The sequence below is a fragment of the Aegilops tauschii genome, chromosome 3, assembly GCF_002575655.3.
Source record: "Aegilops tauschii subsp. strangulata cultivar AL8/78 chromosome 3, Aet v6.0, whole genome shotgun sequence".
Taxonomy (NCBI): domain Eukaryota; kingdom Viridiplantae; phylum Streptophyta; class Magnoliopsida; order Poales; family Poaceae; genus Aegilops; species Aegilops tauschii.
In genome coordinates, this window is record NC_053037.3 from 520726118 (window position 1) to 520869685 (window position 143568).

Genomic DNA, 143568 nt, shown 5'->3' on the forward strand with positions numbered 1-143568 from the left:
GATCATTGGGCAAGTCAACCAAAGTCCATACTTTGTTCTCATACATGGATCCCATCTCAGATTTCATGGCCTCAAGCCATTTTGCGGAATCTGGGCTCACCATCGCTTCTTCATAGTTCGTAGGTTCGTCATGGTCTAGTAACATAACTTCCAGAACAGGATTACCGTACCACTCTGGTGCGGATCTTACTCTGGTTGATCTACGAGGTTCAGTAATAACTTGATCTAAAATTTCATGATCATCATCATTAACTTCCTCACTAATTGCTGTAGGTGTCTCAGAAACAGGTTTCTGTGATGAACTACTTTCCAATAAGGGAGCAGGTATAGTTACCTCATCAAGTTCTACTTTCCTCCCACTCACTTCTTTCGAGAGAAAACTCCTTCTCTAGAAAGGATCCATTCTTAGCAACGAATGTCTTGCCTTCGGATCTGTGATAGAAGGTGTACCCAACTGTCTCCTTTGGGTATCCTATGAAGACACATTTCTCCGATTTGGGTTTGAGCTTATCAGGATGAAACTTTTTCACATAAGCATTGCAACCCCAAACTTTAAGAAACGACAACTTTGGTTTCTTGCCAAACCACAGTTCATAAGGCGTCGTCTTAACGGATTTTGATGGTGCCCTATTTAACATGAATGCAGTTGTCTCTAATGCATAACCCCAAAACGATAGTGGTAGATCAGTAAGAGACATCATATATTGCACCATATCTAATAAAGTACGGTTACGATGTTCGGACACACCATTACACCGTGGTGTTCCAGGTGGCGTGAATTTGTGAAACTATTCCACATTGTTTTAATTGAATACCAAACTCGTAACTCAAATATTTGTCTCCGCGATCAAATCATAGAAACCTTATTTTCTCGTCACGATGATTTTCTACTTCACTCTGAAATTCTTTGAACTTTTCAAATGCTTCAGACTTATGTTTCATCAAGTAGATATACCCATATCTGCTCAAATCATCTGTGAAGGTCAGAAAATAATGATACCTGCTACGAGCCTTAATATTCATCGGACCACATACATCTGTATGTATGATTTCCAACAAATCTGTTACTCTCTCCATAGTTCCGGAGAACGGCGTTTTTAGTCATCTTGCCCATGAGGCACGGTTCGCAAGCATCAAGTGATTCCAAAATCCCATCAGTATGGAGTTTCTTCATGCGCTTTACACCAATATGACCTAAACGGCAGTGCCACAAATAAGTTGCACTATCATTATTAACTTTGCATCTTTTGGCTTCATTATTATGAATATGTGTATCACTACGATCGAGATCCAACAAACCATTTTCGTTGGTGTGTATGACCATAGAAGGTTTTTATTCATGTAAACAGAACAACAATTGTTCTCTAACTTAAATGAATAACCGTATTGCAATAAACATGATCAAATCATATTCATGCTCAACGCAAACACCAAATAACACTTATTTAGTTTCAACACTAATCCCGAAAGTATAGGGAGTGTGCGATGATGATCATATCAATCTTGGAACTACTTCCAACACACATCGTCACCTCGCCTTTTACTACTCTCTGTTTATTCTGCAACTCCCGTTTTCGAGTTACTACTCTTTAGCAACTGAACCAGTATCAAATACTGAGGGGTTGCTATAAACACTAGTAAGTACACATCAATAACATGTATATCCAATATACCTTTGTTCACTTTGCCATCCTTCTTATCCACCAAATACTTGGGGCAGTTCCGCCTCCAGTGACCAGTCCCTTTGCAGTAGAAGCACTTAGTCTCAGGCTTAGGTACAGACTTGGGCTTCTTCACATGAGCAGCAACTTGCTTGCCGTTCTTCTTGAAGTTCCCCTTCTTCCCTTTGCCCTTTTTCTTGAAACTATTGGTCTCGTCAACCATCAACACTTGATGTTTTTCTTCATTTCTACCTTCGTCGATTTCAGCATCACGAAGAGCTCGGGAATTACTTTCGTCATCCCTTGCATACTATAGTTCATCACGAAGTTCTACTAACTTGGTGATGGTGACTAGAGAATTCTGTCAATCACTATTTTATCTGGAAGATTAACTCCCACTTGATTCAAGCGATTGTAGTACCCAGACAATCTGAGCACATGCTCACTAGTTGAGTGATTCTCCTCCATCTTTTAGCTGTAGAACTTGTTGGAGACTTCATATCTCTCAACTCGGGTATTTGCTTGAAATATTAACTTCAACTCCTGGAACATCTCATATGGTCCATGACGTTCAAAACGTCTTTGAAGTCCCGATTCTAAGCCGTTAAGCATGGTGCACTAAACTATCAAGTAGTCATCATATTGAGCTAGCCAAACATTCATAACGTCTGCATCTGCTCCTGCAATAGGTCTGTCACCTAGCGGTGCATCAAGGACATAGTTCTTCTGTGCAGCAATGAGGATAATCCTCAGATCACGGATCCAATCCGCATCTTTGCTACTAACATCTTTCAACTTTGCTTTCTCAAGAAACGCATTAAAATTCAACGGAACAACAGCACGGGCCATCTATCTACAATTAACATAGACAAGCAAAATACTATCAGGTACTAAGTTCATGATAAATTCAAGTTCAATTAATCATATTACTTAAGAACTCCCACTTAGATAGACATCCCTCTAATCCTCTAAGTGATCACGTGATCCATATCAACTAAACCATGTCCGATCATCACGTGAGATGGAGTAGTTTCAATGGTGAACATCACTATGTTGATCATATCTACTATATGATTCACGCTCGACCTTTCGGTCTCCGTGTTCCGAGGCCATATCTGTTATATGCTAGGCTCGTCAAGTTTAACCTGAGTATTCCGCGTGTGCAACTGTTTTGCACCCGTTGTATTTGAACGTAGAGCCTATCACACCTGATCATCACGTGGTGTCTCAGCACGAAGAACTTTCACAACGGTGCATACTCAGGGAGAACACTTATACTTTGATAATTTAGTGAAGGATCATCTTATAATGCTACCGTCAAACAAAGCAAGATAAGATGCATAAAGGATTAACATCACATGCAATCAATATAAGTGATATGATATGGCCATCATCATCTTGTGCTTGTGATCTCCATCTCCGAAGCACCGTGCTTGTGATCTCCATCTCCGAAGCACCGTCATGATCACCATCGTCACCGGCGCGACACCTTGATCTCCATCGTAGCATCGTTGTCGTCTCGTCAATCTTATGCTTCTACGACTATCGCTACCGCTTAGTGATAAAGTAAAGCATTACATGGCGATTGCATTGCATACAATAAAACGACAACCATATGGCTCCTGCCAGTTGCCGATAACTCGGTTACAAAACATGATCATCTCATACAACAAATTATATCACATCATGTCTTGACCATATCACATCACAACATGCCCTGCAAAAACAAGTTAGACGTCCTCTACTTTGTTGTTGCAAGTTTTACGTGGCTGCTACGGGCTTAGCAAGAACCGTTCTTACCTACGCATCAAAACCACAACGATAGTTTGTCAAGTTGGTGCTGTTTTAACCTTCGCAAGGACCGGGCGTAGCCACACTCGGTTCAACTAAAGTGAGAGAGACAGACACCCGCCAGTCACCTTTAAGCAACGAGTGCTCGCAACGGTGAAACCAGTCTCGCGTAAGCGTACGCGTAATGTCGGTCCGGGCCGCTTCATCTCACAATACCGCTGAACCAAAGTATGACATGCTGGTAAGCAGTATGACTTATATCGCCCACAACTCACTTGTGTTCTACTCGTCCATAGCATCAACGCATAAAACCAGGCTCGGATGCCACTGTTGGGGAACGTAGTAATTTCAACAGTTTTCCTACGCACACGCAAGATCATGGTGATGCATAGCAACGAGAGGGGAGAGTGTTGTCCATGTACCCTCGTAGACCGACAGCGGAAGCGTTATCACAACGCGGTTGATGTAGTCGTACGTCTTCACGATCCGACCGATCAAGTACCGAACGTACGGCACCTCCGAGTTCTACACACGTTCAGCTCGATGACGTCCCTCGAACTCCGATCTAGCCGAGTGTTGAGGGAGAGTTTCGTCAGCACGACGGCGTGGTGACGATGATGATGTTCCACCGACGCAGGGCTTCGCCTAAGCTCCGCAACGGTATTATCGAGGTGTAATATGGTGGAGGGGGGCACCGCACACGGCTAAAATATCGTATATCAAGTGTGTCCATGGGGTGCCCCTGCCCCCGTATATAAAGGAGCAAGGGAGGAGGAGGCCGGCCCTAGGAGGGGCGCACCAAGTGTGGAGTCCTACTAGGACTCCCTAGTCCTAGTAGGATTCCACCTCCCATATGGAATAGGAAAAGAGGAAGGGAAAAAGAGAAGGAAGGAAGGGGGCGCCCCCCTTCCCTAGTCCAATTCGGACCAGACCAAGGGGAGGGGTGCGGCCACCCTTGAGGCCCTTTTCCTTCTTTCCCGTATGGCCCAATAAGGCCCAATACGTATTCCCGTAACTCTCCGGTACTCCGAAAAATACCCGAATCACTCGGAACCTTTCCGAAGTCCGAATATAGTCGTCCAATATATCGATCTTTACGTCTCGGCCATTTCGAGACTCCTCGTCATATCCCCGATCTCATCCGGGACTCCGAACTCCTTCGGTACATCAAAACTCAATAAAACTGTCATCGTAACGTTAAGCCTGCGGACCCTACGGGTTCGAGAACTATGTAGACATGACCGAGACACGTCTCCGGTCAATAACCAATAGCGGGACCTGGATGCCCATATTGGCTCCCACATATTCTACGAAGATCTTTATCGGTCAGACCGCATAACAACATACGTTGTTCCCTTTGTCACCGGTATGTTACTTGCCCGAGATTTGATCGTCGGTATCTCGATACCTAGTTCAATCTCGTTACCGGCAAGTCTCTTTACTCGTTCCGTAACACATCATCCCGCAACTAACTCATTAGTCACAATGCTTGCAAGGCTTATAGTGATGTGCATTACCGAGTGGGCCCAGAGATACCTCTCCGACAATTGGAGTGACAAATCCTAATCTCGAAATACGCCAACCCAACAAGTACCTTTGGAGACACCTGTAGAGCACCTTTATAATCACCCATTTACGTTGTGACGTTTGGTAGCACACAAAGTGTTCCTCCGGTAAACGGGAGTTGCATAATCTCATAGTCATAGGAACATGTATAAGTCATGAAGAAAGCAATAGCAACATACTAAACGATCGAGTGCTAAGCTAACGGAATGGGTCAAGTCAATCACGTCATTCTCCTAATGAGGTGATCTCGTTAATCAAATGACAACTTATGTCTATGGCTAGGAAACATAACCATCTTTGATTAACGAGCTAGTCAAGTAGAGGCATACTAGTGACACTCTGTTTGTCTATATATTCACACATGTATTATGTTTCCGGTTAATACAATTCTAGCATGAATAATAAACATTTATCATGATACAAGGAAATAAATAATACTTTATTATTGCCTCTAGGGCATATTTCCTTCACTTTGGTCCCGGTTGGTGGCACCAACCGGGACTAAAGAGGGGCATTGGTCCCGGTTGTTGCCACGAACCAGGACCAATGCTCTGAGTATATAAGAAAACACTTAGCGTTTTTCAGATTCATCTCTGCAGTTGCCCCGCCCCGACGACGCCGCCAGGCTGCCTGAGCTCGCCCCGTCGATGCCGTCGCCGCCCTCTGCTGCCTCGTCGACGCACAGCCGCCCCTTCCCCGAGCACGCCGCCGGCGGCCCGCCCCGACCACGCCGCGCGCCCCTGCCCCGACCACGTCGTCGTCGCCCCAGCTGCCCCGACCACACCTCTGCCTCGCCCTGCCCCAACCACGCCGCCGTCGCCTCTGCCCCTGCCCCGACCACGCCGCCGTCGCCTCTGCCCCTGCCCTGACGCGCCGCCGTCGCCTTGGTCAGGGCCGGCACTGCCCCCTTCCTCCCTGTTTTTTCTGCACATTTATATTATTATATGTGTATGTACGAGTATATGTATGTGTGTATATCTGTTTATATGTCCTTTTTTTAGATCTTTTTTTGCATTTTCTCTGTATATATGTTCTCTGTGTATATATATGTTCATGTATATATGCAAAAGATATATTTTTAGAAAAGTTAGGATTTTTTCTGTTCATAGATTTTTTTTGGTGATATTAATTATTGTAGAATATGCAAATGTTTGTATATTCATATGAACAATGCATTAGGCAAAACCTTTACTTTTTCGAAATTTTCTATTTGAACATTTTTTTATGAATGAGAGGAAAAAGGAAAATAAGAAGAGGTAGAAAGGAGAAGAAGAGGAGAGGAAGAAGAGGAGAAATAAGTAAGAAGAGGAAAAAAGAAGAAAAAGAAGAGGAGAAGAAGAAAGGAATGGAAGAGAAGAAGAAAAAATAGAAAAATTCTATTTTTTCTTCTTCTCTCCTCTATTCCTTTCTTCTTCTCCTCTTTTTTTTCTTCTTTTTTTTCTTTGATCTTCTCCTCTATTCCTTTCTTTTTCTCCTCTTTTTGTTTCTTCTTCGTTTTCTTATGTTTTATCGGGTCTGTCGTCGTCGATATACCCCTCTCCCGATAACTTCAACATGAGGGGGGGTCGATATACCCCCTCCCCGATAATATTATTTTCCCATGTACGTATGTCGTCGTTGTTGATATAACCCCCTCCCGATAACTTCAACACGTGGGGGGGTCGATATACCCCCTCCCCGATAACATTATTTTCCCATGTATGTATGTCGTTGTTGTCGATATATATAACTCCCTCCCAGATAACTTCGACATGATGGACGGTCGATATTTATACCCCCTCTCGACCGTGATAACTTATACCACGGGAGCACCCCCCGGCCCTCTCGCTCGACCAAAACTCTCGAGGACACCCAAACCCTAGAAAAAATGATGTCGGTCTCCTACCCCCTCCCGTCGCGCCCCTACCCTTGAAGCGTTGCCGAGGCCACCCCAAACCCGGAATAAGCTAGGTCTACGTTTGCACTAATATATCCACCTGCTGTCATGTTTGTGTAATAATTGCCATGTTGTAATATTTGCAGAAACAATGGAGCATGGACGGACGAGCAAGCAAAAGAGGTGTTGGGGGACATAATCTTAGCCGGAGGTGATATCTTGTCGTATCTTAACGACAATGATGGTATGGAAGAACAAGGTGAAGAAGCAGGCTACGGTGATCGAAGAGTGGAGGAGGAAAGACATGATTATGATGGCTCCGGTGACCCAATGCTGGTGCAAGAAGGAGCCCGTGGTGACGGCTCCGGTGACCGAACAGAGTCTGGCCAGCTCAGGGAACAAGCGAACCAATCGTGCCCCCCGCTCAAGGTGTCAAAAGACATCGTCGCTAATGATCCGAGGATGGTGGCCGGTTATAGCAATCTTGGAGATTACCTGCCCGATGATGTACATTATGAAATCATGGAGGTGGACGAACACAAATACCATTACGGGAAGCCTCTCGTCAAAGATGAAAGATCTCTAACAACGATGATGCGAAGATTACATGATTGGTACATGAAAACCTGCAGAGAGTCTGATGGGATGAATACTTTGACGCTGAGAGTTAAACCGGAGCATGACCTCGTTGGAATTGAACTGCTGAATGTTCCATTTGAGGACTTCTTCCAGTTTTTCAATCAAAAGGCCCTCGATAAAACAACGATCACTTGCTACTGTCTGTAAGTAGTACTACTTCTGTCATTAAGTCTCTCTATATAGGTCAGCTCTTTCATTGCATGTATTTATAATTATCCTCACTATATTATGCAGATTGAAGATCGCCGAATTGAAGAAAAGACAAATCGGTGATATTGGGTTCATTAACACAAATCTCATAGATGCATATACGGTTGAAAAACATGCCAAAGAAGCCGAGGCCAACTTGCTACGATCGTTGGTATTAAATCAAAACAAAGATATAATACTCTTTCCTTACAACTTCAAGTGAGTGTTACTGTCTTGTGCATATTCGGTTTCCCTTATTAGTCCAGGTTATGGTAATGTAATTGATGACTTATGCATGCATGCGCAGCTTCCACTATATTCTCCTAGAGATTAAGCTTGAGCAGGGAGTAGTAACCGTCTTAGACTCGAGACGAAAAGATCCCCAGGACTATGCGAACATGACTCAAATGCTCGAGAAGTAAGTTAAATCGATCATTATCCACCATATCAGCAACTTTGTTCATTTCCTGATATCAAGTAATTGTTTTCTTTGTCTGGCAAGGTTTGGAGAAAATTCACCACAAAAGCTCCGGGACTGCCGAAGAAGCTGCAATTTAGACACCCGAAAGTAAGTACTATAGTAGCATGTTCCGCACGTCTCCTAGTGATTCAAGCGCTAGTTTCATCAATACCATTTAGCATGCTTGCTTATCAGTTAGATTGACCTCTATTTCTTGTAAAGTGGTTGTGGCAGGAACAAGGGAAGATTTCTGTGGATACTACGTTTGTGAGTCTATCCGCCACACGACCTGTGAGCGGGGCTACACTGACGAACAATATGAAGTGCGTAAGCAATAATATTCACAATTTTATTTTATTACCAACATTTGTGTCGAGTTTCATTTATTCATATATATATATATATATATATATATATATATGTATTGACCCCCTTCTTCAAATTAGATGTTTCGGATGCGTGATGAACTCCTAGCACCAGATCGTATGCGAGCAATTCAAGAGGAATTGGCGGCATTCTTCCTTGACCACGTGATCGCTGAAAACGGAGAATACTATGTGGACCCTGTGTTCTTACAATTTAATTAGGATATTATATTGTAAGAGATAATTATTGTATATATATAACCGGTAGTGTCAGATAGATATACGAGAACTTGTTGTTCGACCAATCTCTCGGAGAAGGAGAGGTGGTCGATATCACTTCTCTCTGTATGCATATGTTCATGACGATCTTCTGTTTCCTTCATTTGCTTACTAGCTAGCGTGTCTAGTACTCTCCATACGTATATAGTACGTAGCGTCGACCAAGCACGGAGATAAGAGAGGACACTTCTCTCTATTAATTAGCTAGCTAACACAATATATGAAACACCTAAATTAACCCCCGAAAACCCCCCAACCTCCCCCCCCCCCTAAAAAAAACAAAAACCCCAGCCCCTGAAATGCTGACGCGTGGATGCCTATTGGTCCCGGTTGGTGGCACCAACCGGGACCAAAGGCCCCCCTGCCTGGGCTGGCAGCAGCGGCCACGTGGAGGACCTTCTGTCCCTGTTCGTGTAAGAACCAGGACTAAAGGGTTAGGGCTTTAGTAACGACCCTTTAGTCCCGGTTCAAAAACCGGGACAAAAGGCCCTTACAAACCGGGGTAAAAGCCCCTTTTCCTACTAGTGCCAATTCATTCTGCACATCCTACTTTTTGTGGGACATTCTGCACATCCCTGGCATCCCTGGCTGACAAGCCGTCGGCATAGATGGATCATGGGCACGGGACACAAACCAGTCAGGAAGCATCAGGCTCCCCACAATAACAAAAAACGAAACTGAAATAAGTGAGCTTCCACACAAACCAATCAGCTCTGTTGATGGCACACGGCAGAGAGACCAACCCGGCGTCAAGAGCCTTTCAGGAGTACGCGAAGGTATCCAGCTTGGTGGGCAAAGCCTTTCAGGAGTACTCTCTTGGGACATCTTGCTAGTAAAAAGACGATAGGTGTGCATGCGTTCAAGAAGGGCAAAGCATGGAAATGGACAGAAAAACACTACAGAAGTGCAGAGTTTCACTGTGTTCCTTCAGAAATGTCGACATGGTACATAAATAATTACGGCCAGTTGATGCCTTGCCTCTTTCTAGAAGAGTTGACATATGCATTATCATGCGAATTAAGAAAATCGTTACTGCAGGGAACAAGCTAAGAAAGATTTAGTGCCAGAAGTGCTCATTGGGCCTCCGGATGCTATGCAAGACAAAGTTTCAGAATAACAAGTGAATCATATCCGGACGACGTAGGCTCGGAGCCTCTCGGAGCAGACGAACAAGTGCGGGAAGTAGAAGGCCACCACGAACCCCACGACGAATCCGACGGCCACTCCGATGCTCGACTGGTCATTGAGCCTGTGCATGCTGATTCGTACCGGTCTCCATCTCCTCCTCGAGGGGGGACAATCATCCAACGGTGCACCGCAAAGCCCTTGGTTACCAGCAAAGTTCGAAGCCGAAAAGTTCTGTAGCGAAGAAGGAATAGGCCCTGATAACAAGTTGTCCGCGACATTGAATCCAATTAACCGAGTAAGCAAAGTGAATTGCGGTGGAATTTGACCGCTGAGCTGGTTATGCTGGAGGTTGAGGACATTCAGATATGTCATATTTGAGATATTATGTGGGATTGAACCCGAAAAGCTATTGTACGAAAGGTCCAGAGAAGTCAGATACGGCATCACCCATGAAATGTCCTGAGGGATTGGTCCTAAAAAATTGTTATTTGATAGGTCCAAGCCGGTCAGGCTTGAACAATTCTGTAGAGCAACAGGAAATTGGCCTTCAAGTCCTAGGTTGCCTAGTCGCAGAGAGAGAATCTTGTTCTCGTCAGGGTGCCAGCATTCCACACCAGTAAAGCGGCATATGAAACCGTTGGTTTCATTTTCAAAGTCCCAAGATCTGAGTACACCGCCGGGATCAGCCAATGAGCCTTGTACAGACTTGAGGCACCGGATATCTTGTTCAATACCAAAACACGGTGATGAGCTGCTCAAGAGGAGAAACAAAAGCACGAACTTGGTATTACCAGCCATCACAAACGAGAAGTGAAACAAACAGCTGCTCGGCCGAATCTAGCAGCTTGTCAATCCCAGCATCACCTGATCAAAACTCGTGTAAGAAGAATACTTATAAACTCCGATTAAAATAAGAGAAAAGACATGGAGACACTACAAAGCAGGCTTCAAAAAAGCAAAATAAATAGTAAGACATGTTTTACTTGCTTTGTTGATTTGATGTACTAGTTCTTACACAAGGTTGAGGTGTTTCGGAAAACTCACCAGTTGATCTAGCTAGCCAAGGCAGAAGCCACCAGCCCACCAGCACCTGTAGTCCTGTACTGCAAGTGAACGGGCACAGCGCTTTTATAACGGACAATCCCTCGAATAGACTACACAACGGTTTTCCTGTTAATTTCCAAAATCTTGTAGACGCCAGCACATTGCACCAAGGCAACGGAAACACGGTTGCTGCCGGCCTGCCGGCCGGGCAAGCAAGTCAAGGTCAGCAGGTTACGTACCAAGGGAATTAGTGTTGTATTGTCTTAGTAAGTCTAGGTTTGGGGAGTTAACTACGTTAGGGGTTCAATCATATTGTGCAAGGTGATCTTTTTTTATATAGAAACATGAAAGAAAATTGGGGGACCGGGGGTGCAACCATATTTTTATAAGAAACATCGGTAGAGTATAGACACACACAGCGCCAATTAAAGATTAGACTTGCGGAGCTTGAAGATTGAAGAAGTCATCACATGTGTCTCGCTATCGTCAGAAAAGTTGATTCCTGCTGAAAAAATACGTGGAGTAACACAAACAACTTGTCAGCCAAATCTTGCAGCTTATAACTTCCAGCGTCACCTGATCAAAACTTGCGTAAGAATACTTGATCACTCTACTTGGAAAAAGAAGAAATAATTTACTCAGAAAACTCACCAGTCGATCGATACAAAGCAGAAGCAGCTACCTGCAATAGTTGAAAGGGCACAACTCTTAAAGGGACAACTCCTCCACTGGAACACGGACTTTTTCTTCAGCCAATTAATTCCTCGGGTCCTACTGAATGGGAGAGTAGCTAGCACAAGGAAGAAAGATTGACCAGCTCATGATCCCACCCTAAGCAAGTAAGCAGTCAACGAAACTCGACACCAAAGAGAAAATAGTGGTAGAACTTTCTGCGCTGATGCATCACATCACCGATTTATGATGCTAGAAAAACTAAGACATATGAGAGAGACATTTACAAGTTTGTCAAGAGAAAAGACAGTGCTTCTCCTGGTCCTAGTAGGCACTTGGATTAATTCAGGATCAAACCAGGACTTGTTAATTACAGTTTGAAAAACACTTGATATTGCACAAAGCATGGACAGGATCGGAAAAATGCGCATCAACATGAAATGTTTCACAATCATTATTATTTATTTGGATCATGAGATATTTGTAATATTCATCGGAATGTAGACGTACTTCACTCTTGTGACCACACACACGACTTGTTTGCCCACATATTTACCACAGGATAGACCAACAAAGGCAGCTGGCGCATTCTCTAGCCCAACGCTCATGTACACACTGTCACCCACAAACACGAAAGGTATAGGGCTGGAGCCTCCCACAGAACAACTTGTGCGGAAAGTAGAAGGCCACCACGAACCCCAAGATGAACCCAGCCGACGTCCCGATGATGGACGCGTCGTTGATCCTGTGCAGCGGCTTCTGAATCCGGACAAACATCTCCCGAATCCGAACAAGACGGACGTGTATCCACACCCTGAACCTCTTCTTGCACTTCTTGTCCAGCGGCGCCCCGCAGAGCCCCGGGTTGCCCATGAAGTTGGCGGCCGGGAAGCTCTGCAGAGAGTCCGGGATGGGACCGAACAACGAGTTCTCGGCAACGTTGAACGAAATGAGGCGTGAAAGGTTGATCGCCGGAAGTTCGCAATTTCGCTTGCGAACTGGTTGTGTTGAAGAGCGAGGATGTTGAGGTACGTCATGTTCATGATGCTTGCAGGGATTCCACCTGAGAAGCTGTTGTTCGAGAGGTCCAGAAAGCTTACATAGGGCATCTGCTCAGAGATGTGTTCTGAGAGCGGCCCTGAAAAGTTGTTGCCTGACAGGTCCAGAGTGGTCATGGAGGCGCAAAGCTCGAGGCCTCGAGGAAATGGACCTTCGAGTCCTAAGTTGCCGAGGCGCAAACTGAGAACCCTGTTTTCATTAGGGTGCCAGCATTCCACGCCGGTGAACCCGCATATGCCACCGTTATCGCCGATGTCAGTAAAATTCCACCGAGATTTTATTTCCAAGTCGTTTTCGAGTATATTAGGATCAATCAACGACTGTTTGAGGTCCTTCAAGCATTGGACATCAGAACTACTGATTCCATGGTCAAAGTATGATGACAAGCTGCTTAGGAGCAGCAGACAGACGACCAGCTTCCTGTAACCATGCATCGTGAACCTGCCGGCTACCTTCCAGTGTCACCTGCTCCATCAAAGTACGCACGATCAAGGATGTTCTGGCATATCACTTGTAATGTTTTGTAAGTATGAGAATATGCGATATAGTACTACTCTCTAGCACAAACCTTTACAAAGACGCCCCTTCACAAAAATACAGTGGCAAAAATTAGAAAGAAAAGAACCGGCTGTTTTGAACTCGCCTGATCCGTACTTCACAGCTGCTCACCAATTATGCAGCAGAAAGCAGAGGCGGCGCTAGTAGAAATACATGAACAAAACGTTTATGTCATCCCCTTACCTAAAGAGAAACAGACGCGAACAAATACATGATCAGAACACTTAAAACTCTGCTTCAAATAAGAACAAGAGATGAAAACATGGAGACACAGTACAAAAGCAGGCTCCAAAAGGCAAGTAATAAGCCATGTTTACTTGCTTTGTTGATTTCATGTACTCCGTACTAGTTCTTAGACAAGGTAAGGTGTTTCGGAGAACTCACCAGTTAATGCAGCCAAAGCAGAGGGCACCACCTGCAGCAATTGAACAGGCACAACCCTTTTAAAACGGTGAATCTCTGCACTAGGTGACATGCTTTTTGTTCTGTTAACTTCCAAGTCTTGCAAAGGGAAATGCTGTCGCGGCCGGCCGGCCGGCAAGGTCAAAGTCATCAGGTTACACACCAAGAAAAGTAGTATTGTATTAGAAAGTCCTGGTTTAGAGAGTTAACTATGTTAGGAGTTCAATCATATGATGTAAGGTGATTTTCCCACTTAAAATAGGGGTAGAAATTTCTGCATTGATGTATCACATCATCAATTTATGAGGATAGAAAAACTAAGATGAGACAGACAGCTAGACAGCTACTTCGTAAAGAGTAAAGACAATGCTTCTCATTATCCTAGTAGGCACTTGGATTGAGGATCAAACCAAGGCTTGTTAATTATAGATTAAAAACCACTTAATATTGGGCAAAGCATGGACAAGATCAGATAAATGCACACCAAGACGAGCGGTTCACAATCTTTATTATTATTTGAATCATGAGATATTCGTAATATTCATCAGAATGTAGATGTACTTCACTCTTGTGACACACACACGACTTGTTTGCCCACATTTTTACCACTGAATAGACCAACAAAGGCAGCTGGCGCATTCTCTAGCCCAATGCTCATGTCTTCTAAATATGCAATCTTGCCATCCTTGTAATGCTTGGTCATGTAATCGAGGAACTGTGGGAATAAGTTGATGTAATCACTCTGGATGAAGCCCTTCATACTGATCCGTTTCGGCACCAGGCAGAAGAGGTTATGGATCCCTGCAGGATCAGTCATGCCGTGCTGGGAGACCATCCCACATACTGCTATGCGACCATGCATCCGCATGTTAAGCAGTACAGCATCTAGCATTGGTCCGCCTACATTCTCGAAGTAGATGTCGATACCTTCAGGAAAGTACCTATGTATGGCAAGATTGCAGAGCAAAGATAACATCATTTTGGTGCTATTCTCCATGTTTACTGACTTCAATAGAATTAGTAATTTCCAAACAAAAACGGTAAGCAGATGATGACAAAAAATAGCTGCCAAATTTACAAATGTTTGATTTGAGGGCCCATCTCATCCTAGAATTCATCCGACCATCATTAATCACCCATGACTTTTGGGAGGATTGTCATATCCCTTACTTTGTGCTCGTCTCCGTGTTAATAAGAGATAACATGTGTTAGGCTTGGACTTAGGGCCAGATGGTTCATTCACTATCTGGTTCCTAAACCAAATAGACAATAATGCCAGAGGACTTTTACGGTACCCTGGTACCCCATGGCAGGGATAGGAGTACCAGGAAAATTCAACCATCTAATGCAAGGACAATCTGGACATTTTTCCCTCTACTGCAGGGTGGTAATTAATTTAGAATTTCCTTTTCCTGATCTCTCTCAATATAATTGCACAACCGCACCCGATCTGGACGGAGTGCATATCCTGCTCTCCCGCTCATCACCCGTTGCACGCCGCCGCCCTCTCCAAATCTAGCATGATGCCGAGATATCCCCCTCGAATCGATTCTCTGTTTTGCTCATGTAATTTCTCCATAAACGGCGAATTTGTTCACATAGAAGAAATAATTTTGTAAATTTTCAGTGCTAAAAGACATTGCATCATCCATGTTTGCTATTGGGGATCTAGATAGGTCCATGGATGATATACAGAAGAGCTTTGAAGTTTTGATAGAAAACATGGAAAATAAACATACAGTCATCATGCATTCACGCTACTGTTCCATTTTGGTCTTCAATTTTGCTGGGAATAGCTCACAGTGCCCGCAGGCTTCAAGAATTTGAAAAGGAATTTTTGTGGCAAAAGGCGTAATACACTATGATCTCGAATGAGAGTATGAGACTACGCCCACGAAGGACACCAAAGAGAGCAGCCTGCGTAGATACGAGGGTGGAGGACAGCGGCCACCTTTGAAGTGGCGGTGATGACACCCATGGTTTTAGCATAGGCCGAGGGACAACGGTGCCTATGGGCCGGCTATGTGCTAGAGACCATCGGCGAGCAGCTCCGTCCAGAACGACTTGAGGAGGGAGAAGATCATTTTTCTACTTGATTACTTATCTGCCCCTAACAGAAGAGTACTCCCTAGCTTTTGGAGGTAGTACTCCTAAGGCTCACACTGGAGAACTGGCCCAGATTAGCCATTATATTAGAACAAATGAGCAGCCTGCGTTTATTTCAGGTTACTATAAAAAGCCTATAATGCTAATATGGTAAAGTGTGCCTCAAAATTCAACTGAGCCCATCAATAGTTCATTCTGTTAACATGACTTTTAGATGTTCATTATAACCTAGCTTGATCATTCTATGGTTTATGCAAGTTACTGCTATCTCGTTCTTAGGCGTTTTGTTGTATCTTATAGAAGGAGAAGGCCTGACCTTTTTAGGGCCGCAGTCAAGTCAGGCTCCTCTTTGTAATTAAAAGCTGCATCGAATCCAAACTTATCTTTTAGGAGTTCAACCTGAAACAATATTGTAGACCCTGAATGATACAGCTAAACAGTTAACGAATGATGTACTACAAGTTTGATGAGTACTTTTTCATTTGTTCCAGCACTTCCGACAACATAGCAGCCATGGAGCTTTGCAAGTTGACCAACAATCTGGCCAACTGCTCCCGATGCAGCAGAAACAAAGACAAACTCTCCTTTCTTTGGCGAGCAAATTTCGTAGAATCCAACATAAGCTGTAAAACCAGGCATGCCTGCGGAGAAGACCAGAGTATTAGTGAACATGTCGGAACAAAGAATAATTAACAAACAGCAATGTCAGAAACAGTAGCTACTTGGTTACAACATTGCAATTCCATTAAAACAGCCCCGTGAATAGACCCACTCAAACACACCATTGCCAATTCATTAACAACGAGAGAGCCGTCCATTAAAAATGCCCTCAACCACACACCTTTATTCATTTTGTGCCTACTCTGACCTCCATTTTCTTCTCGGTTACACATTACATATTCGTGCAACCAGGGGAAGACTTTCCAACAGAAATGAAGTGCAGTAGGTAGGTGTTGCCCTTTGTCACTCGTGATATATACTGTCGATGCTTCAGGATTCAACTGAATAACCAAAATAGCAGCAGGAAACTAACCGAGAAGCCCCAAATGATAGGAGAGTGGGATGTCGCTTTGCTGAATCTTATTCAGCTGTTCAGGTTTGTCAATCAAGCTGTATTCCTCCCAGCCAGTCATTCCCGAAACAATGTCACCGGCAACGAACCCCGGATGAGTGGAGTCCACCACTCTCGCCACGCCCAGCCCTTCTATAACCTTGACAGATATTAAAATTTTGCCTGATCAGTAACCAGCAACAACAAGAGAGAGCAGTCAGAAGGGGAAAAAGACTGACAGATCCGGGCTTGAACGGGGGGATGTAGGAGCCGTGGAAGTCCCGCATCCGGCCGCGCATGTAGGGGTCGCAGGAGAGGTAGAGGTTCTTCACCAGCACGGCCGGGCCGGCGGCGCCCTCGGGGACGCGCAGCGGCACGGCGCCGCCGTCGACGAGCGCCATGTCGTCCTCCCTCGGTGCGCGGCTGATGTAATCCCGCAGCACCACCTTCCTGTTCCTCGCCGACCCCGCCCGCGGGTTCGCTTGCTCCATTGCCGCCGTCCGGGGAGTAGTGAGCGTCTTTGGTGGAGGGAATGGAGGAAGTCGCCCAGGTGAGGTGCCGGGTGAACAGTGGGGGAAGGGAGTCGCCGAGGTAGGTAGGTGGGGGTGCCGCGGGTGGTAGCTGAATCCGACGGTCGGGAGGGGGGGGGAGGCCGGGTGGGTCAACTTTGCCAAATCATTTTCAGCCGTTAGTCTCGTCAATGGTGACTACTTTTGGTCAAAAAGAATTGTATATGTGCTAAAAACAACTAAAAATGTAAAAACAAAAGTAGGAATGTTCTCAATTTATATAGTTTTAAAAGGGTAAACATATGAAATATACAACAAAATGATGTATAAAGGTGATTTTTTTATTGCAATTAACATAATGTCATTTTCTAAGAAAAAATTGAACCATAAGCTATGTATGTGTGCTCCAATTATCCGACACATATATCGCAATGATAACATAAAAAGTAATTCAAAAATATAACTTATAAGTGGTATGCATGGCTTCCTAATGTGGCATGATTAATGGTAAAACTAATGAAAAAAGTAACTTAAGCATAGCTGATGTCGCATAGCTGCATGCTTAGGAAAATTAGATAGTGGTTTGCATGCAAAAACCATTAACTTACGGTTGACATGTACATGTGCTCATGTGGCATGTGGCATTGCTGCATTATTAGAAGAAAAAATGGCAGTGGATTGTACCTATTTAGGAATTGTGGACTACAAAAATCTAACATTGTTCAAGATCAAACCAATAGACTTCCATTCACATCTTCTTCTTTTTGCACTTTGTTCCTTGAGTGTCTGCGTCTTACTAGTATGTTTTTGTGGAAATTTCATTGGCAATTTTATATAAACATTGATGCTTAAAATTTAAACTATGATTCTCTTCATGCACCCCTCTCGTCATTGCTCGTGTTGCAGTTGCGTTATTTGATTATAGTGTTGTAGGTTTCCATATTTAAACCTCCTATATTCAAATGTGCTTTTAGTTGAGAGCATTTTTTATTTAAAGAACTCACAAACCATAGCATTTGAACATTGTTTTCTTTTGCGACAAGGACTTGTAACTATTATAAAGGTTCACCAGAAATATGAAGCATCTCCAACATAATAAAAATTACATCAAGGTCCCCGAACTATCACACGACCACTATTGCTGCCAGAACAAGCCGCCGATGCGCCACTGTCGCCGCTCCCATACTGGAGCCGACTAACCTTGTCGATGATAGTAGGTAAGTCATCATGCACGTGCCCCTAAAGAACAGCGCCTTGGAGCCATAGTCGTCGTTGTTGAACCCTTGAATCAATCTAAAGAACCTGACACGAAATCTCGCCATCGCGTACGCACGATGAGAAGCCCTAGCATCACCGCCCGGAGGACCTGGTGAGGGTCTACGCCGGAGCTCCGTCTAATCTGTCACGATGGACGAACTTGAGGAGAATTGGAGCCCGAAGACTGACTCGAAGAAGTGTTGTCATCTGTCCGTTGTCTACTAGTCGAAGCTGAGCATTATGATTCCCCTGCTTGCAATCGGAGAGGTAGACGTAGGGTTGTTCTTCTTTATTTGTGTATCTCTTTCATACTTATTTCTTCATGTGCAGTTTTTTGTTTAATTCTTCGCATATATCTCTCCTATATGCTTTTGTTGATAGGAGATTAGACACCACAAAAGGGGTAAATACTTCGTGACGTTTTCTTAGAGATTTTCTAGAGAAATAAATATTGGTAGCATACACTTTAAAGTTGGATACGGCCAAGATCATCACCTACCAATGTTGGATGGGTTTGGGTTTTTATTAGGCGATATTAGGTCTCTATGATGCAATATATTTGTCAGTGTATATCCATAAATAATGATAAACATTATTTGGCACACTTTCTCAACATAGTCTGTTATTTGCGAATATATATATATATATATATATATATATATATATATATATATATATATATATATAGTTTTGTTTTGTTTTGTTTTAATTAGTTTTCTAACAATTAAAATAACATATTAGATACTTGACCTGATTTATTGCTTCAAACTCCTATTGTTGTTACCATGACACTGCTTTACTTCCTTGGTATTATATTTTGCTTTGGATTATGTAATTTTCTAAAGTAGAGCTGGTAACCCAAATCATCATAACTTAATTTCGACTCCGCTTGTCACACATGTCGTGTGGTATTATATGTTGCTTACACAAAGAACATTTGCATACACATATTTACTACTTGCGCATGTCTTGTGTGTAGTATTGGTATATGCATACACTCTTTTATTATTCTTAGTTTACCACGTACTACGATTGCCATCTTATGGATGATGCCAGACATCTCTACTCTACTCGTGCGAGTGTATTCGATCAGTTTGATTAGATTTTTTTGCAAAGAAAATGTTTTTATTGATTAAATTAGAAGTGTTAGTAGTGATCTCTCTCTCTCTCTCTCTCTCTCTCGTGCGCGTACACAAACACAAACACCCTCTCTATTCCCTTCGTCACTTGAATTCAGGATGGATCTTGATAGAAGCCTCGTCGATGACGAGCCAAAGGCGGATAATATCCCAAGGGGATAATACAAGAAGCTAGCATGATGCTCGTGGTGGGTCAACAGTCAATAGAACGTCGACACTCTCATAGTACTTCTCACATGTTGTACAAACCTGGTACGAATTTAGCTGGAGAATCGGCAGGGGATAAGGCGAGATGTCTTAAGAAACATAAATCTTACTTAGACTATGAAGTAAGCATGTCAGTCATTGTTTTGGTTAAAATGATGGAATTAAAGGCTTGTTATGTTCCTTATGTAGAAGGAAAGAGGGAAATGGGAAAATGACCATGGTCTATGAGAACTGGTCGATTGTCAATTAACCTCGCATTTGCAATGTTATAGACAGTTACATTCTCTCAGAACATCAACAATCTATACTATGATGACCAAGGTTTGGGTTTGTCATGTTTAAGTTTTAGAAGAAATAATATCAGGGGACAATATATAGAAATGTGGGTAGCAATGGAAAGGTTATTGGATGGTGTTGTGTTTCCAATGATAATGATACAGTGGTATGAACCCATGAACTAAGGGTAAACACTTTGTAAAATATTTTAGCTTGCAACTAAATTCCATTTGGCATATATCCTAAAACTTGGTTACAAAAGTCCAAGTTACATCCCAAATTAAGATTTTATGTTGGTTTGTGCTTCATACAAGCATTTTGACTAGATATATTTTACTCGGAGGACATGTTAGGAGAAAGAAACACCTTTTCGTGAGGCTGGTCAATTCTTCCTTTCCCCGTGTCTTGTTGCACATTTGTACAAAGTGTTCTTCAATGCGAAATGAATTTCCAATGTGTACATACCATTTTTATCACATTTATGTGATAACTGACTTCCCTTTGGATCAAAGGAAGATGGTGCCCGTGGGTTTATAAGCCACTATTTGGGCAATCTGGAAAGCAAGAAACAATGCTTGCTTTCACGGAAAATTCCCAAATGACCTACTGATTTTGTCCATCAATTTTTGCTACATGATGGATATTTGGTTGAAGTTGCAGAACTAAAGCGGATGAAAGGTTCTCCAACAATGATATAATCCCTCCGTCCCATAATATAAGAGTGTGTCAAAAACGCTCTTATATTACGGGATGGAGGGAGTAGAAGATTAGGGGAGGTAGCTACAAGGTGGATTATCGCACAAATGGATGGGCACCAAATACATGATGGTATTCCTAATTCATCCTCTGATGTAGAGAGGACACATTTTCCTTTTACAGATCTTTTGGGCCTGTTGTAAATGCTTGCCTCCGTTGATGAAAGCGGGAAGGAATTGCTTTCATAGCAAAAATAAACTAGATTTCAAATCACTGGGAACTTCCGAGCTCCATAAAACTCCTACAAATTGAAACGTTTCTAAATAACATTATGCACCAAATTACAGTATAAATATAATTGTAAATTACCGCACACGTCACTATTCACTATACTACGTTACATTTCCGCCAATTATGTTACATGTGTGGCATCTCGTCGTCATGAGTGTAGTCGTCATCAACATTGTTAGAGGCAGCTTGGCGGCAGGACGAGACCCACCGACCTCCCCTGAACGTTCCGGCAGGAGGATTTGGCGACGCGCCTGTCGTACATCAACTTCACGTCCTGCATGCTGATCCCGCTGCACGGGTGGCTCCTGCTGCAGTTGAAGGTCACGGCCACCGGCGTCGTCGACCACCCCCGTATGTCCACGTACTTCACCTCGCTGATCTTGATACTCGAACTCTGTAAACAAGAAGCACCAAATCAATGCTGGCAGCCGAGAAAAAAATCTACTACTAACAACAGCAGCCAAATTAATTAACATATTGAAAAAACACGAATACAAAGTAGTATAATAATATATAAACGTTTTTGCTGCCATGGCAGTGTTTTCTTGAATCAGGTTCAGCAGTTCGAATCTTGAGCGTTTTTCATCGTTTTTTTGTCAAATTTCCATGTTGCCATGATGTTCTTCACGGTTGGGTCAGGGGCCTCCCCCCGCCAATGTCACATCCAAAATTATTACTAGAGCATACAGATAAAAAGGCTATTGTTGTATACATGCATGAATATGTGCCGTGTGGAGTAACTTGTTTAGAACATTACCCGGTCGCTGCACCCAACTTTTTGGGGACAGTAATTTTGATCGATGATGATGGGGTTGTGGACGCCTGTCATAGTAGCGTCCTCGAAGGTGACACCCCTCACGAAACCCTGCTTGGAGCTCCCCCAGGTTTTGATCCTCAGCCCGTTTGAGGTGCCGGTGAACCACGTCGTCTTCACCGTCACGTTCTGCACGTCCTCCATGTCCAGCCCTTGCTGGTGGCCCAAACTCCCGATGCTAAGTTAACACAATCAAGAAGATGTCAATGGGTTAGCTCAGGTCCTCTAGTCTTGCAAACTCCGACCCATCACAAGATGTACCTTATGCCGTGGCCTGGGCCGCAGGCGACGCGCTCGATCCAGAGGTTGGAGTTGCCCGGGCCGACGGAAACGCAGTCGTCGCCGGTGCGGATGTTGGCGTCGTACACGGAGACGTGGCTGGACATGTGGATGTGTATCCCGTCGGTGTTGGGGCTGTCCTCCGGCGCGTCCACCGTGACCCGGTTCAGCGTCACGCCGTTGCTCTGCAGCACCACCACGTGGAACAGCTCGCTGTTCATCGACCTCAGCCCGTCCACCACCACGTCCCTCGAGTTCGAGATCGTCAGCGACTGCACGCCCACGCAAATGGCACGTCAAGATCACCTAGCTAGAAATCGTCTGGCTCTGCGAGACATATATGGGAGGCACGTACCGATGCGCCGGACGGGCAGTGGAGGCGCGGCTGCTGCGGCTGCTGCTGCTTGCAGGCCCAGAGGGGGGCGCCGCGGCCGTCGAGGGTGCCGCCGGAGACGGCGAGGCCCTCCACGGACTCGAACGTGAGCCACCGCCCGGGGGAGGCGCTGTCCCAGCCGTAGCCCGAGGGGGCGAGCAGCGTGCCGGCCACGTTGAACGTGACGGCGCGGGTGGCGCACGGGCCCATGAACGTGGCGCTCCCCACCAGGAACATGCCCGGCGGCACCAGCACCGTGGCCGGGCGCGGCGAGCGGCACGCGTCGGCCCACGCGCGCAGGAACGGCAGCGTCGCGTCCGTCATGCCGTCCGGCCGGGCGCCGTAGCGCGTCACGTCATACACCGCCCCCGCGCCGCCGCCTGGCCCGGCCCAGGCCGGGCCGCCGTTGTTTGGGAGGAACACGAGCGCCGCGTGGAGGTGCGCGAGCAGGCCCAGCATGGTGACCGATCGAGCTGCTGCCTGTGTCGCGAGCTTGCAGGTGCTTGTTAGGTACGTACGTCGGTGTCGTAGGAGGAATGTTATTACTAACGTGGACACGTGTACTTATAGTGGCCGAATTTGGCTGGTTTTCTATGGAAAGTGAATCAAGCTGGTGAATCAGTAATTTAATTAGGGCCTTATTTAGTGCTTTAGGACATGGTGATCAAGTAGGGTTGGGTACAGTACTTACCTACCATGGGAGACCAGCTGGTAGTTAGTGATCTTTGACATGGGAGACTATGAAAGTCCCATGTGCGTATGATAACACTTTCTAAAATGCATGCGTTTGGCGAGTTCTTGGAATCATGCCATTGCGGCCCATGCAAATTTCATGCGTGTGCTAGCTTCTTCTGTTAATCGTTGATGGTTTTGAGGAGCAAACACGTTGTTTACTGTATGTTTCAAGAACAATTGTTTACTCTTGTCAGGCCGGTTGCACGCTTATTATATTTGTATCTTTTTAATGCTTCATTTTATGTTGGTAATCCCTCCAATTCATATTAATTAACCTGCGCTTAGTACAACTTTGTCAAAAAAAAGTTAAACCAGTTCAAAAGGCTTTCGTTACCGAGTTCGAAACTTGAGATCCCAGTTTGAGGATCCCGCGACCTGATCAACAAACTAAAGGCGCAGCGCTTCTAGATCCGCACACATGTGTACCGTCTAGTTGTTGCTAGTTGGGTTGGCCATTTAGCAACTTCCATGGCTGCATGCCTGCATTTGGAAATCAAGATCACCATGCAGCTTATGTTTCAGCGTCTCGTTAACTGCAGTTTACGTCGTCCTCTACTGTTATGCTGCAAAAAACGACTTGTAGATAGATCAATCAATCTTTTGACTACCAGAAGCGGCCATGACCCAAGGATGGTCCTTAACTAACTGCTTGAGTGGAGCGGGACAAATGGACTAGTCATCTAGCAGGATTAACAGCCGGTGAAACGCAGGTACGCAGAAACTAGGGGTGGCGACCTCATGCATTCTTTGAACTAGTAGTCCGAGGTCCATAGACTTGTGATCTTTGTAGGAGGCTGGAGAGCAAATTAGACTCCTTTTGGTTGTAGTGGTGGGTTGGGCACATCTCAACCCAAGCCAAACCTAGGAAGATTTGACATGTCAACAACTACTTCGGCCCGTCGAGACAAGGTCCAGTTTGGTTTGCTGCTCACCAATCGCCACTAAACCGTCAATCACTGTGTTCAGTGTTCATTAGTTACCCGGCGAAAGCTTGTGGACTGTGTATTTTGGGTTTTTTTTTAGAAAAGGAGAAAGACCCTCGGCCTCTGCATCTGAGCGTATTTTGGATTAATCTCACTTACTCAAAACGAGGTAAGATTGTGTTGTTTGCTGGTCTTTCGTCCAACCTTACGTACGTCTCCACCTCCTTTCACTTGTTTAATTTTTTTCTCCCATCTTTAGTTTTTGCTCACCGGTTCTCCCTGAAAACCGCATCAGTTACCCCACCTCTTATTGACTTACCAAATAAAATTGCGTGTGTTTTTATAAGCCAATAAATACTTATCAAATAAGGTTGCAAATGAAATGTTTTTTTAACATAATTACACTAATAAGGACAGTTGTTTCTATAAAACTAATATGGGCAAGTAAATCGTTGGCTAACTTACTAAATTTATGGGACCTCGCCTAAAGAAATTTAGCTAAGTCTATTTTGGGGTATTGGATTAAGATCCAACGGTCGTTCATTGTTTCTTCTTCCTCCTTCAACTGCTCCTTCTACAAAATCGACTTATCCAAATTGTAAATTCAGTCAACTTATATATAACTATTGTACTTACTAAATTATTTATGTCCGAGTTCTATCATCCGACCACAACCGATTTGACTTATTCAAATTGCAAGCCGTCTTGGGCCACATCCGACCCGGCAGAAGAAAACCGGGTCGCAGTTGAGTCCAAAACAAGTGTACCAACCTTTCTCTATGCAGAGTAGTTGGGCCGGGCTGGCCCAACGTGGTGCAACAGACTTCAGCGTCTTGAGACAATTGATGGGTGTGTGTTCGGTTGAGCTATGGATTCTGAAAATGCTGTTGTGAACTGTGAGCTAAGAACTATGAAAAGGCTAAAAATTGTTTAACCGCTGATTTTATAGGAATTGTCTGTAATATACCTAAAGCCTGAAAGACTGTATACGGGTTAACATTTTATTAACTATTTAGAAAGAAAATTTATGACTACCGACAATTTATTTCAACAATTACTTTTAATATTGCATACATATAGATAGTATAAATAGATTGAATGATACTCTAATATTATTACAAGGGCAATCATGTAACAAATCGTAGCAATCAACAATTATATAATAAGAATCACCAATAAGTACAATAAGCTAGCATGTTCTCTCAATCTCTCTCACTGTATCTATTCGTACAAAAGTTAGCAACTTGATTTTCAACATATCACTATTGCTATGGTGACTCTATTGTATACGCAGGGCCCCTTGGAAACCCCAAGGCCGTATAGCAAGGAGGATGGAGATCCACTGCTGGACGAGAAGGTTTTGAAGCGTACATCTCCAAGTTTCATCGGCAGCAAATTCATGCTAGCCCAGCGAAAACCACCCTGCAAAGCTCTAGATACACACATGACCGCATTGATTTTAGATTTCTTGATTTAAACCAATAGTGTTAACCTCTTCATGTTTGTCAAGGACGAGATTTGAGGATTTTTCTAGTGTTTAGGGAGAGGGTGGGAGCTGAACAAATAATGTCTTGGTGTGATTGTATTGCGTACGATGATCTGTTGCATAGTAAGAAGTGGGGAGAGAACGTGCAGTGACAGCAGCGACACGCGCATGTGCATGCATGTCCCTCAACCGAGTCTATGCCTGAGGAATAGGAGGGGAAGGTTACAACAGAATACAATCGAGTACATAGATACAATAGAATACAAATGACGTGTTTAACAGTGGGGGCGTATGCCCCCCCCCCCCGGTTCCCCACACACTTGAACAATATTATGCAATTGAGGTCTTAAGGTTAAATTAGGATTTACTTCTAGTACCAAAGGATGGTTTTTGCAATTGAGGTTTTTGCAATTGAAATATGTTGCAAAATATTCCTGCAACAATGTGCGGGGCATCATCTAGTTTTCTAAAAAGCTATGCCCTTTATGCTGGTATGTAACACATCGGGAGTATTTTTAAGGCACGCAACGAGAGGTGTGTCATGTCTCTTTTTTACGGATAGTTTTTTTATTAGAACACTCTACTAGGCTTTATTGATGAATAACAATAGTTAAAGGGGTAATGTTCCGATCATGAGATTGACCCAGCCAAATATGCCACCCATGATCTAGAGAAAAAGTATGCCTACCAAGATTGTGAGCCTTATAATTTGAGCTCCTAGCTTCATGAACAAAAGTGCAAGTAGCAAAAGAAAGCTTCCAACTTGTAATTTCCTTAATGATCTCACCGTAATGGCCACCTCCTCCTTCCTTGATGTTTCTGGTGACAGTCAAGCAATCTGAAGCAATATAGGGAAGATGAACACCAATATCTTTGGCCAATGAGAGTGCTTCCTGACAGGCAAGCGCCTCGTGAGTCGAAGGATCCAATATGCCTGGGTATACTACAATAGAAAATCCCAAGCATACATGGGCAAGCGACAACCATAGCTCTTCTCTCACCCACTCTAGATACTCCCAGCTGAATTTTACAAAATCATTCCCAATTAAAAACAAATTTCTAAAAAAAATATTCATCCTTTTAAAAAAGTATTTGTAATTTCAAAAAATGTTTGCTTTAAAAAATGAATTTTCAAAAGTTGTTCAGTTTTCTTAAGTATTTTCTTTTTAAAAAACATTTACAAATTAAAAAAATGTCTATGTTTCAAAAAAGATCAAAATTATGAAAAAAAATCATGCTTTTAAAAACGTTCAGTTATTTCAAAAGTGGTGCACAAAATTTTCAACAAATGTTCATGGGTTTTAGGAATATGTTTTCCATGTCTTTTCACCAATGGGGAAACAAGTCGATAAAACAAAAAAACCAGTGCTGCAGTAACCGGTTGCTACATTAACCACTTGCTGCAGTGCCCACCAATCGGCCAGCCCAGTCGGGTTTCCCTGTGCATCACGCACTTTTTTTTGACACAAAACACATCAAATAGGAGCTCTCCCATGAGAGGAGCTTTTTGGAGGCCGAGCTGCATGGTGGCCGTTATCTCAACCGAACATTGTCATATTGGGTTCCGTGCCTTCTGACTTTTCAAGTGATATACACTGGCTATTTAGGAGAAATACACCTGTGCCATTCTCTAGTGTTCTCGATTTCTACGTGGGCCTCCTTTTAGGCTGATGGTTGCATGAACATGATGCGCCTTGTGCGCGCATTTGAGCTGGTACCGGAACACCCCGCTTACATTTGTTATTAACCCATGCCGCACATCTGCTTCGCTGACCCACTTGTTGCCGAGCCTTGCACTAGTCAGCTCCTAAATACTACTAGCACACCATACGCTCGTAAACAAAAGCTAGCACATCATATGTTGTCTCTGTTTTTCTTGAGTTCTGGTTGTTTCTATTTCTGGTGTCACACCACACCTGTATGTGTGCATGAGTCAAAGAGCGAAAAAATGTGCATGAATAAACTTCTTTCCAACATATATATTTTGAAGAAAAAATATTTCACTATTTTTATATATAAGAAGTGAAAAGACGGTCACATATTGCAAGAATAAAAGTGTTCAAGCATACATAAAGTTTTTGTTGCAATTATTCAAAATTGGTTGAATTTATTACTTATACACCTGTTCTACGTGAATTTTAAAAATGCTAAACATATTCTTGATACACGCTGTACATTCTTCTCAATACACAGTTAACAATTATTAAGAATACGATGAACAGTTTTGAAACTACACAATGAACATTTCGAAAATACAGACTGAACAGTTTGTAAAAAGTATGTGATGTATAATATTAAAATACACGACTAATTTTTCAAAATGTGTTGATTTTTTTAAAATACACGGTTAACCATTTTTAAAATACACGTTGAACAACTTTTAAAAATGCACCGAACATTTTTAACAATAAAACTAACAATTTTAACAACAAAATGATTTTTTTTGTAAAAGTACATGGCAAACATTTTTAAAATGCATGACATTCATTTTCGGAAAACACCATGAAGATTTTTAACATATGTACAAAAAAGAGCTGAAAAAACACCACGAAGAAGAACATTTTGGAAAAAAATACAAGTAGATTTTATTATGCACATGAACAAATTATCTTTGCAACATATGGACTTTTCTTTTTGGACTGCGGGAAAAAGAGTTAAATAAATTCCGGTGGCCTTAGGAGCATGGTGGCATGTAGGATCCCAGCCTTTGCCGGTGGAGGGCTCCATTTTTTGACGTTTCTTTAAGTAATTTTTAGGGTTTGTATCCTACTCATGAAGGCGAGACGGCGCCGGCTCCTTGAAGATGGAATAAGGTTCTCCTCTCCTAGTCCCCGTCCCAGTGATGCGTCTAGCATCGTTGGTGGACGTGTCGATATATGTCTCTGGTGTATCTGTCTTTGTTGGATTTGCTCGGATTTGGTGGTTGTTTGTTTACGTTCGTGTGTCTTCCGGTTGGATCCTTCTCATCTAAGCTAATCTTCATCGGCGGTGTTTGTTGTTTTTGTGCGCTGGTCGTATAGGACCTTAGCGCGACGTCTTCTCGACTTTCTACTACAACAAGGTTTGCCCGACTCCGGCGAAGGAGGGGCGATGACGACGACACGCTTTTGGCTCGCTTCAGTGCTGGTAGTCGTCGCTAAGTGGTCTATGGATCTGGATGTAATTTTTATTATTTTTAGTTTTCGTCGTACTACCATGATTGAAGATAAATTGATCGTTAAGTTTTTCGAGAAAGAAAGTTGAATCAATAGCATAACTGCTTTGAGAATACTAGTTGGTTCATATTCAAGTAATTCTGGGCGTAAATCCCAACGTTCGCCCGGCAATAACAAATAACTTAATTCGTTGTGTCAAAAAGTTCCGCGTATAAATCCCAACGGTGGGTAAACGGCTAGAAGGTTTGCTGATGTTTAGCCTCTCTCACATAGCAGAGACACATAAATCCGCCCCATCTAGAAATCTAGAAACTAGCACGACGGTGGACACCCAGTTCCCCCGCTCGGGATTCTAGACCATAGGATCTCGCTTTCGGATGACCTTGGCCGTCGGATCAAGCCCAGATCACTGCTACAATGAATAGTGATGAATAGTAGCCTCAATTCGATTTTTCTTACTGACTTTTCTTACTTCGGAATTATTTTGCTGCCTTGCTGACGTGTGGGGACCCTGCCTGGTGGGCCCCGCCGGTCAGCGTCTATGGCTGCGAGTGTGGCTAGTGCGGTTCGCCGGCGCCCTCCAGATCGCGCCACCGCCTGTAAAATTGGGTGGCCGCCGAGGGTATTTTAGACATTTCACGTGGTTAGGAAAATATCCAATAGCAAGGGCTGAGAGCCTAGCCGTCGCTCCCTTCCGCACTCTCGCGTCGCATCTCCTCCTCTCCCTCTCTCGAACCCTGACCCCGCGCTGGCACGGTCCCTGCCACGCCGCCGCTGCCGCCGCCTCCGCTCGCCGTCGCGTCCGCTCCTCCTCCACGCCCCCTTGGTGCGCCGCCGCCGCCTCCTCCGCTCGCCGTCGCGTTCTCTCCTCCTCCACGCCACCTCCCACCCCTCTCCAGCCAGCCTACTCCCTCCTCCCTTCCCTCCCCACTCCTCCCCATGTCCCTCATTGCTGCACCACGCCCTCCCCCACCTTCAAAGGCAGCCTGGACCTGATCTGGAGGAAGAAGAAGAGGAGAACAAGAAAGCTTCCCCAACTTCCCCCTTCACCAAATATTTGTGATTTGATCATAAAGGTGAGATTCCCCATCATCTATGAGCTCCTATCCTCTGTAAGTGATGATTCTTGGAGAATAGGGCTAGGATTAGGAGCCCTAGGTGAGGGAACTGGGGGGGAGGGGGGTCATTGTTGCTGCTGTTCTTAGGTATTCAGCTTCAGAAATCAGCAATTTCGAGTTCCTAGATGGCAAAATGAGAGGAGGAGCATGTGGAATGTTTTGTAGGTGTTGTTCCCACGATCGTTTTGAGTGGTCATTCACTAAATTTGGTTCAGCCGTTTAGCCATGGCGATAAAAACAAGTTGCTGGGAATCATTGTTGCTGCTGTTCTTAGGTATTCAGATTCAGAAATCAGCGATTTTGAGTTCCTAGATGTCAAAATGAGAGGAGGAGCATGTGGAATGTTTTGTAGGTGTTGTTCCCATGATCGTGTTGAGTGGTCATTCACTCAATTTGGTTCAGCCGTTTAGCCGTGGCGATAAAAACAAGTTGCTGGCTGTTTCTGCAAAGCAGTAATTTTCTCATAGCTTTTGTCCATAGTGTTTCATAATATTTGAGGGTTCAAAAATTGGTGTTATCCAATGGTATGGCTACCTGGTATCTTATAGTTCATAGATCAATTCCATTTACTTGATTCCCATGAGTATTTTTGTTACTATGAACTTCAAAAGATGGCTACTCAATATTTCTGAATATGAATACAGCAGAGCAGTTTTTGCCGTTTCTGATGTGCAGGTACTCATCCAGGGTTGTGTTGTTTTTCAGGGATCTATTTAGGGTTTGCTTGCTGGTCCATCTTGGTCGGGGTCTGTTTCTGCTCTTGGCTGCTGGGCTGGTATGTCGTGCCATTGCTGGTGCTCGAGGTTGCTTCACTCGTCTCTTTGAAGGTGATTCTTTACTCTCGCCTAGCCTCCTCTATGTCTTTCGAGGTTGTTGGGTTCACGAAGAAAGTGTTCAGAGGGTGTAGCTCTTATAGCATATCACAGAGAAAGTGTGCAAAGGGCGTGGCTCTCGTAGGTTAGGCGATCTTGTGCAGATTTTATCGTCCGTGGTTTCTTTAGTTCAGGCACGGATGAACATCAAGATGCAGAAAATGAATATAGGCTTGACTTTGGTTTTATTAGGTGTCTTAAAAATCGAGTTTGACTTTAGTTAAGGCAAGGATGAGCATCAGGATCTAATTGTGTTTGATTTACCTATTCAGTTAAGTTGAATCGGTGCTCTGGAGATGTCATGTCTAGGTTATTGCACACAGATAAGAGTTCTTATATTCCGTTACAATGATGGAGATATCCAGCATCTTTTAAAAATAATGTTACAATATTGGTTGGTTTTGGTTATCAATCCTGAATCAGAAACTTAGCAAATATAAAACATCTTCATCTGGTTGTATTTAAATATCTGCTTTACGGCGGCAGATGCTATATGCTGGGTTGATCTCCATCGCTTGTAGCTTTTAGATGTACTTTCTGGATAGGGTGTCTTCTCTTCGGGGTGGTTATCTGATGGTCGTCTTCTCCTGAGTCGGGTTGATATGCATTCAGGTTGCTGTGCATGTATACTATGATTAGTGCCTGGTTGTAATAACTCGTGGATATTCATTGTTCTTTTATTCAATGTGTATCTTATCCTTTGCCTGACCATGTTACTGGTACATGGGTATAATGTAAGATGGTTTATGCACTTGAATGCCTGATGTTATGCTATGTAGGGTTATATCGGTCCTTTTTCTAATGTTATGCGTCTTGCTTCTTATTTGCCCAGCATTCCGATATGACGTTGTCTGGTCATTGACATGGCACGTGCCCCGGTTGCGGCTCGTGGTCAAGGCGCGTTTGAAGCTGTCGCTGGGTTGGTAGGTGGTCGTGGGCGTGGCCGTGGGCGGGCTGCTGCTGGTCGTGGACGTGCCAGCGGCCGTGGAGGTTCTAATACTGGGTGTGTCCCTGTTTCTGATTGTGTTGTTGGCCGTGTGGATGCTACTCGTCGGGTGCCTGTCGCTGGAGCCCAGCCTGTCGCCAGGCGTCGGGGTCCTGCTCGGCGGGTGCCTGCCGCTGGGGCCCAGCATGTTGCCGGGCGCCGGGGTGCTGCCTGGACGGTGCCTGACGTTGGGGTCCAGCCTGTCGCCGGTCATGGGGGTGCTGCTCGGCGGGTGCCTGCCACTGTAGACCAGCCTGTCGCCGGGCGTGGGTGTGCTGCTCGGTGGGTGCCTGCCGCTGTAGACCAGCCTGTTGCCGGGCGTGGGGGTGTTGCTCGGCTGGTGACTGGCACCGGCCATGCTGTTGGACTTGGGGCTGCTGTCCCTGCTCGGCGGGTGCCTGGCGCTGGGATTGCTAGGCATTACGTGCCGCGTCAGCCTATTGGGTTTCCTCCTCGCAGGCGTACATGTAAGTCTCTGTCCGTAGTTTTTCTTCCTCCTTTTGTCTCTTAGGGTGCTCTACCAATTCCTTCATTTCCGTGTTGTTTATGACGTGGTAGGTGATGGTTGGTTTCCTTATCTGAGCTCGGCCGTGGCGGCTGCAAATCGCAGAAAACGGAAAGGGTGCGTTGAGTTTTGGCGTGCTCACTATGAAGGTGCGTGCGAGTTCTTAGTTTGTTGTTAGTTGTTGTCGTTTGGGTGTGTGGTGCCTTACCTGTTTCTGCATGTTCTGTTAGAACGTGTCGCCGACGGCACCTTGCCGAAGGATTGGCATGGTTTCTCGGTTTATGTGAGCTCGGAGGTTACCGGGGTGGATCGCAACAAACGGAAAAAGCGTAAAGTGTCGATTAGACTGCATCGTCCTGAACACGAAGGTGCATGGAATTCCTTGATTTCTTCTTGCTTTTTGTTGTTTCCACGTAGTCTCTTATTTGGTCGTACGTGTTTGGTTAGATGTTGTCAAAGGGCCTTTGCCGAAGGATTGGCAAGGTTTCTCGGTTGGATTTGCTGAGTCTCTTAAAGGTACCTACTAAAAAATCATTATTTCCCTGGTCGTGTCATTGTTGTTTTTCCTTTACGCATGGTTTGTGCCTGATAGTCTTGTGCTTTTGTAACGCCCACGATGTGGCTATATCTCCCACGTGTCGAGGCACGACTTGGAGGCATAACAGCATGGTGGTTTTGTCGTAAGAAGGGTCATCTTCACACAGTCCCAAGTAATGAACAAGAATGGGATAAAGAGTTGGCTTACAATCGCCACTTCACACAATACATAAATTAAACATACAATCAAGGTCCGACTACGGAACCAAAATAAAAGAAGACAACCCCAAATGCTAGATCCCCGATCGTCCCAACTGGGCTCCACTACTGATCAACAGGAAACGAAACATAGTAACGACCCAGGTCCTCGTCCAACTCCCACTTGAGTTCGGTTGCGTCACCTGCACTGGTATCAACGGCACCTGCAACTGTTTTGGTAGAAACTGTGAGTCACGAGGACTCAGCAATCTCACACCCGCGAGATCAAGACTATTTAAGCTTATGGGTAGGAAAGGGGCAATGAGGTGGAGCTGCAGCAAGCACTAAGCAAATATGGTGGCTAACATACGCAAATAAGAGCGAGAAGAGAAGCAACACAACGGTCGTGAAGCTAGAAGTGATCAAGAAGTGATCCTGAAACTACTTACGTCCATACATAACACAAGAACCGTGTTCACTTCCCGGACTCCGCCGAAAAGAGACCATCACGGCTACACAAACGGTTGATGCATTTTAATTAAGTCAAGTGTCAAGTTCTCTACAACCGGACATTAACAAATTCCCATCTGCCACATAACCGCGGGCACGGCTCTCGAAAGTTTATACCCTGCAGGGGTGTCCCAACTTAGCCCATCACAAGCTCTCACTGTCAACGAAGGATATTCCTTCTCCCGGGAAGACCCGATCAGACTCGGAATCCCAGTTACAAGACTTTTCGACAATGGTAAAACAAGACCAGCAAAGCCACCCGATGTGCCGACAAATCCCGATAGGAGTCGCACATATCTCGTTCTCAGGGCACACCGGATGGGCAAGACATCGGGTTGGCATAGACCCTGGTTGCCCAGGGGGCGCCGGACATCGCCGCGGTTTGGACCAGCACTCAGAGGAACACTGGCCCAGGGGGTTAAAATAAAGATGACCCTTGAGTCTGCAGAACCCAAGGGAAAAAGGCTTAGGTGGCAAATGTTAAAACCAAGATTGGGCCTTGTTGGAGGAGTTTTATTCAAAGCGAACTGTCAAGGGGGTCCCATAAATCCCCAACCGCGTAAGGAACGCAAAATCAAGGAACATAACACCGGTATGACGGAAACTAGGGCGGCAAGAGTGGAACAAAACACCAGGCATAAGGCCGAGCCTTCCACCCTTTACCAAGTATATAGATGCATTAATTAAAATAAAAGATATTGTGATATCCCAACATAATTATGTTCCAACATGGAGCAATCTTCAACTTCACCTGCAACTAACAACGCTATAAGAGGGGCTGAGCAAAAGCGGTAACATAGCCAAACAACGGTTTGCTAGGAAGGTGGGTTAGAGGCTTGACATGGCAATATGGGAGGAATGATATGACAAGTGGTAGATAGCGCGACATAGCGATAGAACGAACAACTAGCAAGCAAAGATAGAAGTGATATCGAGGGTAATGGTCATCTTGCCTGAAATCCCGCTAGGAAGAAGAACGAGTCCGTGAAGAAGACAAGCGGACGTAGTCGAACGAATCCTCACACTCCGAAACGAAACCGAAGCTAACGAGACAAGCAAACCGGAAAGAAGCAAGCAACATGGTAAACAACCATCACATAAGCATGGCATGATGCAAAATCAAGTATATGATGCATGTCCGGTTTAATGAGGCATGGCATGGCAAAGTGCAACAAACAATACTACAAATTAAGTGGAGCTCAATATGCAACTCGTTGCATATTGACGAAACACCACATCAATTATTTAGTTCTCTCTCGTTTATGTACCCAATAATATTAAATGTTATTAAACATGGCAAGGGGTGAAGCATATGAAAACTACCTATCTAGGCAAGTTTAAATGAGGCCGGAACAACAAACAACAATTCCGGAAAATCCTCATGCATATTTCGAATTTGCTACTGTTCTGCCCTAAACACAGTTTTAATGTTGTTAAACAGCAAAATAAAGTGTACCAAGTTGTTCTATGCATTTTTCCACCCCATTTACATATAAAGTTTATTAAATTTGGAGCTACGGTTATTTAGTTATGAAATAAATCATTTTAACATGGCATTTATGCAAATTAATGCAAACAACAATTTAAACATTTTAACATGGATGAAAGTGGCGTATTATGAAACTAGATGAAATCCTAAGCATTTTACATGTTTAAAACATTTTAATCTGATGCACGGTTGTTGAGTTATTATATGCATGAACATGAGGGTGCAAACTGCAAACATGCAGTTTTTCTGGAAATTAGCTAAATTCGCAGCAACAGGAAAAAAACATGAACGGGCCGAATCTGCACTTGGGCCAACAGAGCAGAGGGGCTGGAAGGTTGCTCACCCATGGGCTCGGCCCAGAAGCGGAGCGGGCTGGCCGGATCTGGAGACGCTGGAGGGGTGGCCCAGGCGAGGCCGTGCGCGGTCAATGCGGGGAGCGGGACGAGGCGCTGCTGCTCTCGTTTCTGAAGAACAGAAAGCAGCAGCAGGCAATGCAGAAGACGGCGGCAGGGGTCCTGGCGACGGGGTCGGCGGGAACCGGCCGGAACGGGCGGAACGGAGCACGGGGAGGCGGAGCTTGGCGCGGATCCATGGCGACGAGGAGGGGCGTGGTTAACACGCTCGAGGCAGGGGATCGAGCGAACCGCAGCTGCGACAGGAGCTCCTGCTGAATAAACGAGAGAGGGTTCAGAGAGAGCGCGAGAGACGGGGAGGAAGAACTGCAGGAGGAAGGAGAAGAAAGGGAAGGCACGGGGCACGGGAAACCTCGGGAGGTTGGCGCTTGGTGGTCCGGCGAGGTCCTGCGCGGGCGCTTGAGGCTGCAGGGGGGGCGCAAGGGGAGCTGCGCGAGGAGGAGGAGGCTAGCGGGGTCCTGGACGGCGACGCGGTGACTGGACGGCGAGGTAGGAGACGGCAACTTGTCCTGGTCGTGGTCGTGGTCGCCGGAAGGCGCGTTGGATCGGGAGGAGCGGCGAGCACGAGGGAGCGAGGCTGCGGTGGTCTGCAGGAGGCTGAAGAGGGAGCCCCGGAGATGGGGACGACAGGTGGACGAGGCGGCGGATCCGAGCCACTGGTGCTCCGGCGGAACAGCAGCGGCGGAGGAGCATCTGGGCACGGGGACGCAAGCTCCTCTCGACGGCCATGGCGGAGAGCTCCTGCAGGTTTTCTGGAGAAGACAGAGAGCAGGTGAGAGAGGGAACCAGAGGGAACAGGAGCAGAGGAAGCGAAGGAGAAGCAGAAGCGGGGAGGAACCATGATCGGAGTTGGAGACGAGGTGAAGCAGCGGTGGTCTCCGGCGAGGTCGGTCGAAGGCGGAGGTCTCAGGGCAGGAGAGGTCGGGTTCATGCTGCGGGGCCTCGGCGGACGGGTGGATCGAGGAGGGGATGGATTTGGTTGGCTGGTGTGTGAAATCGAGGAGGGGATGGATCCCGAGAGAGATTTGGTGGAGTGGCGGCGGCGGCTGGCTGGGAGGATGGGACATCTCCCTAAATTTTAGGGTTGATCCGTATATATAGCAGGCGGAAGGAGTTTTGGGGGCGTCTGATCGTCATCGGGCGGCTCCGGGTCAATTGGGTAGTCAAAAGAATAAACGAAAGAAGTATTTTGGTATTTCGGGGTTGATCCGAACTCAACGGTCATGACTGAGGGGATTCGGGTTCAGAGCAGTTTTCAAATGCGCACGCGAGGGGTTTGACAAAAGACACTGGAGACAAGGGGGTTTGATGGGCTCAGAGAAGAGAGAAGAGAGCGGCGGTTGATCTAAGAGCAGGTCAACAGAGGCAAAAAGGAAGCGGCCAACTACGAGCGGATGCAAGTTTTAAAACAATGACGGCAACGGAGTGCCAAATGCAATGCGAATGATGCGATGATGAATGCAACAAACAAATAAATACACACGACGATAACGGAAAACATGGAAGGCGTCTGGAGCGTCGGTCTCGGGGCGTCACAACTTTGGTGGTTGTTAGCTTGCTATGCAGATAGGTCATACTGTGGCCCTCCGGATTTCTTATGCCGGTATTGTGGTGCCTCCTTCTGGTTTGCTGAGTGTTCCAAGTCCGGGTCATCCTGGACACAACGTAAGATGGTTTACAATCGCTGTTGTAAAGGCGCTAAGGTCTATATTCCTCCCTTTAAGGATCCCCCGGCCTATCTCCGGGAGCTCCTTTGATTCGATGGTACTTCTCGTGCTAAAAAATTCATCCGGGCTATACGTGAGTACAATTGTATGTTCGCTTTTACTTCGATGGGTGCTACCGTTGAACGCTCTTTTGGTGGCAGCCGTGGGCCTAAGATCTTCAAGATCAGTGGTCAAGTGTCTCATCGTATTGGTTCGCTGGTGCCCAGTGGTGTTGATGCTCCTAAGTTTGCTGAGTTGTACATACATGACCCCGCTAATGAGATTAGACATAGGATGAATGCTTTAAATCCGGACGATAAACCTACTGGGGGGTCGATGAGAGTATTGTGGTTGGCCTTAGAGATATGCTTAATGAGTCTAACCCATTGGTACAGACCTTTAGGGAGGCGAGTAAGATGATAGAGGATCGCGACCTATCGAGGATATCTCGATTCGTATTATAGGGCTTTCAGAGGGTGATAATCCACAATTTAGCTTGCCTACAACTACTGGGCTTGCTGCTTTGGTTGTCGGTGGTGGGTTCACGTTAGAGGCGTCTTCCCGGGATATTGTTGTCCGCAGTCGTTCTGATGGTTTGCAGCAGATATCTTCTCTGAACACTGCGTTCATGCCTCTGCAATACCCGTTGCTTTTTCCTTATGGTGAGAGGGGGTTCCAGATTGATGTTCCTCACCTGATTGTTCCTGAAGAAGGTGATGATGATGGGGCCGTAGATCCTGATCCTGCACCTGGAAGTCCGTCTGTTGAGGCGTCTTCTTCGTATCCTTCTGGGGGTGGTGACTCGGACACGAATAGTCGGAATAGGATGACCATGCAAGATTACTATCGTTTTATGTGCCATTACAAAGGTGATCAGCCCAATCCATATATATGCTATGGTCTCCTCTCCTCCCAGTCCGTTGTTGATGCACGCGCGTGCATCGATGAGAGTAGACTGTGGTATATCATAAGAAATCAGGACATGTTCAGATCAGAGCATATGCAGGGTATTACCGATGCAGTAGGTGATGGGTGTGTAGATGGCGACGTTGTTGGAAAGAGGACCATTGTGCCCTCCAGTCACATGGGTGGTCGTCGTTATTTTAATGAGAACTTCCATGATGGCATTGCCATTTGTCGGGTGCATGGTGCACCAGACGTATTTACCACTTTCACTTGTAATCCCAAGTGGCCCGAGATCACCGCTGCATTAGAGCCAGGGCAGGCGCCTTCTGATAGGGCAGATGTTGTTGTTAGGGTCTATCACATGAAGCTTGCCGAGTACTTGGATGAGATCAAGTCAGGCCGGGCTTTTGGCCCCATTAAAGCTGGTACTATGTGCTGCTGTGCTTTGTGTGTGGTCGGTGTTTCTCACCGGCCTTTTATTTATTTTGCTTGCTGGTCTGGCTGACTTATCTTTTTTATTTCCTTTTCAGTCCTATATACCGTTGAGTTCCAGAAGCGTGGGCTGCCACACGCGCATATACTTGTCTGGCGGATAGGGGGCAACGGTGAGATTGGTGTTGAAAATATTAATTCATTAATATCTGCTGAGATACCTGATGCGTTGCTTGATCCTCTAGGGTATGCTTTAGTTTCCGAGTTTATGATGCACGGTCCGTGTGGTGAAATGAACGATAAATGTGTCTGCATGAAAAAAGGTGTTTGTTCTAAATATTTTCCAAAGGATTTTAGAGATGCTACTGTCATTGATGATAACGGGTTTGTCTTATATCGACGTCGCGATGACGGTCGAAGTAAAAATGGTCACTTTCTTGACAATAGGCATGTTGTTCCTTATAATATGGCGATGCTCAAGAAATTTCAGGGTCATATAAATGTAGAGTGGTGTAATAAGACACAAGTGATGAAATACCTCTTCAAGTACGTCACCAAGGGTGCTGATTACTCTAAGGTCATGTTAGAAAGGTTAAAAAAATTGACTAAATCTGGTTGTCGTAGAGTGGACGAGGTTCAGGAGTATTTGATATGTCGTTATATATGTGAGTATGATGCATTATGGCGCATATTTGGGTTTGAGATACACTTTAAAATGCCGTCGGTTCAAAGGCTCACTGTTCATATGCCTGGCATGAATACTGTCTACTATCGTGCTGGTGCTGACCTCACGAAAATTGTTGGTTCTGACTTCTTGCAAAAGACTATGCTTACCGAATGGTTTGTTGCGAATGAGATGTTCGAAGAAGCTCGGTCATTGACGTACTGTGATTTTCCAATTGCTTGGACATGGGATGTTAAAAGTAGGTCATGGCATCCAAGGGGTAGGGGTGAAAAGATTGGCCGCGTATATTATGTGCATCCTTTGAGTGGTGAATTGTATTATTTACGCATGCTTTTGATGATTGTTAAGGGGGCTAGGTCTTTCGAAGATCTCCGAACGTATGCTGGTCGTCTTTATCACACCTTTAAAGAGGCTTGCGCTGCGCGTGGTTTATTAGGAGATGATAGTGAGTGGTACACAGCGTTTGATGAAGCGGTTGTCTGGGGGTTTGGGCATCGGCTTAGGCAGCTGTTTGTGACCATGCTCATGCATTGTTCTATCAGGGATGAACTGGGTTTCTTTGAACGTTATTGTGTTAGCATGTACGATGATATCCAGTATAGGTTGCGTCACGCCCTGGGTAATCGAAATTATGTTGTTCCTCCTGACAGACTAAGAGATATGCTTCTCGATGAGCTGGCCGACGTTTTTTTGAAACACGGTTCTGATATAAGAAACTTTAATTTACCGCCCCGCTCTTGCGAAGGTGAACAATCAGATGATAATCGTCTAATCCGTGAGGAATTGTCTTATGATGCATGTGCTTTAGCAGAACAGTCCTTAGTTATGTTTGATAGTTTAAATGAGGACCAGTTGTTTGCTTATAAGACGATTGTGGGGTGCGTACAGGCGGGGGAACCAGGCTTTTTTTTTGTCTCTGGGTACGGCGGTACTGGGAAGACTTACCTGTGGAGTGCAATATGTGCTTTCCTTAGGGGTGAGAGGAAGATAGTGCTTACTGTTGCATCGTCCGGCATTGCATCGCTGTTGTTGCCTGGTGGGAGGACTGCTCATTCTCGCTTTAAAATACCTATTCTTCTTGAGGATAATACACAATGTGATATTAAAAGAGGTTATATGCTTTGTAAGTTGATGATGGTATCTTCGCTTGTTATTTGGGACGAGGCGCTTATGACACACAGGAAATGCTTTGAGGCCGTAGATAGAACGTTGCGTGATGTCCTCTCTGTGGGTAATCCAGATCTTGCAGATGTTCCGTTCGGTGGAATAGTAATGGTCTTGGGTGGTGACCTTAGACAAATCTTACCGGTCGTCGAGGGAGGTACTAGGCCTCAGATTATTGATGCAGCGATCACAAATTCCCCGCTGTGGCGCTCTGTTCGGAAATTGTCGCTTTCTATTAACATGCGCTTATTTGTCCCTGGGGCGGATATTCAGGCGCGGCAGGATGTTGCCTTGTTTAGCAGATGGGTTCTAGATATGGGGGAGGGGAAGCTGCCTGTTACAAAGCGAGGTGATGATGTCGAGGCTTCTTGGATACAGATACCGGACGACCTCTTGGTTCATACGACCGGTGACCCAATAGCTGCTATTGTTTCTTCTGTCTATGGTGATTTTTTACTCAACTACCTATACTCTGGCTACTTGCAAGAGAGAGCCATTTTAGCTCCTACCAACGACCATGCTGAGGATATTAATGACTATATTATTAGATTGGTTCCTACTGATAGCAGGGACTATTTAAGTGTTGATTCTATTGACGACTCTGCAGATTCTGTTAGAGACAAAGAAGTTTATTATCCAGTTGAGTACCTGAATGCAACTAAAATTATAAACTTCCCAAACCATAGACTGACTCTTAAGGTTGGTGTTCCAATTATGCTTCTTAGAAACCTTAGCCAGGCAAATGGTTTGTGTAACGGTACCCGGCTGATCGTAAAAGAATTGGGCGACCGGCTTATCAAGGCTGTTATTATGACTGGCTCCAATGTGGGTGATACCGTTTATATCCCCGGGATTGAGTTATTGGCGAAGAAAGGAAACGCACCCTTTGTGCTTAGGCGACGCCAGTTTCCTGTTCGTTTGTGCTATGCCATGACAATCAATAAGAGCCAGGGACAGACCATGTCTGCTGTTGGCATATATCTTAAGGGTCATGTTTTTACGCACGGGCAGCTGTATGTGGCAGTGTCTCGTGTTACTTCAAGAGCTTCTTTGAAAATCCTTATATTAGATGCTAATGGAACCTGTGGTTCTGAGACCAAAAACATTGTTTTTCCTGAGGTCTTTCGGGCCGCAGGGATGGCCTAGGTTTGTATACGACGCCGGTCTTCATTTTGGTAGTCAGTGGCATGCTTTTGTGAGTTGGATGATATCTTGTTACACGGCATTTGGCGATGGCTGAATAAGTGTGTTCCGTATGGTGGGGTTGATATTTTGAGTGTTTGCATGTATTGGCGTGGCTTATGTCATACTGGTTTATTTAGTTTAACGGTGGTCGTGTGTTTTGGTGATGACCCTTTTGTTGTAGATGGCGATGGCTGGTCTGCAGTCTCTTGTTGTCGGGGACAGGAACTTGACCATCCGTGTGTATGTTTCGCGTTTGTGGCAGCACTGTGGAGACGCTGATGACGGTCCTATCAAACACACTGACATGGTCCTTTTGGATGCCCAGGTATATGATTTCTCCAGCCTCGGCGCCTGCATTGATTGTAATTTTCTTCAGCCTTCTATGCTTGGTAATTGATGCATGTTTTTCTTGGCAGGGCAACCACATCTATGCTGAGATTGGTGAGAAGCTTGTGCCTAAGTTTATGGGCAAACTGAAGGCGGGATGTGCATATGACATTTCACAGTTCTTGGTGTTCCTGAACAAACCTTGTTTCAAGCCTGTCTATGCGATACACATGATCAGGTTCAATAGGTTCAGTACGGCCGATCCTAATACTGATCCAGAAGCTCAGTTTCCCTTCTGCACCTACTCACTCACTAAATTGTCATGCCTCCCCGCACCTCTCGAGACACCTGAATTCTTCACAGGTGTGTTGCCTACATGATCATTGTCTTCGTTTGTTTGTTGTGTGTGCCCGTAAGATGTTTTCCTTTTCTCTGGTTGTCTAGATGTGCTCGGCGTTATCACTGGTGTATCCGATGTTGTTCAGTATCATAGCTCGAGCAGGAGCGAGCCTTCCACAAAGCGTTGTATCAGTATCATGGACCTAAGGTATGCCATCTTGCCCTGTCAGGTGCTTGTTGTTTGTGTTGTTGTCTCTATTAGCCTGCCATTGCTTTCAGTATATTTTGTTTATATTTTGTGCAATGGGTGCCAGATAACTGTTGTGCTCTGCGGCGAACGTGCTACAACCTTTCAGGGAGACTACATTATCGAGCTGGGCTCGACTGAACCAGTGGTTGCACTATTTGTTGGAACTCTGGTGAAGGCCTATGAAGGTAAGAACTCTTGTTAGGTTGACTAGATGGCTACTCTTTTGCCCATGTCTGTTTATGTGACGTGCTATGTCTTTGGTTGCGGTCTGTAGGTCGAAGGGGTGTGAGCAGAAGTGCAGCGTGTCGGTGGTACATAAATGATGACACTTCTGAGATGATAGACTTCCATAAGAGGTACATGCTATCCGTCTATCTCCGCGCTAATTATGTGCTGTCCTTTGCCTGATTTGGTCATATGCTTATGTTCTTGATCTTATTGCTAAAGGCTCCAGGGCAAGTTCTCTCCTGTAGAAAAGATTGTCCTCCAGGGACAGACAACAGCTATGCATTTGCCTTGACCGTATTGATCTACTGCCGCATGTATTTTTTTTCTATGAACTTACCACCCCTGAAGGAAAGAAGAGTAATTCCTCCCCGACCTCAGTCAACAAAAGGTATGAGCTGTTCCAACAAAAATGATCCAAGATGGCGTAAACAAACGATTCTAGATATGTGATGTGAATTTGTTGGGTCTGTGACCTGCAGTGTCGGTATAAAGAGAGGGCCAGCAAGTGGTCTACCTAAGTCTGTGTTGTGTAAACCCTTGTTTTCCGATGGCCGTGCTCAGGTATTTCCTTTCGTTTGCTTGGTGAAAATACATCCAAACCTATTCACATGGTTGTTTGATGGTCAATTGACAAGGAATATTCGTTTATGCCTGCTAGGGGCTCGAAAAACTGGATGACGCTCTGCTGATCTCGGTGGTGAGCTTGCTGCTACGTTGAGGTATCTGGGTGTGGGTTGATACGAGTGTTTAACAATATATGCATCATTTTTCTACTTCTTGTACATAATTGTTATTTGTTCTTGAAGCAAATCAACTGAAAGCCTGGCGGCGGATGAAGACGAGACGTCCGCGACTAAAAGGGCCAAGCTGTAGTCCAAACGGCCCTAGGCGGATTATTATTTTGGTGTGTCAGCTAGGTACCTTTTATATCGTCGGTCGCCTCCTATGTTGTACACGATTTGGCTCTTACTTGAACTTGTGTTATTGCAGGACCACGGTGTGTTGGTTAGATGTGCTCTCGCATTGATGGTCTAGCGAATGGACGTCTCGACGTGTGTTAGATGGTGAAGCTTCTTCCTAGGTCCATCGTCCCTTTTGTCGTGCCGTATTGCTTGCGATGCGATGTTCCGTTACACCGACCCCAGAAAACTTTAATGTGGTGCTTGTGAAAGACCAGCCGCTGTTGGTACTATGATCAGCATTGGCCTTCTATTTTGTGTGGTGTTTGTTTAGCTCTTGGTTGCTAACGATGTATGGTAAGTGCCATGAGATGGTGCTTCTGATGGATTAACTACTCCGTGGTTGATGTAAGTTATGAACCAGTTAAGCTGTGGCTCTAATGTTGGTTTTCTAATCCGTTTACTGTGTCGTATCATACGTTTTATTTCCTATATATGTTGTGTGCTCTGTTCTGTCTTCGGACTTATGCCGATACCATCAGTAATAGACCTGTGTGTACCTTGCTTTCTTTGAGCATCTATTAAATTAGTACTTGAATGCATATGCTAAGTCTGGGCTACCACTAAGCAAGGAACTAACGTTGGGACCGGCACCCCGCACCAAGGCGCGCTCCCGATCTAGTGTTTGTGGTACGTGTGCTTGCGCTGATACGACGTATCGATTGAGATGGGATGACACTGTTGATCAAAGAATAATACGGTGGCTGTTAAATGACTACAGGTTGAAATACAAGCGAATACTACGCGTCTGCCGCTGATCGCAAGCTAGCCTAACGCGCAGGATAGCGAGCGCCAGGCAGCTCGGCCACCAAACGGCATTTTCGCTCTCCCATGGACTATATTTAACCAGTTAATTTCGACTCTAAATTTCAAAAGGAAGTTGTACTCTTTATCATCCGACATCCTTTGAAGAAATCAGTAGTTAAGGGGTACCCTCACTCCCTCACAAGTGCTCATTGGATGTGTGACACTTCTCGCAGCCTCCGAGTTTTCATTTTTTTCGTAGATTCGCTTTTCAAGACGTTTTATTTCTTGAGCCGTGCGTCTAAATCATAAACCGTTTTCACAGTTGAATTTCTCATGTCGAGATCTTCAAAACTAGATCCCATGTTAATAAGTAGTTTTGACGGACCTTTTTCACGAAAAAAACCAGAAAACAGAAATCAAGAAAAAAATCAAAATCCAAAAAAAGAACCGAAAATACCAAAATTTGGAACCGCACAAAACCTTAACCCGGTGGCCTTTTTTCGGCAAACATAGTTGTGATTTTCCCTTTTCAAAAAGGGCATGTTGTGTTTTTCTTCTTTTCAGACAACATGGTTGTGCTTCTCACGAAAGCACAAGCTATGTTTTTCCGAGGAAGCACAAATGTGCTTTTCTCATTTCAGGAAGCACAAATATGCTTCTCGTGAAATCACAGGCTTTGCTTTTTTTAAGGGAAGCATAGTTACGGTTTTACCTTTCCAGAGAAGCACATGAACTGTATTTTTTTCCTTTTCTTTCGGGGAAGCACAATTATGCTTTTCCCTTTTAGTCTCACGGAAAAGCATGGCTTTTTTTTGGGGGGGGGGGGGGGGGGGAGGGGGGGTCTATCAAAGCCCTGGAAACCAAGGAAAAACAGAAACACATGCAAAAGGAAAAAAAGAAATCTAGAGAGAGCGCTCAGCGCGTGACACATGGCAACGTCTAAGCACACCACTTGTCATGCTCCAGGCCTAGAATAGTGATTACTACAGTTGTCCTGAAGGGGTGCCCCTTATCTAGTCCTTCCCCTCTTTAACGACATCTCGAAGACTAGGTAACATTGTGTCAAAGACCGAGCTCGATGTTGTGGTCCAGTAAAAACCATCTTGGCAACAAACATAGACCGATTCCGTGCCATTCCCCAAGGCGGCACCAGGGCGTTACCTGATCCACCCAAGAACCTCTTTGCGGCCACTCTCTCGCCGCCACTACCGCTGATCTCGGCCGCGATTGCAGCAGGCCCATCTGCCGAAGGTGGCTAGGGGTTGGGGCAGCGACAACTGGCAGGAGCGGATATGGTTGTTTCTATTGTTTGCTAATCGCAGATTAGATGCTTTGGGTTTTTTTTACTCACCTACCATAGGTTTGGTCTTATATGACTTTACTATTTGCTAGCGTATTTTTTTATACACGTGTGTTCGTGTTTGCTATGTGCATTCTAACTATGCAGAGGTCAGGCATGTGTTCATTGTGATTATATCCTCTTGATGCTCCATTTTGAGCCAATAAAATTCACCCTTTTATAAAAAAGTAAACCCCGTTTTGACGATATCCGGCCCAGCAAAACAAAACTGGGCTGCAGCTGAGCGCAAGACAAGTGTGCCAACCGGCCTCTTTATTTTGTGCAAGAGCAGCCTGGACGGCCTGACGCAACCTCGTGCACCATCACACTTGGACTTCAACGAGACACCTGCCGCGTTACGCACCAGCAGCTGAGTGAAACAAACAAACTCAAAACTTTCATACCACTTCCTACCGTTTCCTTGGTTTGTTTCTCAATCCTGTTGCCGTCGGCGTCGAGTCACAGCTACCAGACCAGATTGGACCGGAGGTCGGAGGAAGGCCAACAAGCCATGACTCGCTCTGAATCTGAAAGCGCGGCACCATGACCACGAGTGACAGACAGCGTGAACGCCCAATGGCAGCAGCATGCCTGACCTACCCCAACGGCCCCCCTCTCCCTCTCCCTCTCCCTCTCCCTCTCCCTCTTCTCACACTGACCGCATCCGGCGTGCTCCCCCCAATTTGCCAAATCCAAGCAAAAACGGATGGAACCTGCCATACAGCCAACCAAAGAATAATCAGATATATGTCCACATTTCACAGAAGATGAACATAAGCACGGCACGCTAAATATAAAAAAATGTAGAATCAGCATGACATGACAACAGCAACAAATTACTACAGAACACTTGAAATGAAATTTGGAAGCCTGCTTTCACAAACCTGATTCCTCCAAGCTATATATACATAGGGGAGCAGGTGAGCTCTCCTCGCCCGGCCATCCGTACCAAAATTAGCCGTGCTACTTGCCAGGCCGTCCGTACCTGTTTTGGGTCACCAAATGCAATGTGCGCCGGACCTGCCCATGCCATTTCCTCCCTCCATCTAACCACTCTCCACGCCACTCTCACCCGCTCTTCATTTACCCTCCCCGCCTCACGCTCCTCCTCCTCTACCTCCTCGTCACTCGTCCCTGTCCCAAGATAGCAGCCCAGCACAAACTCTCATGGTCATTCTCTTCCAAAAGTGAGACAGCAAAAATGGAGGGTTTTCTACTCGCCTCGCGCTTCCACTAGTTGCCGCATCATCATCTGTTCCCTTCGCGAAGATGGCGCCAGCTCTGCGGCTCCTCCTCGCGTTCCTGGCAATTGGATCCTGCACAGCTGCTGACCACGTCGACCTGTGGCCGATGCCCAAGACGGTGTCCCACGGGACGCAGAGGCTCTACGTCAGCAACAACGCCACCATGTCGATGGCGGGAAGCAAGTATTCCGACGGCAAGGCGATCCTCAAGGACGCCTTCCAGAGGATGCTTGATTTGATGAAGCTGAACCACAACGCTGACGGTGCAAACCCAAGCTCCTCCCTGCTTACCGGTGTTAATATCGTCGTTCTTTCGACACAAGATGAGGTAACCTGCTCTCATTTCATCTCATGAACTGCGAGTTCCCTTACTAACTGCAGATGTCTGACTCTGTTGCTGTTCATCCTCTGCAGCTCGGCTTTGAGGTAGACGAGTCATACAACCTGACTGTTCCCACAATAGGAGAGCCACTGCATGCGCAGATTGAGGTCAGTGAAAGCTGATTGCTTCATCTTGTGAAAATTCCTAATATGATGCTCTGGAAAGACATCAGAACTTACTTGGTTGCTTTACTTCTAGTTACTGCAACTCCTCTCTTCTCTGTGATAATTGCCTGACAGAGTATCCTGCCTACAGAGAAATAAACCATACAGTTACTGTTCTATACACAAACAACAGACTTCAGATGTGGCATAGAGTTGCATGCTACTAGCAGTATTTTAAACATGCTTACTTTGCAAAACATAACCCAGTTGCTTTTTCGATGAAGATAAAACCCAGTTGCTACATACACAATGCTTCAATAGAATTTGAATAGGCAAGTTATTACATAATACGGAGTATATCACAAGGCATGAAGGTAGTTTTCTCTTTTGTGCTTCACCGCATTCCAGCATCTCTTGTGACATGCATAATGCTGTAACCTGGTTACCAACAAATAATTGCTAGTATTGGTAATGCCCTGCATGTTCTTCAGCTTATGGAATGAATGATGTGTTCAAACTTATGAAAGATGCAAGCCGACGCAAATAGCATGATACGATTCATAAAAATAATTGATGCCACCTTTGCAATATTTTGTAGGCTCAAACAGTTTTTGGAGCACTTCACGCCTTACAGGTAACTTACTACTCCAGTATGATTTTCTGGACACTAAACTAAATCTTCTTTGAGGTGATCCAACAGTAAATTATTTGTGAATGCAGACATTTAGCCAACTGTGTCACTTTGAGTTCACATCAAGGCTTATTGGACTCAACTCAGCTCCGTGGATGATTAGTGATGCGCCCAGATTTCCTTACCGAGGCCTTCTTATTGGTGAGATACAGTGTGATATTATCTAACTTTCGCCCTACAAGCAGTTATTGTATTCCATTAACTAGAAGCAGAACCTTGTTTTCGTTCAAAAAAAGAAGCAGAACCTTGAAATTATTTCTTTTTATTGAAGGAATTTTTTTAAATGAGCAGCCACATAAAAAAACTCAGTTCTATGCCAAAATTCTCTCATAGGCTTCTATATGTTAAATCTTATTAATACGCCCATCCTGCTCATGATTATTGCACTGCTGATTATCAATACTAACTTGTGTTTGGACGCGTGCAGATACCTCAAGGCATTATCTTCCTCTCGCGACAATTAAAGGAGTGATTGATGCAATGACATACAGTAAACTGGTAGGTCTGATGACCATTTAATACTACTCCTCTGTACCGAAATACTTGTAGTTGGGGGAAACTAGTACAAGTTCCCCCAACTACAAGTATTTGGGTACAGAGGGAGTAATTGCGTGACTGATAAGTTGCATGAGACTTCAAAATATCATTGCGTTTATGTTTTCTCCACATTAGTTTTCATTATGATACCATGCACTCTTACTCTATCGTCATGCAGAACGTTCTCCATTGGCATATCGTGGATGAGCAGTCATTTCCGATTGAAATACCTTCATACCCAAAACTGTGGAACGGTTCATACTCTTATTCTGAGAGATACACAATGCCTGATGCCATCGACATCGTACGGTGTGTTTTGTTTTCATTTCCATATTCATATTACAATTCTTGGCTTGAAATTTGTTTATATCACAGCAAAGAAAGCTAACAGGTGTATTTTCTTACAATCGTAATTCACATCTGCACTTACAGTGTAAATACTGCAGCATGAAGAAATGGCATAGATAATAGATTCCATTATCTACTAACTTAGATACGCACATAGCTAGATACGCAGTTATGAAGCTATGACACTAGAAATAATATAGCTAATCCATAACTTTGCAGATATGCTGAAAAAAGAGGTGTAAATGTCTTGGCCGAGATTGATGTTCCTGGGCATGCTCGCTCATGGTAAGACATTCCACTCTGTCAGTAATGTATATTGAAAATAGGCAAGATTGACTCCCATGCGCTTCAATTGGTTGGCATTTGCTGGATCATACTCTAAATTGATAATTTGCTCATGTACATTACAAAATCATGACTGTTGCTAGAACACGTCAGACCAATTAAAATATTTCACATTAGTGTTTAGAAGACACAGCGGGTTTGAAAATGCTGGCTTCCTAATGCCCCGCAAACAATTATAAACTTTGTATCTGCAAAGCTAAGGAACCAACCTTGACTTGCATACAGTCCACAATTCCGTGATGTCTTCTGTAGCAAAAAGGCACATTTTATCCAGTGAGCGTAGAGTCAAGATGCCTTATTGGAGTTCAAATGTGCAACTTAATTTATATAGTCTGCATAGCAATAAGCATGGCTGAAAGTTGTAGATGTTGCACTTTTTCAGGGGTGTTGGCTACCCAGAATTGTGGCCATCAGATAGCTGCAGAGAACCGCTTGATGTCAGTAACAACTTTACCTTCAAAGTTATTGATGGTATTCTTTCAGGTGATGAATCATACTAGTTTTGTTGGCAACAGTGGAGTTAGGTTCTTCATTTGTTTATTCAAAAGACCATTTATCCGGAGGGTGTGTTCCAAAAGAAACCAGTGACCAATGCACATAATATATAGTGGTTACATTATCTAGATTCAGTAGCTATTGGCAAATATTAGTCAACAGTCTAAATGGATTCTTAACTCTTTTCTTTCAGATTTTAGCAAGGTTTTCAAATTCAAATTTGTCCACTTAGGAGGTGATGAAGTCAATACAAGTAAGACGAAGCATTGCTTTTACAGTTTTCATAGTATTACTGAACAGTGAACCTATAGATTAACTCCATTTTATCTTTTCCTTTGAATTTCAGGCTGCTGGACTGAAACACCCCACATTAAGGAATGGTACATTCTTATCAACATAAGAGAACTCAAAATCGATAACTTTGCCTGATGTGCTTCCATACCATGTTATCAACGCAAAAGCAAATCAGTCATTTTTTTTTGTATCAGCCAGTTAATCTAATGATCATCCTTTTCATGGCACACAGGTTGAATAATAACCACATGAATGTGTCAGACGCATACAGATATTTTGTGTTGAGAGCCCAAAAGATAGCAATATCACATGGATACGAAGTCATTAACTGGTATACCTATTAGTTGAAAATTTCACAGGGTCGATAGAATTCTTAACCCTTAACAGACACCATTCCATGTTTGCAGGGAAGAAACGTTTAACAACTTCGGAGATAAGTTGGACCGTAAAACCGTGGTGCATAACTGGTACTTCCTCAATCATGAAAAGGGCTCTGTTGGAAACTGTAGAATAATACATGCATGCACAAAGAATCAGTGATGAATCTTCAATGTACTGTAGGACTTAAAATGGAATTAGACTCATTTACAAGCTTATCATTGTTCTTGACATTTATGCTCACAGTAAAGTAAGATATAGCATCTCAGACACTTGTTGCTGGTGTCAGTAACTAACAACCCATATGCTCATAAATTAACAGGCTTGGGGGGGATGTAGCACCAAAAGTGGTTGCTGCAGGGCTGAGATGCATAGTAAGCAACCAGGATAAGTGGTACCTAGATCACTTGGATGCCACATGGGAAGGATTTTACCTGAATGAACCCCTGAAAGGAATCAACAACACAGAACAGCAACGGTTGGTTATTGGTGGTGAGGTTTGCATGTGGGGAGAGCAAATCGATGCATCAGATATTGAACAAACTATTTGGCCACGTGCTGCAGCAGCTGCAGGTAAGTAATACAAATAGTTTCAGATTCATAATCTATGCCTTGAAATGTTTCGAACTCAGAGCATGCATTGTGTTATCAAAACATTATCTTAGTTAGTTATATGATATGATCAACTACATTGCATTCCTTCATGATTAAAGGGACACTATACCATGTCGCCTGATTAGACATATTCAAATCGGTTATGTTGATGCAATATAATGGTATACTTGGAATGATAGCTTCCTCTCTGCATATGCACACGCGATGGATGTCTGAATGAAAAAATTGAGCACACTCAGAAACGTGTAATATTCCTATTCCCATATAGTGCAATTGAATATATCAGCTAAGTGTGCAATGCTCAGGTCTGTTCCATGCTTATGAAGAGAAAACCCAAGCACGGCATCAATTATCGAGGGCATAAATAGTTTAGCACATTGCTGAGCAGTTAAAGATGATTGCATTCACACTTTTCCATTGGGAGGGCTGGCATCCTAATTCCTCATGAATGCTCATAACAAAATTCCTCTTGCTATACCCTATATATCGGCATCTTACTTAGGGGGTGTTTGGTTCAGGGACTTTTTAGTCCTAGAGACTAGAAAAAGTCCCTAAAAAGTCCCTAGGAACCAAACGGGAGGGACTTTTTCTACAGGGACTAGAAAAAGACTCTACTAGAGTCTTTTTTGATTAGTCCCTGGGACTAGAAAAAGTCCTAGGACTTCTGAACCAAACACCCCCTTAAGAGCATGCTTTACAGCTACAGAAGCAGAACCTATATGCAATCTTGTCGATTCTGATATTCCTTTTCTGTGCTGTTAATATTATTCATCATTAGATGCATGAATGCAGTGCCTTCTCTATGACATTTTTTTTTGCGACTGCTCTATGACATATTTTGACTCACCAATATACTTCAAACTGTTTTGGCTTGAAGAGAGACTGTGGAGTCCACTTGAGCAGATTGCTGAAGACACCAGGTCAGCCACATCAAGACTGTCACGCTTCAGGTGTTTGCTGAATCAGAGAGGGGTAGCTGCTGCACCATTAGCTGGCAATGGTCGTACAGCACCATATGAACCTGGTCCCTGTGTAAGGCAATAGGATATTCATAGCAAAACTGGAAGTAGCATTCAAAGAGGATACACGTCATTTCACAAGTGTTAGCTCAGCATTATGAATCTGAAGTAGTTATATGGTTGTGTAGACTATAGAAGGTTTCAGTGAGTCCTTACTCTCTTCTTTATGTATTTCTGCCCCTCTCCAGTTTTCCACTATAATAGTTTGAATGATAGGGACATCAGGAGATTAGTCAAATCTGACAGAAAATGGACATAAAGGTTGCCTGAACAAATCCAGTAGGTTCCCAAATTAATGTTGCTGTATTACAAACAATCAGATCTCTCCTACACATCAGCATGCATTAAATTCACAGACATGGTTACTATCGACAAAGAATCCACATACTTACTAGAGATGTAAATCTGACAATATTTGGCATGTCATATGCAACCACTCAAGTACATAACTCGATGATCTATTTATGGTTGTGAACTGCCCCATTTAGAAGCATCTATACTATACTAAGACAGGCTGAGACATGCTACCAGACATACTTGTGCTTGGTGCCCCCTCTTGCTGACTACATTCATCAGGGTTTTTTCCGAGCAAAGCATGTTCACCAGCTTCACTATGAAACAATTTCTGGAAGTACTCAAGGCATTGCTCCATGTCTGCTGTATACTGCTTCATGCTCTCAACATGCCGAGAGAGATCTAATCCCATCTTCATCCATTTTATACCAACTGAAGCTTGATTAAGCCGCCTAGCCAAATATGACTTGTTCCAGGCAGTCACTGCAAGCCACTGCCCTTCCTCACATGGATATTCACCATCTCTCAGTCCAACCATGATCTGGTAGGCTTGTCGATATACATCATACACTGCATCACTCTTGCTACCACTTAAGTCTTGCAAGCCAGCAAGGCAGGCTAGGTTCCTGAGGGCAGCACTGATTACCCTGTAGTTTGGGGAGTGAGAAGCAAGGGCGGTCTTGATGCTAGCCTTCAGGGAAAATTCAGCAACTAGAAGGTTTGGTGGGGTGCCTTCAGAAGCAGCTTTTCCAAGTTTGAGAAGATGGGACGGCGTGCATGCTTTAGAGGAAGCAAAGTTCTTGACTAGTTGGAGCTGCTGAGGATGTGCGCTGGTGTCCATCCTGTCAAGGAGTTGGTAGGAGTAGAAGGTATGAAGAAACATAAAGTTGTTGGCCTCAGCCTGATCAGAGGCGACTGAAACCGAGGGCCAGATTGAAGGTAATAGCTGCACATCAATAGAACTGAATCAGAATAATAGTAGAGAAAACTGAACCACTTTAGATCATACACAAAGGGGTAGTAAATTTTGGTATTTGTCAAACCCCATGTTTACCTTGCCAGCTCTGCTGAGCATCTCAACACCTTTTTTAACATCAGAATCCGACAAGGGAGAATTGTTTAGCTCCTCAGCTTGAAGCATGGAAGTGACACTCATGATTAACGCTTTGCAAAGTGTGGGGCGATTTCCATCACCCTCATCATTACTTGCACCACCAAAGAACTCTGCTGCAAGCTCAAAGAACTCAGCACTAAGATCATACTTCTGCTCCTTTGCCACCCTTCTACCCATATTCCAGCAATTGCCTGCAAACCAGTTCAGTTCACGCGTCCCAACAGGTCCATTGCCGAAAAAGTCTTCCACGCCAAGGTCAGACATCCGTAGCTTGGCACGTCTCGAGTACTTCAGAATCTCATCCTCAGTACCTTGCTCACGACAGAGGAGCTCAATAAGAGTGCGGAGGACAGTAACCTCACGCTCTGGCATAGGCTTTCCGGGAGAATAGAGACCAAGAAGGAAGGTCAATGAAGCAACTGCTACCCGGACAGCCTTGCAGGCAATAGCCTCATGAGTTGTGAGCATTAGGGACGAGGGATTGAAGTCAATGCAACCCATCATGGTTTTTATCTGCTTGATAGCCTCGTCCTCGTCGTTCTTCTGAAGATGAATTTTGATCTACACAATTCTTCTGGGTTAGCAAACAATACCAGAGTTAAATGAGACCCCTGAACAATTAACATGTATATTTATTACCTTCATAAAGGCACAGTGGGCATTGTGTTCCACCTACAGATATACATTTTGAGCCAATCGTAAGAAGCAATAGGCAAGATTATTTAATGAAGTGATGAGGAGAGGGATCAATACCTTGTCAGCCTCATTGACAAACTCATGTGCTCGATCCAGACGTTTAAGGGCTAGATAGCAAACGGCAAGGACTCGGAGGCACTGTGCTCGCCGGACTCTGCTTCCGTCTTCACGGGATAGATAAAGCATCGATGTCTCAAACAAGTCCGCACATATATCGTAGTTCTTAGCATTGAAATGCTCAAACCCGCTGTCCCAAATTCCAAATGTCAGCCTCAGCAAGAAATCACATGTACATGAAAATGCTGTAAAATTACTTGTGTAAGAGAGTGCAGACCAGTTCCAGAGCAGTGTATGCATTGCTCTACGGTGACTGGTGTTGGCCGGGCCATCGAACAGTGCGACCACCCTCTCATCTGACACGAGCTCACCGATTGCCCTTGCGCGCCCAGGGCTACCGATACCACCATCAACCACCGTGGTCACCACTCTCACAGCAGCAGCTGCACCTCCTGCGCGGCACCGTGCAGCAAGCGCAACGAGCACCTTGCGTGCAGCCTCAGACCCCGCGGAGGCAAGGTACACCTCAGCTGCCCCCACGCATACATTCTCTGGTGCGTTGGCGTTGGCCATGATTCTCTCGAGCTCCCTCTCGGCCTCCGCCAAGTTCCCGGTACCAAGCCACGCGTGCAGGGCCATGAACCCCATGCTCGGGTGCTCGTTCGCCTGCCCCACTGAAGCCCTGGAGACCTGGACACAACGCAGGACGCCCTCGTGGTCCTTGGCTTCGAGACGCTCGAGGGCAAGGTAGCGGAGGCATCGACCCTTTTGCTGCTGGAGATTCGGGGTCTTGGGACTGGCGCTGGAGGGGGAGGGGGAGGGCAGCTTCTCGAAGAGATCTAGCGCCTCGGTGATGAGGCTGGACGCTCCAACGGCGGGATCAGAGGGTTTCGCGGAGAGCGCGGCCTCGCCGACGGACAGGTAGCCCTCGGCGAGGGATCTGGTCCCCTTGGGGGACGCGGACGCGAGGGGCTTGGAGCGGCCGAGCAGCGCGACGGCGAGGGACTGATCGCCCGCGTCGGACGCGGCGCGCGCCCGCGCGAGGTTGAGGCCGAGCAGGACGTCCCGCTCCTCCTCCGCGGCGGGGGCGGAGACGAGCGGCGTGGCCTTCTCGAAGCAGGCGGTGGCGAGGTCGACGCGGCCGAGGTCGAGCCACTCCTGGCCGGCGCGGAGGAAGAAGGAGGCGGCCTTGGCGGCGGCGAGGGGGACCTCGTCGGGGCAGCCGGCGAGGAGGAGGAGCTCCGGCGCCGCCTGCCTGATCTCCGCCTCGGCGGCGCGCGCGGAGGGGCCCCGGGCCAGCGCGGCGGAGTTGGCGCGGTCGACGACGGCGTTCCAGAGGCGGGTGGCGAGCTTCCATATCTGGAGCCTGCAGGGGTCGGTGAGGGACGTGGCGGCGGAGCCGAGGTTGGTGAGCACGCGGCGGAAGTCGGCGGCGAGCTTCTCCGGGGGGGAGGGGTCGGGGGCGTCGTACCGCTCGACGTCCGCGACGACCCGCGCGAGGTCGGTGAGGTGCGCGGCGTGCGGCGGCGGGCGGTGGTACTCCGGGGAGAGCTCGGAGATCATCATGGCGGCGCGGGCTAGGGTTCCGGCGGCCGGGATCGGGCGGATTTGGGCGGGAAGCGGCGCGGCGGGGCGTGGGGAACGGGGAATTGGGGGGAGGGTTCGGGAACGGGAGGAGGAAGCGCACGAAATTTGAATTGCTTTTACCGTGCCCCCGTTTGTGACAGCTCTTCTGCTTGTATTGGATCAAATGTACTGCATGATTTGCTGCTATTTTTTTAAATAATACATTTTTTTATTAATTTTCATAAATATTACGCTGGGTAATTTTTTTTCAAAAATAATACACCGTCGGCCCGCTGCAGGCCGACTGGGCCTAGTCGGCCCACAGCAGGCCGATTGAACTCCAGTCGGCCTGGCCCCTGTCGGCCCACTGTGGGCTGATTGGGTCAGTGGAGCTAATTAGCTCGCTCTGGGCTAATTGTTTTTGCAAAAAAAAGGCATCAAAAAATATGTTTAAAAAAATGTTAATTATGTAATTAAAAAATGTTAAACATGTATAAAACAATATTCCTGATGTATACAAAAAATGTATAATATATATGCAAAAAAGTTGACATAAAAAATATGTTTTAAAAAGTGTTAAGCATGTATTTAAAAATTGTTAAATGTGTGTATAAAAATGTTCCTTATTTATACAAAAAAATATAGAATGTGTATGAAAAAAAGTTGACACCAAAATAATATGTTTGAAAAGTTGACATTTTTTCAAATACATGATTAAAAATTGTTAAATGTGTGTATAAAAAATGTTTCTTATCTATTCAAAAAATATAGAATGTGTATGAAAAAAGTTGACACCAAAAAAATATGTTCGAAAAAAATGTTCCAGTTCCATACAAAAAGAGCAACCAATCATACTTACGTCTGTGATGCTCCCATACCGGATCCGGAGCTGGAACATTTTTTTATACACGTTTAACCTTTCATTCCAATACATGAAACATTTTTGTGTACTCGTTGAACATTTTTTCAAATACATGATTAACATTTTCTTCAAACATATTTTTTTGGTGTCAACTTTTTTTCATACACATTTTATATTTTTTGTATAGATAAGGAACATTTTTTCAAATACATGATTAACATTTTTTTCAAACATATTTTTTTGGTGTCAACTTTTTTTCATACACATTCTATATTTTTTGTATAAATAAGAAACATTTTTATACACACATTTAACAATTTTTAAATACATGCTTAACACTTTTTAAAACGTATTTTTTATATCAACTTTTTGCATATATATTGTACATTTTTTGTATACATCAGGAACATTTTTTTATACACGTTTAATATTTTTTAATTACATAATTAACATTTTTTTAAACATATATTTTTATGCCTACTTTTTTTGCAAAAACAATTAGCCCACAGCGAGCCAATTAGCTCCAGTCGGCCTACAGCTGGCCGACAGGTCCTGTCGGCCAGCTGTAGGCCGACTGGAGTCCAATCGGCCTGCTGTGGGCCGACTAGGCCCAGTCGGCCTGCAGCGGGCCGACGGTGTATTATTTTTGAATTTTTTTTATCCAGCGTAATATTTATGAAAATTAATTAAAAAATGTATTATTTAAAAAAAAAATAGCTGATTTGCTCGGCTCACACCGGTCGCTGCTAGACTGTTTAAATGGTCTGCGAAAGCCCATTATCCATGCGATGTTGATCGCTTTACAAAATGGCATGTGAACAGAGGTTCGGCCAGTAAATGTGACGAATTTATTTTACTACTTTTAGTTGATATAAATGTGATGGAATGAACGTGATGAAGTGGGTTAATTTCGAACCAAATTAACATCGATTACCTTTTAGGAATTCAAAATACAGACCTACAGATATCTCTTTACGGGAGAAAGGTAGTAGAAAGAAGAGAAAGCCGCTAGAAATTGGAAATCAAGCATTATCTGGGAGAAAGAGAGGAGGAAGAAACGTGTTAAAAATGAAAAAAAAAAAACTTCCAAAAAAGTATAATTGTCTGAGCCCAGGTTCGAACTGGGGACCTTTAGTGTGTGAGACTAACGTGATAACCAACTACACCACCCAGACTTGTTGGCCATTAAGCACGCTGTACTGTTCTTAAACATGTACTCTCTCCGTCCCATAATGTAAGACGCTTTTTGACACTCTTACAATATGGGACGGAGGGAGTAGTTAACATCAATTTCACACAGTCTTTAGCCTTTTTTCAAGATACAAACATAATATAAAGCGGTAAAAAAAACACAATGTAAAGATCATATAAAAATGCAAGCGTTGAGCTATTCGAAACTGTGCAATGCTTTTGAAGCTTCCGAAGAAAAATAATAGCCTCCTCCCTCTCATGCACTCCCTCCCACTCCCTTTTGATTTAATCTCCACATGTTGTCATTTTTACTGCTGTGGATTCTATTTATCTATGCTATCAGGTGCTCGACAAAGAATCAAAGCAAGCTGTAGAGGAAGATTAATCTACGTTTCCAGGTCACATGTGAATACATGAAAGCAAACATGAGAACAACATGGTTGAAGTATTTTTACTTTTCCTGATTCTTGCCATTTGACATGGGTTCCCGGTTGAAAGTGCATTTGTCTCTTAATCACTGTTTTGGTGTTGATGGCAATAGGATTAGTGAGATCTAATGTCGTTTTCTAGATTATCTCATGAGTCAGGACATTGGACTCTAAGTGATTGTCTACGGACATCGGTGACCCCGTATTTAAAAAGGCGGTGATTTCCAAAGGCTCGGAAGTTTTTGGTTTATTTAGTCGTAGGAAAGTCGCACTATAAAGAGGTTTTGGAGTAGAGAAATTCATATCAATCATATACATTGCCTTCCCCACTAGCTTTTGTCGAAATAAGGGTAAAACCAAGGTTCAAAGTGCCTATGCCAGAAGGTCCGGGTGCCCGGAGTAACCTGAGAAGAAGAGGGAAACCTCTGTGCATACTCCGGGTAGCTGGAGTCCCATTACTCCAGGTGCTCAGTCTCCTCTGGTTGGTTCACCTTTTGTGTATTCTGGATGCCCAAGCATTAATCTAGATCCCTAGAGTCCCAGGGTAATGAGTATTTTTATGCTTTTTGCGGGTGAGAGTGTAAAAGCCCTCTTTTTTCACCTCTCAACTGTTGGGGAACGTAGTATTTCAAAAAAATTCCTACGATCACGCAAGATCTATCTAGGAGAAGCATAGCAATGACCGGGGAGAGTGTGTCCACGTACCCTCGTAGACCGAAAGCGGAAGCGTTTAGTAACGCGATTGATGTAGTCGAACGTCTTCGCGATCCAACCGATCCAAGCACCGAACGTACGGCACCTCCGCGTTCAGCACACGTTCAGCTCGATGTAGTCCCTCGTACTCTTGATCCAGTTGAGGCCGAGGAAGAGTTCCGTCAGCACGACGGCGTGGCGACGGTGATGATGAAGTTACTGGCGCAGGGCTTCGCCTAAGCACTACGACGATATGACCGAGGTGTGTAACTGTGGAGGGGGGCACCGCACACTGTTAAGAGAAACTTGTGTGTTCTAGGGTGCCCCCCTGGCCCCGTATATAAAGGAGGGGAGGGGGAGGCCGGCCGGCCCCTGTAGGGCGCGCCAGGAGAAGGGAGTCCTACTAGGACTCCAAGTCCTACTAGGATTCCACCTGGAGGAAGGGGGAAGAAGGAAGGAAGAGGGGGAAGGGAAGGAAAGGGGGGCACCGCCCCCTTCCCCTAGTCCAATTCGGACCCAAGGGGGGGGGCAGCCCCTAGTGGCCCCTCCTCTCTTCCCACTAAGGCCCATCAAGGCCCATTAGTTCCCCCGGGAGGTTCCGATAACCCTTCGGCACTCCGATAATTGTCTGATACCTCTCGAAACTCATCCGGTGTCCGAATAACATCGTCCAATATATCAATCTTTATGTCTCGACCATTTCAATACTCCTCGTCATGTCCGTGATCTCATCCGGGACTCCGAACAAACTTCGGTCATCAAATCACATAACTCATAATACAAATCGTCATCGAACATTAAGCGTGCGGACCCTACGGGTTCAAGAACTATGTAGACATGACCGAGAAACGTCTCCGGTCAATAACCAATAGTGAAACCTGGATGCTCATATTGGCTCCTACATATTCTACGAAGATCTTTATCGGTCAAACCGCATAACAACATACGTTGTTCCCTTTGTCATCGGTATGTTACTTGCCCGAGATTCGATCGTCGGTATCATCATACCTAGTTCAATCTCATTACCGGCAAGTCTCTTTACTCGTTCCGTAATGCATCATCCCGTAACTAACTCATTAGTCACATTGCTTGCAAGGCTTATAGTGATGAGCATTACCGAGAGGGCCTAGAGATACCTCTCCGATACACGGAGTGACAAATCCTAATCTTGATCTATGCCAACCCAACAAACACCTTCGGAGACACCTGTAGAGCATCTTTATAATCACCCAGTTACGTTGTGACGTTTGATAGCACACAAGGTGTTCCTCCGGTATTCGGGAGTTGCATAATCTCATAGTTAGATGAACATGTATAAGTCATGAAGAAAGCAATAGCAATAAAACTAAACAATCATTATGCTAAGCTAACGGATGGGTCTTGGCCATCACATCATTCTCTAATGATGTGATCCCATTCATCAAATGACAACACATGTCTATGGCTAGGAAACTTAACTATCTTTGATTAACGAGCTAGTCAAGTAGAGGCATACTAGGGACACTCTGTTTGTCTATGTATTCACACATGTACTAAGTTTCCGGTTAATACAATTCTAGCATGAATAATAAACATTTATCATGATATAAGGAAATATAAATAACAACTTTATTATTGCCTCTAGGGCATATTTCCTTCATCAACCTAGTAGTTGATAACCCACAAGTATAGGGGATCGCAACAGTTTTCGAGGGTAGAGTATTCAACCCAAATTTATAGATTCGACACAAGGGGAGCCAAAGAATATTTGAAGGTATTAGCAGTTGAGTTGTCAATTCAACCACACCTAGAGATTAAATATCTGCAGCAACGTGATTGATACGTCTCCAACGTATCTATAATTTTTGATTGTTCCATGCTATTATATTATCCATCTAGGATGTTTTATATGAATTTATATGCTATTTTATATGATTTTTGGGACTAACCTATTAACCTAGAGCCCAGTGCCAGTTTCTGTTTTTTCCTTGTTATTGAGTTTTACAGAAAAGGAATACCAAACGGAGTCCAATTGACGTGCCAATTTTTGACGATTTTTTATGGACCAAAAGAAGCCCCCGGAGTAAAAGAGTTGGGCCAGAAGAGTCCCGAGCCGTCCACGAGGGTGGAGGGCGCGCCCCCCTGCCTCGTGGACGACTCGGAGACCCCCCGACGTGAGACCTATGCCAACAATTCCTATAAATACAGAAACCCCCAGAAAGAAACCTAGACCGGGAGTTCCGCCGCCACAAGCCTCTATAGCCACCAAAAACCAATCGAGACCTTGTTCCGGCACCCTGCCAGAGGGGGGATCCCTCACCGGTGGCCATCTTCATCATCCCGGCGCTCTCCATGACGAGGAGGGAGTAGTTCACCCTCGGGGCTGAGGGTATGTACCAGTAGCTATGTGTTTGATCTCTCTCTCTCTCTCGTGTTCTTGATTCGACACGATCTTGATATATCGTGAGCTTTGCTATTATAGTTGGATCTTATGATGCTTCTCCCCCTCTACTCTCTTGTAATGGATTGAGTTTTCCCTTTGAAGTTATCTTATCGGATTGAGTCTTTAAGGATTTGAGAACACTTGATGTATGTCTTGCATGTGCTTATCTGTGGTGACAATGGGATATTCACGTGACCTACTTGATGTATGTTTCGGTGATCAACTTGTGGGTTCAGTGACCTTCTGAACTTATGCATAGGGGTTGGCACACGTTGTCGTCTTGACTCTCCGATAGAAACTTTGGGGCACTCTTTGAAGTACTTTGTGTTGGTTTGAATAGATGAATCTGAGATTGTGTGATGCATATTGTATAATCATACCCACGGATACTTGTGGTTACATCGGAGTAGATCAAACGAAAAGAATAGCTTCGTGTTATTTTACTACGGACTCTTGAATAGATCGATCAGAAAGGATAACTTTGAGGTGGTTTCGTACCCTACAATAATCTCTTCGTTTGTTCTCCGCTATTAGTGACTTTGGAGTGACTCTTTGTTGCATGTTGAGGGATAGTTATATGATCCAATTATGTTATTATTGTTGACAGAACTTGCACTGGTGAAAGTATGAACCCTAGGCCTTGTTTCAACGCATTGCAATACCGTTTGTGCTCACTTTTATCATTAGTTACCTTGCTGTTTTTATATTTTCATATTACAAAAACCAATATCTACCATCCATATTGCACTTGTATCACCATCTCTTCGCCGAACTAGTGCACCTATACAATTTACCATTGTATTGGGTGTGTTGGGGACACAAGAGACTCTTTGTTATTTGGTTGCGGGATTGTTTGAGAGAGACCATCTTCAACCTACGTCTCCCACAAATTGATAAACCGCAGGTCATCCACTTGAGGGAAATTTGCTACTGTCCTACAAACCTCTGCACTTGGAGGCCCAACAACGTCTACAAGAAGAAGGTTGTGTAGTAGACATCAATTATTCACCAACACTTGTTACTGTTCGAGTTTGGGCTCCTAAGTGATAGTGGTCCCTCCGGAAGCTTCCTTGCGTGTGGTGTGCTCCGGAGAGAATATGTAAAGGTGTGGTAGTCACCTTCAAGACCAACCCTGAGTGATTTGAGGCTCATCCATTGAACATGATCGAGGAGACTATCATGAGCCACTTGGTGGCTCTCTCGAGACTTGGTTCCAGCATTACTCTAATAGAGATTAGCACTTCCCAAGGAAGTGTGAACTCCGGGGTAAAATCCGCGTCCTCGACTCACTTGTTGTTAATCCTTCATGCACTTTAGTTTGCTTTGTATGCTCGTGGGCTTGCTAATTAGTTTGCTGCCCTAGGTTACATTGCTTTGAGCTTGCTTGCCATATAGGTTGTGTTTATCTAATTGCATATCGAGAGAACCTGCTTTATTCATAATTTTCCTAAATTTGGCAACTAAGATTATATTAGTAGACTCCTATTCACCCCACCCCCTCTAGTGGACCACATTGATCCTTTCAATTTGTATCATACTGTTTCTCCGGGGGGAGGAGTCGGAGGCGTCGTACTGCTCGACGCTCGCGATGACCCGCGCGAGGTCGGTGAGATGGCCGGCGTGCGGCGGCGGCGGTACTTGGGAGAGAGCTCGGGCCCAGAAAGAAATTGGTTGTAAATAAACTTATAACATACCCTAGATTCGGTTCTCTGTCTCTCATCCGCCGTGCCCGACCGCCGCCACAATCAGTCCCCAACGCCTCACGCAAAACCGTGGTAGGGTGCCGATCTGGCTGTACCCACTACGAAAAAATACACTTCCGTGATGATACGTGTTTATCACAGTAGGTCGCATTTTCTGTCATGCATGTACATCCATGACGATTTTATGACAGAATCAAGATAGTCATACCTGTGCTGTCGTAGAAGTGTTCCATGACATTACCAAAATTATCATCACGGAAGTGTCCACTTCCATGACGATAAATCCCGTGTCACAGAAGTGCTTTCGTCAAGGGTGACCGACACGTGGCATCCACCGTAATGGAACGCCGTTAAGCTATCGGGTCGGGTTTTGGATCCGATAACCCGTTAACAGCCCGACCAATGGGGATTTTCCACGTGTAAAATCATCATTGGCTGGAGGAAACACGTGTCGGCTCATCGTTGGGACAGATGTCATCCACTCATTGGACAGAAGGCGCCTATGATACGTTGACACGTGGCACGGCCCAACAGAGGCCCATTCCTGTGAAAAGGCCGGCCCGTTTGACTTGGTCAAAAGGTGGCGGGCCGGCCCATGTAAAGCTTGTTAACGGCCTGTTCGCATATAGCCCATTTACAGCCCGCTAACCCAAGGCCCGTTACGCCCTATCTGAATTAGGCCCAGTAGCGTCATCTGGGCCACCCAATATGATTCCAGCCCGTTTTCACTTCTGCCCCATGTATGGCCCATGACGTCTTTCGGCCCATATGAGGCCCTATGTAACTCTTGGCCTATTAACGGCCCGTGGTGAAACTGGCCCGTAATGAACAGTGTATCACTTTACACCCATTAACGGCCCGTGGTGAAACTGGCCCGTAATGAATAGTGTATCACTTTATACCCATTAACGGCCCGTTATTCCGTTGGGCCGTTTCCAGCCCATGTTATCTTTCGGCCTTCTCAGAGCCCATTTATTCTTGGGCTCATTTCCAGCATTCGTTTACTTACGGCCCGTTACTGTCATTTTCTACTTGTGGGCCAAATTCAGCCCATGGTTACAGTCGGCCCGTTTGTGGTCCGTTAATACGTTGGGCCGTTTTCATAGCGTCATCAAATACGGCCTATTAACGATGGCCCGTTATGGTCGGCCCATGAATGGACGATTCCAACTCTAGACCGTTTACGGCCATAATGCGGCCTGTTATTGGCCCATGTTTGGCCAATCGATCATACTGCCCGTATAAGGCCCATTGATGATACGGCCCGTAGAAGGCCCATTGTTTCTACGGCCCGTAGGAGGCCCAGTGTCACTACAGTAAATATTAGCCCATGGTTATTGTGGCCTAGTTTTAAAAAATAGGTTATTGCAGCCACTAGCAAACCGCGAAAAAAGAACTGCAATGACTACAAGCAAACAAATAAACAAGACAACAAGGAAATAAATAAGCAAGCAACTTACGCTAGGCTATCACAGCTATCACACATATTACATCCACTGGGCATCAAAGTTCGCCACCAGTGCAAATAAACGCGCCGAAAAAAGAATATACAAAACTGAGAGCACTTCAGAAGGCACTAGGCCTGGCCACGTCGGCCCCCCCAAACAGCTGAAGAAGCTGAGTAGACCTCAGTTGTGTCAATGATAGATGCATCAACACTAGATTTAGGGCATGATGGTGCGCACGGCAGTCCTCTGACATCTTCATTGCATCTTTGACTTCAAGTCGGAGCTGAGCTGAAGCAAGCCTTTCCGCTTTAAGTTGAGACTGAAGAAGTCGAACTGATTGAGGCAGCGACTGCACAGAGGTTGTCTCACACCTGCTGGTGAGTAGCTTCAACTCACTGTCTTCATCAAGACAGGACCTTGGGGTCATCTCGCTGTCCTCAAGATGGTTTGGCTCACTATCTTCCCTAAAGTTCTGCCTGGTGTAAGAGATACGAGTCTGAAAGAGAAACAAGGAGACACGTAACAGGTTTCACAATTATATAAGCAAATAAATGGATCTGTTCTGCATAAGGAACATGTTTTTACAACTACAATTTGAAACTGGTAGTTGTTGCAAACATCCAATCAGATGTAAATAGCAAAGCAAATAGCAGTGGAGGAAATGATGCCTATCCAAATCTATACTAGAACAAAGTTTGAAGGATTGAGAAGGATGAACTTACATTACATGTTAACACGGGCTGGACAAAGCCCTTCTCCATGTTGATGGAAGGATAATTCAATAAATTCCCCAAAGAAAATTCTTTATAAGCGTTGCCATTATTCTACATTTTGCAAAGAGTAAATATAGATCAAATAATATTGGAAGAAACAGAGGATAATGAAGCTCATGTGCAGACTGATGATACATAATCAAATAGCAATTAATTAAGTACAGCGTTACAAGGCAAAAGGGAGAGAGGTACTGACAAGAGCAATGCAGAGCCCATTATTGTTTTGAGATCGTATGATCCTTTGAGCAAGGAGATTCATCTGAAATTAGTTTTCATACAAGAGAGAAGGTAAGGCACAAGCAGAAATTTAGGAGTTCAAATTTTGAATTGATATCATAGACAGTACCTGACGCTGGGCTCCCAGCAGTTCTAATAGGGGTTTGGCCACTGTAGTAGGGGTAAAGTGTGGTACAGTTGGGCCTATGTTTTCTGTGGCTGCTGATCTATCTGATTTAACAGGTATCACTACCTTTTCCAAATACCTAGTTTGTACTCCTTGAGGATCTGCACTCACCCTCTTCCTTTTGGACATCTATTACGAAAGAACAACATTTGACTGGAAAAACATAGTGTGACGACACATGGAATAGGTACAGAAAATGGATAGGTATGGCATATACTCATATATGATGCTTAAACTAAGCAGATGTTGTAACAAAGTAGAAGTAATGCAAGAGGTCAGATGCAAAATATGTGCGACCAATACAACTTTGCAAAGTTAGAGCAAGCACCTTGATGGGTGAATAAGATAGGCCATCCTCCACCATGCCAAGTTTGTTAGCCAGTGGATCGTTCCACAATATTCCTCTTGTGCGCCCATTCTCATATTCATTTTGATAATGTTCAATATCTGACATGCATGAAAACATAAAACAAGTGAGATTTTCTTTGTAATGCAGAAGTGATTCTAATCCAATACTGCCTCCCTGTAAACCCCTTTGTGCTATCTCTGCAATTCTTTTAAAAGATGCCATGCATGCTGTAATTTGTTGTGTGCATTAATATAATGTGGCCTACTACTCAAAATATGAGAGCTCCAGAAGTGATGACACTTCGCAGATGATAGCTTCAACATATAGTAAAGAAGAACAAGTCGACCTGACCTGACAGATTCAAAATATACTAAGGGAGAACAACTCGACCTGACCGGTCGACCGCAAGAGAAGAGTATCATCTTAAAGAAGAGCGGAAGAGCAAGCAGATTGAAGATATTACAAGTCTTTCAATACAATGTCGGTTGGCCACCCATGATGAACCAGAGCGCACAGAGAAATACTATTCTTTCCGGTTTCTCCATATGTGGCTCACATGCATTTCGAAACTAAAGTAGGAACATTTAGCTAACCAATTAAACATCTCTCAGTTTTACTAATATCAGCAATAATATCAGATATGAATTTGTACAACTAAGCTTGTTTAGCTCGATGGGTGGAGCAGTGCTATTACAACACAAACCACGTAGGCTGATTGTGGTCATCATAAAATGGGGAAAACATAAGCATGATGAGTACAGTGTTGACCGTGGCAGTGGGATGGCAGATCTGAAGCTGCAAACCGCGCAAAGGGTAGTTAGCAACCGATGTTTGCTTTGAAATAACAACTAAGATTTGGTATGGACAAGAAAGTACGGTCAACAAGTGACAAAGAAATGCAATTATGTTGTCTCTCTATATGTCGCGACATGCATTTGGAAACTCAAGTGGGACCTTTAGCTAACCAATTAAATGTGTCGGTTAACTAATATCAGTATCATATCACAATCATATTTGAACAACTAAGCTTTCGAATTCTGAGTGTTGTGTTGTTTAGCTTGAAGGGTGGAGTAATGCTAGTACGACAGAAAGCACCTACGCAGATCATAGTAGAGTAGATAAAAGGGGAAAACCCTAGGCATCAAGAGAAAAATCAGGAAAGTGGAACTAGCTGGACCAGTGGATGGCGCACATGCTTTTCGAAATGAATATAGGAAAATTAGGTGACCAATTAAACGTTCTCTGTTTTAGTGATATGAGCATCATATCAGATTCGTATTTTAACACGTAAGCTTTGGGTTGAGGTCTTGAGGAGCAGTGCCAGCACGACACGAAGCACCTACGATGATGGTAGTGAATATAAAGGGGGGAAACCATAAGCTTTACGAGTATAGTGCCTGTGCCATGGCGGATCTGAAGGTGCAAACCGGACAAAGCTACTTCGCAACCAATGTTTGCTTTCAACTAGCCACTACGATTTGGTACGGACAAGAAAAGTACAGTAAACAAATTACGATCTATTTTCCGGGTGAGATCAATAACTTAAGCACATATGGAAGAGTACCACCTCTCTTGCGACGCCGTGTAGGCCTATGCTGATATGTTGAGGGTGCTGCGGGTGCGATGGCTGTCGGTGGCGGGGAAGAAGACTTTAGACGGCAGACGGCCGTGTCGGGGGATATATCCTGTTGCCGTGGACGAGGCGGTCGTAGGAGCGGCAACGGCAAGGTGGACGACGGCCCCGATGAAGCGAGAGGAGGCGATGAAAGGATCCTGGTCCAGCGCCGTGGATGAGAGACGTCCATCTCTTGCAGTGGACGACGGGGTAGGGGTAGCGGCTCCGGCAAGGTGGAGGATGGGGTGGCGGACGGAGGAGGCTGGCCGCGGTGCGGAGGTTGTCATGCCGCCGACGGTGTATGAATGGGGAAATGGAGGGGAGGGGGATCTCAAACTTTGCGACGCGCTTCTCTGAAATGGGGGAAAGTTACGAACTTATCCCCCGTTTAAAATTTCGGACATCGCGTCGGTTGGGGATAGGACGGTAATCTCGCATCTCCCAAATATTCGCCGGTAACTATTTCGGGCGAGGAGAGGGTGTTTTGCCGCCCACGGTTGGCGCCCACGGTGTATGAACGGGCCTGACAGGTAGGGCGGTTGTGTCACGTCTGATGGAAGTTACACATCTGCCCCTATTTAAAATATTAGCCTACATCGATTTCGGACGAGGAGAGTTTGTTTTGCCGCCCACCGTGTATGAATGGGGAAATGGAGGAAGAGACACATGTCTTTCGGACGAGCTTGAATCAAATGTGTTTTGCCGCCCACGTTTGGCGCCCACCGTGTCTGAATGGGCTCAGAGGCCGTCGTGTCACGTCTGATTGAAGTTACTAGTCTACCCCTATCGACAACAGTGTAAATCCGGTCGATAAGGATGTCAAGTGTCAGGGGTAGACAATAATTTCCATCTCGCAAACTCTTGCTTCGGGCAGCCCACAAATTATAGTGGGTGTTTAGCCGCTTCGTTCAAAACTTGGGAGAATTAGCATTCACGTTTGCCCTGGGACCTGGCAAACTAAATTCAAATCCAATTTGTATTCGATTACGAATATCCACAGATAATTATACGTTTTGTTATTTATTTCTTCAAAACCACAACAAAGATTTATTCCACCTTTATATATGATTATGATTTAGAAATGCCGTGATCTTCGAATTCAGTAGGTTGGATACACTCTGAGTCAAACAGTTATTTCATCCAATACAATATGCTCACACGAAAAACAGTTCATCTTATGTCAATCATACAAGTACTGAGGATTACCTTGCCTAAAAAATTCGGATCATTACAACACATGGACAACATAGGGGGTCTTGCAACATAATCCATTCAGAGACATGACACAACATGCAAGTACAATAATCTAATGACAATTTCAACTGGTATCTAAAGAAGAACCGGGATTACCTTGGGCTTCAGATAGCAGAAACAGCAGGACCTCCTCTGTCTTCAAATGCAACATTCTTACTTCCTCCAATTCTTGGGTTTCTTGCATAATGCGTGCCGCTAATTCCGTAATTTACAGCCTCAAGATAAAGATTACCTCATTCATGCCAGCCACACCATCTCTTTCTGCCTCTAGTAGAGCCTCAAGCACTATAATATCTGTGCTCAGACTGCTCTCCGGCGGTGTTGCCTCTGAACTGCTACCATCTGGTAACATGGATGGCGCACTGCTTCCACAAATAGATTCTGGGGTTGTACATTGTGTCCTAGTGTGAACGGCATCCTGAAAGGTTTCTGCTGGACATCAGTAAGAGATAGTTATCGTATGATCCAGGCAGTAAGCTTACATGGTAAACGACGGACGAATTATTGCCGAGCATGGCAAACTATATTTAAATGGTTCGAAGCAGCATCAGCCGAAAAGAAATTAAAATTGTAAGATGAAACTAGGGATGTAAGTGGCAAATAAACGACATCCGCCAGTCCAATCTAGTTAGTTTTTGCTACCTCCCTAGTTCATTTTCCTCAAAAAACAAAAACTCTTTTGAACTATCATACCACTAGTGGACTTTAATCGGGATTAAACGGGACCCAGTTGACATCCCTAGTTGAAAGGGAGTGTACAACCGCTATATTTAAGTTGCCAAGGCATCTAAGCAGTTGAAATAATCTGAGAAAGCACTTAACAGTGTGGCCTCATATAAACTATGAAGACAGTCTTGTGATGAAGTTGAGAGGAAAAGTTAAGGACTCAAATGAAATAGGCATGCATTTCTTTACGATAGTACAGCAGGCACTGCTGACATATTGGCCAGCTCAGGTATAGCGTAACAACAAATAAGCATTCGAATCAAGCAATACAGCAAAGCAGACAACTGAACTATTTGTAATTCGGTAGGATTACATGTTGAGGGCACAAGCCAAGAAAGCAACCCACTCGCATTACATTTCACATGTACTAAAACACACTGGCTTACCATATGTTGCTGTGAAGCCTAGCTGCTGTTGCAATGTTCTTTGAAGATATCGTCAGCATCCCGTGGTTGCAAATCTAGTTGTTGTAGTTTATTCTGCACCATCTATTTAGGTAAAATTAATTTTAATCGCATGCACTGGTCTGAATTGATCATCAATGGTTCATCTAAACTAATGAAAGAAGGATGTGTGCATACACGACAATATATCTGCTTCCCTCTATTTTTATGCTTGTTCGAGGTGCCAGCCCCAAAAGAACAAATATTTTGCTTGATGGGGTTGGCAGCTCCATAATTAATAGAAGCATCAAATTAGTCATGCAACTTGGGACGATCAAGAACACACAAACAAGTAATGAACAGAGGCTCGGAGCAGTGATGTAATAGCTAGCATCAGAAAATGTAGGGTAAAACGAACAAAAAGCAGCGGAACCACATGCTAGTTTGCTGATGTGTAATTAAGCATAGAGAACATTAAGCAGTCTGATGAAACCAACAGGTGGCATCAGAACAAAACTAAAGCATATTAACTATATGTGCACTGGTATGTAATTTAGCACATGTAACATGTTCACTGCCAGAAGTATGGCCCTACAGGTGCAAGCAGAATAACGCGTCTCATGAAAAACTGAATGATGCCCTGAAGAAATTCAAAGGTGCGGTGCTTATGCTAGGAAAGTGAATGTAGGCGCCGGCCGTTGGATAATAGTACCTGATTCTCAGCGGCGTATGGGTATCATTGTCATACTTGATAGCTAAGGATCGTCGATGGTGCTCGTGTTGCGGTTGAGTTTGGGCCGGCTGTCGCCGTCGCTGAAGCGGCTCCGGTGCTACGGTTGCGGCGCCTGTCGACATACAAGAAAGCTCATCTGTGGTAAGTGAACAGTTGCACGATAAAGAGAAAAACCGAAGGAGTACAAATCGAAATAACCCGATGAGGCTGTGGCGTCGGTAAAGCAGGGCCGGTGGAGTTGAATATGGCGTCCGTGGAGCGGGTCCGGTGCAGTGGACGAAGGCTTCGGCGGGCGCGTTGTACAGTGCTTTCGGTGAGGCGGATCTGTTGTGGCGGACGAGGGCTTGTATGAAGGGCCAGCGAAGGGGCGGACGAGGGGGTCAGTGAAGGGCCTACACTGTGGTGGACGAGGGCGCCGGTGCGGTGGACCATGATGGCGGTCAAGGAGATCTGGAGCGGTGGACAAGCCAGTCGCTGAAGCGGCTCCGGTGAAGTGGTGAGTTGGCAGTTGGGGGTTCCAAGGTGCGGAAGGTAGATCCGGCGGGGTGTGAGGTCCACCGCTGCGGCGGAGGACTAGATTCGGCGGCTTGCCGTGGTTGGGGGGGTCGGGGAGGGGAAGGGGAGGGGCTCTGGGGAAGAATGTTGGGGGCAAAGAGGGGAAAACAATGGAGTTACCAAAGCAGCCCTTTTCCGTTCATGTGGCAGGGGTAAAACAGGAATATCGCAGGGCTAAACTTTCGGGCGTGTGATATTTCGATGTGAGCGGGAAGTTTGAAAGCTTTTGGCGCCTAAAATTATAAGTATTCTGCTCTCGTACGACCGACTATGATATCATGGCCGACAATTTGTTTGTTTTGCACGCAAAAAAAAGTGCAAGTTTTGAAAATCAATGTCTCCAACTCGAATTAGATTGTCCATTCAATTCAAATATGGATCATTGAGCTACTACAAGCAAATACCATCATACTGTCCAATTCAAATGAAATTCCAAATGTGTTTATCCTAAATATGATGGCAAAAGCAAAAATGTGTATGTGTATGAATAAAGTGGATGATTATAAAGTTTGAACATGCACGTATGTGTATATCTCTAGGTTTGATATATGAATTTGAAATCACGAAATCCCGGCTTAAAAAATGTACCTCCGTTTAAACGAATTACAAAAGCTAATGATGGAGTCGAATTCCAAAATTCCAATCTTAGGTTTGTAATTCTGGTACATCAAGGTATATCACGCATGTTCAAAAGTATCGTTATCTCATAGTACAAACTGTGAAACAAATTGATCAACCATGAGTGCACAATATCTCAATTACACTAAAGTCCCTCAAATATAGACACCTCACTCTTTATCTGAAGTCAACCCCCCCCCCACCACCACATACACACACACACACACACATAGAGAAGTCGTTCTCTCCCCCAAACACCAACACACGAGCACATTAACACCCCTCTCTCTTGTAAAGTCCGGACCCCAACATAGGTCTCTATCACTTTGTCTCTCGGGCATGCACACATCTCTTCCCTCACTCTCTAGGTCTCCCGCTATCTCTCTTACCCAAGCACACGCACTATGTAGAGTGTATATTTCCCATACACACAAAACGTCGCCCCCAAACGTCTATCTCCCTAGTCATGTGGTTCTCGCACACTCACCTCACACACCACCCCCACTGCAAACAAGCACACTTTGTCTCCTTGTGCACCACTCTCCTCTTTCTATCTCTCCCACATGCGGACCCGCCCCAGCTCCTTCCCTGTATACATATATGTCGTGACTCTTTGCATAGCTCCCTAATGTATAATCGTTCTCGATTTCGCACATTGTTCTCTACACCATCTATTCTAGATCTCTCATGAAGTCCCTATCACACACACGATGACTCGCTTCCCTTGCGTCTCCGTTCATAGGCCAATTTCGGACAACATCAACATTGTCTTCCTATCTATACGCCATTTATGGACACAAACGACCCTTCTCGCCCCCTCTCTTCCTCTCCCCCCCCTCTCTCTCTCTCTCTCTCTCTCTCTCTCTCTCTCTCTCTCTCTCCGTCGCTAGCTCTCTCTTTCTCTTTCTCTCGCTCTCACACCCCTCTCCCACACACACACTCGATGTCTCTTCCAAATAGTCTGCTCCCCCCGCCCGCACCCGTGCTATCTCGCTTATACACATGTCACACCATTCCCCCTTCCCTTATACTAGGTTTACATCATCAGTGGTCTCTCTACTCCACATACACTCTCTCCCTCTCACACACAAACGCGTGCACAAACACACACAAACACGCACAAACACCCATTTATCTGGATCCTCATCTCTCCTCATGTCCGCATGTGTATCTCACACACTCACTCTCTAATTATGTATATGTGTCTCCACGTTACACAACACAAAGCCCCATGTACATGTCTCTCTCTATCCTCCACACACATAGACACAAAGAATCTGTTATCATTGCCTCAGTCTCTAACATATCACACACGCACACTGTCTCTCTCTCACACACACAAACACGCTCAACAAGGGTTTCCCCGTGAATAACTTACCATCTATTCATCAACAGTCGTGGCAGTACGGCGAACATGAGACGTGAAAAAGAATAAATCTACACGTGCTTAGACCACCTAGTATGACTACTAGGACTAGAGCAAGCCAAAAAGCGCGCCGCCGTCACCCCCTCCTTGTCAGCGACGGGAAAATCTTTGTTTTACACAGTCGAGAAGTCATTGTGCTAAGGCCCTACATGCCGAGGCGTTGAATAGAATGTAGATGCTAGTTTACGGAAGCAAGTATTGATAATACGTTTGTATCTCCATACTTATATTTCTTCTCTTATAAAAAACCGAGTTGGTGATGATGGTACTGTTGGTGAACGTAGCAGAAATTTAAAATTTTCTACTTATCACCAAGATCAATCTATGGAGTCATCTAGCAACGAGAGAGAGGGGAGTGCATCTACATACCCTTGTAGATCGCGCATGAAAGCGTTCAAGAGAACGGGGTTGATAGAGTCGTACTCGTCGTGATCCAAATCACCGATGATCCTAGCGCCGAACGGACGGCACCTCCGCGTTCAACACACGTACGGAGCGGGGACGTCTCCTCCTTCTTGATCCAGCAAGGGGGAAGGAGAAGTTGATGGAGATCCAGCAGCACGACGGCGTGGTGGTGGAAGTAGCGGGATCCCGGCAGGGCTTCGCCAAGCGCAAGCGGGGAGGAAGAGGTGTCACGGGAGGGAGGGAGGCGCCAGGGCTTGGGGTGCTGCTCCCATGCGCCTCCCCACTATATATAGGGGTGGAGGGGGCTGGTTTCTTGCCCTCCAAGTCCATTGGGGCGTTGGCAAAGGTGGGGGAAAGAAATCCCATCATTTCCCTTCCCCACCGATTGTTATCCCCCATTTTTTAGGGATCTTGATCTTATCCCTTCGGGATATGATCTTATTCCTTCTAAGGTGGGATCTTGGTGCGCCTTGACCAGGGGTGTGGGGAATTGCCCCCACTACCCACGTTCATGTGGGTCCCCCATGCAGGCGGGCCCCACTTTGGAACCTTCTAGAACCTTCCCGGTACAATACCGAAAAATCCCGAACATTTTCCGGTGGCCAAAATAGGACTTCCCATATATAAATCTTTACCTTCGGACCATTCCGGAACTCCTCGTGACGTCCGGGATCTCATCCGGGACTCCAAACAACTTTCGGTTAACCGCATACTAATATCTCTACAACTCTAGCGTCACCGAACCTTAAGTGTGTAGACCCTACGGGTTCGGGAGACATGCAGACATGACCGAGACGACTCTCCGGTCAATAACCAACAGCGGGATCTGGATACCCATGTTGGCTCTCACATGTTCCACGATGATCTCATCGGATGAACCACGATGTTGAGGATTCAATCAATCCCGTATACAATTCCCTTTGTCAATCGGTACGTTACTTGCCCGAGATTCGATCGTCGGTATCCCAATACCTTGTTCAATCTCGTTACCAGCAAGTCACTTTACTCGTACCATAACGCATGATCCCGTGGCTAACTCCTTAGTCACATTGAGCTCATTATGATGATGCATTACCGAGTGGGCCCAGAGATACCTCTCCGTCATACGGAGTGACAAATCCCAGTCTCGATTCGTGCCAACCCAACAGACACTTTCGAAGATACCTGTAGTGCACCTTTATAGCCACCTAGTTACGTTTTGACGTTTGGTACACCCAAAGCATTCCTACGGTATCCGGGAGTTGCACAATCTCATGGTCTAAGGAAATGATACTTGAGATTAGAAAAGCTCTAGCAAACGAACTACACGATCTTGTGCTATGCTTAGGATTGGGTCTTGTCCATCACATCATTCTCCTAATGATGTGATCCCGTTATCAATGACATCCAATGTCCATGGTCAGGAAACCATAACCATCTATTGATCAACGAGCTAGTCAACTAGAGGCTTACTAGGGACATGTTGTGGTCTATGTATTCACACATGTATTACGGTTTCCAGTTAATACAATTATAGCATGAACAACAGACAATTATCATGAACAAGGAAATACAATAATAACCATTTTATTATTGCCTCTAGGGCATATTTCCAACAGTCTCCCACTTGCACTAGAGTCAATAATCTAGTTCACATCACCATGTGATTAACACTCAAAGTTCACATCGCCATGTGACTAATACCCAAGAGTTTACTAGAGTCAATAATCTAGTTCACATCACCATGTGATTAACACTCAATGAGTTCTAGGGTTTGATCATGTTATGCTTACGAGAGAGGTTTTAGTCAACGGGTCTGCAACATTCAGATCCGTGTGTGCTTTACAAATCTCTATGTCATCTTGTAGATGCAGCTACCACGCGCTACTTGGAGCTATTCCAAATAACTGCTCTACTATACAAATCCGGTTCACTACTCAGAGTCATCCGGATTAGTGTCAAAGTTTGCATCGACGTAACCCTTTACGACGAACCCCCTTTCCACCTCCATAATCGAGAAAATTCCTTAGTCCACTAGATACTAAGGATAAGTTCGACCGTTGTCATGTGATCCCTTCCTGGATCACTATTGTACCCCTTGACTAACTCATGGCAAGGCACACTTCAGGTGCGGTACACAGCATAGCATATTGTAGAGCCTACGTCTAAAGCATAGGGGACGACCTTCGTACTTTCTCTTTCTTCTGCCGTGGTCAGGTCTTGAGTCTTACTCAATACTCACACCTTGTAACACAGCCAAGAACTCCTTCTTTGCTGATCTATTTTGAACTCCTTCAAAATCTTGTCACGGTATGTATTCATTTGAAAGTACTATTAAGCGTTTTTGATCTATCCTTATAGATCTTGATGCTCAATGTTCAAGTAGCGTAATCCAGGTTTTCCATTAAAACACTTTTCAAATAACCCTGGATGCTTTCCAGAAATTCTACATCATTTCTGATCAACAATATGTTAACAACATATACTCATAAAAAATTCTATAGTGCTCCCACTCACTTCTTTGGAAATACAAGTTTCTCATGAACTTTGTATAAACCCAAAATCTTTGATCATCTCATCAAAGCGTTCATTCCAACTCCGAGATGCTTACTCCAATCCTTAGAAGGATTGCTGGAGCTTTGCATACTTGTTAGCATCTTTCAGGATTGACAAAACCTTCTGGTTGTATCACATACAACCTTTCCTCAAGAAAATTGTCGAGGAAACAATGTTTTGACATCCTATCTGCAAGATTTCATAAATAATGCAGTAACTGCTAATATAATTCTAACAGACTCTTAGCATCGCTACGAGTGAGAAAGTCTCATCGCAGTCAACTCCTTGAACTTGCCGGAAAACATCTTAACGACAAGTCGAGCTTTCTTAATGGTGACACTTACCATCATTGTCTGTCTTCCCTTTAAAACCCATCTGTACCCAACAGCCGTACGACCATCAAGTAGTTCTTTCAAAGTCTATACTTTGTTTTCATACATGGATCCTCTCGGATTTTATGGCCTTGAGCCATTCGTCGGAATCCGGGCCCACCATCGCTTCTCCATAGCTCGTAGGTTCATTGTTGTCTAGCAACATGACTTCCAAGACAGGATTACGTACCACTCTGAAGTAGTACGCATCCTTGTCGTCCTATGAGGTTTGGTAGTGACTTGATCTGAAGTTTCATGATCACTATCATAATCTTCCACTTCAATTGGTGTAGGTGCCACAGGAACAACTTCCTGTGCCCTGCTACACATTAGTTGAAGTGACGGTTCAATGACCTCATCAAGTCTCCACCATCCTCCCACTCAATTCTTTCATGAGAAACTTTTCCTCGAGAAAGGACCCGTTTCTAGAAACAATCACTTTTGCTTCCAGATCTGAAATAGGAGGTATACCCAACTGTTTTGGGTATTCTATGAAGATGCATTTATCCGCTTTGGGTTCGAGCTTATCAGCCTGAAACTTTTTCACATAAGCGTCGCAGCCCCAAACTTTTAAGAAACGACAGCTTAGGTTTCTCTAAACCATAGTTCATACGATGTAGTCTCAAGGAATTGCGTGGTGCCCTATTTAAAGTGAATGCGGTTGTCTCTAATGCCTAACCCATAAACGATAGTTGTAATTCAATAAGAGACATCATGGTATGCACCATATCCAATAGGGTGCAGTTATGATGTTCGGACACACCATCACAATATGGTGTTCCAGGCGGTATTAGTCGTGAAACAATTTTCACAATTTCTTAATTGTGTGCCAAACTCGTAACTCAGATAATCATCTCTATGATCATATCACAGACATTTTATCCTCTTGTCATGACGATCTTCAACTTCACTCTGAAATTACTTGAACCTTTCAATAATTCAGACTTGTGTTTCATCAAGTAAATATTCTCAGCATCTACTCAAATCATCTGTGAAGTAAGAACATAACGATATCCACTGCGTGCGTCAGCACTCATTGGACTGCACACATCAAATGTATTACTTCCAACAAGTTGCTCTCTTGTTCCATCTTACTGAAAACGAGGCCTTTCAGTCATCTTGCCCATGTGGTATGATTTGCATGTCTCAAGTGATTCAAAATCAAGTGAGTCCAAATGATCCATCTGTATGGACTTTCTTCATGCATATATACTAATAGACATGGTTCGCATGTCTCAATCTTTTTAAAAACGAGTGAGTCCAAAGATCCATCAACATGGAGCTTCTTCATGCGTTTTATACCAATATGACTCAAGTGGCAGTGCCACAAGTATGTGGTACTATCATTACTATCTTATATCTTTTGGCATGAACATGTGTATCACTACGATCGAGATTCAATAAACCATTCATTTTAGGTGCAAGACCATTGAAGGTATTATTCAAATAGACAGAGTAACCATTATTCTCCTTTAATGAATAACCGTATTGCGATAAACATAATCCAATCATGTCTATGCTCAACGCAAACACCAAATAATAATTATTCAGGTTTAACCCCAATCTCGATGGTAGAGGGAGCATGCGATGCTTGATCACATCAACCTTGGAAACACTTCCAACACATATCGTCATCTCACCATTAGCTAGTCTCCGTTTATTCCGCAGCTTTTATTTTGAGTTACTAACACTTAGCAACCGAACCGGTATCTAATACCCTGGTGCTACTAGGAGTACTAGTAAAGTACACATTAATATAATGTATATCCAATATACTTCTCTCGACCTTGCCAGCCTTCTCATCTACGAAGTATCTAGGGTAGTTCTGCTTCAGTGACCGTTCCCCTCATTTCAGAAGCACTTAGTCTCGGGTTTGGGTTCAACCTTGGGTTTCTTCACTAGAGCAGCAACTGATTTGCCGTTTCATGAAGTATCCCTTCTTGCCCTTGCCCTTCTAGAAACTAGTGGTTTTACTAACCATCAACAATTGATGCTCCTTCTTGATTTCTACTTTCGCAGTGTCAAACATCGCGAGTTGCTCAAGGATCATCATGTCTATCCCTGATATGTTATAGTTCATCACGAAGCTCTAATAGCTTGGTGGCAGTGACTATGGAGAACCACCACTATCTCATCTGGAAGATTAACTCCCACTCGATTCAAGTGATTGTAGTACTCAGACAATCTGAGCACATGCTCAACGATTGAGCTTTTCTCCCTTAGTTTGCAGGCTTAAGAAACTTGTCAGAGGTCTCATACCTCTTGACGTGGGCATTAGTCTGAAATCCCAATTTCAGTCTTTGGAACATCTCATATGTTCTGCGACGTTTCAAAACCGTCTTTGGTGCCACAATTTTAAACCGTTAGCATCAGTCACTAAACTATCACGTAGTCATCAAAACGTGTATGTTAGATGTTTCGTAACATCTACAGACGACGCTCAAGGTTCAGCACACCGAGCGGTGCATTAAGGACATAAGCCTTCTGTGCAGCAATGAGGACAATCCTCAGTTTACGGACCCGGTCCGCATAATTGCTACTATCAACTTTCAACTAAATTTTCTCTAGGAACATATCTTAGTAGAACTAAGGCGTAAGCTACGACATTATTTGCAAAGACCTTTTGACTATGTTCATGATAATTAAGTTCACCTGATTATGTAATGAACTCCCACTTAGATAGACATCCCTCTAGTCATCTAAGTGATACATGATCCGAATCGACTAGGCCGTGTCCGATCATCACGTGAGATGGACTAGTCATCATCGGTGAACATCTCCATGTTGATCGTATCTACTATACGACTCATGTTTGACCTTTCGGTCTCTTGTGTTCCGAGGCCATGTCTGTACATGCTAGGCTCGTCAAGTCAACCTAAGTGTTTTGCTTGTGTTCCGAGGCCATGTCCGTACATGCTAGGCTCGTCAACACCCGTTGTATGCGAACGTTAGAATCTATCACACCCGATCATCACGTGGTGCTTTGAAACAACGAACCTTCGCAACGGTGCACAGTTAGGGGGAACACATCTCTTGAAATTTTAGTGAGGGATCATCTTATTTATGCTACCGTCGTTCTAAGCAAATAAGATGTAAACATGACAAACATCACATGCAAATCATAAAGTGACATGATATGGCCAATATCATCTTGCGCCTTTTGATCTCCATCTTCGAGGCGCTGCATGATCACCTTCGTCACCGGCATGACACCATGATCTCCATCATCGTGTCTTCATGAAGTTGTCTCGCCAACTATTACTTCTACTACTTCGGCTAATGGTTAGCAATAAAGTAAAGTAATTACATGGCGTTTTTCATTGACACGCAGGTCATACAATAAATTAAGACAACTCCTATGGCTCCTGCCGGTTGTCATACTCATCGACATGCAAGTCGTGATTCCTATTACAAGAACATGATCAATCTCATACATCACATATATCATTCATCACATCCTTTTGGCCATATCACATCACATAGCATACCCTGCAAAAACAAGTTAGACGTCCTCTAATTGTTGTTGCATGTTTTACGTGGCTGCTATGGGTTTCTAGCAAGAACGTTTCTTACCTACGCAAAAGCCACAACGGTGATATGCCAATTGCTATTTACCCTTCATAAGGACCCTTTTCATCGAATCCGATCCGACTAAAGTGGGAGAGACAGACACCCGCTAGCCACCTTATGCATCAAGTGCATGTTAGTCGGTGGAACCTGTCTCACGTAAGAGTACGTGTAAGGTCGGTCCGGGCCGCTTCATCCCACAATGCCGCCGAATCAAGATAAGACTAGTAACGATAAGCAAATTGAACAAATCGTTGCCCACAACTACTTTGTGTTCTACTCGTGCATAGAATCTACGCATAAACCTGGCTCTGATACCACCGTTGGTGAACGTAGCAGAAATTTAAAATTTTCTACGTATCACCAAGATCAATCTATGGAGTCATCTAGCAACGAGAGAGAGGGGAGTGCATCTACATACCCTTGTAGATCGCGCGCGGAAGCGTTCAAGAGAACGGGGTTGATGGAGTCGTACTCGTCGTGATCCAAATCACCGATGATCCTAGCGCCGAACGGACGGCACCTCCGCGTTCAACACACGTACGGAGCGGGGACGTCTCCTCCTTCTTGATCCAGCAAGGGGGAAGGAGAAGTTGATGGAGATCCAGCAGCACGACGGCGTGGTGGCGGAAGTAGCGGGATCCCGGCAGGGCTTCGCCAAGCGCAAGCGGGGAGGAAGAGGTGTCACGGGAGGGAGGGAGGCGCCAGGGCTTGGGGTGCTGCTCCCATGCGCCTCCCCACTATATATAGGGGTGGAGGGGGCTGGTTTCTTGCCCTCCAAGTCCATTGGGGCGTTGGCAAAGGTGGGGGAAAGAAATCCCATCATTTCCCTTCCCCACCGATTGTTATCCCCCCTTTTTAGGGATCTTGATCTTATCCCTTCGGGATATGATCTTATTCCTTCTAAGGTGGGATCTTGGTGCGCCTTGACCAGGGGTGTGGGGCATTGCCCCCACTACCCACGTTCATGTGGGTCCCCCCATGCAGGTGGGCCCCACTTCGGAACCTTCTAGAACCTTCCCGGTACAATACCGAAAAATCCCGAACATTTTCCGGTGGCCAAAATAGGACTTCCCATATATAAATCTTTACCTCCGGACCATTCCGCAACTCCTCGTGACGTCCGGGATCTCATCCGGGACTCTGAAGAACTTTCGGTTAACCGCATACTAATATCTCTACAACTCTAGCGTCACCGAACCTTAAGTGTGTAGACCCTACGGGTTCGGGAGACATGCAGACATGACCGAGACGACTCTCCGGTCAATAACCAACAGCGGGATCTGGATACCCATGTTGGCTCTCACATGTTCCACGATGATCTCATCGGATGAACCACGATGTCGAGGATTCAATCAATCTCGTATACAATTCCCTTTGTCAATCGGTACGTTACTTGCCCGAGATTCGATCGTCGGTATCCCAATACCTTGTTCAATCTCGTTACCGGCAAGTCACTTTACTCGTACCGTAACGCATGATCCCGTGGCTAACTCCTTAGTCACATTGAGCTCATTATGATGATGCATTACCGAGTGGGCCCAGAGATACCTCTCCGTCATACGGAGTGACAAATCCCAGTCTCGATTCGTGCCAACCCAACAGACACTTTCGGAGATACCTGTAGTGCACCTTTATAGCCACCCAGTTACGTTTTGACGTTTGGTACACCCAAAGCATTCCTACGGTATCCGGGAGTTGCACAATCTCATGGTCTAAGGAAATGATACTTGAGATTAGAAAAGCTCTAGCAAACGAACTACACGATCTTGTGCTATGCTTAGGATTGGGTCTTGTCCATCACATCATTCTCCTAATGATGTGATCCCGTTATCAATGACATCCAATGTCCATGGTCAGGAAACCATAACCATCTATTGATCAATGAGCTAGTCAACTAGAGGCTTACAAGGGACATGTTGTGGTCTATGTATTCACACATGTATTACGGTTTCCAGTTAATACAATTATAGCATGAACAACAGTCAATTATCATGAACAAGGAAATACAATAATAACCATTTTATTATTGCCTCTAGGGCATATTTCCAACAGGTACGTGTGCCATCTTGCAATATAGACCGTCCGATCTATATCTGACGGATGGAAATTAAACTAAAAGATACCCGCACCCCTCTCCACATTTGCAGGCAAGGCCTTCCCTCATTCATCCTTATCTCCAACAAACCTCATTGTTGAGCAATTAAGAAAGGAAGCCTCTGGAAGAAACTGGCCTGGTGGCCGCTGCCGGCGTCGTCAATCCCCATGCCTCCGCTCAGTCCGACCACCAACCACCACCACACCCCACTCCTCTTCACCTTATCTCATATTTCTCGAGATATCATTAGTTTATACACATGGGATTACTCCCGCAAGGGTCAATCACAACAAGTGTTTTATAAAAAATGCATCTCGATGTTCCGTGCAATGCACGGATCTTGCTAGTACTCCTACACAAGACTAAGTTGGTGATGCTGGTGTGTCTGCCATCCGTCGTTTCTGACCATTAGATCTACATCTAACGATTGTGAGGTAAGTTGTTGCCTTTTCTCACCAACATCCCACTTGTCTACCAATTTGCAGAAAAACCCATAATTAGTATCTTAAAACCAACCACATCCCTCCCTGACCTCACCAAAACAGCCCAAGGAATATATTCTAATTGAAACATAATATATCTCTAGTGACATATGTATATCAAAATTAGAGTGTTTTGTACCAAGTTTGTGAATAAGTATTATTCTAATTATGATTCGTTGCAACGGACATGAACATTGCTAGTATTTCCAACCATGCATTTTTTTCCTAGCATTCCATAGTTTCGAGTTTTCCATCAAGATATTAGTCACTCATGGTTGATATTTACTTTCAATCATGTACACATATGCACTATGTAACTAGCCTTGCTTATTGGCTTCCAAAGCTTAACTTTCACTCCTACTTACAATATGTAGAGTATTTAACAAAAAACTACCACTCTCAACCAGCCCTAGGAAGAATCTATTGTACAAAAAATAGCAAAAACATACCCAAAATTTCTTAATCCACGCCAAAAACTACCTAGTACTCCTACCGATTAGGTTCGTTTAAACCCATTTATGACAGGGTTGGCCCACACGTCCGTGCTGAGAGGCATCTTAAACCAACACATTTTGTTTGACCGTTGACACGAGGGACCCACATCTGACCTTCTATCCTGTTATCCCCCCTCAAATCATTACTTTTCCTGAACTTTACTTCAAACAGTACTGATGCGTGTTCGTCGGTGGCGGCGGTGATGAGCGAGTTGGCCTCCGCACGGGTTGGCAGGCTGGCCCGAGCGTGACTCACAAGCGAGCAAGCTGCCGCGCTGGCCTTCGCTCGAGCCAGATGGCTGGCCTTAGCACGGCGCGCGCGAGCAAGCCGCCGCGCTGCCGTGCCAATCTAGCTAGCAAACCTTGCAGACAAGCAGCTGGACGGAGCTATCTTGGCTAGCTAGCGGCCGCGAGCGCCGGACGGAGCTGGCATCCGGGCTGCCGCAACATGGGCTCCGCACCGCCGGCAGTTTTGACCTCGCCTTCTGCCGGCGGCGGTAGCTGCGTCCCATGGCCGAGGATGAGTAGGTGAACGGGCCGGAGGTAGGAGGTCACTCGAGGATTTTTGTTGGTAAGAGCATGTACAATGGTTGATAAGGTAGTCTTATCTTAAGTCTACCACGTATTCAAGTGGTAGTAGTTTCTTGGCATTTTAGTGGTTTCTTGCATTATTAGAGCAAGTACAATAGAGCTGAGTCAGCGGGCTATAAGAAATAAACTAGTATATTTCTGCTTAGTTGGAGGAAAGAGAAGAGGAGAGAGAAGGTAAGCGGGCTCTTCGTGAAGAGCCAGCTCTAGCACGTGCTCCTAGGCACTTTGTGAGAATGAGAAGTGGGCCACATAATAAAAAAGTAGTACACTCTTTTGATCTATTATTGTACATGTTGGCTATAAGATGGGCTGTAGATGACATGGCACTGGCTTATAGCCAGCAGCTGGCTATACTATTAACCATTAGGGGTTTCTTGTAAGGAACAATGTACGTACTACTAGCGACAAAAGGCGATTCTAGGTTGCGTTGTACTCCAACGAGTACTACTAGTGGTCGCGGGAGTGTATACCTCGTTTTGTGGGTTCGATCCCGGCCGAACGCACGACAGCCTCTTTAAAAAATAGTACTACTACACTTCGCTGCGAGCCAATATTTTACATGGGTAGTTTGAGTTTTGAAGTCAAACGGACGTGCGGCCCCACAATTTGGGTGCACTGGACAGCCTAGCCACGTGAATGGGTTTTCCTTCCCAGCATCCCGTGGCTCGCGTGCTCGCCCTAGCCGCACCTCGCTTGCAGCTTCCAGCTAGTAGCATATTTAAACTAGTGCCTCCCAATTAAGCCCGAGGAGCCGGAAAAGCCTGGCGGGGCATTGGGAACTGTGCAATATGGCTCTGTACGTAAAGTGCTCTACTACTACTCTGTAGCTTGTGGCGTTGCACGCATGGACTTCACTCCATTATCGGCTCTACTATAAAAGAAATTCCTCTTGACGTGTTTTTTTGAAACGGAGGCAAAAGCTTTGCTTCATCTCATTCATAAAGAAGGAACTACTAACAAAGTTCGACGAGATGCATTACACCTCCACAAATGGAAGCGAAAAGCCTAGTCTCGCTGTATCAAATAACTCAAATGTTCTGCCCCCGCAGTAACCGTCGCTGATAAACAGGCTGCTAGTGTGTGCGTGAGAGGAGCGGCTGAGTAGGCCAGCTACATGAGAGGAGCGGCTGAATAGAGCACCGAGAGTACCCACTAGGCCACTACGCAGGTGTACTTCCCCTGCAATGATAGTACAGCGATGGTTCTAGAGAACAGTAGTATCCTCCACTTCCAACTGTAGCTCCTTGGCCCTGAGATTCAAGAGTTCAAAACTGGTGCACTAGACTAGACTAGACTAGAAGTACAGTACATCGCACTACTAGTTGAGAAAAGTAGTACCAGTACTGCTACAGTACGAGTACGTACTCCTCCGTCACATAATGTAGACGTTTTTTGACACTAGTTGGCGTGTACAAAAAATGGCAAAAACATACCCAAAATTTCTTAATCCACGCCAAAAACTACTACCTAGTGCCAAAAATTTCTTACTAGTGCTATTATTTACAGTATAATGCAATCCCATAACGTTCCATAATGCTGGTACTAGTAGTAAATAATAGCCTCACCCCTTCGCTGAGGAACGATCTACAGTTGGAAGGGACGAGGCCCTGCGGTTACTACGCTCTTATCTCCTCCTCGCCAGTTCCCCTCCCCCCGAAGAGAAGGCAGTTCGTCGCTGCACCCATGGATTCGCCAGGCGGTTCTCCTCCTCGTCGGGGCTGGGAGACCTTGGACGACGATCCTCTGGGAGAAATCGCACGCCGCTCCGACGTCCTCACCGCCGCAAGACTCGGTGCTTCCTGCACCAACTTTTTCAAGACGCTGCTTAAACAGGCTTGGGAAAAGGCCATGCTTGTTGGTCTTCCATGCGTCCTCGAGGAGAAGGTTCTTCTATGGGACAATCCTTCGAACAGTCCACCGCTCCCTGGCCATGGTTGCACGTTGACTCTGCTAGAGTTGCCGATGTTGAGAGGTAGTCGGATTTTGTCCGATGAGCAGGTCGGTAATGGAGTTTGATCATGTAGTACTTAGTTATTCCATTTCCATCCCGTAATTTCTCCGCTGCCCACCGGCTTATATATAGGTCTGGGTCGGTGCCAACGAAGATTGGCTTGCATACCTCCGGCCAGATACCACCATCATTTTGCACAACATCCACAGCAGTGCGGCCGTTCCGGTAGACCCCTTCTCCACCATTGGGATCGGCCTTCCGGACTGGCTGGGCTTGAATACGTATGATGATGCCTACATGAGATTGAAGAAGATAGCAATTGCGGACCCGCCGATAAAGCGACGCGGCTACGACGATTACTATCTCATCGTGGTGTTCGACATAAGGATTGCCATCAATGCAAGAGGTAGTAACGGCAAAGGCTAGCACATGTTGGCAGCGGCAGATTTGTACCCCTACACGTTCGAAGACGCCATGCACCATCTAGGCCGCATCTTGCGGTGACAAGCCAAGGGACTTGTTTCATCTGGTTGCCATCCTACGGTACGGGAGATTACAAACGGAATGCACAAACCATCATTTGCATCCCTAACGGTACTCCATTATTTTGCAGGGACCAGTCATCCCCCGATCAAAATAAGATCGCCGATCCTGGATGTGCATTTGCATCCGCGATTCGGTCTAACCTGGAACCTTGTAGCTGACTTTGGCATATTGGGATCACCTATCTTAGCAGTCGTTACCCATGGTACCACTGATGTGCAACATGGTCACACAATCTACCACGATCGGACCGTCACCATCTACCTAGGTATTCCATTTTTTAACCCTCTCGCCTTCTCTTTCATTGTTGTACTAGTAGTATACTTTGTAGTACTAGTAGGAGTACTTTTTACCTTGGAGGACGCATATAGCTAGCTAGGCCCTTGAAGACTTGAACCCACTAGCTGCCACCAATTTTGTTTTTCCATGTCTTACTATCTCATCCATGTAGCCAAGAGTGGCTATATATAATAAGCCGGTTATTTTACTTCCTCTATACCGGAGTAGTACTATTTGCTGCACAGTATTACTGACCGCCATATTTGAGCACAACATTATTATGCATGGACCTTGACTATGTACATCACCATGTGTCCAGATCTGGGATGCCGTGTGTACCAGATGAACGACACCGAGTTCGACCCCTGTGATGCTACGTGGGTGCCGAGGAACACTCTTGGAGAGTACTCGCTTTTCATCGGGGACAGCTACCCCATTGTGAAGCGGATGCCACCTTCCGTGCACGACACGGAAGGCCTGCCGTTCATGAAGCATGGTTGTGTCTTCAGTGCGCACCGCCGAATGAACATCATGCTGGGACACGCTATCCCTGATTTATGCCGCTTCAGCTTGGATGAGTCTCCATCGTGTGGAACCGGACTAGAAAGCTGCGACAATGATTCCCGTTGCCCACCGCTATGGATCGTGCCATCCATGAAGAACACCTGGGACTGGAACCTGGAGGAGGACATGTAGCCCATCTATAACGTGTAAGTGGAGTACGGTAATTGTGAACGGTAGCGCTGTGAATATATGTAGACTAGTCGTGCACAAATTTATCACATGAATTGGAGATGAACTTGTGTGGCATACTGGCATTTGTCCTTTAGAATTTATTACTAGTAAATGTGTTATGTGTACGTGCAACTTGTGTGGTTGTTGCACGGGCTCCAACACGCTCTTTGAGAAAAAAAAGGTGGCACAACTTTGGATATACGTGACGTGGCGGCATCATACAGTAGCATCGTTCGCTATAGTTGTAGTACACTCCTACTAGGACGACAACTCCTATAAAACCTTGCGCTTGGCTCTTTGCCTCTTCGGGAGGTTCAACAGTTCGTACTCGTGTGAACCTTGCACTTGGCTCTTCGCCTCTTCGGAAGGTCCAACAATGATCATACTACAGTACAATATGCTTCTGGAAATCTGACACCGATTGAACCGCTGCACGTCCACCGCGAGGGCGAGGGCGAGGGAGAGGGAGAGGGCGCTGTAGTCAAAACCCTTTCCCCGTCCTGCGAACCACCGCGCGCGTGGGCGAGGAGAGGCGTAGTAAGCAAGCTTCTCCTCGTTCGGCGAGTTGACGGGACACATCAAAGCAATACTAGTACTAGTAGTAGTAGTCCATACTGCGTCCTTTCCGATTAATATGGCTTAGTTTGAACGAGAAAAATACACTGGCGGTCAACGTATGTAACAATATGCTCTTTACGGTCACTACATATAGTTTTGCGGCGATTATACGATCACTAGCTCATCATAGAGCACCGTATTGCACCCTACTGATCGGCCACATAGTCGACGTGGCACTTTGTTGACTTGTTAAATTGTCACCTGGTTTCTGGGTCCCACCTGTCAGTTGGCAGAGCAAAGAAATCAGTTAAACAAAACTTTACGCAGGCGCGACACGAGTCCAACCCTTGCGCGCGAACCGCCCTGGCTGTGTATGTGAGTGCATGCACGTGTCCTTCCTCGGTCTTCCAACAAAGAGTGTACATCGGCTATAAAACAAAGAGTGTAGTACATGATGTACATCTACACTTCCAATGCATTTAGCCTTTAATCTAAATCGATATTGATTGACTAATGCACCAATTTGTGCAGTAGGTATAGGCTACATGTCTATCTCTAATTACAGCATGCAACGGCCTTCATTTAATCTTCTTATCTCAATGGTCGCATGCACACATAAGTCTGCTAATTTTGGGCGTTAATTACGCCCTGGTCAATGTGTAAATCTCTAAATGTACAGTCTTTCACGGACGTAGGGACTAGGTTGAGCACTTGAGCGTGAGCGTGTGTGTTGCGTCGTGTGCTGTGTGCCGCATGGGTGTGTGAGTGTTGCGTGCGTCCATGTGTACGTGTGAGTGTTGCATGTTGCATGCATGCATGCATGCATGGGGCTTACTCCCTCCCAGTGACATTATCATATTTCAAGCTTCCTCTATTCCCTCCATATGGTGATACTCCCTCTGTTCCCAAATAGTACGGAGTAAAAGCCTCCCTCTGTTCCCAAATACGGAGTATTTGTCTTTCTACAGATTTCAACAAGTGACTAGGTACGGAGCAAAATAAGTGAAGTGAGCATAGAGGCATAGGGATACTGTAGAAAGGAAGTCCTCGCGATCCATTATTCCCCATCTCGGTCAGAGAGAATTATTCAACTAGTCTTCGTAGTGAAGTGACAATACACGCTGCAGCAGATGGGACACGTAATTAATAAGCTGAACCAGCGTGTTGGTGTTACTAAATCAGCCTTATCCAGTACTGCCATCATGTTTGCCAGTAGAGCACGCTTCCGCAAATACGCCTACGCACCTCTGTCCTCCATTAACTGACATATGGGCCCTGTTGTGGTAGACCCACGTGTCATCGGTGTAACTATTTACACTCCGAAGGACGGTATATCCTGGTAGTAGTACTAGTAGAATTGAGATTGAATGCACTTTCTTCCCCGTCTTCCACTCTTCTTCCTCCTCTCTTCTTCTTCCTCCTCTCTTCCCCATCATCGGCCGCACACCATTTACCCCCGCTCACCGCTCGCCCGCCCGCGCCATCTTCCTTGGTAGCTCGCGCGTACCATATCCGCCCGCTCACTACTCGGCCACATGAGGAGAAGCTTCTTCGCTCGCCCACCCGAGTCCACTTCCCCGCTGGCTCGCAGGCACCGAAAACCCCAATGGCAGAACCGACTGACACGCAGAGCCGCGATTGGAATTCCCTCCCCGATGTTCTCTTGGAGCAGATATGTAGTCGTATGGACCTACTCAGCACCGTTCGTCTGGCCGCATGCTCGGTGTCTTTGTACCGTCTACTCGTCTGCAACCGGCCGACTCTTTTTAAGACACCCTGCTTGCTGATGCCCGTTCCTCGCAGGTGGCCCAGACACCGACTTGATGATCCTACGGAGGTTGCCGTGGTTCCCCTCGACATGCTACCACTACCCGTCCACCTGTCCTTCATGCGCGGCCACTACTGGGCGGGCATGAAGGCCAACTGGATCGTCCTCATCCACCACACCGGTAGTCCGTGGCGTCTCGTGGATATCTACACCCAGCGAGAGATCACCCTTCCATCGTTGGATACCGCCGCCATCGAGCCTCGCGGCACGCCGGACACTCCTGCCTACTACGCACGAGACGCGTCAAGCTTTTGGCTCGACCTCTGTTTGCAGAAAGTAGTAATCTGCGAAGTGCCCACACCATCAGAAGACTACATGGATTACAAGCTCATTGCCTTGTTCAACATGGGATTAGTCTATCTGGAATCCGGTCGCCATACATGGTTATGGCTCATCATCAATCCTGTTGAGGCAACATTTCTGTCTGATGCTATAGTGCATGATGGCATCGTTTACGCGGTCGACGCACAAATTGGCTGCCTATACTGGTGGAATCTATCGTCGTGTAATTGTTCTATCTCATCTCATCTTTACCTTATGAATACGGCTGCATGTTCATTTGTTACAAATTTAGAATGCATAGCATGTCTATAACCACATCATTGCTATATGTTCCTCTCATTTCCTAGATTTTTATGACCACACATGTTATTGTTAGAGCTGATATGAGAACAATTGGCATCTAATGATTGTTAGAATACATATTATGAGCATAACATCATGGTTGCTATATGTTACTCTCGTTTACAAGATTTTTATAACAACGCATGTTATTGCTTAGAGTTGATATGAGAACAGTAGTAGTAAGTGCTATGGTAATATATGAGTAGGCGCTGTCATAGCTGTTTTCCTCTCATTGTTACATGATGTTTGAACCATGACATATTGCTAGAATATGAAAGCCATTGGCTTATTTTTTTAACTTGGGGTATGATTATGACCACGGCATTGCAATTCTCTGTCTATGATATGTGTCACTGTTATAATAATCTTAATTCCACACATACTCTGAACATGATTGTTTATTTTTGTCCTTTTGGTCTCCAATTTGAATTGTTGCAGCAGACGCAAATGCGCTGGCCTTCATGATTCCAGGACCTGGAATCATACCAGCCGATGGGTGGTGGTTTATCGCTCGTTCAGCTGACGGCAGTCATTTGATGCTCATTCGCACGTACCAAATTGACCAAACCATTACATCAAACCACATGCAGTACAATGCGTGGGGCGTTCGTGACATTGATGGCTATGGCTGCTTCGTGTTCGAGAAAGATCCCAACTCCGTTGGGCCAGGCGTATTCAACTGGAGGCGGGTTTACAGCCTCGGCAACCACTCCTTGTTCCTCGGGCTCAATTATCCGATCATCCAACCAATCATCGATCATATCACCGGCGATGATTACTGTGCTATGCAATTTCCATTCGCGAGGGGGGGGGGTGTGTTTACACATCATACCATGGGTTTCATGAATCACCATATCCAGAGATTCGTCGACACAGCTTGTTGCCAGATAATCTTCAGTGTGTGAAAGGCATCAAGCTTCCATGCGATGGATGGCTTTTGCAAACCCGACATGCGGCGATGTGGTTCATGCCAACAGCAAATATGCACAACTTGATTCGTGCTGATATCTAGACTGAGCCATGTATTCTGCTGCTGTAGCACGACCCTCTTTTGTTGGATATTATGTACTATTGTTAGTTTGAAGCGCTCCTCTGGTTTGAAGGATAGATACCTTCCTGGGATCAAGTGCATCCTAACTCACCTGCGTAGGATGTACTGATAATGATGATGGAGATGCTGTGCAGAAGCCATATATATATATATCAGTTAGGCTTCAAGTGCGTACTTGTTAGTTAAACCTATGTATAAATTGTGACACTAAATACGACTAGTAAGTAGTACAGTAGCAGTACTAGCATACGTCGGTCAAATTATTCATCATGTCCACACATTGAATTGACGTGACAACACGCTGCGCGTGAGGTGACACAAGAATCCCGGCGGCGTGTTCGGGTATTCTGGACTTCAGATTTGGAGTACCACTTATCTGTCGAAATCTTTCATCATTCACTTAAAACAGTCGATTGATCATACATTGAGTACCATATAACTGGAATTACTGATGCAAGTCGAAGAAGGATTGGCCGGTGCTGCCGGCTGGCGTCAAGTTCGATCCCACGGATCAGGAGCTGATCGAGCACCTTGAGGCCAAAGTGAGTGCTGACAGCGCGAGATTTCAGTCTCTCATCGATTTGTTCATACCAACCATCGACAGCGAGCACGGCATATGCTACACCCAACCTGAGAAACTTCCAGGTAAGACACCAATCGGCCGTCTACTTGCACAAACATATTCCTTTGTTTATAGCTCTATTTTTCTTTTTAGACGCAGACCTGGTGAAGCAATTACAATTTGACAGTTAATAAAAAGTGAAACAAGTGACTGCAATATGCCAAAGATGTTATGAAAATGCCAACTAGGTACACTAAAACCTGTATTCCACAATACTGCAGGTATCGCACTGAGTGGCCTAAGGAAGCATTTCTTCCAGCGCAATTCCAGGGCGTTCAAAACGGGCACGTGGACGCGTCGCAAGATACAGTCGGAGTGCGGCATGCACGCGATGTGGCACAAGACCGACAATACCTTGCCGGTGATGGTCAACGGCCGGCAAGACGGGCATCAAAAAAGGTTCTGGTGCTGCACACCAACAAGAACTTCGACTAGCAGAGGACCAACTGGGTGATGCACCAGTACCACCTCGGGGACCTGGAGCAAGAGAAGGAGTGGGAGCTGGTCCTCTGCAAGATTTTCTACCAGACGAACACTAGGGCCAGGAGTAAAAAGATTATAAGTTAGTTTGGTATTGGTAGTTGTACTACCTTGTCGTCCGCAAGTTGGTATTGTTGTTAACGATATTTTGGTATGAACTTGCATTTGCTTCCAACCATCATGCCGAGGGTCGACGTAGATATAAAGCTGAATCATTTGTTTCGAAACAAATTTTCAGGCACCTGATTTTTATTTGATGGGTAGCATAAGCACCCGCCGTTCGAATTCCCAGTTCTCCAATTTTTTCGAAACAAGTGCATGCACTTATTATCACAATAAAAAAACAATATCCGTGATGCATCCCATTTATCAGTCTGTACTTGTAGAATTCTCTCGTTTATTGAGCACGTATATTGTTTTTTCAGGTCGAGCAAGTTTCAACTGGGCTGTAGACTGCCCAGGGTTGGTTTTGTTTTTAACACGCCCAGCCCATGACGACAACGGGGCACAAAGATCCAGCAGGTATCTACTGGCCTCTAGCCCGCCAGCGTTAGTTATATTTTGTCTTACAATATCCGCAGGCAGTTTTTTTACTGAATCAAACACACAGCCCAGTTCTATTTTCCTCTTGAAACACATGTACTACATCCGTTTTCTAATCTCTACCTATAGTTTTACTAGTTCATATACACGTATCATTATATTGAAAACACATAAAATTCCCTTTTCATATTTACATCCTTATTTTTGTTGTTTTTTCCCACCCAGCGCTGATTTTTTTACCACTGTTTTCCCTTAAACCAACTCAATTGTCCCACGTCTTATTTGCTTACAAAAACAAAACGATTTTTTTGGCAAATCAATAAGTTCTTAAAAAATGTTTATCATTTCGGGATTACAACAGTTCAGACTCCACCGAAATATGCAAAATAAGGTTGAACTTTTTGACCGTGGTCCTGGGCAGAAAATGGGCTGTAATAAATTACTTAAGAATTAGCAAATGGGCTGCAAATTATAAAAAATAGCAAATGGGCTTTATGTTGTTTGCCACAGATTTGGAGGTTGACTTGTGGGCCTACTAAGTGCATGCGTACACAAGGTTTCTCAAAAAAGAAACTTAGTCAACAATCGACTCTACCAGCGTCAGACCGTTAGATGTCAATCTAACGGCAATCGTGCTTCTTCAGTCTCCGATCTTCCTGCCCCAGCCGCCCAAACCAGCGCCGTCGGAACCGCCTGCTCCCGCCTCCCGTGGCCGGCAGTGCTGCCGGGCAGGCCTCACGGCCCCATCATACTCGCATCCCTGGCCTGTCTATCCCTCTACTCACCCACACCTTCTGTTATTTTCCGGCGACGACAACCGAACCAGTCAACCCTCGTACTCTCCACCGCGTGGGCAGCCACTGCCGTGTCTTCCCTGGCTCCGTGTCGTTCCCTTCGTAGGCCTCGTCGTCGTCCACCGCCCTGGTGCTCTCGGTGCGGCGTGGTCAACGATGTCCATCCAACGGCCGTAGTGCTTCTTCAACCTCTGGTCTTCTTGCCCCAGCCGCCCAAAGCAGCGCCGGTCGTGCCGCATGCTCCTGCCTCCCGTGGCCGGCTGTGCTGCCGCGGAGGCCTCACCGTCCCCATACTACTCCCACCGCTGGCCAGGCCATCCCTCCACTCACCCACTCCCCCTATTATTCTGCGGCGACGGCAGCCTCACACCGCAGCCGAACCACTGAACCCTCGTACTCCTCTTCGCGTGGGCATCCACTGCTGCGTCTTCCCCGGCTCCGCGTCGTCCCCTTCCTAGGCCTCGCCGTCGTCCACCGCCGTGGTGCTCTCGGCGCGGCGTGGTCAATGTGGTCAACGACCGACTTCCATCAGAAGAGTACTGTACGTGGAGAGGCTGACAGCTGGGTCCACGGCAGCCGCAAGGAAGTGCCTCCTTATTACGCGCAAAATAATTATTCCTCCACCTGACAGCAGGGACCCACCGGACGGGCCACCAGTATTTCGTGGAAAAAACGTTTCCCCCCTGACTGCTGGGACCCACCGGATGGGCCACCGTATTTCGCAAAAAAAAACGTTTGCCCCTGACTGCTGGGACCCACCGGACGGACCACCGTACTTCACGAAAAAAACGTTCCCCCCGCTGTCAGCTCGGACCCACCGGAAGTGCCTCCTTATTACGCACAGAAAAATGAATACTCCCCCTGCTAGCTGGGACCCACCATGGTGGGAGGCTGACTTGTGGGCCTACTAAGTTGACGGGGACGGAGGGCTTTGTCAACTTAGTCAATATGAACGATTCTAGCTCCAGTGACCGTACGATGTCCATCCAACGGCCGTAGTGCTTCTTCAACCTCTGGTCTTCTTACTCCAGCCGCCCAAAGCAGCGCCGGTCGTGCCGCATGCTCCTGCCTCCCGTGGCCGGCTATGCTGCCGCGGAGGCCTCACCGCCCCCTACTATTCCCACCGCTGGCCAGGCCCTGCGGCGACGGCAGCCTCACACCGCAGCCGAACCAGTGAACCCTCGTACTCCTCTCCACGCGGGCTTCCACTGCCGCGTCTTCCCCGGCTCCGCGTTGTCCCCTTCCTAGGCCTCGCCGTCGTCCACCGCCGTGGTGCTCTCCGCGCGGCGTGGTCAACGTGGTCAAGGAACGACTTCCATCGAAAGAGTACTGTACGTGGAGAGGCTGACAGCTGGGTCCACGGCCACAGCCCAGTTTTTTTGTGATTTGCCAAGTAAGTCGCTTTGTCAGGCCTGTTGGGCTGCAAATCTTTCAAGACGAGGAGAGCTTTCATTCGGCTGGCCGAGAAAATGGTCCATCGGTAATGAGAAATGGGCTGTATATTTTTAAAACACATCAAACCGGCAATTAGTTTCAAATATCTTTTTTTTTCATTTCGAGATTTTAAATTACATTAGTTTTTATGCGTGGAGAATTTGTTGGATTTTATGTTGATATACATTTATTTTTAAAATCAGTTTGAATGTGAGTCGAAATTTCGGGATTAAAAACAGTTCGGACAGCACCGAAATATGCAAAATTTCGTATAATTTTTTAACCGTGGCCACAATATGGGCTGTAATGCTAACAAAAAGAATATGGGCTCCAAAAAAACCTTAATAATTAGCAAATGGGCTGTAAATTATTAGAAATAATGGCAGATGGGCTGTATGCTGTTTTCCATAGATTTGAGGCTTTCCTAAAAAAAAGTTGACGCACAAGCAGTGACTGTTGGATGGCAATCCAACGGCCGTCGTGCTTCTTCAATCTCTGCTCTTCCTGCTCCAGCCGCTCAAACAAGCGCCGGCGGGACTGCCTGCTCCCTCCTCCCCGCGGCCGGCTCTGCTGCCGCGCAGGCCTCACCGCCCCACCGTACTCCCATCGCTGGCCTAGCCATCCCTCTACTCACCCACACCTGCTGTTATTCTCCGGCGACGGCAGACGAACCAGTAAACCCTCGTACAGTCGTACTCCCCTCCGCATGGGAAACAACTGCCGAGTCTTCCCTGCCTCCGTGTCGTTCCCTTCCTAGGCCTCGCCGTCGTCCACCGCCCTGGTGCTCTCGGCGCGGCCTGGTCAACGTGGTCAACGACCGACATGCATCTGAAGTGGACTGTACGTGGAGAGGTCAGCAGCTGGGTCCACGGCCGCAAGCAAGGAAATGCCTCCTATTACGCGCAAAATAATGATTCCCCCACCTGACATCAGGGACCCACCGAAAGGGCCTCTGTATTTCGCGAAAAAAACGTTACCGCCGCTGACAGCTCGGACCCACCAGCTATTTCTTCGCATGCAAGGAAGTGCCTCCTTATTACGCACAAAAAAATGAATAATCCCCCTGTTAGCTGGGACCCAGTATAGTGGCAGGCTGACTTGTGGGCCTACTAAGTTGAAGGGGACGGAGGGCTCTGTCAACTTAGTCAATATGCACGATTCTAGCTCCAGTGGCCGTACGATGTCCATCCAACGGCCGTAGTGCTTCTTCAACCTCTGGTCTTCTTGCTCCAGCCGCCCAAACCAGCGCCGGTCGTGCCTCGTGCTCCTGCCTCCCGTGGCCGGCTGCGATGCGGCGGAGGCCTCACAGCCCCCTACTACTCCCACCGCTGGCCAGGCCAACCCTCTACTCACCCACACCCCCTGTTATTCTGTGGCGATGGCAGCCTCACACCGCAGCGAACCAGTGAACCCTCGTACTCCTCTACGCGTGGGCATCCACTGCCGCGTCTCCCCCGGCTCCGCGTCGTCCCCTTCCTAGGCCTCGCCGTCGTCCACTGCCCTGGTGCTCTCGGCGCGGCGTGGTCAACGTGGTCAAGGAACGGCTTCCATCGGACGTGGACTGTACGTGGAGAGGCTGACAGCTAGGTCCACGGCCGCAGCAAGGAAGTGCCTTCTTATTACGTGCAAAATAATTATTTCTCCACCTGACAGCGGGGACCCACCGGACGGGCCACCGTATTTCGCGAAAAAAACGTTTCCCCCTGACTGCTGGGACCCACCAGCTACACCTTCGCACGCAAGGAAGTGCGTCTGGGCAAAAAAAACCAAAACGATTCGCCCCCTGACTGCTGGGACCCACCAGCTACATCTTCGCACGCAAGGAAGTGCCTGACAGTCGGGACCCACCTGGTCGAAGCGTACGTAGCGTTGTCATTCTGGTCACGAACGTGTACGTACATATATACTGGTGGATGTAGAGGCGCGCACGTGTCGTAGTAGAGGCGCGTACGTGTCGTAGTAGAGGCGCGCACGTAGCATGTACACGTACGTACAGCGGCCAGGGTGCAAGAAAGAAAATACGGCCACGTATGTGTACATACGGGCGGGGTCTCGAACGCCTACTCGCGCATACGTACGGCCAGGGCTCGTGTACATGGCCGGGTTAGAACGGAGAAACAACGTCGTCGTCGTGTTCATGGGGAGGCAACGGAATGCGTCGTGTTCATGGGGAGGCAACGGAATGCGTCGTGTTCATGGGGAGGCAACGGAATGCGTCGTGTTCATCGGGAGGCAACGGAACGCGTGGGAGCCAACCGGCTGGGTCGGAACGGAATACGTGGTCGTGTTCATCGGGAGGGCTTGGACAGAACAGGCGATGGAAACGAGGCCTGGCATACCGCAGAACGGAGGAAACGGACCTCCTACGGTCGAAACGGGGGTCCTGTTGATCGGGAGGGGTGTGGCGTGCCGCAAAACAGAGGAAACGGACCTCCTACGGTCGAAACGGGGGTCCTGTTGATCGGGAGGGGTGTGGCGTACCGCAAAACGGACGAAACGGACCTCCTACGGTCGAAACGGGGGTCCTGTTCATCGGGAGGGGTGTGGCGTACTGCAAAACGGGACTCCACAGGATACTGTTCATCTCCACCGTCGACCTCCTCCAGCCTCCACGGGCTACCGTCGACCTCCTCCAGCCTCCACGGGCTCCTGTTCATCCAGCCTCCACCGCGCGCTACTCCACCGGCTACTGTTCAACCACCCCTCCACCGTCTACTGTTCATCCAGCCCTCCACACCACGGGGTCCTGTTCAACCACCCCTCCACCGTCTACTGTTCATCCAGCCCTCCACACCACGGGGTCCTGTTCAACCACCCCTCCACGGGCACCCCTGCACCGTCTACTGTTCATCCAGCCCTCCACCACACCACGGGGTCCTGTTCATCCAGAGGCAACACCACCGCTCACTGTTCATCCAACCCCCCCCCCCCCCCCGCAACGCTCACTGTTCATCCCAGAGGCAGCATCGATCGGCTTCAGTTAGCAGCAGTAGCGAAGGAATCGCTCGATCGGGTTCAGTTAACAGCCATCGATCGATCGCTCGGGTTCAGTAACGCATAACCTGCAGTGCAATCGCTCGGGTTCAGTTAGAGCCCAACGCCTCGCTCGGGTTCAGTTAGAGCCAACGCCTCGCACACACGCGCGTACGTGTACGAGAGAAACGCGCATCGCTCGGCCCCCGACCTCCCACCGTAACCGGGAACTCCCCGAAATTTTCCTCGCCCTCGCTTCTACCACGGTTTTTTCTGTCATGGACGGCCCAAAGAATGTCATGCAGCTGCGTCTCCGGCCCGCCCAGGACGAAAAGCCCATTTTCTGTCATGATTTTTTGTCATAGAAGTAGGAGCCCACCACATCTATGATGATACCGGGTTTTGTCACAATTATCGTCATAGAAGTGTCATATGTATGACAATTTTTTTTTCCGCTCGGCCCAAAATGTCACGGATGTGTCTTTTTTTTTGTAGTGACCATCGCGTATTAGCCATCCCCGACCTCGCCGTGGCCAGTCATGGTCGGATCCTCCCCGCCTAACCGTACCCAAGCTTGTCGTGGCTCGATCTCGCCCGACGAAGTGAGGCGACGATATGAACCGACCGGCAGAGGGAGGGAGGTACCTGCGGTGGTGGCGGCGCCCGGCGAGAGTATATAGCAAAAATCTACCACATTAAAGGCTTTCGTTCCAAAAAACTACCACTTTTTTTATTTTTTCAAAAAACTACCACAAAAGTGGTGGGCTGTTCCAAAAAACCCAAGTGACTGAATGGTTATTATCATAATCTAGATTATGACATGGAGGGCCCGCTCGTCAGCTCCATGTGGCAGAAAAGTCAACACCGTTATGTAAACAGTTAGTTGACCATTAGACCGGGTGGGGCCCACATGTCATCTTCTTCTCCTCTTTCCTTTTCTTCTTTGTCCCGTCGAGCAGCCCTACCGGCCCACCCCTGCCGCCTGAGCACCACGCCGGCGAGCAGCCCCACCCCACCCCCTCAGCACCACATCGGCGAGGAGCCCCACCCCCACCCAAGCCGTTGCTGCATCCTGGTGCTCTTCGCCGCCGCGTGATGCTCGAGCCACCACGCCTAGGAGCTCGGGTAGCTGCGAGCCAGCCACGCCCTGGAGCTCGGGCCACCGCGCCCAGGAGCTCACCCCCACCCGCGCACAGGGCGCTCACCGGCGCCCGCCCCCACCATCGACTGAGCGATGGATGGATCCCCTCCCCCTTCCCCACTCGTGACTCGTGGCCACATGAGCCATCGCCCATCGCAGCTACCAGGAAGGAGGCAGCACCCATCGTCGGGTGGAGAAGCCGGAGGTGGAGAAGAGAGGTCGCGGTCGTGCGCCTCTGTTGCCGGCTGGTCCCCTGCACCATCTCCACCACGCGGCTGCAAGGCGGACGACGAGCTCGTCGCACATGGATGTGGTTGGCGAGCTTCTCCGGCGCCCTCGGCTCTAGCGACTTCGTTGCCGGCGGGACCTGATTGGATTTCATATTTTTTGGAAAGGACCTGATTGCTTTTTTATAAAAATTACAGGGACCATATTGCTTTCAATTTTTTTGTAGGGACCTGATTGCCTTTTAGAAATATGTGGGGCCCACCTGTCATAACATGTCAACGGTCAACTAAACAGTCAAATCTAAAAGTCAACCTGACGTCATAACATGTCAACGGTCAACTAAACAGTCAAATCTAAAAGTCAACCTGACGGGTGGGCCAAACATGTCATAATATTGCTTAAATCTTAACGGTTCAGTCACTTGGGTTTTTGGGAACAACCAACCAATTTTGTGATAGTTTTTTGAAAAATTAAAAAAATTGGTAATATTTTGAAACGAAAGCCTGTAATGTGGTTGCTTTTTTGCTATATACTCCGCCCGGCGACCATCTGGTTCTGATTCGGCCGCGTCCGGCTCCTTTTTTTTTTTGCGGGGGGACGTCCGGCTCCTATTCTTTTTTTTTTGGGGGACGTCCGGCTCCTATTTTTTTTCTTTTTTTTGCGGGGGGGACGTCCGGCTCCTATTCAATGTCAGGTAGATATGATTCGACCGCGTCCGACACGGAATCCGGGTCAGGTACGCAATCCTGCCTCCGAATTCGACTACAATTGGGCTCAAGCCCCAAGCACAACAAAGGATCCAGTCTTTAGGCCTCTATATATACTGCTTGCAGACAGTGGGAGCAGCAGATCGAAAAAACCCAGGATGTCTAAGCGGCTCCAGGGAGAGGAGAAACAGGCAAACTGCGCCCGCAAAAGGTCACGACGTTCTGAGCAGAAGCACCTCTATCTGGTACTGGATGACTGGAAAGATGGGTTCAGCATTCACAAGATTGACGCCGACGACGACGAAGCGGACCTTGGCCAGCCACCGGTCCTCCGGCTGGTGTCGCCGGCGCCTGGTTTTCCAATGCGCTTTGCGGTCGTGGGCAGCAACATCGTCATCGTCACCAACCCACGCTGTGGTCAGGCTCCCACACTTTTCTATGATACGAAAAGAACAGGACTCGCCGTCGGCCCTCCACTCCCCGGTCCACTGGTAGGTGACTTCCACACCTCCGTGGCCACTGCAGAGATGCTGTATGCGCTGAGTTTTCACCATAGGAATCAGCAGCACTCCTTTGAGGTGATGTCTTGTGCATCATCTCCAAATCCTTGTACCATGAGCTGGTCATGGACAAGTGTGCCCTCACCACCCCCGTTCGAGGAGGATGAATGGATCACCTCCTACGCCGTGCACCCTGATGGACACACCATCTTCATGTCCGGGGTCAACAAGTACAATCTCAAACGCCGCACCTTCTCTTTCGACACCAGGTACTGCGAGTGGAGGTTTCATGGGGAATGGGCCTTGCCTTTCCAAGGCCAGGGCTACTATGACAGCACGCTGGACGGATGGGTTGGCCTTCACGAGGATGGCTACATCTGCGCCTGCCAAGTCGCCCCCCGCAGCCGCGCAAGTAGCGTGGAGGGCCTCCGCCTTGGCCTATCGATCTCAATCAGGCTGAGACCAGGGCCTGATGGCGACCGAGCGGGCGACCGGGCGGGCGTCTGTGCGCACGACCGCGGCGGCGCCGTCCATAGCCTCCGGTGATCGCCGGCGCGTCGGAGGCCGGTTTTGGGCGCTTGCCGAATCCGACGAGGACAATGCGGACGGCGACGGGGATGAGATCCCGGCGGCTTCTCCACCGTCATCGACGCCGTCAGATCTCATTTGTGAGTTTTTTAATTCAGGTTACAACGAAGATGAAGTGGCAACGACCATCGATTGTGTTTTGCCATCGGACGATCCGGCACGAATTGGACTTCACGCGGGAGAAAAGAAAGAGATGATCCGACGCGTAGTTCCTCGGAGAACGGCGGCGACGGCGATCAGACCATGGAAGGGTCCCCTCCCTAAGGTGAGTCTTCCAAATCTTACGCTTTTCGACATGATTACGCCGGATTCTTGGATCACTGTTAAGAAAAGAAAGAATGCGAAACGGATAGGCGTTCGTCCGGCGCCGGCGGCGGCCGTGACGTCCGTGCCGACGATCGGGATCTCAGAGATGCGAGCGCATCGTTTGAATCTCTTGTTGGGCTGCGCTGGGCCGGCTCGGTGGGAGTCGGGGCCGCGAGTGGATGGGCCAGGGTCAGCTGGGTATGTGGCCCAGGCTGAACCGGTCCCTATCCCTCCTCGTAGCGAAACCCCATGCACGTCAACGATCGTTCTTTCCCCTGCTCGTGCGCCGTCGCCTGCTGCTAGGGTTCCTAGGCGCGGGACACCAGGCTTCCCGGCATGCGGTTCTGGACGGGCGAGGCGAATCCAACCTCTCGGGGCCATGGCTGGCCGCGGGGCTGCGCCGCCTCCACCGAAGAGGATCGCCTCGGCCACTCCTGCCGGGCGGGGCGGGGAGGAGCCGCCGGCCGGGCGTGGAGCACTCGGGCCAACTGGCCAGAGGCAGCCGGCGGGCGGTGGGGTTCCACCGGGACCGGGCCGCGGTAACGCGCCTTCGGGCGGGAGGCCGCCGGTGGCAGGCCGCGGTGGGATTAGACCTCCAGCGCCGGTGGCGTCCCTGCAACCGGCGGCAGGAAAGTGAGGGCTCAGGCCTCCGGCGCCCGTCGCTCCGCAGGCAGCGGGTAGAGGCGGGCCTAGGCCCCCAACGATGGGCGTGGCTGGTGCAACCGGTACTGGCAGAGGTCAGTCTCTAGGCGCGCCTCCGCCTAACTTCGTTGCGCGGCCGGCCCAAAACCGGTCGGGACCATCTCAGACGAGGCAGATTTCTAGTTCTAAAGACTCCCGTGCTCCGCCCCGAGGCCAATGGGGGGACGATGGGTTAGATGTGTATGGCAATGGACAGCACCGGGGTTCCTCCTCCACGGGAGGGGGGCGTGGTTATGCCTGGCAGAGTGACAGGTCTGCTGAGAGACCGTTTCTCCGGCCTCCAGGAGGTTTTGTTGAGGGTGCTTCCGGTCCGGATCACCGCCAGAGAGGGGGTCACCGTGGACATCGCGGTGGTCGGGGCGGTGGCCGCGGGAGGTACCATCGCAGACCGCCTCCGCCTCCCGCAGTTGTTGACCAAGCGGAGTCAGTACTGGAGACCGATTGCGCTTCCACGGAGCTCCCTCCCCAGGAAATGGAGGTGGTAGCGGCTTTAGCCACTGTTGAGGTTCCGGCGACTGGGAGTGTGACTGAGGTTACCGACAGGTCTGATGCTGAGAGGGCGTCCAAGTGGGCGCGTAAGAAGGAAAGGATGCTTTGCTACCGTTGTGGTGAGAAGGGCCACTTCATCGCTGAATGCGTGGCAGAGCTGTGTGAGTCCTGTGGTAAGCCGGCACATGCCTCGGGGGATTGCCCGTTGTTGCGTGACCAGGCTCCGTCTTTGACTATGTATGGAGTTTATTGTGCTGAGCTAATGTTCTTTGAGTCCCCGGCAGCGAGAGAGACTCCGGAGGAGACTTTGAGCTTGACCACCGGGGTTGTCAAAGCTGCTCAGGGTGAGGTTTCGGAGGATCAGATAGTGCAGAGGCTTCAGGAACTGGCACCGGGAGACTTCCATTGGGAGCTCGTTCCTCTCGAGGCCAAGGTTTTTAAGGTGGAGTTTCCTTCAGTGGACGATCTGCAGCAACTGTTGAGTTTTGGTTTATGCAGAGTTCCTGGCACTAGGTGCATTCTGGAGTTCCATGAGTGGCAGCAGGTGGAACCTAAAGGAAAGCCGCTTACGCAGGTCTGGTTGCGGTTTTCAGGGGCTCCATCTAAGCCTTTGCAGGATGTTCGAGTCGTGGCCAGTATGGGCATTATGGTTGGCAAGACGGAGAATGTGGATATGGCCTTTACTGGTGCACATGGAGTGGCCCGCATCTTAGTGAGTGTTTTGGATATTAAGTTCGTGCCTGACGTGGTTAACTGGACTTACAAAGGAGAGGTGTTTCCTCTTGAGATCGAGTTTGAGGACGCTTCCCTGTTTGCTGAGGCAATGATTGGGAATGATGTTGACATGCACGAGGGGGACGACAGTACGGGAGCTGAGGAGGCACCGACTGACGAGTCGACTCGTGAGGGGACTAATGGCTCTCGTCCTGTAGCTCAGACCGGGGATGGAACCGGGGTTGAGCCGGCACCTTCTCCATCGGTGCCTATGACTTCGTTGTGGTTCGGGTCCTTTGAGCCAGCCTCTGCCCCTCCCAGACTTTGGAGTGACCGGGTAGATTCTAATGATGCGTTTGAGCAGTCACTACCTTTGTTGGCGTTCGAGGATGCTGGTGGGGCACCGGCTGGATGCTTGCTGCGGACATCGTCGGTGAGGACTTTGGTTGGTTCCGGGGACGGGGAGTCGGTGGTTGCTCCACCGGAGGTCGACGTTTCGGCCCTAACGGCTGCGGCTGTGGTGGGGCGTGGGGGTGGGGGGTCGGGGCAGGTGGCTCCCACTTCCCCCTTCACTATACCGACATCGGCATCGCTGGTCATGACGGGACCGGCAGGTGATGGGAGAGGAAGCCCGAGGCAGGCGGCCGCGGCTCTCTCTCCTTCGGGCGTGGCGGCGGCAGCTGCGCCTTCTGTGGCGTTGGGGGAGGGGGGTTTGGGGCAGGCGGCCCTGACTCCTCCTTCCTCGCCGGCGGTCAGGAGGACCGCATCTCCTTCGGTTGTGGCGGCGCCCGCGCCTTCTGTGGCGTTGGGGGAGGGGGGTTTGGGGCAGGCGGCCCTGACTCCTCCTTCCTTGCCGGCGGTCAGGTGGACCGCTTCTCCTTCGGCTGTGGCGGCGCCCGCGCCTTTTGTGGCATTGGGGGAGGGGGGTTTGGGGCAGGCGGCCCTGACTCCTCCTTCCTCGTCGGCGGTCAGGAGATCCGAGCCTCCTCCCAGTGTACCTGTTGCTATGGGTCTCGGATTGGGGCACTTGTCCGAGGGGTCTGGGAGCCCGCAGCCGCCTCCTCCGGTATCCTTGGTTGACCCTTCGCGGGTTTCAGCGCGAGGAGTTACTAGGGAGGAGGTCGTTGCTTTTGGCGGGATCCCGGACCCGGCCTCGACGGGGAGGCGGATGAGTGCTCGCATTCAGGAGCTTCCGGAGGTTGATGACATGCAGCAGAGGTGCGCTATGAGGGCGGCCAAGCTTCATGATGCTGCGATCTCTACTGGTATGTCCGTCAACATATCTAATTCTTTATTGCATTTTTCTAATGAGGAAATTATAAATAATGCAAACCAATTAGGAGTTTCACTCGGGGCTACAGATAGTGAGATTTCCAATTCGGTGAATGATTTGTTAGATTTGGAGGCGGAGCGTGCCTTAGAAACTATTCGTAATCTTGCGGCGGTTAAACCCATGAATGATAATGAGATTGATGCATTAGGGGTTAGAGTGCTCGATAATATGTGTGTGGATCTAGCACCATCCAATCATGAGTCTGAGGACGATGATATGCCCATAGATAATGCAGTTGTTTCTTCCGCTGAGCCCGGTTATGAAGATCGGGAGTCAGGACCTAGTAAACCCAAGCGTAAGTGGAAACGGAAAATTTACCCCGATTCTGCAGTTCGTAGGAGTGCTAGGATTCGGACTACTAAAAAATTTCATGATGAGTGATGAAAGGAATCTTTTGGAATAGCAGAGGTCTGAAAGACTTGGCTAAACGAAGGTTTCTTGCTGAGGCTTCTCTGGAGCATCACTTAGATTTTATTGCTCTATCGGAGACTGGTAGAGACAACTTTGCGCCCCAGTTCCTTTCCTCTCTTGCGGGTGGTGTTGATTTTGATTGGCATTGCCTCCCTCCGCGAGGACGATCGGGTGGTATCTTGCTGGGTGTGAGATGCGATTCGCTTGAAGTCCGTAGTGTAGTGATGGGCGACTTCGCGGTTAAGTTTCGAGTGAGGTCTAAGGTTGATGGTTTCAACTGGGCGTTGGTGGCGGTGTATGGTGCCGCACAGCCCGAGCTTAAACCGGAATTTTTGGCGAATCTTGTTCGGATTTGTGGGTCCGAGCAGCTTCCCATCTTAGTTGGGGGTGATTTCAACATCATTAGGAGGAGAGAGGAGAAGAATAATGATAACTTTGACGGCAGGTGGTCGTTCATGTTCAATACTATTATTGAAAGCTTGGATCTGAGGGAGATAGAGCTTTCTGGTAGAAAGTTTACCTGGGCTAACTCTTTGCCCAACCCGACTTACGAAAAGCTTGATCGCGTTCTTGCGAGTGTGGAGTGGGAACAGAAGTTCCCGCTTGTGACGGTTCAAGCTCTTTCACGGGGGTTTTCCGATCACACACCCCTGTTCGTTGACTCAGGGGAGCCGAACCATGTGGGAAACAAAAACACCTTTTCTTTTGAGATGGCCTGGTTCGAACGTGAAGGATTCCTAGACCTCATCGCTAGGGAATGGGCGAAGGGTGTTGGAGGTAGGACCGCGGTTGAGCGTTGGCAAAATAAGATTAGGAGTTTGAGAAGCTTCTTACGGGGTTGGGCTAAGCACCTTAGTGGGGTGTATAAGATTGAGAAGGACAGGCTCCTCTCTCTTATACAGAATCTGGACGTTAAGGCAGAATCCACGATTTTGATGCCTGCTGAGCTCCAGGTTAAAACTGAAGCAGAGAAGAGGTTGAAAGAACTTCTCCGCGAAGAAGAGTTGAAGTGGGCTTTGCGAGCTAAGGTTCGCAAAGTGGTCCAAGGGGACGCGAATACTCAATTCTTTCATCTGATTGCTAATGGTAAGCACAGAAAGAAGAGAATATTCCAACTTGAACAAGATGAGGGCACTATTGTAGGACAGGACAACCTAAAAACATATATAACCGAGTATTATATGCAGTTATTTGGACCTCCGGAGGATAATTGTGTATCTCTCGATGAGTCCAGAACTGAGGATGTGCCTCAACTTTCGGTTGCTGAAAATGATATTCTGGTTGCCCCGTTTTCGGAGAAGGAGGTGTTTGATGCTATAGCACAGTTGAAAAATAATAAGGCTCCCGGACAGGATGGATTTCCGGTGGAGTTCTACAAGAAGTGCTGGCATATTATTAAGGGGGATTTGCTACCTATGTTTCATGATCTGTTCTCTGGACAGCTTCAATTATTTCACTTGAATTTTGGAACTATCACACTGCTTCCTAAGAAGACGGATGCTGTGAGAATTGAGCAGTTCAGGCCAATCTGCCTTCTCAACGTTAGTTTTAAAATATTTACCAAGGTCGGGACTAATAGGCTCACACAGATTGCGCATTCTGTGGTGCAGCACTCCCAAACTGCTTTCATGCCGGACAGAAACATCCTTGAAGGGGTGGTCGTCCTTCATGAAATGCTCCATGAAATCCATTCCAAGAAGTTAGATGGTGTCATTTTTAAGGTGGATTTCGAGAAAGCGTACGATAAGGTCAAATGGCCATTTCTCCAACAGGCATTGCGTATGAAAGGTTTCGATGAAGCCTGGCGACGCCAGGTCGAATCATTTACGCAAAAAGGGAGTGTGGGAATTAAAGTGAATGACGATATTGGTCATTACTTCTAGACACATAAAGGCCTAAGACAAGGAGATCCGATGTCCCCTATCCTGTTTAACATTGTGGTTGATATGTTAGCCATCTTGATAGGAAGGGCTAAGGAGAATGGTCAAGTGGGTGGCTTGGTACCTCATCTGGTTGATGGAGGTGTATCCATCCTTCAGTACGCTGATGATACAATCATCTTTATGGAGCATGACCTGGCCAAGGCGAGAAATATGAAGCTGATGTTATGCCTTTTCAAACAATTGACCGGTTTAAAGATTAACTTTCATAAGAGCGAGCTGTTCTGCTTTGGTAGAGCCAAAGACGAACAGGAGGCTTATAGGCAATTGTTTGGGTGCGACTTGGGGGATTTACCTTTCTCTTACCTAGGTATTCCAATCCACCATCGAAAGCTGACCAATAGAGAATGGAAGTGCATCGAAGACCGGTTTGAGAAGAAACTGAGTTGCTGGAAGGGCAAGCTCATGTCATATGGAGTCCGATTAATTCTGATTAATTCGGTGCTCACGAGTATGCCTATGTTTCTCTTATCGTTCTTTCAAGTCCCAGTTGGTGTTAGGAAAAGACTGGACTTTTATCGATCGCGTTTCTTTTGGCAGGGTGATGAGCTAAAAAGAAAGTACAGACTTGCAAAATGGGATATCATCTATAGACCGAAAGATCAAGGGGGTCTTGGTATTGAGAATCTTGAAGTTAAGAACAGATGCCTTCTTAGCAAGTGGCTGTGGAAGCTTTCTTTTGAGACTAATGCTATGTGGGCCCAAATCCTTCGCAGCAAGTACCTACAGACAAAATCCTTGTCCCAGGTCACAGTAAGGCCAACTGACTCGCCTTTCTGGAGAGGCCTGATGAAAGTCAAACAATCTATGTTTAATAGGACAAATGTTGTTATTGGCAACGGCGCTAGTACACGATTCTGGAAGGATACTTGGCTTGGCGAGACACCCTTGGCCATTCAATATCCGTCTTTATATCGCATTGTTCAACGACGTGAGGTATTCGTTGCTACGGTGTTTCAATCCATCCCCCTTAATATTCAATTCAGACGGTCGTTAGTGGGCAATCGTTGGGAAGATTGGCTCCGTCTAGTTCGGAGACTAATGGATGCCCATCTTTCTCAACAACCCGATGAATTACGCTGGAAACTGACTAGGTCTGGAGTATTCACGGTGAAATCAATGTATATTGATGTAATTAATTCGAGCTCCATTCCTACCTCCAAGCATGTTTGGGCAGTCAAAGTTCCTTTGAAAATAAAAGTGTTTATGTGGTTTGTCCATAAACAGGTTATTTTAACCAAAGATAACTTGATTAAGCGTAATTGGACAGGACCTACGAGGTGTAGCTTCTGTCATCGGGACGAGACGATCAAACATCTCTTTTTTGATTGCCCGTTTGCCAGAGTACTTTGGCGGACGGTCCACATTGCTTTTAATATTACTCCACCGAATTCTGTCACTACGTTATTTGGGACATGGCTCACCGGGATTGAGCCTGAATTAGCGAGACATATTCGTGTTGGAGTTTGCGCTTTGTTGTGGACTATCTGGACTTGCAGAAATGATTTGGTCTTTAACAGAATATCATGTATTCACTTTTTGCAGGTTATTTTCCGAGCCACGGCCGTGATCCGTTCATGGTCGCTACTCACTCCGATGGAGGCCAGGGAGCATTTGGTTACTGGATCTATCCGCTGGGAGATGGTAGCTCGGGATATCTTCAACCGGTTTGGATGACGGTCATCTAATAGGATAGGCAATTAGTTTACCTATCTATCTTTAGCCAGCCGGTTGTGGCGTCTTATCTTGGCTAGTCTGTGTGCCCAGCCTCTTTAGCTCTGTGTGAGCTGTCTTTTTATTTCTTTTCAGTCTGAGACTTTGGAACCTTGTTGGAACCTTTTCTTTCGTTAATAAGATGGCCGTATGCATCATTCTGATGCAGAGGCCGGGGAGATCCCCCTTTTCGAAAAAAAAGTACCATACAGCCGGAGTGGAAGATTGTCAAGGGGAAGTTGTTCCACAAGGTCCCGGAGAGGAAACGAGCGGCCTCATATGCCACGCTAACATACATGGGCAATGCCAGATTTTGCCTTGTGGAGTGTGTGGTACGCGAGGAAGTCGAGTATGAGGTGATTGTGATGGTTGCATGCTCCTTATGACCAAGTTTGGCCTCAAGTACAACTCCTATGTGTTGTCCAAGCATATCACCGGGTTTTCTCCTGTAGCGTTCTGGATGTAGGAACTAGCTGGCTGGCTTAGCTGTACGCAATGGGTACTATGCCTGTTTCGAGTTTCTGGATGTATATTATGATTTGCATCAATACAAAAATTACTTCGTGGCAATCTTGTCGAACCAGTTTATCTTTATTTTTACATGTCTGTCCAGAAAACTCCGAGATATCGATAGGTTTCAGGAACTAAAACACATGCAAATCATACTAAATGTGGATGGCAGAATTCAAATATGTTTTCAGCATATAAACAGCAAAAGTATTTCGTCGCTACAGAAAAGAAATGATAAGTTTACAAACCAACTTGGCCGGTAATTGTGTAGGTCTCTTCAGCTTGATACTTTGTTTCTCTCTAGAACAGATATAGTCTGATCATCGCTTTCTAAAGTAAAATGTACACTACGGATCGATATGTAAGTTTCAGAACATATCTGAAGATGATATTGCAGCTAGAGGTTCAATGTCGCCACCAACGAAGAATTTTGGTCGGTTTCCATCCACCTATGAAGCATGAGGTGTCTTTAACTAATCTCCTGCTCCAGGAATCCAGGTATGCCTTGCTTGGCGATTTAATTTGCTTGTGCGGCCTGATTCATAATTAGGTACAGTATATCCCTGCTGAGTATGTGTTCAGTTCAATTGCAGAAAAACGGGAAAGTCTCAAGCATCACTTATTTTGGAACATACCCAAGCCTCTATATCCGGGAGCGTTTTCGTTCTATTATTCACCCACTTGGTTGAAAGTGACTCTTGGGTAGGTTTGAATCTGGCACGTGTATTATTTTGGTACGTGGATGTGTACAAATGAGTGGTGTGCCTAGATTTTCATTTGAAATTTTTTGAACGTGTGTGCAGCTTGGTTTGGTTCATTTAGTATTTTCTGTTTTGTGTGGGTCAAGTTCATCTCCTGGCAGATTTTTTTGCTTCGATGCTTCTTTCAGTTTTTGATTGGTTAACCGCTGTTGGTCCGGTCGTTACGTCGCTGTCGATCTCTTGATTGGTTATTGGATCGTGTTCTGACCTCTGTTGGTTCGGGTGTCACGTCGCTTTCGATCTTTGCGGCTGTTGGGTAACATAGTGCGGTGCGGGGTTATAAATAGGTCGCCATTGTTGCCATATTATTGTCTCTGGTCTTCTTCGGTGTCCCGTCCCATATACATTGATTCTATGGTTGCTCCTTCTCCGGTCATAATGGTCCTCGGCGGCCCCGCTACTGCTCATGAGCACCGCCGTTGCCACCCCACCAAAGCTTCCTCTGGTCTGTGCCAGCCGGGCTGCTCGAGCGGGAGTGCAAAGGAGCGGCAGCCACCACGGAGGAGGCGGCTGCGCCGTTCTGGCTGCTCCATCGAGTAAGGTCGTCGCCAGGAGCTGCTTCGCGCCATCGTCGGTGGCATGGTGGCAACCGGGAGTGTGGTGGAGGGCAGCGAAGCACGCCGATGCCACCGGCGTGGTGGTTCGGGCCGTTCTGCTGCGTCGGCTCGGCCCGTATGTACGGAGCATGCTCCAGCGTCTGATGATCGGCCGTTGTATCACGGTGGCCTTCTGCACGCTAGCAAGATCGTCCGATGAGCGGCGCTCAAATTCTGTCAAGGTGGACTTCATCCGTGAGGCCCTGTCCCCTTCTTTCTCTCGAGTGTGTTTTCTCTTCTGTTGATCCGACGGAGGACAGGAGGTACGACACCAGCACAGCAAGACGGCTACGGCTACGGGAGGCCTCCGGCCAGTGGTGATGCCGGTGTTCGGCGAGGTCCTGGCGGGGCGCGGCGTGGCTAGCTGCTTACAGCTGAGCTCGCGCTCTTGGCCGTGAGCAGCGACCCGCGGATCCCCAGATCCATGGTAGCAAACCTACATCTGCTACTCCAGCATCCACCATGTCTCATATACTTTTTTCAACGAAACCAGCATCTAGCTAGCTAGCTAAAGATTCCAGGGTTGATCCTTCTTGCGGCAAGGAAGGGGCCCGTGCATTGGCAGGCGAATGGTGGTGGGCTGCATCAATTATGGGTGTGCGACGAAGGCGTCAGCGACGGCGAGCGAGACGTACGTGTTGGTGGTCAGTTCACAGAAAGGGCACGACATGGTGTTCCCCAAGGGCCAGTTGTGCCTGACGAGTCCATGGACAACGCGGTCCAGCGCAAGGCCCTCGAGGAGGCCGGCGACTGCGCTGACACAGGCAAGGTGCTCCGCTGGTGGCACTAGCTACGAGAGGCCTCGATCTCAAGTGCTGCTCTCCTCTCCTTTGCTTTCTGAAATCAATTGATCACTGTTTCGTTTTGCATATATTTCGTTTTCAGGCAGGGGAGCACCAACAAATCAATCTGAAGTATTTATCATAATGACACCATCTCAGCAAAAAGCTTCTTTTGAGAGTACCATGTCAGGTCTATGTGGTGTGGTCGTTCGTATGTGACACCACAGGTACGCATGAGATACTGGGCTCACATAACTAATTAATAATTCATAACGTTGAGTTGCAAATTAACTGCATGTCATGTTCAGTTGATCATGCTGCAACGTGCAATCCATGGGCTACAGCTTAGGGCACTGCATATGATTTCACATGATGTTCTGTATAGGGGGTTGCATGTGGATTAATTAGTTCCTCCGCTCCCATCATGGTCAATGTGCTAATCATTCCCTCATTCGCTGTGATGGATAACATATTGAGACAACTAGGCGCCGCTCTCCTCTCCTCTGCTCTCTGGAATTTACCCGATCAGTGTTTCATCATGCCATGTTACGTACTGCTCCATCTCTACGTACTACTACATCTCTATGATGAAATCTACTGACCAGCATTTATGTACTACTCCATCTCTAAGTACGCAATTGAAAAAATAGCTGCGAGAGAATGATGGTGTACTTAGTAGAGTAGAACTTTTTGTGATGGAGAATGCTTGGGACTGCTATAGTCCTAGCACCTACGCATTCAAGCGTAAAAAAAATAAAGAAGAAAAACCGCCATGCTAAGCAGCCGGAGAAAAGATCTCTCCATAGCTACGTATGCAAACGAAAATGAAAGAAACCAAAAGTGCGTGTACGCTTAAACCACATGATCTATTGACCAGTATGCATGGAAAGGAAAAAAAAAACCATTGATGTTATAACCATGTGGCCACCCCCATGCAAAACTCATTCATTCACGTAGCCACCTCGCCTCCCAATCCCATGCACATGCACGTAGTCACATCATTCTGAAATTCACGCCTAATCAAAGCATGCACCCACCAGCGACAAAACGAAAGCAATGAAACGTAGTTTGACAAAACAAACCGCAGAAGAAAACGCTACAGCCACACATCGTGTACCAGCACTTGGGCATCCAGTTCATGGAAAAACTGTCTTTTTTTTAAAGTTTTTTTAGGAGATTTCAAAAGGAAAATATACACCTTTACCTTTTTTTTAGTGGACCTTTACCTTTTATAATTTGTGACAAGACATGAAGATCTGGTACCAGGTTCTGAACATGAACGGCAACAAATAGAAGTTCACACAAAATAGAAAAACTGACACACGAATGCACCAGCGAAGTGCGGCCACAACCCAAATAACTAAAATAGGAAAAAAAAATGTACATAAAAATTTATATACTACATAGATTGTTCACCGAGATCCACCAAACTCAAATTTAGCATGCGATATGAAAAAGTACTTCCCTTGTGTAATATGTATCTGTATCGATTACTTAATGCAATAAAACTTTCCTTTTTAAAGCACCTTAGCATCCACAATGCCTTTATGTTCATAAAAAAATCATTCAAAATTTATGTTACTTAATAGACATGCAAAAAATTAAATGAATAAGTAATAACCAACCAAAGCGACATGGCGCATACATGATTTTAACATAGTATTGTGTGCACACCTCTATTAGACCACTTAAGACAGATTATTACCAACTAAATTAAATTTCACCCTAAGTGAAGACTAATAAAAAAAGAGATTTTTTTCAAATATATACTATAGTATACACTATTAACTATAACAAGGCGTGGCGTGCCGCCGCGCAGGTATATGCTAGTAGGGGCTATATCGCACTTCATCTATCTCGTATATTGCGGCTGACCTAGTTGTTTATACATCCTTCATGTTGAATCTTTGAGACCATAAGTTGGTTGTATTGGTTGGGTTGAGTATATTAATTATTAGGAAAGACGAGATAGATTAGGATTTGTTCTGGCTTGTCCTGCACTCCAAGTAGATTATTGTATTTCTATATATATATATGCCCACGAGGCTCAAGCAATACAACAAACTATTCCACCAATCCCTCTCTCCCTTCTAACATGGTATCAGCCAAACCGATCCAACCCTAGCCGCCGCCCGCTGCTTCCGCTTTGCGCCGCCCCCGGGATGGTCGGCCTCCATAACCGTCGCCGGGGGCCGTGCCGCCCGTACCTAGGGTCCGTCCGCCGGTCGTGTCGACCGGCTGCCCTAGAGAGTCTTTTCCCGATCATTTGATCCAGGTTTTCTCTCTCTCGCCGATCACTTTGATCGGCGTCTACTTTTTGGTTTTTCGATTTATGTGATCAGGCTTGCATCACCCGCCGTCGTCGTCGACCCCATGCGCCTCTACTCCGACGCCGGCGCGACCGGCCGGCCTCTTCACCGACCCGGCGGCCTCGCGCGACAGGCGGCCCCTCACGGCCTTCGTCCGCGCGTCTGCCTGCCAGTCGCCCCGACCGGGCAGCCTCGCGCGATGCGGCGGCCCATCACGGCCACCGTCCGCGCACCGGCCCTGCCCGTCGATCTACGCCGGCCGTCACCGCCTTGCTTTGACGAGGACACCTGCATCACCCCGACCTGGCGGCCTCGCGCCATGCGACGGCCAATCATAGCCGATGTTCGCGCGCGAGCCCGCCCATAGATCCACGTCACCCGCCTCCGCTGCGTCTGCACGGTGGCCCGACGGTCTACCTTGCCGGCCTTGTCCTCGGGTGCATCGGGACGGCTGCGTCAAGCTCGTCGCATGCCTCAACTCGGGCGTCGCTGCTCCGTTGGTCGCTCGTGTCTCGCTACCCGGGCGCCGGCACTGCTTTGGTGGCCCGGATGCCGGTGCTGACGCGCTCGTCCGCACGTCGTCCCCCGCCGTCCATCGTCGTCGGCTTCATCTCGGACTCTGCCGCCACCCCGTCTCCACCGAGCGGCGTCCCCGACCTCACGCGCGATCGGATTGATCACCCGCCCGCCGCCGCGATCCGCCTCATCTACGCCGTGCGACCGACCTGGCCCGTCGGTTGCGCGTGCCTTTGCAGGCCCCGTGAAGACTGTCCTGAGTTTAGCGCGCCCCTCTACAGACCGAGCAATGGGCTGCCGTTGCGTCGCCCCATCGGGCCGTAGCGCCGCCGCCCCGTGGTTCTTCTCCCGGGTGCACCGACCCGCATCACTGCTGCTTCGCCCCTTCGGGCCGTAGTGCCGCAGCCCGCGGTCCATCGCCTCCCCGAGGCCGTCCGCTCCAGGCCGTCCCCGTGGCTGCACCGACCCTCGCGCCGCCGCTGCATCGTCCTGTCGGGCCGTAGCGAGCGTGGCACGCGGTCCACACCGCCGTCCCGAGGCCGTCCCCACGGTTGCACCGACCTGCGCTCCGCCGATGCACCGCCCCTTCGGGCTATAGCGTCGCGGCCCGCGGTCCCTGCAACCGCCCCGAGGTCTTTCGCCGTCGCCCTGACCCGCCCGCCGCCGTTGTGCCGCCCCTTCGGGCCGTAGCGCCGCGGCCCGCGGTCCACCGCCGTCGCTTGATACGTCTCCAACGTATCTATAATTTTTTATTGTTCCATGCTATATTATATTCTGTTTTGGACATTAATGGGCTTTATTATACACTTTTATAGTATTTTTGGGACTAACCTATTAACCGGAGGCCCAGCCCAGAATTGCTGTTTTTTGCCTATTTCAGAGTTTCGCAGAAAAAGAATATCAAACGGAGTCCAAACGGAATGAAACCTTCGGGAACGTGATCCAGAGGACTTGGACCCTACGTCAAGACATCAACCAGGAAGGCACGAGGTAGGGGGGCACGCCTACCCCCCAGGGCGCGCCCTCCACCCTCGTGGGCCCCACGTTGCTCCACCGACGTACTTCTTCCTCCTATATATACCTACGTACCCCCAAACTACCAGAGACGGAGCCAAAAACCTAATTCCACCGCCGCAACCTTCTGTACCCGTGAGATCCCATCTTGGGGCCTTTTCCGGAGCTCCGCCGGAGGGGGCATCAATCACGAAGGGCTTCTACATCAACACCATAGCCTCTCCGATGATGTGTGAGTAGTTTACCTCAGACCTTCGGGTCCATAGTTATTAGCTAGATGGCTTCTTCTCTCTTTTTGGATCTCAATACAATGTTCTCCCCCTCTCTTGTGGAGATCTATTCGATGTAATCTTCTTTTGCGGTGTGTTTGTTGAGACCGATGAATTGTGGGTTTATGATCAAGTTTATCTATGAACAATATTTGAACTCCTCTGAATTCTTTTATGTATGACTGGTTATCTTTGCAAGTCTCTTCGAATTATCAGTTTGGTTTGGACTACTAGATTGATCTTTCTTGCAATGGGAGAAGTGCTTAGCTTTGGGTTCAATCTTGTGGTGTCCTTTCCCAGTGACAGTAGGGGCAGCAAGGCACGTATTGTATTGTTGCCATCGAGGATAACAAGATGGCGTTTATATCATATTGCATGAGTTTATCCCTCTACATCATGTCATCTTACTTAAAGCGTTACTCTGCTCTTATGAACTTAATACTCTAGATGCATGCTGGATAGCGGTTGATGTGTGGAGTAATAGTAGTAGATGCAGGCAGGAGTCGGTCTACTTATCTCGGACGTGATGCCTATATACATGATCATACCTAGATATTCTCATAACTATGCTCAATTCTGTCAATTGCTCAACAGTAATTTGTCCACCCACCGTAATACTTATGCTCATGAGAGAAGCCACTAGTGAACCCTATGCCCCCCGGGTCTATTTTCCATCATATTAATCTTCCAACAACAAGCTATTTCCATTGCCTTTTATTTTGCTTTTATTTTACTTTGCATCTTTATCATAAAAATACCAAAAATATTATCTTATCATATCTATCAGATCTCACTCTTGTAAGTGACCGTGAAGGGATTGACAACCCCTTTATTGCGTTGGTTGCGAGGATTTATTTGTTTGTGTAAGTGCGAGGGACTTGTGCGTGGCCTCCTACTGGATTGATACCTTGGTTCTAAAAAACTGAGGGAAATACTTACGCTACTTTGCTGCATCACCCTTTCCTTTTTAAGGGAAAACCAACGCAGTGCTCAAGAGGTAGCAAGAAGGATTTCTGGCGCCGTTGCCGGGGAGTCTACGCAAAAGTCTACATACCAAGTACCCATCACAAACCCTTATCTCCCGCATTACATTATTTGCCATTTGCCTCTCGTTTTCCTCTCCCCCACTTCACCCTTGCCGTTTTATTCGCCCTCTCTTTTCCGTTCGCCTCTTTTTCACTTGCTTCTTGTTTGCTCGTGTGTTGGATTGCTTGCTTGTCACGATGGCTCAAGATAATACCAAATTGTGTGACTTTACCAATACCAACAATAATGATTATGTTAGCACTCCGATTGCTCCTCTTACCAATACTGAATCTTGTGAAATCAATGCTGCTTTGTTGAATCTTGTCATGAAAGATCAATTCGCCAGCCTTCCTAGTGAAGATGCCGCTACCCATCTAAATAGCTTCGTTGATTTATGTGATATGCAAAAGAAGAAAGATGTAGACAATGATATTGTTAAATTGAAGCTATTTCCTTTTTCGCTTAGATATCGTGCTAAAGTTTGTTTTCATCTTTGCCTAAAACTAGTATTGATTGTTGGAATAAGTGCAAAGATGCTTTTATCTCTAAGTATTTTCCTCCCGCTAAAATAATCTCTCTTAGAAACGATATTATGAATTTCAAGCAACTTGAGCATGAGCATGTTGCACAAGCTTGAGAGAGGATGAAATTAATGATACGAAATTGCCCTACACATGGCTTGAATTTGTGGATGATTATACAAATTTTTTATGCTGGATTGAATTTTGCTTCTAGAAATCTTTTAGATTCGGCCGCGGGAGGCACTTTTATGGAAATCACTTTAGGATAAGCTACTAAACTCCTAGATAATATTATGGTTAATTATTCTCAATGGCACACCGAAAGACCTACTAATAAGAAAGTGCATGCGATAGAAGAAATTAATGTTTTGACTGGAAAGATGGATGAAGTTATGAAATTATTTGCTACTAAAAGTGTTTCTTCTGATCCTAATGATATGCCTTTGTCTACTTTGATTGAGAATAATAATGAATCTATGGATGTGAATTTTGTTGATAGGAATAATTTTGGTAACAACGCGTATAGAGGAAACTTCAATCCTAGGCCGTACCCTAGTAATTCCTCTAATAATTATGGTAATTCCTACAACAATTCTTATGGAAATTTTAATAAGATGCCTTCTGAATTTGAGACTAGTGTTAAATAATTTATGAATTCGCAAAAGAATTTCAATGCTTTGCTTGAAGAAAAATTGCTTAAAGTTGATGAATTGGCTAGGAACGTTGATAGAATTTCTCTTGATGTTGATTCTTTGAAACTTAGATCTATCCCTCCTAAGCATGATATCAATGAGTCTCAAAGCCATGAGAATTTCCATTGATGAGTGCAAAAAAAGAACCGCTAGGATGCGTGCTAAGAAAGATTGCTTTGTGAAAGCGTGTTCTTCTAATTTATATGAAAATAATGATGAAGATCTAAAAGTTATTGATGTGTCCCCTATTAAATCTTTTTTTAGCAATATGAATCTTGATAATGATGGGACTGAATATGATCCACCTTTACTTAGAAGGCGTTCCAAAAATTCTGAGTTTTTAGATCTTGATGCTAAATTTTATAAAAGTGAGATTGAAGAAGTTAAAACTTTAGATCTCAATGCACCCACCATTTTGGATTTCAAGGAATTTAATTATGATAATTGCTCTTTGATAGATTGTATTTCCTTGTTGCAATCTGTGCTAAATTCTCCTCATACTTATAGTCAACATAAGGCTTTTACTAAACATATCGTTGATGCTTTGATGCAATCTTATGAAGAAAAACTTGAGTTGGAAGTTTCTATCCCTAGAAAACTTTATGATGAGTGGGAACCTACTATTAAAATAAAAATTAAAGATCATGAATGCTATGCTTTGTGTGATTTGGGTGCTAGTGTTTCCATGATTTCAAAGACTTTGTGTGATTTGCTAGGTTACCGTGATTTTGATGATTGCTCTCTAAACTTGCACCTTGCGGATTCCACCATTAAGAAACCTATGGGAAGAATTAATGATGTTATTATTATTGCAAATAGGAATTATGTGCCCGTAGATTTTATTGTTCTCGACATAAATTGCAATCCTTCATGTCCTATTATTCTTGGTAGACCTTTCCTTAGAACGATCGGTGCAATTATTGATACGAAGGAAGGGAATATTAGATTCCAATTTACGTTAAGGAAAGGCATGGAACACTTCCCTAGAAAGAAAATAAAATTACCTTATGAATCTATTATGAGAGCCACTTATGGATTGCCTACCAAAGATGGCAATACGTAGATCTATCCTTGCTTTTATGCCTAGCTAGGGGCATTAAACGATAGCGCTTGTTGGGAGGCAACCCAATTTTATTTTTAGTTTTTTTGCTTTTGCTTCTGTTTAGGAATAAATATTTGTTCTAGCCTCTGGTTAGATGTGTTTTTATGTTTCAATTAGTGTTTGTGCCAAGTTAAACCTATAGGATCTTCTTGGATGATAGTTATTTGATCTTGCTGAAAATTCCAGAAACTTTCTGTTCACGAAAATAATTGTTAAAAATCACCAAAACGTGATAAAAATATTGATTCCAATTGCTGCTGATCAATAAACAAATTGTCTAGGTCGTCCTATTTTGGCTGAATTTTTTGAGTTCCAGAAGTTTGCGTTAGTTACAGATTACTATAGACTGTTCTGTTTTTGACAGATTCTGTTTTTCGTGTGTTGTTTGCTTATTTTGATGAATCTATGGCTGGTAAAATAGTTTATAAACCATAGAGAAGTTGGAATACAGTAGGTTTAACACCAATATAAATAAAGAATGAGTTCATTACAGTACCTTTAAGTGGTGTTTTGTTTTCTTTCGCTAACGGAGCTCACGAGATTTTCTGTTAAGTTTTGTGTTGTGAAGTTTTCAAGTTTTGGGTAAAAGATTTGATGGATTATGGAACAAGGACTGGCAAGAGCCTAAGCTTGGGGATGCCCATGGCACCCCAAGATAATCTAAGGACACCAAAAATCCAAAGCTTGGGGATGCCCCGGAAGGCATCCCCTCTTTCGTCTACTTCCATCGGTAACTTACTTGGAGCTATATTTTTATTCACCACATGATATGTGTTTTGCTTGGAGCGTCTTGTATGATTTGAGTCTTTGCTTTTTAGTTTACCACAATCATCTTTGCTGTACACACCTTTTGAGAGAGACACTCATGATTCGGAATTTATTAGAATACTCTATGTGCTTCACTTATATCTTTTGAGCTATATAGTTTTTGCTCTAGTGCTTCACTTATATCTTTTAGAGCACGACGGTGCTTTTGTTTTATAGAAACTATTATTCTCTCATGCTTCACTTATATTATTTTGAGAGTCTTAAACAACATGGTAATTTGCTTAATCCTAATATGCTAGGTATTCAAGACTAGTAAAAACTTTCTTATGAGTCTGTTGAATACTAAGAGAAGTTTGATGCTTGATGATTGTTTTGAGATATGGAGGTAGTAATATTGAAGTTGTGCTAGTTGAGTAGTTGTGAATTTGAGAAATACTTGTGTTGAAGTTTGCAAGTCCCGTAGCATGCACGTATGGTAAACGTTATGTAACAAATTTGAAACATGAGGTGTTCTTTGATTGTCCTCCTTATGAGTGGCGGTCGGGGACGAGCGATGGTCTTTTCCTACCAATCTATCCCCCTAGGAGCATGCGCGTAGTGCTTTGTTTTTGATGACTTGTAGATTTTTGCAATAAGTATGTGAGTTTTTATGACTAATGTTGAGTCCATGGATTACACGCACTCTCACCTTTCTATCATTGCTAGCCTCTTCGGTACCGTGCATTGCCCTTTCTCACATTGAGAGTTGGTGGAAACTTTGCTGGTGCATCCAAACCCCGTGATATGATATGCTCTTTCACACATAAACCTCCTTATATCTTCCTCAAAACAGCCACCATACCTACCTATTATGGCACTTCCATAGCCATTCCGAGATATATTACCATGCAACTTTCCACCGTTCCGTTTATCATGACACGCTCATTATTGTCATATTGCTTTGCATGATCATGTAGTTGACATAGTATTTGTGGCAAAGCCACCATTCATAATTCTTTCATACATGTCACTCTCGATTCATTGCATATCCCGGTACACCGCCGGAGGCATTCATGTAGAGTCATACTTTGTTCTAGTATCGAGTTGTAAATAAATAGAAGTGTGATGATCATCATTTTTAGAGCATTGTCCCAAGTGAGAAAAAAATAAAAATAAAAGAGAAAGGCCATAAAAAAAGAAAAAAAAGAGAAGAAGGCCCAAAAAATGAGAGAAAAAGAGAGAAGGGACAATGTTGCCATCCTTTTACCACACTTGTGCTTCAAAGTAGCACCATAATCTTCATGATAGAGAGTCTCTTGTTTTGTCACTTTCATATACTAGTGGGAATTTTTCATTATAGAACTTGGCTTGTATATTCCAACAATGGGCTTCCTCAAATGCCCTAGGTATTCGTGAGCAAGCAAGTTGGATGCACACCCACTTAGTTTCTTTTGTTGAGCTTTCATACATTTATAGCTCTAGTGCATCCGTTGCATGGCAATCCCTACTCCTTGCATTAACATCAATCGATGGGCATCTCCATAGCTCATTGATTAGCCGCGTTGATGTGAGACTTTCTCCTTTTTTGTCTTCTCCACATAACCCCCATCATTATATTCTATTCCACCCATAGTGCTATATCCATGGCTCACGCTCATGTATTGCGTGAAGGTTGAAAAAGTTTGAGATTATCAAAGTATGAAACAATTGCTTGGCTTGTCATCGGGGTTGTGCATGATGAGAGCATTCTTGTGTGACGAAAATGGAGCATGACTAAACTATATGATTTTGTAGGGATGAACTTCCTTTGGGCATGTTATTTTGAGAGGACATAATTGCTTAGTTAGTATGCTTGAAGTATTATTACTTTTATGTCAATATGAACTTTTATCTTGAATCTTTCGGATCTGAATATTGATACCACAATTAAGAAGAATTACATTGAAATTATGCCAAGTAGCATTCCACATCAAAAATTCTGTTTTTATCATTTACCTACTCGAGGACGAGCAGGAATTAAGCTTGGGGATGCTTGATACGTCTCCAACGTTTCTATAATTTTTTATTGTTCCATGCTATATTATATTCTGTTTTGGACATTAATGGGCTTTATTATACACTTTTATATTATTTTTGGGAATAACCTATTAACCGGAGGCCCAGCCAGAATTGCTTTTGTTGCCTATTTCAGAGTTTCACAGAAAAATAATATCAAACGAAGTCCAAACGGAATGAAACTTTCGGGAACGTGATTTTCAGAACGAACGTGATCTAGAGGACTTGGACCCTACGTCAAGACATCAACCAGGAAGGCACGAGGTAGGGGGGCGCGCCTACCCCCCAGGGCGCGCCCTCCACCCTCATGGGCCCCACGTTGCTCCACCGACGTACTTCTTCCTCCTATATATACCTACGTACCCCCAAACTACCAGAGACGGAGCCAAAAACCTAATTCCACCGCCGTAACCTTCTGTACCCGTGAGATCCCATCTTGGGGCCTTTTCCGGAGCTCCGCCGGAGGGGGCATCGATCACGGAGGGCTTCTACATCAACACCATAGCCTCTCCGATGATGTGTGAGTAGTTTACCTGAGACCTTCGGGTCCATAGTTATTAGCTAGATGGCTTCTTCTCTCTTTTTGGATCTCAATAGAATGTTCTTCCCCTCTCTTGTGGAGATCTATTCGATGTAATCTTCTTTTGCGGTGTGTTTGTTGAGACCGATGAATTGTGGGTTTATGATCAAGTTTATCTATGAACAATATTTGAATCTCCTCTGAATTCTTTTATGTATGATTGGTTATCTTTGCAAGTCTCTTCGAATTATCAGTTTGGTTTGGCCTACTAGATTGATCTTTCTTGTAATGGGAGAAGTGCTTAGCTTTGGGTTCAATCTTGCGGTGTCCTTTCCCAGTGACAGTAGGGGCAGCAAGGCACGTATTGTATTGTTGCCATCGAGGATAACAAGATGGGGTTTATATCATATTGCATGAGTTTATCCCTCTACATCATGTCATCTTACTTAAAGCGTTACTCTGTTCTTATGAACTTAATACTCTAGATGCATGCTGGATAGTGGTCGATGTGTGGAGTAATAGTAGTAGATGCAGGCAGGAGTCGGTCTACTTGTCTCGGACGTGATGCCTATATACATGATCATACCTAGATATTCTCATAACTATGCTCAATTCTGTCAATTGCTCAACAGTAATTTGTTCACCCACCGTAATACTTATGCTCATGAGAGAAGCCACTAGTGAACCCTATGGCCCCCGGGTCTATTTTCCATCATATTAATCTTCCAACAACAAGCTATTTACATTGCCTTTTATTTTACTTTGCATCTTTATCATAAAAATACCAAAAATATTATCTTATCATATCTATCAGATCTCACTCTCGTAAGTGACCGTGAAGGGATTGACAACCCCTTTACTGCGTTGGTTGCGAGGATTTATTTGTTTGTGTAGGTGCGAGGGACTTGTGCGTGGCCTCCTACTGGATAGATACCTTGGTTCTCACTAAGGGAAATAATTACGCTACTTTGTTGCATCACTCTTTCCTCTTCAAGGGAAAACCAACACAGTGCTCTAGAGGTAGCATCGCTGCGCGTAGACTTCTCGTGGTATGCGCCGCGCCGCCTCCTTTGGCGCTGGAACGCCACCGTCTGCGCCGGTCTTCGTCATGCTGTAGGGTTCTTCGCCTCCTTCGAGCATCGCCGCCGCACATCTAACCTATCCGCCGCCGCCGCTCTTCTTCGGCGGCCGCAGCGGCCCGTCCACCCCGTTCGTCTTCGTCCACCACCAGCTCGTCGGTAGCGTCGTCGTCATCTACCCCGACGACTTCGTCTACTCCGACAACCGCGAGCGACATCGGCCCCGCGCTGATTGGTGCCGCAACTGTCGTCGAGTCCTTCTCTGCCGGCCTCTCCGACTTCTCCGACATGGCGTATAGCTTGTGCAGGTCCCAGTCTATGCATGCCCGGTGCTGGCAACACCGATGTGTGCCTTTGTCCACAACGTGTCCCCGGTCCTGGCAAGCCTGGTGCGGCGCTTCGTCAACTTCGTCTTCGTCCATCTACGCATGCCCGGTGCTGGCAACACCGATGCGTGCCTTCGTCCACGATGTGTCCCCAGGCTTGGCAAACCCGCCGCAACGCGTCGTCAACAACGTCTTCCTCCCGACGCACCACTACTTCGACACCACTGCGCCCATGTCTAACTCGGCGCCTCCTTGCGCCCGCGGCTCCACGGCGACTTCGTCGACACCGGCTACCCCGACTCGACATCGACTACGGCATTTTTCGCACGGCTACCTCGACCACGGCTCCACCACCTACGCTCTCGGCTACCACGACAAACGGCACAAAGGGCTATCGCCTTGCTTGAGCAACCTCGTCGGTTGCCACTCCAGCCATGACTCCGTGATGCATCGACCGTTACGGCTGTGTCTGTGGGGGGGGGGGGGGGGGATCCGTCGGCTTGCCTTCGGATTCTTCTCCAGTCTCACCGTCTGTGTCGCTACCGTTGTGACCGCGGGGGGATGTTGTGTATATTGATTATTAGGAAAGACGAGATAGATTAGGATTTGTTCTGGCTTGTCTTGTACTCCAAGTAGATCATTGTACTCCTATATATATATGCCCACGAGGCTCAAGCAATACAACGAACTATTCCACCAATCCCTCTCTCCCTTCTAATAGGTTGTGTTGGCCTCAAATGGAGCAGAAAAAGGCAGATGCAGAAAAAGGCTAATGAACCGTCTCCCTAACATTCATTCTACTTTAAAACATTGTACTGTGAGAAATCCTGGATAATTGATTCAGACATCAACCACCAGACCTTATACCATCATTAAATTTGGCCTGCCATTTCCAGGCACATACCGTATCGAAGCACTAGATATACAACCACACTACTATGTACTGTATGTTGTTGAATATTCACTTGAAATGATAGAGAAGAAACGTGTGTTAGGTCGTGTGTACAAACATAGATGTATGGATGTGTAGGCTGTCATTTTATTTCTTGGAATTCCAGGCATCGGGAAAGATCTAGCCAGTATCATAGCATATCACCGTAGTAGCTTGCCTAGATTCATATTCACATATGTGTGATTGAGTTTATTGTCGTATAGGATTCCAATATACTTCCTCCGTTTCAAATTACTTGACTTTCATTTATCTATGTTTAGTGTTTAAATATATCCGTGTCTAGACAAATGGAGGTCAATTAATTTGAAACGGAGGGAGTACGTTCATTAAATTGTGCAAGGCTACCGCACCACATGCACAAAATGGAATTTGTCCGCGGGCTTAGATAGCTCTAGACAACTGTGCAATAGCAAAGACTATTCTCTGTAACATTTGATGTTGTGACTTAAACTTATGATGTGTTTGGTCCAAGGTTGTTCTGAGTTCCTTGTAGCTCAAAATAATAAACGGATGTATTCGCCCCATCTTTCTTTTCCTTTTTCAATTTGAAGAGATGGAATATTTGTGTCCCTTGCAAATACTAATGCTTCTCACCCTTAATTACTAGGCGGTTCACTGTATGTATGGTTGATGCTGATTGTATTCTGCACAGGGTTTGATACTGGCAGATTCTGACTATTCCATGTAATGGTAGGTAATGGAAATGCTTAGGCCAACTCCACCGCGCGACCCCATTCTGTCCGGTCCCATCCGTTTAGGGTAAAACGGACAAACGAGGCGGCCCAGCGCGCGACGGCCCGGACTGATTTGGTCCGTTTTGTGTCCGGGCCGACCCCATTTCGAGCCCAAACTTGCGCCGGGTTTGGGTCACGGCGGACACCAAACGGACACGCCCCTCGTCCGCGTCGGGACCGTGTGGCAGGCGGCCATCTATCTCCCACCTGCCCACATCAATGCGCACGCGCGGGCGGCCCCGCCTGTCATCCGCCCAGGCGAGGGGTCGCGGTCGTTCTTAAATGGGAACCGTGGACCGGTCGTCGTCCACACTGCCCCCACGCTACCCCGCGGCCTCCTCGAAACCCGACAGCCCCAGTCCCAAACCCTAGCCAAGAACTCGCCGGCCGGCCGCCCGCAGCCATGGGGCTATGGAACTACGGCCGCAAAGGCAAGCACGACCGCGAGGCTGGCTCCTCGTCGGGACGCCGCCGCGGCTCGGTGAAGAAGAAGGAGCCCGCATCGCCATCGCCACCACGTCGGGACCCCGCGCCGCCCGCGTTCTCCATCGCGCCCACGGCCGCCGGCGAGCGCGACCGGCACTACATCGAGGCGGCCGTTTGCCGCCGTTATTGGGAGACGAGGACACCGCTGCCCTGGAGCGACGTCCACCTCCCCAATAACTGGCACCTGTCGGCCGACCGCGTGCCAATCCCGCCGGTCCCGCTAAGCGGCCGTGCGCGCCGCCAGGAGATCCAGCGCCGCCGCCGCCTCCTCCTGGATGACCTCTACTACGACGAGAGGTATGCCCCCGACTCGCCATTGTGGGACACTTGGTTCCGCGATGAGCACGACATGCGGCGTTCTTCGCCGGGACGTCGAAGGGGCCGCGGCGGCCACGTGAGCTCCGAGCGGCTCCCCAGGCGCGCGGGCATACGCGGGCACGCGGCCTGACGCCCACACCGTCGCCGTCGCCATCTCCATCGCCACCCCCACCTCCTCGCATGACGGCGGCGGAGGAGGTCCAGCTCATGGTGCGTGTGCTGGAGGACTCCATGCACACGCACGACGAGCGCCAATGGGAGGGCCTCGAGGAGATGACGGCCCTCTTCGCGGCCGGCGACGTCGCCATCCCCGAGCTGGAGATCGTGCCGAAGGAGGAGGTGGTGGAGGAGCCGCCAGTGGCCGCGTTCCACCCTGGTCTGGTGGGCCATGGGTGGAGCTGGTCGTGCACCGCTGAGCAGATGGCGGCCGCCTTGGGAGCCGTGAACTGGTGCCCCACGCCACCGCGGTCGCCGGAGCGGGAGGCCTCGCCTCGGGAGGAGGTGGTGCAGGCACCGGGCACCTTCCAGCCCGCCGCCCCCGTGCACCACGGACCGTCGGACTACGTCGACCTCGTCAGCGACGACGACGACACCGGCGGCCAGTGATGACGGCGACAACCACGACATCGACGGGCGCGGCAGGAGCGCGGGAGGCGTTTTTTAATTTTGTTTTTATGTTAATTATGGAACTGGGCCGTTTAAGTGGACTGAGAAATTGGGCCGTTTTGTGGCCGTGACCCCTATATATGTTTTATGTTTTTTAACTGCGTTTATTTACTTTTTTTAGTCATTTTATTTAAGTTTTTATATTTTTTTATTCACATCCACCCCGGACATGTTTTGGGATGCGGCCGCGCGTTGGGCGCACCCACGACCCATCGAACAAAAGCGGACATGGGCGAACCCATTGCCGCCCCAAAAGGACAAAATCCGGCCAAACCGGACGACCGTTTAGGGTCGCGTGGTGGAGTTGGCCTTAGTTCTATAGCAGGGGTGACCCTATTGCAATGGGCGATTCAGGGGAGATCCTACTGTTTGACCAGTCCCACATTGAAGCCTTCCAGCTAGAGGATGATCATCTCCTACCCTTGGAGCTAGGCTTTTCGACCTTTTTTAAAAGTTTACATGTTTAGCTCCCGCCGCTCTTGCTGCGATAACAAAACGGCACCTCTTAGGACTTTGATGGTTGGTGCTTGAAAACTGAACATGTAGCAGTTAGGACTCAATTTCCAACCTGGTGGGTAGTAGTCAAATGCCACTTTTAGCTGCTCGATCACTATTTAGGATCTTAAATTCTTAATTGTTAGTTTCACAACTGAATATAATATTCCATACCATAACTGAGGAGCAGACTTTTAGAGTTGAGATTTCTACAGTAATGCTCTAATGGTCAGTTATTGCTAATATTTTATTTAGTGTACCCGATTTACTGCTGCCTGAAAACTGAATGTTATGACCGAGTTTCCAAGCGGGTGGGTTGTAGTTAAGAGCATGGTTAATAGTATAGCCGGCTGCTGGCTATATAGTCTTGCCACATCATCTATAGCCAAATTTATAGCCGGCAAGTACAATAGTTACATGCAAATATGTACTACTTTTTTGATACATGGCCCACCTTCCTCTCTCACAAAATGCCTAGGAGCATGTGCTGCTGCCGGCTGTTAATCAGTAGCCCGCTTCCCTTCTCTTTCCTCCTCTCTCTCCTCACTAGTAGAAAAGGGGGCTTTTGTCCCGGTTGGTAAGGGCCTTTAGTCCCGGTTCAAAAACCGGGACTAAAGGGTCGTTACTAATGCCTCCCCCCTTTAGTCCCGGTTCTTACACGAACCGGTACTAAAGGCCGTCCACGTGGACGCAGCCTGGAGCTCCACCTTTAGTCCCGGTTACCAACCGGGACTAAAGGAAATTTTATGATATTATTTTTTTGAAAAAAAAATTTGCGATTTTTTTTAATTTTCAAATTTTTGAATTATTTTAACCTCTAATCTCTAATCACCACCCCTCATCACTGCTCAATTTATCCTCTAATCTCTAATCACCCCTCATTATTCCAAATCATCTAACTTCCCGGACGGTCACCCATCCTCTCACTACTCCAGCCTGAGCACGCTTAACTTCCGGGTTCTATTCTCCCTCGTTTCCAAGTCTGCACTTGTTGTTTTCCTGACAATAGTAATATGTCAATTCTATTAACCCTCAGGAATTTAGCTTGAGCATGAAGTGACACATTTCACTGTTTGAGTTTGAAACTATTGTTTTAAAAAACAATTATTATTTAGTAACACTAATATTTCTGGAATAATTAGTTTAACCATTCTTTGACCACTGTTTGACCACAGTTTGACCAGATTTGACCAAAATTCAAAAAAACTGAAATAATTATTTAGTAACATTAATATTCTAGAATAATTAGTTTGAGCATTGTTTGACCACAATTTGAAATTTTTTGAATTTTTTTGCCTCTCCAGATCTTAAAAGCCCCGTATCTTTTTTCTGTTATGTTTTTGAGGATTTTGAAAATGTTTAACGGGGTTCCCCCAGTTAAATTCGGATGTAACTTTTCGAGTAGATGATTTTTCATATAAAAAACTTTTTCATCCGAGTTCGTATGCAAAAGTTATGCCCATTTTAAGAAATTCCAGAGAGATTTTGCAAATAAAGTCGAAATTCATATTTGTTAATTTTCCCAACAACTAGACCACATATCACATGGGAAACTTATTTTATTTTATTTTTTTGACATTTCCATCATTTTCTTTTGTTTTTTCTAAAACTGAAAAGGCGGGGGGGGGGGGGGGGGTAGAGTTTGATGGGCCCTTTAGTACCGGTTCGTGCCATGAACCGGTACTAATGCCTCAAAGCCCATTCGTACCGGTTGGTGGCACCAACTGGTACTAAAGGACTAACCTTTAGTCCCGGTTGGTGCCACCAACCGGTACTAATGGGCATCGCACCCTTTAGTCCCGGTTCGTGGCACCAACCGGGAGTAAAGGGCCCAGGTGAACCGGGACTAATGCCGTAGCCGCATGAACCGGGACCAATGCTCACATTAGTCCCGGTTCGTGACTGAACTGGGACTAATGTGAATATTGCCCTGTGACGAAAGCCCTGTTTTGTACTAGTGCCTCCAACTCATCCAAAATATAATATTTAAAGGCTTACAACCCGCCTACGTCATCCTATTGTACTTGCTCTAAATGCCACCTTTAGCTGCATTTATGATTGATGATTAGTTGCTAACAAACTATAATTATGCTCTGATCATCCTCACATTTTTCATAACTTGTACTAGTTATTTGAGTTAATTACACTCACGGTACATAAACTTGCACGGTGGGGACAATTTCATATATAAACTTGAAAAATGACACAAACTGACCCTGTAACTTGTATTTGACATACATTTTGGTACATTTCTGTCTATTGCCGTCAACTCACTATAGCTCTTGCTATGTGGCTCGCCAGAGTGGCATGGGTCTCACCTGTAAGTGGGGAAAGACAAATTAAAACGGGTTGTCCTCATCGGGTTTCGAACTTAGGAGCTCATGGCTCGTGTGAGATTAGCCAGCCAAATTATATATCTTGCGGAAGGAGGATTGTTTTGAAGCTAAATATGTGCACTGCATGCACGACCGACAAAAGTATTGTCCCGCCCGCGAAGGACTGTTTTGAAGCTAAATATGTGCACTGCGTGCACGACCGACAAAAGTACTGTCCCGCCCGCGACGACCCCCAGCGTAGCATTTCCATGACGACCGATAGAGAAATCTTTTTCTTTATTTTTACCATCTTCAAGCATTTGTGTTTTTATACTTTGCACAAACAAACTGTGTGTATTATGAAGCAGTATAATTTAGAAACCGTGACCAAAGAGTTGGCTAACATCACCAACAATTTTGAACGTTATATATCTTGACGCGCAACTTGATTGACTTTGGTTGAACATAAACAATTCCTTGAAAAGAGCAAATCTGAGTCTCGTGTGCTGATATGACACGATTACAATTTGGTTGTGTCGTCATATCAGTGATGACAGTATTCGCAATATATATATATATATATATATATATATATATATATATATATATATATATCAGTGATGATGGGGAACATTAGCCATGCCTGATATAAAGAAGCCTATGTCTAATTAAACAGTGAAAAGAGGATGGTTCACTGGCTAGAGCCTCTCACTCCTGCCAGCCGCACTAGCCCAATTTTTTTTCTTTCCTTATGCACTTACATACAGGTGGGACCCATGCACGCGGGCCATGCCACGTGGTAAGAGTTAGTAACAATGAGTTGACGGCAATAAACGGAAATGTATCAAAATGTATCTCAAACACAAGTTATAGGGTTAATTTGTGTCATTTTTCAAGTTTATGTATAAAATTGTACCCGTCGTGCAAGTTTATTTACTATAAGTGTAATTAACTCTAGTTATTTTATCAAATCATGGCCAGGTTTTTGTACACATTTGAGTTTAGATCCATATTGGTGCGACTTTTCCCCAGCCATGGTAGTCAAATTATTCATGGTTTTGTTTTTGTTTCATCGGGTCCACAAGTAACTTAAGAAGCAAGATTACACAAGATGGAGTATATTGGATAAACGTTTGGCCACTCAAAAACTGGATGATCCGGAGCTGCTTTTTCGGCATGGTGTGTAGCAAGAAAGTAATTACCATGAGATGACACGGGGCTAAATTTGGAGAAGTTGGTGTAAGATGATGCACCTGAATGTGGGGGCAAACACATAATAGTTTGTAGGGACAATTGCATAGTTATATAGGTTTTCATACATTCATGGACTGGGTGACATGTGACCTATATTCACATTAACTTGTACCAAGGCTAATGAACTGTATCCCTAACATTCACACTTTAGAAAAAATTGTACTGTGAGAAATCTTGGAGAATTGATTCACGCATCAACCACCCGAACTTATACCATCATTAGATTTTGAGCGACATTTCCAGGCACATACCGACTGCTTATCGGAGCACTACATATACGACCACACTACTATGTATGTTGTTGAATATTGACTTGAAATGATACAGAAGAAATCATGTGTTAGGTGGTGTGCACAAAGATAGATGTATGGATGTGTAGGCTATCATTTTATTTCTTGGAATTGCAGGCATTCAGAAAGATCTAGCAAGTGTCAAAGCATATCACCGTAGTCGCTTGGCTGGATGTGATTGAGTTATAGGATTCCAATGCACATTCATTAAATTGTGCAAGGCCGCTGAACTGCATGCACAAAATGTTATTTGTCTGCGGGCTTAGATAGCTCTAGCCAACTGTGCAATAACAAAGACTATTCTCTCTAAGATTGATGTTGTGACTTACACTTATGATGTGTTTGGTCTAAGTGGATCTCCAAAAAGTGGTCGTCTCCAGCAACACCCTAAAATAGGGCAGCTGCACGGCTGCCCTACAGGCGAACCATATTTTTGTATGCATTTCAACTACAATTTGCCTATGCATTTCAACCACTATATGCATATAAAATATATGATTTTTTTGCAACATAACAATGCAAAATAACAACACACAACAACATACAAAATTCAACTTAAAATATGCATATGAAATTAAAATCCAAGTCGCAAACATAGTGCCAACATCAACAAAAGTGCATGATCAAACATACAGAAAAGAAATATGGTTTCTCGAACCTCCTTCTCACTCGTGATTTCTTTGTCGTCATTGTTGTTGTTCATAGGTACTCTGCTCAGGATTTGATACTGGCAGATTTTGACTATGCCATGTAATAGTAGGTAATGAGAATGCTTAGTTCTATAGCAGGGGTGACCCTCTTGCAAAGGCAATTATGGGGAGATTCTACTGTTTGGACCAGTCCCACATTGAAGCCTTTCAGCTACGACGATCATCTCCTACCCTTGGAGCTAGGCTTTTCGATCTTTTTTCGCATTTGCTGCTTGAAAACTGGATATGTTGAAGTTAGAACTAAGTTTCCAAGCTGGTGGGTTGTAGTTAAATCTCACCTTTAGCTGCATTTTGATGGATGATTAGTTGCTAACAAACTGTAATTACCCTCGCATCATCATCACATTTTTCATAACTTGCACTAGTTATTTTATCAGATAATGCCCAGGTTTTTGTGCACATTTGTGTTACCAACCTTATTGCCGTGAGTTTTCCCCAGCCATGGTAGTCAAATTATTCATGGTTTTGTTTTTTTTTCATTAGGTCCACAAGTAGCCTAAGAAGCAAGACTACACAAGATGGAGTATACTAGATAAACTTTTGGTCACTCAAAAACTGGATGATCAGGAGCTGCTCTTTCCGCATGATGTGTAGCAAGAAAACTAATTACCATGAGATGCCACGTGGCTGAATTTGGAGCAGTTAGTGTAAGATGATGCACCTGAATGTCGGGGCAAGCACAAAATAGTTTGCACGCATAGTTGCATAGTTATATAGGATTTTCATACATTCATGGACTGTGTGACATGTGACCTATATTCACATTAACTTGTACAAAGGCTAATGAACCGTATCCCGAACATTCATTCTACTTTACAAAAAACTGTACTTTGAGAAATCTCGGAGAATTGATTCAGACATCAACCACCAGACCTTATACCATCATAAAATTTAGAGCGACATTTCCAGGCACATACCAACTATTTATCGAAGTAGTATATATGCAATGACTCTACTATGTATGTTGTTCAAAAGCGGAAATTCACTTTGGCTTATAGGTGTATATCCACCCATTTCCTAAATACACATTCTGAAAAGTTCAAAAATTTTGAGAAAAAATCCTGCGTGTTAATCCGGACATTATATGTGCGTGCACCAAGTTTCCATGAAAAAGGAGATTTTTTGTGGCTTGTGTAAAGAAGACAATTTTCGATGCTTGATTACACCTATTCACGAGGCATTTTAAATCTTTTGTATACATGCCATAAAAAATGTCCTAGGTAAAAAATCTTGAAATTCTCTTGTAGCAATTGGTTCTTTAATGATATTGACAAAGCTAGGGTAAATACTTATCATCTTAGATCTTCGTTTCCTTTACTAGATGATTCACCCTTATACTTAGGAACATAAATAAACTTAGTAGCTTTAGTAGGAGGAAATTTTGGAGTAGTTTTAACAGCGGTAAAGGCGGAACCCAAGTTGGTAATAATATCTTCTAACTTATCAATTCTAGTAGAACCTTGATCTATTTTCTCATTAACTATAGGTACCTTTTCCTTTAGATTCTTTAATGTGAGTAATGTGATTATGAATCTTTTTATCCATATTTTCAATAAACTCTACAGTAGAAATCTTATTCTCAATAATATCAAGCCTTTGCATCACATGTTCCAAGGTCAAAGTTGTTTCATTAACCATAAGTGATGGTGATCCTACCAAATTTACCATAGCATTGTAGGCATCCAAAGTATGACTACCCAAAAAACTACCCCCAGTAATGGTGTCCAACACATACCTATACCACATAGTGACGCCCACATAAAAATTTCGGAGAAGAACGGTAGTAGATTGCTTATGGGTAGATCTATTCCGAGCATTGCAAATTCTATACCAAGCATCCTTTAAATTTTCTCCCTCCCTTTGTTTAAAATTGAGAACCTCACTTTCAGGGGTACTAACGATGATAGAAGGGCTAGCCATGATAGCAAAACAAGCGATCTAACACACAAGCACACAAAAAGCAAACAAAAAGACGAACGGAAAGAAGGCGAATAAAAAGGAAAATATTTTTGTGTTTTTCTGAAAACATTTTAGAAGTGGGGGAGAGGAAAATGAGAGGAAAATGGAAAATAATGTAAGTGCAAGAGATGAGAGTTTATGATAGGTACTTGGTAGGCTTGATGTAGAACGTCCCCGGCAACGGCGCCAGAAATTCTTCCTGCTACTTCTTGAGCTTGCGTTGATTTTTCTCTTGAAGAGGAAAGGGTGATGCAACAAAGTAGAGATAAGTATTTCCCTCAGTTAAGAACCAAAGTAGAGATAAGTATTTCCCATGTTTTTATCCTTAATGGCAACAATACAATATGTGCCTCGCTGCCCCTTCTGTCACTGGGGGAGGACACCGCAAGATTGAACCCATCACAAAGCACTTTTCCCATTATAAGAAAAACCAATCTAGTTGGCCAAATCAAATCGATAGATCCAAGAGAATTACTAAGCTATATCAATCATGCATAAAAGAGTTCAGAGAAGACTCAAATAATATTTATAGATAATCTGATCATAAATCCATAATTCATCGGATCTCAACAAATGCAACACAAAAGAAGATTAATCGAATAGATCTTCAAGAACATCGAGGAGTTGTATTGAAGATCAAAGAGAGAGAAGAAGCCATCTAACTACTAGCTATGGACCCTTAGGTCCATGGTAAACTACTCATGCTTCATCGGAAGGGCAGCAAGGTTGATGTAGAGGCCCTCCGTGATTGAATCCCCCTCCGACGGAGTGTCAAAAAGACCCCAAGATGGGATCTCACGGAAACAGAAGCTTGCGGCGGCGAAAACGTATTTGTGGTGTGCCCTCTCGCATAGGGGGGATATTTGAGGATTTATAGTGCTGAGATTAGGGTTGGAAGGGCTACGAGGGGCCCACAAGCCCTGGGGAGCGTGCCCCCTGGGGCGGGCCCCTACGGCTTGTGGCCGCCTCGTAGGTCTTCTGGCCTCCTCTCCAAGTCTCGTGGGTTCCTTCTGGTCCAAGAAAAATCACCGTAAAGTTATATTCTGTTTGGACTCCGTTTGGTATTCCTTTTATGTAAAAGTCAAAAGCAAGGAAAAAACAGAAACTGGCACTAAGCACTAGGTTAATAGGTTAGTCCCAAAAATAATATAAAATAGCATATTAATGCATATAAAACGTCCAAAACAGATAATATAATAGCATAGAACAATAAAAAAATATACGTTGGAGACGTATCACTAGACATAATATGCTTGATGTTGTGTTAAAAGTTCAGGAATTTATGGGCACTTTTTTTGAGTCAAAACTTTTGGCCAAAATTTGGCTCAAGCTGAAAATTCGATGAATCCCACTATCTGTTTATCCAAATTTGATGAAACTTTCCAAGATTACTACACATAATATGACTAACACTGTGTAAAAAGTTCAGGAAAAATTGGGCACGACACACCAACACATGCACATAATATGCTTAATGCAAATACAACTGAGTTGCTCGTTGTTCTGTTCATAGATTGTAAACCGCTTTACCAATTGCAGCAAATAAATACACCTCGAATATCTACATTAAATTTTCTGAAACTTCTGTTGAAGTAACAAGGATGAAAAATGGATCTAACTTGGTCGAAACCAGAAGAACAGATCACTACTCTGTTGTTTGAGGTGGAAGTGAGGGAGAGAGGGGCAGTACTTGGCGGAGAGAGTTGTTGTGCCCCGACATGTGCACTCCTCCAGCTAGATATGGAGCGCCACCATCCTTTGGCCATTGTCCTAGTCTGCGCCATTGCTTGGATAGATCCGTGAACATCGCCAGGGAGAGGGCGAGCCGGAGCTGGGGAAGGAGAGTGCAACGTCATAAGAGACAAGCAAGGGCATGTGAAGACGGTGACGGGGGTGTGGGCGCCGCCACACACACACACACACAGAGAGAGAGAGAGAGAGAGAGAGAGAGAGAGAGAGAGAGAGAGAGAGAGGGTTGGGGGCATAGGACTTGGAAATGGTAGGTTAGATCGTTTTACGCATTATGGGCTGGCTAAGAAAATTCTTAGAAGTGATATGAATCAACAATGACGATCACTAAGGCTGGCCAGTCAGTGATGACATGTCATCAGTGACCCTCATATGGAACGACTGGTCAGTGATGAGCATCATCACTAACCAGCGGCAAGTCATCGCTGATCCCCCGTAAGACTGGCCGGTCAGTGCTGAAGTGTCCCGAAATTGGCCGGTCAGTGATGACTTGTCTAGAACAGTCATCAGTGACGCGCATTTAGTGACCGGTCAGTGTTGACCCTCGTCATTGACTCGTGGCTAAGGCTAGTAGTTGATGAGGTGGTATACCGTTCTGCAGTGGTGATATACTTATAGGTATTTATCAGTTTGACATTTTTTACACGCCTGTGCATGACCGATAATTGAACTAACCTAACTAAAAATTGATGTTCAAGCAGTAGTATACGTTTCCAAAACCATACTAGCCATCATGAGAGTGAGCTTTATAGATTCCACCTTGAATCGGTTAACATTTTCCCTTCATCCCATACAAACCTTTTGTTCTTATGGCATCGTGTTTACTAATTATGAGAGGTACAAATAATCTAGTACTCCCTTCGCCCCATATTAATTGCACTAAAATACGTCTAGGTACATCCTTTGAGTGACAGTTAATATGGGATGGACGGAGTAGTATTTTATTTGTACGGAAATTAGATTTTCGTTAAGTTTTTACTCATTGAATAAACATGAATCCCTTGCTACATATACTAGGGTGATGCTCAAGTTCAACACAGAGTCCCATCGTGCATAAAGAAGAGAGTATATCTTACGGAAATATATAAGAGTCTACAAATTCTTAATCTTTTTTTTTGTAATAAACATGACTTAACGTAATGCCCTGTGAAAAGTTTGGCGAAGGAATGACTACCATGGTATGTTGAAAAAAAAGTCAATACTATATAAAAAGTCACTGTTCACATTTTTTGGACTTGCAAAATTCTTTTTGCTTAGAATACCACAAGAGTCATTCCTCTGAGAAACTTTTCACACGAGTATTACGCCAGGCCATGCTTGTTACAAAACAAGTTTCAGACTTTTTTTGTCTCATTTCGTTTTTTCTTAAAAAAATTCCATCTCGGGTGCACTGCCCCCCACGCTCCAAAGATCCACGTCCTCATATCTTCTAGCTATTGTCAAGTTGTATGTGTGCACATAGTTATTGGGCAACATGACTTAATCGTCCGAAGTTTCGTGAAACTTGAAATCCCACGGCTTTATCATATTAGTCCTTTTTGAACTCAGCTTTCATAGAAGACAAATGTTTTTTTTCGTTTTTTTTTCATACAACCTGTTTTGGCCTTTGAGTTCAATTTGCAGTTGTCGGCACTTCAAAGTTTATGCCGCCTTTTACATAAAAATGCCCAGGCATATGTTTTCATATTCAGAAAACTGAACATCTATCTATACTCAAATGAGGCTGCTTTTTCCAAAGGCATCTTGCAGTTGACTTGATTACAGATGATGAAGGGATCTCCATGCCGCGTGCTGTTGGGGATCATTTGCCCCTGCATACACTATATTCCTCGTTGCTACTTGCAATACTAGATGATACCCCGCGCATTGCTGCGGAAAGGAATGCAAACATACCTATTTATAGAATTACAGGTGGAAAATTATAGAAAAATTAGTAACATGAAGAGAATATTTAGAAAAATATTTGCTAGCCGACTGGCGGATTGCCACTGGCACAAAATGAATCTCATGTGCGCGAAGTCTCTAATACAAAGTAAATAACTTTGAAGTATCCAGATAAAAAAGTGGTTCAAATACTTGTAAAATTTGGCCCAATGTTAAACTATGTCTTGATCCCTAGCACTCTGTATGAAAAATCATGGTCATCAATGTGAAAAAAAAATCATTACATATAAGAGAGTAAACTTTGCAAGTAGAAATTTGGAATTAATACAACCAATCACCGCAATTAATTTGGAACTATGTTAACCACAAAATGGCTATCTTTAAGTTTAGAACTACTATATTACGAAAAAAGTGGACCAACGATAATATATATTACATGGAAGTTTTATAACTAAACTAAGTGAAAACAGAATATCCTAAAACATCGAGCGGCTGCATTATAGAGCATCATCCAAAAAACACTGGGAAAAAGTCTTGCCAAATTTGCGTCACTTTTGCCACAGTTATGGGAAACAAATTCTCACCTCAATTATGGGGTCTCACAAACAAATAATGAATGGGTCACTTTTGCCACATAAGACAGGGTGACTGACTTTGGCCATAAATGTTAATGGTATCTGCTTGTGAAATATGCCCTCTTCACGGATGCCACATAAGACACGATGACTGACTTTGCAAATGTATTATAAGGTGCAAACATTAAACTTATACCTTGATATGAAGATGAATGACTTATTTTTAATTCAAAGCACTGACCTCGGTTTCTTGATCTGAGCAACAACAGTGTATCTATTGATATTTTTGCCACTCTGCTATGAAAAAAATAACAATAAGAAAAAAAACACCAGGGAAGAATAGGGTGCATTTTACCAAACAAAATCGCATAGAGAAAAGGTCACAACATAGATGTGCAAGATAATACTTTTGCATCCCTTCAGATTTTGTTGGTAGATAATGACCTATTGAGAAGAGCACTTAGTATCTAAGAACATACTCCAAGTGAAAAGCCATCCCGGTGAAGTGCATGCACGTGCATGTGCCTGGACTGGAGAATATCGAAGGCGTGTGACGTCGTAGCATCAGATGGTGCAAACTGCGGTGTGGTAGGATGTAACTGCAAAAGTAGAATCTAAACGACATGCCACACATAAGCATATCAAGAGTGCTATTCATCATCTCACAGATGAATGTAAGAGCGCAGCGATGCTCACCTGATTAGCTGATGTGACCGTCCCGAAGGTGGGCATGACTCACTATGGAAATCGCCTTTGCTAATTTAGTCGGCTTCTCGCTGCCCCTGGCGTCTTCAGAGCAGAGCAACGACACATTAAGGACACATCAGCTATTCCTTGCTCGATTATATAGATGGCCGGCCAAGGAACGGAGGCCCAGCCAGCGTCCCAACACTCATAGAAACATCAAGGGGAGACGTACGGGCAAGCATGGCGGAGGAGGTTCAGAGGAGAGCAGTAGCGGGTGGCTGGCAATGGAACGGTGGCCAGCATCCAGCTTCCCATCACTCAGAAATTTTTGGGGCGAGGCAGAGGAGGTTAACAACCCGTGCAGGTCGACTTGGCTATGTCTTCCTCGAAGATCTGGCTGCTTGGCAATTGAACTGTGACCCGACCTGCCACCCAGGAACCATGGTGGCGACGGAGGTGAGGCAGACCGACGGTCTTGCGGGAGGATGGCAACACTAAATTGCAAAGGCGGTGTCCGCTCAGTTCTATCTAGCAATTCTTCATCAGTTGCAGGGTATGAAGGGATGGTAATGTGGGCGATCAATGCTGCAGTTTCATCTGCATTTGAAGCTATAATTTGTGGCGGCGTAAGACGGGGATTAGAGTCGTAGCGTGGGGAAGATGACCGTATGTGGGATCCTAGCACGCATGGGCTGCAGCCTACAACCCACATAACATATGTTGGCTTCGGTAGCCAGCCCAGCAGCGGCAGGTCCAGGCCTAGCCCATGCACGAAAACTTGAGCGGGGCAGTGCGATCGAAGAATAGAGGGCGCTGGGGAGAAACAGCGAATCGTTATTTTCCACTTAGCGGTGGCAGGTCTCGTAAATTGCATCAAAACATGATCAAACGGCTGCAGACTCGTGAACTATACTGCATCAACGGTTATAGAAATTCGAATGCCATGGCTTCATGTGGAGTCAGAAAAATCAGCTAGTGGGGTGCCCCTATTTAGATATAGAAGATTCACATGTACTACACCGTATGTGGCTTTATTATGCTGATATAAAAACTTCTTCCTGTGTGGAACTACGTAGAGTAGTACATGCGATCCTGCAAAAGAAAGCGCACAAGAATTGCTAGTTACGGAGCCGATCGACTGCATCGCTGGGAGTCCCGTCGCACCGTGCGCCACAGCCATCGCGAGGATTACCAGCAGAACCATGCATACAACGAAAGGGAGACACAACTGGGCCACCTCTGTCAACGAAACGCAACGATTGGGCTGAAATTGGGAGACCCATCATCTTGTTTGAGGCCCATGCCAGAGGCTCGCTTGGGGGCCGATTTTCGTGTTTTGACCCTTTTGTTGAAATTTAGCCGGATCTGACCCTTGTTCAAAAGTATTTTGGGATCTGACCCTTTTCTTACCACCATAATCCTTGACGGTAGGGTAGAACAACCTATCGCTACTGGTCCTGGCGGTAGAAACCTGGTCAATGTACCAACGCCGTCACGAACAACTGACGTGGTTAAGTGGTTACCGCCAGCGTCAATGACCGTAGGCTATACAAACCTACCGTCAAAGAGCATGGTGGTAGCTGTGCAACATGCATGCACGCATCATTCCTGGAAGGTGCAATGGTGCAGCCTTATATTCCTAGCTTTCTTTTAGTATTGTCACTACCTCCCAGGAACATGCAGAACCAGAGACACACGTCATGCGATGTTTGTTTATTGGATCCAATCAATCAATCACTCTCTCTCCCATTGCCCATGCATGCACAAGGAGTACTAGCAGTAGCAGCTTAAGCTGGGTAGGCGTGCATGTAGCAGCAGCAGCTTTAACCGGGTGGGCGCATGCACATGCAACTTTCGTCTGGGAACAATGACCTGCCCTATACACTGGCGGTAGGTTATAAAGGCCTACCACCAGAATCTTTGGCGGTGGGGTATTTTCCACATTATGGCCATGTAAGGGCGCAGTTAAACTTTACTGTGAGTTTGTGACAGACCGTGGCGGTAGCATGTTATACCCTACTGCCGAGGACTATGGCGGTAGGAAAAAGGTCAAATCCCGAAATATTTTCGAACAAGGGCCAGATCCGACTAAACTTACGTAAAAAGATAAAAACAGCAAATTTGGCCTCGCTTGGGGGTTACGCCATGCGCACTCAGCAGGCGTGTGGGCGCGAGCAACTCGTTTAGTACCACCTCGCCCAACCAGAAGGAACGGGAGGGCGCTCAAGCTACAAATAAATAGGCAGGGCAGCACCCCAACTCATACCTTTCTCGGCCTTTTGGCTAAGATCAAGTGTAGTATCTGTTCTTATCAGTTTAATATCTGATATGTGGGTCATGTGTTCACAATGATATTAAATTTATTTTTTACGGGGAAGGGTCCACTACAGTGGCTTGCCACTGGGACCCTTAGATGTCTCCCAGGTGTTGCACTACTGCTTGGGCAGGTGCACCCCAACCAAATCAAGTTAAACAGGTGCACCCCAACCAAATCAAGTTAAAATTTAAATTTTTGGCGATGTTTGAAGTTTAACCAATGCTTTGGTTAAGTATTCGGTAGAAGAGACTGTTTGTAGGAGGTTGGCGCGAGTCCTTTCGGAAGCAGATTAGCTCAACTTTGCATGCAGCCACAGCGTGCTTGCTGCCGTTTCGAAGTTGGATGCGTGTTTTCCTCAGCGCTTCGTGCAAATCAGACCCACTATGTTCACAATCTGTACTACTGGTCACCGTGGCATTTTACTTGCTGTACACAAAGCCGCCAAGTAGTCGTCGTTACTCGTCCTGTATCTATCTCAGGGGGTAGCCACACGTTCCGTGAGTCGCCGCGACACGCACGAAAGAACAAATTGTTAACATATTTTTTCTAGTTAGTGATATTGGCAATAGATAAAAGATGTATGCAAGTAAACCATGACCAAAAAAAAGTTGTGATACAATTGTTAATGAAAAATACAATGGTGCCATTCACATCTTTTTTAACGTCGTTACTAATTAACTAGTGGTCAAGTACTGTACAGACAAGTATGACTATTGATTTTCTACAAGAATATAGTATGCTTTAGACGAAAGGAGTATATAGCATGAATAATTTGAGCAAGTCGGATTAATCTCAAACCAAATTAACGAGCTACCTATATGCTTTAAAAAAAGCTAAAAAAAATAGTTGTCTAAGCCCAGGTTCGAAATGGGGACCTTTAGTGTGTGAGACTAACGTGATAACCAACTACACCACCCAGACAAGTTGTTTTCTTTAGCCAGGTGCTGCTATATTACCAGTTTGCTTACACGGCTGTTGCATGCTTAAACGGTTAAACCAAATAATTACGTTGACAAGTTCTTTACAGTGTTATATAAAGGCTTACACCTCAATAGCTTCCCTGGATTATTTAACATACCCCCTAGAATTTATTTACTCTGCATATTTGCTTTTTATCCTAATTCATACTATACAATATAATAAAGTTTGACCAAGTTTATAGTAAAAATTTATGAACATTTACAATACGGAATCAATACCACTAGATTCATCATTGAATATTTTTTTATTATAAATTTTAATATTATTTTTTATCAACTTTCAAACTTATAAAAATAAAGTTTCACTTAGGACAAAACTAAAAACCAAAGTAAATAAAAAAAAGATGGAGTACCTAGAGCAGTGAGAAACCTAACTGAAACATACACTAGTAGAAAACGAAGCTTTATCACCGGTTCCTAAGGGCTTTTAGTGCCGGTTCTGCAACCGGCAATAAAGAGTGGAGACTAAAGCCCCCGCCCCCCCCCCTCAGTACCGGTTCGGCACGAACCGCCACTAAAGGCCCACCACGTGGCGTGAGCTCGCGCCGTGGTATGGGGGACCTTTAGTACCGGTTGGTGTTACCAACCGGTACTAAAGATTTTTTTTAATTTTTTTTCTGAAAATTTTGGGGAAAAAATTTGAACTTTTTTTCGATTTTCTGAATTATTTGATGATTTAGTCTTTAATCACCCCTCTTAACTACTCAAGTGTGGATCACTCATTCCAAATCGTCTAACTTCCCGACCAGTCACCCATCCTCTCACTCCCCCAGCCCGAGCATGCTTAACTTCGGAGCTCTATTCCTTCTACTTTCCAAGTCTGCACTTGTTGTTTTCCTGACAAATGTAAGCTGTCAATCCTATTAACCCTCAACAGTTTAGCTTGAGCATTAGGTCACACGTTTCACCGTTTGAGTTTGAAACTATCATTCTAAAAAACAGTAATTATTTAGTAACACTAATATTTCTTGAATAAGTTTGACCACAGTTTGACCATAGTT

The 143568-nt window shown here is 45.8% G+C and overlaps 6 protein-coding genes, 3 non-coding genes and 1 pseudogene across 22 annotated transcripts; 3 read left to right on the forward strand and 7 right to left on the reverse strand.

Moving 5' to 3' along the window:
• Window positions 1-9720: 9720 nt before the first annotated feature.
• LOC109743039 (probably inactive leucine-rich repeat receptor-like protein kinase At5g48380) lies at window positions 9721-12117 on the reverse strand. Its single transcript, XM_020302118.4, has 2 exons — window positions 10999-12117; window positions 9721-10818 (listed from the first exon to the last, which is right to left on the reverse strand). The coding sequence occupies exon 2, from the start codon at window positions 10750-10752 to the stop codon at window positions 9952-9954; it is 801 nt and encodes a 266-aa protein (XP_020157707.1). The 5' UTR covers window positions 10753-10818; window positions 10999-12117; the 3' UTR covers window positions 9721-9951.
• On the reverse strand, window positions 12101-13956 carry LOC109743033 (probably inactive leucine-rich repeat receptor-like protein kinase At5g48380; annotated as a pseudogene).
• A 224-nt stretch (window positions 13957-14180) lies between these two features.
• On the reverse strand, window positions 14181-17477 carry LOC109743034 (2-alkenal reductase (NADP(+)-dependent)). Its single transcript, XM_020302115.4, has 5 exons — window positions 17086-17477; window positions 16829-17006; window positions 16270-16436; window positions 16112-16194; window positions 14181-14630 (listed from the first exon to the last, which is right to left on the reverse strand). The coding sequence occupies exons 1-5, from the start codon at window positions 17335-17337 to the stop codon at window positions 14252-14254; spliced, it is 1059 nt and encodes a 352-aa protein (XP_020157704.2). The 5' UTR covers window positions 17338-17477; the 3' UTR covers window positions 14181-14251.
• A 3710-nt stretch (window positions 17478-21187) lies between these two features.
• LOC120976906 (polygalacturonase-like) lies at window positions 21188-23050 on the reverse strand. The gene is made up of 4 exons (XM_040404559.3): window positions 22670-23050; window positions 22297-22586; window positions 21979-22213; window positions 21188-21615 (listed from the first exon to the last, which is right to left on the reverse strand). Exons 1-4 carry the CDS (start codon window positions 23009-23011, stop codon window positions 21397-21399), a joined length of 1086 nt encoding a protein of 361 aa, XP_040260493.3. The 5' UTR covers window positions 23012-23050; the 3' UTR covers window positions 21188-21396.
• A 6619-nt stretch (window positions 23051-29669) lies between these two features.
• On the forward strand, window positions 29670-44189 carry LOC109743040 (uncharacterized). 14 transcript variants are annotated; one of them, XM_020302125.4, is made up of 18 exons: window positions 29670-30062; window positions 30810-30931; window positions 31809-32428; window positions 32520-32615; window positions 32697-32834; window positions 32914-32982; window positions 38577-38650; window positions 38756-38830; window positions 41873-42016; window positions 42108-42381; window positions 42463-42565; window positions 42672-42792; window positions 42882-42963; window positions 43055-43223; window positions 43315-43396; window positions 43494-43554; window positions 43642-43752; window positions 43826-44189. In XM_020302125.4, the coding sequence occupies exons 3-7, from the start codon at window positions 31840-31842 to the stop codon at window positions 38588-38590; spliced, it is 906 nt and encodes a 301-aa protein (XP_020157714.1). In that variant the 5' UTR covers window positions 29670-30062; window positions 30810-30931; window positions 31809-31839; the 3' UTR covers window positions 38591-38650; window positions 38756-38830; window positions 41873-42016; window positions 42108-42381; window positions 42463-42565; window positions 42672-42792; window positions 42882-42963; window positions 43055-43223; window positions 43315-43396; window positions 43494-43554; window positions 43642-43752; window positions 43826-44189. The 14 variants fall into 14 exon arrangements, 13 of the variants coding, with proteins under 13 accessions (XP_020157714.1, XP_040260496.1, XP_020157713.1 ...); XM_040404562.3 differs by having other exon boundaries at window positions 41954-42016; XM_073510960.1 differs by having other exon boundaries at window positions 29680-30062.
• A 2425-nt stretch (window positions 44190-46614) lies between these two features.
• On the forward strand, window positions 46615-52472 carry LOC109743038 (beta-hexosaminidase 3). Its single transcript, XM_020302117.4, has 14 exons — window positions 46615-47452; window positions 47539-47613; window positions 48209-48244; window positions 48331-48442; window positions 48729-48799; window positions 49017-49147; window positions 49406-49471; window positions 49914-50014; window positions 50220-50279; window positions 50373-50406; window positions 50553-50651; window positions 50728-50787; window positions 51021-51271; window positions 52191-52472. The coding sequence occupies exons 1-14, from the start codon at window positions 47150-47152 to the stop codon at window positions 52355-52357; spliced, it is 1566 nt and encodes a 521-aa protein (XP_020157706.1). The 5' UTR covers window positions 46615-47149; the 3' UTR covers window positions 52358-52472.
• Window positions 52473-52698: 226 nt separating this feature from the next.
• On the reverse strand, window positions 52699-56222 carry LOC109743037 (TPR repeat-containing protein ZIP4). Its single transcript, XM_020302116.4, has 5 exons — window positions 54771-56222; window positions 54494-54683; window positions 54380-54412; window positions 53681-54301; window positions 52699-53572 (listed from the first exon to the last, which is right to left on the reverse strand). Exons 1-5 carry the CDS (start codon window positions 56057-56059, stop codon window positions 52832-52834), a joined length of 2874 nt encoding a protein of 957 aa, XP_020157705.1. The 5' UTR covers window positions 56060-56222; the 3' UTR covers window positions 52699-52831.
• Window positions 56223-58022: 1800 nt separating this feature from the next.
• Window positions 58023-58096, reverse strand: TRNAV-CAC (transfer RNA valine (anticodon CAC)). The gene has a single exon. It is a non-coding gene; the product is annotated as a tRNA-Val (tRNA).
• Window positions 58097-141532: 83436 nt separating this feature from the next.
• On the forward strand, window positions 141533-141728 carry LOC120962271 (U2 spliceosomal RNA). Its single transcript, XR_005753111.1, has one exon. It is a non-coding gene; the product is annotated as a U2 spliceosomal RNA (small nuclear RNA).
• A 706-nt stretch (window positions 141729-142434) lies between these two features.
• On the reverse strand, window positions 142435-142508 carry TRNAV-CAC (transfer RNA valine (anticodon CAC)). The gene has a single exon. It is a non-coding gene; the product is annotated as a tRNA-Val (tRNA).
• Window positions 142509-143568: the final 1060 nt, after the last annotated feature.

Excerpts from the sequence above, each read along its gene's own strand:
- LOC109743040 (XM_020302120.4), top strand. The coding sequence starts at position 31,840 with ATGGCACGTGCCCCGGTTGCGGCTCGTGGTCAAGGCGCGTTTGAAGCT. Across the intron at positions 32,429-32,519 it reads TCCTCCTCGCAGGCGTACAT|GTGATGGTTGGTTTCCTTAT; the intron begins GTAAGTCTCTGT and ends ATGACGTGGTAG. Across the intron at positions 32,983-38,755 it reads ATTTGCTGAGTCTCTTAAAG|TCCTATATACCGTTGAGTTC; the intron begins GTACCTACTAAA and ends TTTCCTTTTCAG.
- LOC109743039 (XM_020302118.4), bottom strand. The coding sequence starts at position 10,752 with ATGGCTGGTAATACCAAGTTCGTGCTTTTGTTTCTCCTCTTGAGCAGC.
- LOC109743038 (XM_020302117.4), top strand. The coding sequence starts at position 47,150 with ATGGCGCCAGCTCTGCGGCTCCTCCTCGCGTTCCTGGCAATTGGATCC. Across the intron at positions 50,407-50,552 it reads ACACCCCACATTAAGGAATG|GTTGAATAATAACCACATGA; the intron begins GTACATTCTTAT and ends CATGGCACACAG. Across the intron at positions 50,788-51,020 it reads AAAACCGTGGTGCATAACTG|GCTTGGGGGGGATGTAGCAC; the intron begins GTACTTCCTCAA and ends ATAAATTAACAG.
- LOC109743037 (XM_020302116.4), bottom strand. The coding sequence starts at position 56,059 with ATGATGATCTCCGAGCTCTCCCCGGAGTACCACCGCCCGCCGCCGCAC. Across the intron at positions 54,684-54,770 it reads CATACACTGCTCTGGAACTG|CGGGTTTGAGCATTTCAATG; the intron begins GTCTGCACTCTC and ends AATTTGGGACAG. Across the intron at positions 54,302-54,379 it reads CCCACTGTGCCTTTATGAAG|ATCAAAATTCATCTTCAGAA; the intron begins GTAATAAATATA and ends AGAATTGTGTAG.
- LOC109743034 (XM_020302115.4), bottom strand. The coding sequence starts at position 17,337 with ATGGAGCAAGCGAACCCGCGGGCGGGGTCGGCGAGGAACAGGAAGGTG. Across the intron at positions 16,195-16,269 it reads GTGCTGGAACAAATGAAAAA|GTTGAACTCCTAAAAGATAA; the intron begins GTACTCATCAAA and ends ATATTGTTTCAG. Across the intron at positions 14,631-16,111 it reads TTGACTGCGGCCCTAAAAAG|GTACTTTCCTGAAGGTATCG; the intron begins GTCAGGCCTTCT and ends TGCCATACATAG.
- LOC120976906 (XM_040404559.3), bottom strand. The coding sequence starts at position 23,011 with ATGACGGACGCGACGCTGCCGTTCCTGCGCGCGTGGGCCGACGCGTGC. Across the intron at positions 22,587-22,669 it reads ACTGCCCGTCCGGCGCATCG|TCGCTGACGATCTCGAACTC; the intron begins GTACGTGCCTCC and ends GTGGGCGTGCAG. Across the intron at positions 22,214-22,296 it reads GGCCCAGGCCACGGCATAAG|CATCGGGAGTTTGGGCCACC; the intron begins GTACATCTTGTG and ends GTGTTAACTTAG.